Source organism: Anas acuta, chromosome 4 (assembly GCF_963932015.1).
Source record: "Anas acuta chromosome 4, bAnaAcu1.1, whole genome shotgun sequence".
In the NCBI taxonomy this organism is placed as follows: Eukaryota; Metazoa; Chordata; class Aves; order Anseriformes; family Anatidae; genus Anas; species Anas acuta.
In genome coordinates, this window is record NC_088982.1 from 49,941,034 (window position 1) to 50,062,929 (window position 121,896).

Consider the following 121,896-nt stretch of genomic DNA (forward strand, 5'->3'; position numbering starts at 1 on the left):
AAAATAACAGGTCAGATGTCACTATGAAAAAAAAAATCACAGTTGGACTGTTATCTTAGCCTGTTTTCCAGCTTCTTCTACTAATTCAAACGAATTAGCTTCCTGCAGCTGAAGATCATGCATCCCACTGACCTCAAAGCAAACAATTTCAAGGGACAGTATTTGACTTGTCTTCCTATATTGTTACATGCTGAACAGAAATCATCACAGTTTATATGTCAGCATCTGTAATTGAAGATCTACAGGATTCTCTACCAAATCTCTAACCTGTTTGATTCTATAAATAGCTTTTCAACATTGGGGGTTTTAAGGAACATGTGAAAGACAAGAACAGATAAGATAAGCAGTTATTTAATGGCTATTCCCATTAACAACCTCTGCACTAGAGGAGGGTCTGTCCGTAGATCTAGTTGCCATTTCAGCATTACGGCACCCTTCTCATCTCACCTTTTATCAGTGTAACTTACAGCACTACTAAATACTTTGAAAACTTCAGGTGAAGAAACTTAGTATTTTCTCAAACACTTGGATGATTTTCCAAACACTCAAGTGTTTCATGTATAACTGCTTTGTTTTCTTGGTCTCTATGCAACTATGCTGTCCGTGACCCAGGAAACCTGAGAAGCACTGAATGCCTGTCTATAACTATAAAATAAAAGCAGCCCAAACCATTCCTGTTTATCTTCTAAACTGTTAAACGACTACAGCATTAAATACCAATCTTCAAAATGATTCCTGGCCTGGGAACAGTTCAGGTATGAGCACTGGGCAAGGACCATTACAAAATGTGCAGTTTTCCAGCAGTTGGTAGCTTCCTGTTTTGAAGGGTAAAAGGTTTAAAAGTACCAGCGCAGGCTATCCCCTGCTATTTAGTTGACTTCAGCGCTTGCAAACTTTCCTGAGCATTTTTAATTTACTAGGGTTAGTACAGCAGCCTACACTTATATCTGCTGAAGAAATCTTGAAGTGCAAATTAAAAACAGTTATAAACAATTCCTATAACCCTTAATATACACAGAAGAAAAAATCAGTTTGTAACTATGTCTTCCTTTTCCAAACCCAGTGATTGAAAAGACTGAACAAGGAGGAATTATTCTGCGTCATACCAAGTTCTAGCTAGAAAACATAATTCCAGATGCTTTCCTCATCTACAGATGTGATCCAGCAAACTTTTCCACAGAATGATGACCAGGCATTTTCTAAACAGCACATTTCTTTTCAGTTTTAATTAAGAGGCAGCCTGATTAAGAATCAAACAGCCCAGTCACTAAGAGGCCACAAAGGCCCTGACCAGTATTTTTCTGGTGCCTGTTTGCCCTCCACAGATCCAGGAGCCCCACTCCAGCTCAGCTGAGGTGGTCAGTCCCTGCCCACGCCACACCTGAGCAGCACCAGGCTGCAGCTCAGCCACAGCCCGGCCCTGCCTGCATGTGCTCTCCACAGATGGCGTGGTGTGTGGTTTGGTCTGCACAGACCCTGACCTTGTGGACTGACTTCCCAGCTTAACTTTGGGCCTGCCCCATCACCACCAACTTGCTGGGCAGCCTCCACTGCTGCTTGAACATGACTGAGATCTCGAACATGACTGAGATCTCGAGGCACGGCACACTGCGGTCAGGGCAAGGTGCTGACCCTGCTGGGCCCGCAGCGTGGTCGGCTCCCCACCCCTCAGGAAGCAACCAGCCCCAGCTGAAAGCGTGTGTCAGCAGTGTAGCCCTTGATAAAGGAGAGATTTCACTCTTTTTGCAGTATTTCTTTTGAAGCTGTATGATGTACATACTAGCCCTATTCCGTGGGCAAGGTCGAGGTGGTTAAATACAGACACATCAATCAGGTGTGCTGAAGTGCAGATCGGCAGCCTAGAAGAGCGTTGCCAATGGAGCTCCTGATGGATTGGCTTTGGGAACAATCTTATTTAATATTTCCTCTAATGGTCTTGGCTCAAAGATAGAAATGTACTGAAGTTTGCTAATGACATGCAGTTGACAGGAATGCAAATGAAAGCAAGAGTATGCTGGGGAAAAATAATAAAGATGACCTGGAAAACGGAACTAATACAAACTGAATGTGATGTAACGCTATCAAGTGCAAGTACAGGAACGTAGCAACTTCTGACAGGAACTTCCACTTAAAGCATAAATATCATCAGTTTAAAACGACAAAGGAGAGACCTCAGTGGACTCATTCAATGTCTAGTGACTGCACACCAACTCTGTGAAGCGACTTTTTAGAAGAAAAATGTGAACTGAGGCAGGGAAGATGAAATATTACCAGTAAAGATGAGAACTAACTGCAGTCCTATTGCACAAGGAGTTTGTGGGGCCTCATCCAATATACTGAGCTATTCTTGTTCTTCCACAATGAAGAACATAATGGAAGAAAGAGAAGGGGCCAGAGGAAAGCAAAGCCTGTTTTATCAATAATGGCTGAGGCTGACTACTGTTTTATCACAAACACAGAAGGCACATATAAACACCAGAAAATGAGGATTTTTTAATACAACTTTGGTCCAAAACAGGTGTGTATAAAGAGAAAATTTTCCAAAGAAAAATTTCTGGAAATGCATTGCATTGCAATCACAGGAGGAAAACTAATCTGTTCCAGACAGAACTCCACCAGCTGATGATAGGGATCTGTGATGCAATTGTGTGTGCTAGTGGGGAAATAGATACAGCAACTCGGAAGATGCCTGGGTGATGTACTAATGCGTCCAGCTCAGGGCTTCTGGCCCTGTTCCTTCCCTCTTCCTGCAACAGGGAAGAGGGAATTAATTTTGGTCTTCCTGCTACGAGCAAGACCAAAATTAACTCATGGGAAAGGACCACAGTTGTGTAGGTTTTCTCAGGATGGAAAAAGCATACAGGTATGTCATGGCTGGAAGTATGTAACTTTACAGGGGCACACCTGTACGGTGCACAGCTTAGGGCACCTATTGGCCCCTATTCAAGGCTCACAAGTTAGTATCAACAAAGTAGGTTTAACTTTCCCTCTGAACTGAACTGGACACACACACAGGTCAGCCACTGACACCATGTGTTGTGTGAACATCCACATTACTATAGGGAAACACAAGCCAGGTCTGCACTAGCCAGCAGGGCAGCCCAACAGGAGGAAATCTATCCAGAAAAATAGTTGGTGCTGAGAAGCTGACATCCACACTGAAAATATTTCAGAGAGTTTTCCCTTTGTGCTAACTCTGTTTCAACTCTGTTGTGACCAGGGTGCATTAGATGCATTCCTGGAACACATTTCCAGTTAAGCTTTGTCTGAAATCAGTCCAGTTCATGATCTGGGAAACTGCTCCATTATTAAAAAAAAAAAACAGCTGTAAGAGGAGACGATCAGACAAACTTGCTTTGAGAGCTCATTCTGGATCTGAGATCTGAGCTAGAACACTACTACAATATTTTCTTACCCACTGGCATTCTGAAACTAGTAAGAGACTGCTCTTATTACAGCACTGTAATGACACAGCCCCTTATTACGGCCCTTAAGCTGCATGCAGTTTGAGATGGACACTGGCTACCTTCCCTGAAGTTGCTCTACAACAACAATTTCAGCAGACATGCCCAGCCCTCTTTTTGCTGTGAGGAAAACACTTGGCCCATTCCCTCTCACTGATTTCAAGAGAACACTACCCAGCCTAGTCAAAACCACAGTTGAAGCACATCCTCTACTACCAGGCATCACCATGTCTTATTTGAGAAACGCAAAGCTAAACTCTTTTCTGTCCTGTCCTATGCTCATTAAATACAGGTTTAAAAAACAAAGTTTCAAGGCTACACTGAATTCATTTGTGTTTTCTGGTCTAGGTTTTGTTTTTTGTTTTTTGTTTTTTTTTTCTCCTTTCCTTTAGACCATCAATAAAACATTAGCTATGAATGGCTGATTTGTTCCTGTTCCAGCAGGTACACTCCAGGCTTACTGCAAGGCTTTTCATTTTGAAACCGTTTTTGACATAACATTGCTATGTTACCATCTGCCTGAGTGACAAATCCCAGATAAACAGCTTTATTGGGACACCCTCTGTCCCTTAACACACAATCTATACTAAACTTCCAGGGGCAGTTTTAAATATCTTAAGTCTAAAAACAAACACTGCAACTTGCACTGTATGAAATACATTGAAAGGTTGTACCAGAATATACAGTGTGAGAGGCCCATACAAAGGCAAGTGAAAAATATATTCCGTATTTATTATTTATTAAGAATGAAAAGAAAAAAAAAAAAAACAACCCTGCAATCCAAGCCATGTTGTTTTTCCATCTCATGATGTATGTCATAATGAGCTGCAAGGAAGGAACGGGAATGGTAGAAGGGAGTTCTGTCCTCCAGAGGTGGAGTCTGAGAGCTTTCTGTACTTCATATCATATGCTGAAAGAGCAAAGGTCCTTTACTGCCATCACCTGGAATAAATGAAACCAACAAAAGAAACCTCCCCTTCAAGCAATACAGGCAAAACTCATTAAGTTGCATGCTGTTATGCAGATACAATGACAACATAGGCTTAGTTCCTCATGAGGGTAGTCAGAGAAGCAGTGAAATTAGAAAATGGTATCTCTCAGGAGATATGGATATATCTTCATCCAACATCTGCAAAGTGAAACCAAGCATGCTCTCTGCAAAACACAGATACTGAACTCCATTCTACATCTAGCATGGCCAGGACTTTCACACCTCAGTGCTTAAAGAAGGACCTGCAGAGTCAAGCCAGCGTAAGAAAGTAAAACAAGACTCAAAAACTTTTAAGAGAAACTACAACAGTATAAAACAGAATAATCAGGTGTATGAGAAAGGTAGTAGGGCTCTCAAATCTCAACTTGTTGACTATGATAAAATTTAACTAAAGATTATCAACACTAAAATACAAAAACACTAAAAATAAAGATTATTAACACTAAAATACATGCAGATTATGTTTGGAGAGAAACAAGTTTCCTTTTCAGTAGATTCCACATGGAAAAATACCATGCAGCTTGATGTGACAGACATTGCAATGGCTGAAACCAACAAAGGAACACATGAGACAGAGATCACTGAATGGGCCTCATTCTCCATGCATAATCATTCAGAGGTAGACTGATCCAGTAAATACTGCATTAGCCTTACACTGAGAAACTAATAAGAGCTTCCCTACTTAGGGTCAAAACCAAAGATGAATACAGCAGCTTTGAATCACTTCTCAGAGATTTTTCATCCACATTTTCAATTCACTGCAATAATTTAGCTCTAAAAAGTACTCAAATGGTATGTGGAGTGGCTTTATGTTGTCTGCTGTTCACATATATCATTAAATTTTAGGACTCTCAAAATAATACAGGAAGAAGCATCTATAATTCTTTCAATGAAGTCTGTGCTGTCACGGGAAAAAGCCTTCCATAAGCTTCATATTCAATAAATTGTCTTTTCTTCAATAAGGTAAAGAAAGGTGACATTAAAAATGCTGATGCTGCATTTCAAAGTCTGAAATTATGAGATTTCAGAACTCCTGAAAATTCAAAAAGTAGAAAACTCAAAACACCGCATAAAACTCTTCTCCATTTCCCTAAGTATGCATTGACTTAATAAGGGGGAAAAAACTCGCAATAACTGGAACTTTGATGGTTCTCCACACCTTGTAAAAACTGTCAGATTTAGCTTTGATTTGGGTAAGCACCAAACAGGTTAGAGATCTGCATTCACCTACGTTTTGTGGATGCAATGCTGTAGCTAAAAATAAGGCTTAAAATCCCTCAGCTAGTATAGATACTTATGGGTTTTACATATGCGAGATCTTTTCTTAATGTTTCATTACGTCCTTTTTCAAATCAGTTAAGAAATAAAACTGTAGTGAAGGGGAAAATGAAAATTGAATTAAAATGTATGTATGTTCAAGTTTTAAGTCCTTGTGTCCACCTACTTTTTCAAAAATGGTGCTTAGCTGGAGCCACCTATCCCAGTTCACAAGCAAGGAGCATCACAGACAGAAAACCTAGCTTATCGAATATATTTTATATATAGAAGTGAGAAAGGATATCTTAAGAATTGAAAAGTTCTGTGGGACAGAAGTGTGAAGGGTGTGCGTTCCACAAGAGGCCAGCTTTTGGCTGCAGACCTGAAAGAGCAGTCTTGTAAGGAGATGTGCTACACTACAAACCCTCTGCTTGCACACAGAAGTATTTTGAACTGCTCTTCACTTGACAAAGGCTTTTTATATTTGTTTCTATGATGAACTATAAAGTACAGCAATTTGTCCCAAAAGAGAACCCACAGTGAAAACACATTTCTAACATAAAGTAAAATGCCAACACTGACTATGAAAACCAGCAAAAACAAAACCATAACCATTAATTCAAGTTTGGCACACATTTCTTTAGCTTTAATAAACAGAAAGCACTTTAAGGCAGGATTTCAAAATCTGCTAAAGATTTTAGAAGCCAGTATCCCACTGGTCACAGATGTAAAGGAGGTTATTATGATCATAATACATTATATACTGGTCAAGGCCCTGTAGGACCAGCAGGAAAAAAATAAATAAATAAAAAATAAGGGAGATTTTAAAATCCATTTTGGAATATTGTGGAATATTCAAAACTATAAGAGAAACTTGAATCACCTGCTTTACAAAGTTCTACCATACCTTATCATTTTTTTAAAAAAAAAGATAATAAAAGGTTCTTGAGAGGAAATGTCCACTGCCTTGCTTTTGCACAGCACACTGTTAGGGCCATAAAGCTGGTAAAAGGGATGGAGGACGTGTACTGTTCCATTTCCCCTACTGTTACGTTTCCCTTTCCTTTCCCTTTCCTTCCCATAAACCAATCCAGACTTCATAGGTAATTGTTTCTCCCAGAGAGTGATCCTCCCTCAATTCAGGTACAGCTGCCTAGTGCCAAACAACAACTTCGTTCTAAAACATTTCCTCAGAAATTTTCTTTGTATAAAGTTAATGGCCCTAAGTCTTGCCTCAGGCCATCAACTCTCTCAATCAGCCATTAATCCCCAGAAATTGCCCAGGGTCTCACTTGTTATTACTTAAACACACTAAATTAGGTTTCGAACAAACAGAACAAATGAAGGTCAATATCAGGAAAGAGATCTCAGTGAAAACTGAAGAATATTCTTTGAAGTACATAATAGGTCTGAACCAGTTCAAGGGATACAGGGACTTGATCACAAGGTCTTCTGAGTTCACTGGGGACACGACCAGATACGCAGGGAGTTTGCCTCTGACTTAGTGGGCTTTAGGGCAAATGCTTAATGCTCTAAACTCTCACCTCTGGTTCAGGGTCAGGCCAGAAGAGGTGCCCATAATGTCAAAACACTGAAAATAAATTATAGTTACACAATATTTTTAGTTTTCCTCAGGGAGGCATTTCAATTATCATCTGTCACAAGACTCTACAGATAACTGAAAACACTTCTTTCTAGATTTTCCAAGGAGAAAAAGCACTCGGGACCTACCTTTATGATAGTTTGTTTGGTTCTCCCCTCCCCATCCCACTATAAGAGCATACTGTTCTTTAATGTTACAAACTATATGTACATTTCCTTGTAAAATTTGCAGTTTCCTTTCACCTCTTCATTTCCCTAGCCATATTAAATTAATCATTCGTATTGCTAGTAAGCACTTATAATCAAGACTCCTAATCAAGACACCAGAACTTTATTTGCCAGCTTCCTTGAACTGTTTGTTTTCCAGCTGGCTATAACTGGCCTGTAGAACGCTTCTCCTGCAAAAGAATCCTGTGAATCCTCCTACAAAAGCAGCTGAGGTTGCACCACTAACACCATCTTCCCCCTCAGCTCTTGGGGAACTCATACGTGACTGTACAGAGGACCAGCATAAGGGCTCACAAGGTTTAGTGGAGCAGAATCAGACCATCAGCTGTGCTAGCATCTAACAACAAGGAAGAAAAAGCTGTGCAAAACATTCATAAGCTTAAACCCAACAACACTTTCCTAGTTACAGGTTTTATTATACACCCATGGAGCTCTTACAGACAGTAGTGGAGTAGAAGTGCAGCAATTCAGTAGCTGTTAGCATTGATAATAAAATTATATTGTAGTACAAAACACATCATGCAATATCTACAGAAAATGTCAATGTCGTTATTTTATAGTCCATAAAGTAACCAATGAAACATGCAAGTTAGTTAGCACCAAACAACTAAGTAAGCAGGAATTAATGATGCCTTAGGTTTGTCACTTCAGTCCATAGAGGGTAACTAACTGGACAAAGAGGACGGATGCTAACAGACGTTCAGTATTTTCCAAGTATTTTGGAGATGCTGTACAAATAAGCCTTCTCCAACTTGTTCTCGCACAGTCGCTCCTAGAGCTCCTACACATTACAGTATGCAAGATCCTCTGACCACTCTCAGCTCCCTCTCCATACCGAGCATTCCCTTCCACCAGCAATCTCCAGCAGCCCCCCATGACCCACTGCCCAGTTCTCACATCACTTCTGAGCTGCACCGATCCCCTTGTGTTCTTCCTACAGTCCTTGTGGGAACACCTATAAACCTCTTTAAAGTCCTCCCAAAACTTCCCCTGACCCTCAGCCCCATATTTACCTTTCTGGGAACCCTCTCTGCTCCTGCCAGACCTAACCTCACCAAAGCCTCCCAATACATCTACTGAAATATTGCATGCTTCCACAGAGAACTGGATGCACAAGCTACCTAAATACAGAAACACATATGTGTGTGTTTTTTTGTTTGTTTGTTTTTGTTTTTGTTTTTGTTTTTGTTTTCCCCAGGCCATAATGGTTGACATCAAAAAACAGTACAGGAGAAAGAGAAAAAAAAAGAAAAAAAGAGGAAAGAAAGAAATCCATCAAGAATCTGTCAAGAACGAGCTTGCTGTATCCTTGCCATATTGTTACAATCTTTTCTAAGCAGCTACTATTGGCCTCTCTCAGAGTCTTTGAAACTGTCTTAGCCATACAATTAGTCTGACAATGCTCCTAATGTCATGGTCAAAACCAGGTTGTTGTTTATGAAAATCTTTAGAGCCACTCATCTTTCATTTAAAAAATAATAATAATAATAAAAGCTTTCTATCTGTCCTTGTTTTGCCTGACACTGTAAGAACTACTAGTCCTGTACATTTGACTTTCAAGGTAGTTGTCATGGAAATTAAAGTGATCTTGCAAACTGTAAACATGATTTCCCTCTAAGAGCATATAGGGAGAGAAACAAGGGGCCTTGCTTGAAAGTGAAACAATAAATCCTGTTTTCAGCTAGACTCTCACATTTTACTCAATGATACACAGTAAGAGTTAGACCACCAGCCAGCAGAAGTCATTACACCTCTACATTTACTTAGGCTAAGACTACATCCTCCCTCCTCTCTCCTTCCCTGAATATTTTGCAGTAATCTTAAAATCAGTTTGGAATTGCATCAGCAACTATTCATAGGCATTGATTTCTGCTTATTTCAAAAGTGTTGCTGTAGTAAATAAAAATGAGTCTAAACTCACCTGCCACACATTCCAAAACTGCAGTAAGCAATGAGAAATTTCAGTTTTAATCAAGTTAGAAGTACACAAGTGACAAAACAAATAAAAATGATTTATAATTCCAATGCAGACAGCTTCTGGCACAAAACTTCTTTTAAAATAATGTTGCCTTCAGTAACGTACTTGATTAAAATAGATGGAAGTACTTAGAGCAGTTTTCACTCACTTATTCCTAAGTGGCATCCCTTTCTTCAATATTTGTATAGAGCTGGGTTTTATGAAGTTAGAATGTGATTACTTTGCTGTCTGGTCTAAATCATAACACTTAAATTACAAACATTTTTTTGAAAAGAGACTGCTCTCTGGCCTGTTCGCTGGAAGTTTCAAAGAGAAAAATGTGCCTTTAACTAGTGTTCACTTGGCCAAGACAAAGACAGGGCCTTTCAGCATCCCCTCTTTAGAGGTACATTTTCTCCTCTGCATTCATACTGACACCAGACACAGAAGACACAGAATTGGTGCAGCTGAATAGCTGATCTGTGCTGGGGACTGACAGTATTTTCGTATTGAACCCAAGATGAATTTGATGCTAAGACCAAAGAAAGAAGTATTCAACCTAAGGTATGGGGCAGAGAGTGTATAATGTAAATATGAGAAATTCATGTAAGGTACTTATTTGGGAACTGTAAATGTATATGCTATACATGGAAACCAAAAATTAAACAATTATGTGAAACTGAGTACCTGAATTAATTCCTGAAGAAGCGGTATGTACAGTTCTGTAAGTGCTTACTTGAAATAATTGGCATCAAGCTTTGTCTTTTGTTTAGACCCAGATAAAAAAGAGAAGCTGTTGATTAAATAAACCCATGACAGAGGATCTCAATTCTCTTGATGGTGTTCTCTTGAAAAACTTTCTACCAGTTTGAAAGCTCCCATTATTTTACAGTTCTTCCACTCTACATGCAGAAAATACTTCAAACTGACAACTTCCAAATTAAAACACTGCAAGGGCAGCCACCATTTATACCTCATCACTCAATAGAGTTTTAAAGCAGTTTGTGAATAGCTGCAGTATCCCCCCATACTCACTTGGTTCTGCATTTATTGACTTCTCTTTCTTCTAACTCCTGATTAACTAGAGGCATCAAGATTGTGTCACCTCACTGCTGCTCAGATGAGAGACTAATCAGAATTCTACCTACTACATCTATAGCAACCCCGCTTAACATTTTAGCTACTTAAGATTATTTATTGTTAGATTCTCAGCTCAATGGCATCTCATCATACTTGCAAGACATTTTTATCTTACAAAAATTCAGCTCAAATTCTAGTTGTGATAGAAAACAAAAGCCTGTGCTTTCAGAATGACTGCTTGCATTTTTTTTTCCTTTGTTTATCCATATTTTTGCTTTGCTTTGTATTTTAAGCTTCAAAACCTGTTAGCTACAGTGTCAAAACTGCTCTAATGTGCAGCTTTAAGGGCTTTTGTATGCTTTATTTTTAAAGAAGTAATTAATTACTGGTAGCCAAGTTTCAAAAAGAGTGGTTCATCTTTATTTGTTTCACTAGCAATGCCAAGATTTGAGGACAGATGCTAGAAGCAGAGCAACCTTCAAAATCAGGATACATAATAGCATGAAATCAAGATGTGATTGAGAACCACATTTTGAGCATTTCAGTTCTGAAATTTCAGAAACATAATCCACTAATATATCATCAAATTTACTGAACACCAAAGTTCTGCTCTTGTGATAAAGTGGTTTTTATGAGATTTGCAGAATTATATGCTTAGTATCCATAAATAACAATGGGGAAAAAAAAAAAAAAAGGCACAGGATTTTAAATTTATGATTAGATCCACTGTTTGAACTACTCTGACTTCAAAATTTTAGGTCATTCATGCCTAGAACTCTGGCCTAGTTTATCCAGCAAGGTTTCAAGGTGCATACCTCAATATGGAAAGTGAGCATATGGGCCATGGATGCTGAAATCTATTGTTGTTTCTTTATCTACACACCATTGGAAATGTTTATGTATATGCAATGTCCGTTGGCCCCACGTATTTTCCTCTTCAGCCTAACCAGAAAGTGCAGAGACATGAAACTTCCTTCCCTTTCACTTCCTTCCTTTCCAATTACATGTATATAATTAATTGTTGGAAGTACCCCAAATGTGGAAAGAAAAAAAGAAGGAAAACAAAACCAACAAAGATTATCTGCTAGCCCCTGTTTCTGGAATTTTTCTTTGTTCCTTTCCCTTCCTGTCTTTTCAGTACTGGAAATCCACAGAGCATATAGCTGTAGGCAAGGACAAAGTCATGGGAGTTTAAGCCTGTAGTGTCATTTCCCCTCAAGATAGTTAAACATTCGGTTCAGTTGCCTACACTTTTCTCTTCCTGTACTAAAAAGAAGTGGGATGTTAACAGAATAGTGAAGTAGTTTTATCCTCCTTTTCAATACACAGTGTTCAAAATTACATAGCTGTGGGAGGACTGAGACAATACTTGTCACATGTACTCTGTCCTTCAACAACTCAGTAGCTTCCCTTTACCCTTTTTGAATTCATAAGCATTGCCAGAAAAAAAAAACCCAATGCACTACTGCACATTAGCTAGTAAAATGTGTGTAATTATCTAATAATTAGGCTGATGGATCATTTTTCTTTAAAGCACTGCCCAGATATCACAAAGTGCAAATGATTATAAAAGCAGTTTAACTTCATAGACAGTATATGTCACTTTAAAAATTTAGGCAGATTTTCACAGCAGTATTAACAGAGATTAACAGCATTAACAGCAAATCCAAACCCTGCATTTTTAGTAAGCAGTCGAACTGCACCCAATACACCATGTGTTTCTACACAGCTGCATAACCACACTGGTTTGGAAGCTGCTACTCTGCAAGTACATGCTATTTAGGTGTATATTTTTCTCCAATTGGTTCTGCTCCAAAGCCAGCAAAGTGATGGCCTTCCTGAGGTTAAACAAATTTAACCTAATCCATATTCATCAAAATCGGGTTGGCAAGAGTTGAAAATAATTCTTCAGAACAATTAAAAAAATAGAAGTTAAACTGTAGAAAAGCTGTGTTAAACATGCTACTTTCCTAATTTCTGATCTTAGTAAAACCTAAACAAAGCAGTATGTCATGAAAAATATTTAGGTATGTTATAGTGCTGTATTTTCCTAAGATCTGACAACATATCCCAGTCCCCTGAACTGTAACACGCTAATTTTTGTTTTTAAATGGTTAAGGTGGCAGTACCCTCACAGCTAAGATCAAATCAGTATTTCTCCCAGGTCTTGTCCCCCAAACTGTAAGAATACTTCCATCACTGAAGCCAAGGATCTATAAGTAATTATGAAATTTAGAGGAAAGTTCATGGATTTCTTCAATTCTGCTATTCTAAATGCTGCTCAGCTTCTTCAAGATAAGCCTAGTCAGAATAGCCAATATGATGTTCAGTTGTAATGTTATTTATCACAAACATGTAGATATGGTTTCACAACTGTTGCAGCTTGGGTTCAGTTTCCAAGTCACTGTGCACTAGTTCTCATAAGGAGCATTCATGGTAAGTCTGTCAGCAGCGCATGCCATGGCACTAACAACAACATCAGTAGGTAAGGGAAGTGAGAAGGACAGTCCTTTGGGAAAGAACTAAAATTTCATTCTGTGCCATGCTATTTCTACACTCATGAAACAGTGCTGGCTGCTTATACTGGGTGGGTTTGTACTGCACTCCTGGGACAACTGGTAGCAGCTGAAAAATTTTAGGATGAGAGGGGAGATCCATAGGAAGCTCACAGTGCAGCAGCTGAGCTATCCCATGCCAGAAAGCAGGAGCTATCAACACTGCCGACTGCTAGCAGCCAGCAGCTAAGTAGTGTGCTGTGGATGGTGGCTGTTCCCAACCTCAAAAGGCACTGAGCAACTGGCTGTAACTGTAACTGGTCTAATCTTGCTTACACATTCCTTTAAAATAACACCATGGCTCTCAGATCTTGATCTGTCCCCTGAGAGTAAGATCCTGGCTGCAAGTGATCTAACAAGGCAAAAAACATTGCTAGATTTCTGATAATGAGCATCTGTTACTGTGACAGGGGCCTCGGAAAGGACCTGAGTAAAGTTAATTGTACGTGGATGTAAACACCGTCTTTCCCTGTTCAATCATCTGTGGTAGCATGTTTGTCTTTTTAAGAAGCTTACAGAAGAATAAATGAGTCTAATAAGGTGATTATGAAGTTTTACCATTGTATCTGCAGAGAGTCATGACAGAAGAAGCCAGGCAAGCTGAAATATGAGTGCTAATTGAGACAAAGCAGAAGAGTTAATTAAGAAGACTTCAGGGGGAGAGGAGGAACTAATGACTGAACAGTAAACTTCTGTTATCCTGTCGTTTCCCATTTCCTAATCGTTGGAGGAGTTTGGGGATCCTTTACAGGACTGGAAAGGAAGCTCTTGTTTTCCAGACTGACCAAAAAATAACAAAATTCACAAAGCTGTGTTTTCTTGGCATTTCTCACACCCTGACAGGTAAAGGGAGCAGAGGATCAGCAGAAGGTGCTTTGGCAATAGAAGCAGGGAGGATAAGGAGAACTGCACAGGCAGTGTCAGCCTTGGGGTACAATAGCATATTTAAATTGCTGGCCTCCTGAAAATACTGAAGCAACTAAAGAACACCTTGTCTGAAAAATATATTACAAAATATGTTTGTATGTGCTCTCCTTCCATACCCATTTCCATCACAGAAATGTTTGAATTTTTGTATGAATGAACTGAGGGCTTACAAGGGTCTGTGCTGTAACCTCTCCTCTGCAATCCCTGCTGTAAGCTCCCTACCACCTCTCAACCTGGTGTGTAGCTGCCTGTCTGCCAAATTCAACACCTAGTGTTTACAAAATGCAGCTGCATGACCTCGACTCAGGCTGCTTTATACACTTTTAAGCTGCATATGTCCCTCTCACTGAGTTTTTTTCATCAGCTAGAGACACGCAAACACACCACTCCAAAAGGGGAGCCCTAGCAGTGCAAAGTTCTGGCTGAAGGCAAACAACACTTGCTGCAAGTTTTTGAAAAAATCCTCTCCTAGCAAGAGAGAGGGAGGGAAGGAGGGAGGAAGAGCCCACATGAACACAAGTCAATGCTACATCAGTCTCCAGAGAACTTACTACACCAAAAAGCAGAAGCATTAACAAATACAGGCATTTCTGCAAACAAGGTAAGTTAGGAGCTGTGCCAGGTAGCCCCAGGTCACTTCAACAGCGCCAAGCAAGCTTAGCACCAATTGCTCTGCTATTGACTACCTTCTGTGATGTTTGTATAAACAATTTTTTCTTCTGAAGATCTGATATGATAAAGATGCCCATCAACATAACTTCTTGAAAACTCTGTGCATCATTACTGAAAGAGGAATGATTCCTCAGATGCTACCTTTTTACCCTAATAACCTGCCTTCAGGTTGGTGATGAGACTGTCATCTCTAACTCCTGCCCGTAGCCTTGCATAAAAGGAAGCAGAAGTGATTCTCTGTTAAGCAGTTTTGAAACCTGAGCTTGCTGAGAGGAAATATGTATTCAGAACCAAGAGAATAGATATTAGACTGAATCAGAAATCAGCAGAAGAATCAGCAGTTTTTAGATCTGACTTAGAGGAAAGGTAATGGATTCTCTATGACAGAAGGACGTCAACAAAACTGATTTTCAACCAGAGCTTGCTTTATAGAATTCCTAATATCTTTAGTTAATTTTATTATACCCATCACCTTATTAACTGAGGAGTCATAAGGAGCCATAGTGTCTAATACAAGCATTCAGAAGATCAAATCCACTACGCTGGTAGGTAAGCATCAAATGTAAATCCTTAATATTAAGATCATCATTTTTCTATTAGTTTGCTCACAGGATTTTTAATGTTTGTGATGGCAGGATCTAAAAATATTCAGAAATATCATTACATAAAATGATGACTGATGTGCTGGCTTAGCAGGACAAAAATTAATGCATTTTTACATGCAGTGCATTGATTTTTGGATCTAATACCCAGGTCTATTTCAGTTACTATGTAAGTGTGAATTGAAATGTAATTGCCCACACTGCATTTTCTCTTCACAGTGTCTTCCTCCCAAATTACTTTCTCTGCCTTTCTACCTGTTCTGCTGTGTTTCTGCTGCCATCTTAGGCTAAGGCACGCACCCCAAAAGCAATATTACTCATTCAAATTCTTACTATAGCTCCAAATCTCATTCTTCTCATATGTTACAGGAACAGCCAAACTCAAGATGAGCATTAGATTGTTTTTTGTTGGTGGTGGTTTTGATTTTAATCTAACAATATTTATACCAGGTGGATGTTTCTGGATGCTCCTGTTTGGCAGTACTGTAGCAGATTCATTCAGCCAGTAGCACTCCCTTGTCCAAACTCCTCGCTTGCACCTCCAGCCATAGATTTAGCCATTTGCACAATGGTGTCTTTTTACAAGTTTGTTCCATCATCAACCAGAAAGACCAATCCCACTGTATCGTGAAAAGTAGGAGTATTCTCGGAGGATACATACCCACTTCTTTGTGTCCTGCCTGGCTTTATTACTTCAACAAAGTTAATGCGTGACTCTTACATATGTTGGGGCCAGAGAACCATGCAGATATCTGCAATCAAAGTTTTGGGTAGTTAAGGTTCAAAGATAAACAGCTACCAATGAGTGTATACACAAGGCTATGTTCAAATTATAGCCTTTTCTGTGAAAGTTTCAGTCAATCAGTCAGTGATGAGGAAAATGTCAGGGCATGGATATGGAATGAAGAAATAGATTAAAGTATTATTCAAGGCAAATGGCAAAAAATAGCCTGCAATGTTTACATGAGTCATCAGCACAACATTTTGAAGCATGTAAGCAACAGAAAGGAGAAAAAAGTAAAATTGGGGAAAAAGATTCACTGACTGTGGTTTTCATGACAAAGATTTTACGGAACTTGGGCTAAATGCTACTGAGTTTGCTGATGGGAACATTAATTAGAGATTTTGCAGAAGACCAACAAAAGGCACAGACGGTGCTACTGGGTAAGTTTCTGTCTATAGGCAAACAAAAGGATTCACGTATTTAACAAAAAATCCTTTAAAAGGGGACAAAAGAGAGTGATTGTAAAGGAATAATGATAAAATACAGATGGAGTAGAAAAGACTGACAAATGGGTTTGCCAGCATCATGCAGTAATGGCTACACTGTGTGGAGAAATATTCATTTGAATTCCTAAATAGTTCAGGAACATATAAGCCATTTTGGTAAAAGTAATGGGATCGAAAAGAATGAAAAGGAAGTGCAAAGTTGCACAAGTTTCTACATGATGAAAAATCTGTAATGGGTGTATACATCCTCAGGCTCAAAAATAAAATTCTGCATACAGAGGACAATAAAAATTGTGCTTGGATGTACATACATTTTGCAGATTGGAGGCTACCTCACCTTTGAACATGAGTGGAAATTAATGGTGATCTTTTAATATGAAGATAAGATCTATCATAAATGGAGTTTTCATTTGCCTCTCAACCATAAAAGAAACACAACTCCTACTCTTCTTGCAATGGAGATACGGGAAATAGATCTCACACTGTTTGTTTTCAGCCTAACATAGTCTTTCCTTCCTCTTTCTCAGCAAGTTATTTATATTCACAGGATAATACACTGCATACCAGATAAAGCCATATGCCTCTATGAGTTCTTACATAATGCTTTTCATGAACAGCATCTAAGTACCTTTATAAAAAGGTATCATTATCCCCACTTCTCCAGGGAAGATGGAGGCACAGAGTGGTATGTTAACTTTCCCATGGGGCCTCAGCCCATTAAGTGCATGTCTGGGAGCACAACTCAGGCATCCTCAAGTCCACTTTGTGGTTTTATCCACTCTTTCTCACAGTGCTGAAAATCATGACTAAAATATAGAAATCCTAAACTCAAATTACCACAGAAAAGAGCTCTGTTTTCAACACCGCGGGGTTTTAAGATGACTCTGACTTTTTCATGACTAACTTTGGAAAGTTACACTTACGTTATTGGCTATATCTCTGTGCTTTCTTCCTTCAGCATAGTATATATAAATAATAATATTATTTTTTTTCAGACAAAAGTGCATATGCTAGTGCTAACCTTATTCCAGTTACTAGGGCAACAAAGAGAATACACACACACACAAAACCCACAAGCCAGATAAAATCAACTCCCGTTTATGCATGAGTTGTGACTATCAGCATTGGCAAAGATTTTCAAAACCAGACGACTGGAGCTAGGTTATTAAAAAGGCAGCATGAATTTTACTCTTTCTTCTGCTGCATTCACCAATTTTCATCATATTTCACTTATGCCCTTTTGAGATCACTCCCAAGCAGAAAATTGTTCTACCTTAAGTATGGAAGTTATTATCATTCCTTCCTTAGATTCAGGCATCCAAATAAATGAAATTTCAACAGTGCTTAGCATCAAGCAGCTTCCAGGCTTTAAGGCCAGTGGAACTGCAGAGGATTAGAAGTGGTAAGAACAGGCTTAACTGCCTGGAATAATGTCGGCAAAATGTAATGTCACTTTTATGTGAAGTAATTTGACAGTGAAACAATAATATTGAGCCTAACATTGTACCTAATCAACGCTAAGTTATAGCATCATATCAAGCCTTTATTAAACCCATCTTCGGAAAACAATTCTCACAGAAGTTGATTCACTCTATCAATAACACTTTAGTCACAGCAGTAGCAGCTCTGCAGTAAACAACTTGCTAATTGTATTTCTCAGTCTTTATGGTGGGAGATACGCTAACAGATTCAAGCAAGTCATTACAACAGAAAAGTTCCTCACAAACAAGCTCTGGTCTCCAGACAAATCCTAGTTGCCCCGCATACACAGCCGCAGCCACTTCTTTCTGAGAGCTTGTACATGAGATGAGCAACATCCATTACCAACACGGGCACATGGCAGAGGAATGTTCCATCCTCAGCAAGATCAAGTGCCTGCATAATGGAAACGGCCCTGTCAGTTGGCAGCTTTGCGTCCAAGAAATCAAACTTTCATTACATTTTCTATAGGCGTCTGTGTAAATCAGTGATCTATAACCACCAATTCTTTGTGTATGCTGGTTTTGGTGTAACTCACATGTGACGAGCTTTGTAATATTTAAACCAGGTGTCGATGTAGGAAGTTACATCTTCCAAACACAGTTGGGTTTAACAAATTGTTTAAATTCATGGTATTTCATACTTTATTTATACACATTTCATTAAAAAGTAACATGCTGTCTATGGGAGTGTAGTGGTCATTTCATTATACAAATAAAGCAATCCTTAAATGTTCTTCATTAAACGTATCACAATCTTGAGGTGCTTGCAGAAAATTGTATGTGCATAATTATCTGAATTATTTTGAAACTGTTATCAGATAAAATGCATCTCTATACAATTTGTCTGCCATACAACTAACAAAGGTAGTAATAAAATACCATGTTAATCAGAACTGAGAGTTGATCCTTATATAACTATACATCCAGAGAATTGTATCATTTTTAAACTGGAGTATCACAGTACCAAGAATTCTTTGAAATGTAGCTTTCATCTGCATGTATTCGTAGTCAGGAAACATAGTAACTGCTTTGTTTTCATTTTGCAATAGTATTTTATGCAGCAGCTTTAGGAGTTTGCTCTTGGGATAATAATGCAGTTTATGACATCTTCTGGTTTTTGTTTTTATTTTTATTTTTTGCTTTCTGTGTATATTTTCTCAATGGAATATTTTTTTTCTCTCTTATGGATCTCCAGCAAAGTGGATTTATTTTTTGAAATTAATAAAACAAGGCATTTTTGAACACTTTACACAACATCCGGCAGAACGTTTTAAGTAGTACTCAACACAGTCTTGCTTTAAGCATAAGGAAACAGCTCCTAGGAGGACTCATTTTCACTCACCCGCTTACCAGTATTGGCATTAATCCATTACATAACTTCCTTAATAGATCGTAAATCCATTACATTCTGTAAGTTTATGTTTTCCTCAGGCATAAATTAACACTCTCCACAACACCTTCTAATTCTTTCAGCCCAACCACACACTGAACAGACTAACGTTCATAACAAAACAAAACAAAACAAAAAAAGTCAAAATAAAGAAACAGTTCATAGAGTTGGATTACAGACAGTTTTTCTCAGTCAGCAAAGATCTGTCTTTGTTGATACAAATATTTCCTTCCTCTGGTGAACATATTTAAAGCTCAGCTTTTTCTTACAAATGCTAATTACTTTAGCCTTCTGAACTATCAAAGAGAAATGACTTGAGGGAAATTGCTGAGAGAAGAACTTCTAGGGCAAAGTTAAAAAAAAGCACTTTCATTCATTTTAAGGGTAAAAGAATCAAGTGTGATGCCTTTTTTTCTTGTTTTAATATGGATCCTTACAAGGGCTCCTTAGGCCTCAAAGTACAACTCTATTTACTAAACTTCTCTTTCAGTTCCTACAAAAGTTCTTTCATCTGCTTTTTCCTGATACAGTTCATTTCAATTTCCACAGCAATCAATATTTTTTAATATGTAGTCCTCTATTTACTTTAGTATACATCAAGTATAATTCAGAGAGACACCAACATAGGACTTAAGTGAAGATGTGCATGCCTATTCAAGTGGAAAACATAACCACTTGAACTAGACAATAAAAAATAATAATTAATAAATAAAAACAGCACAACAACCAGCAAAAGTAAAGGAAAAAAAAAAAAAACACGGCTGAGTACCCAACAGATTGTGGCTCAGCAATGACACCCATGGTGGGTATCTAAAACTGTGGGTCGCAGAAGCACTCCAGAGCTGTTAGCACTGTGTACAGCCTGAGTTAAGGAGCCCCCTCACTCAGAAGCAAATAAATACCAGTCTAGTTTACGCTGACTAGAATATGTGGCATTTATCCTCAATTACTAGTTTATTTCCCCTGATAGCCTCACCAATATATACTTCAGTCAATCCCTCATCATATAAGCTTGTTTTCACCAGGCACAGTATGCCTCACCACGTCTGGAAATGAGACAGTTTGCTGATGAGTTTTCTGTCCCTGGGGTTATTCTGCTAGACGCCAATCATTCCAAATCGAGTGGTTTGGCAAAAAGTGGTGTCAAAAAAGGACCTGTAACAACATCTGAAGTCATCAGATTCCAGTACCTGTTCAGGACACACAAATTACCGAACTGCAGCACTGAAGAAACGCACGCTGACACTAAAGAGAGTCCCGAAGTGGCCCAAGTCACAAATGTTCTTTCCATAGTCACAGTTATTCACAGAGCACTGTAATTCTCCAGAACAACTTGGGCAGAGGGTCTGGCAAGGAGGGAACTGAGGAAAAGCTGACTTCATATCACAGAATGTACAAAATACCTGAACCCAAGTCAGTGATAACTGACCAGACTGAGACTGAATCCACATGCAAGTGGGAACAAGCCAGCACTGCCTATCTGTGACAGGTGTGATAACGGCAGAGCACCTTGAAGCTTCTGAAGAATAACTGATGGCAGAAAAGAGATGGAGAAGAAAATACCAGAAGAGGAGGACCTGACAAAATTATTCAGTAACAGCATTCAGACCAAGAACCACAAGACACCTCCCACCAGACCAGGTTGCCCAAAGCCGCATCCAACCTGGCCTTAAACACCTCCAGGGATGGGGCATCCACAGCTTCTCTGGGCAACCTGTGCCAGCACCTCACCACCCTCACAGTAAATAACTTCTTCCTAACATCTAATCTTTTTTAGTTTAAAATGTCCCCTTTTCTAGTAAATGTTACTAGTAAAACTGTCAGGCACTGAAAATCCCACTCCTGAACTTCTTATGATTCTTAAAAATCATAAAAATCTCCTCTGAGGAATCTTCTGTATATCTGAGTCTAAGAAGTGAGTTTTGAAGTCTTGAAAACATATCTACTATTCACCATTCTGTAGTTGCTATGGATTGCAGAATCAAACAATAAAAACTGATAACACAAACTATCAGTATTTGCAAATGTAGGGAAGAAAAAAAAACAAAAACAAAAACAAACACATAATTGAGAAGTTCTTCCTCTGTAACATAGCAATTTTAGAGTTGTTATGAGATTTGAACTAAGTTCAACTGTTTTATAAATGGGTTTACCATAATTCACTTCCTGGTCAAAAAACTAAAGCTATATTACATTTCACTTATAAGTACATAGCCAGGAAGAAAAGAAAGTCAAACTTCATGGTCCAGTGAAACACCATTTCTGAGAGTCTCCTTGTAAATGGGAAGTGTTCTGTGAATAATCGTGGCTTGTAAAGAACGTTTGTGACATGTTAAAAATAATCACAGAGCATAAAGTGCTATAGGCATGAACTGGTAGTAGGCATTTTTCTGAAGCAAGACATTGATAGGAAAGGGAAAGTATGAAGTTGATCAAACAGTTTTTACACAAGCAAAAGATCGTTTAAGCTTCATATTCAACAAAGCCTGAAGTTGGTAAAAACTTTCCCAAATTTCAGGGTAATTTACTAAGCAGTGCTAAATATGCAGAATAGAGCTCAGCTTAAGATAGAAGCTGTAAATAGCTACGGTTGTGAAAAGACCTTGCCTTTAGTTTGCTCGTTTGAATGCCTGTCCTTTTAACTCATTAATCTTTTGCTCAGTTTTACTATAATCTTGGGAAATACAATAGTTCAGAGATAAACAAGGGAGATGAGATTAGACATAAAATACCAAATTTAAAAAAAAAAAAAAAAAAAAAAAGCCAATTCCAAAATAAATGAGTAATAAATCAGACAAAGCAGAATGGTTTTATCGTATACTCAACCTTTGAGGAAATAATAAGTGCTATGCATTTGTTTGACAAATGTGTATTCTATTTAAAGTCATAAAAACAATTACAATGACATTTCCCTCCATCTGTATTGCACAGCTTACCGTGCTATTCATGATTAAACATTTTAAACTAACTTCCATAAACAAAACATCTTCTGTGAACAAGGACAAAAATCAGTTCAGTTTGTAAGTGAAATAATTCTTAATACCAATTATCAGTTGCCATGGCAGTAACAGATTCAAGAAGTATGTATTTTGCTTGTTTGGCATAGACAATCTGCTTCCCAGATAGAAGCACTGCAGAGAAAGTTAAATGTCTGTAGCAAGACAATACCAAGGTCAGATATTCATCCCACTGACATTTGCACATTACCATTAAAGTTACAAGTTAACACTATTAATTATGCTTCACTGCCTCCTTTTTTTTTTAAAGCAAATAATTGGGAAGTATTATTGTAGTGAAAATTCCTTCCATGGTAGTTACAGAGAAATATTTTGAAAGAATGTGATTTTCCTTGCAGTATTAGGTTAGTCACTGTCATTGTTAAACTATTTTTATTCATTCCAATAATATAGTTAAATTGCGAAACTTAAAAAAAAAAAAAAAAAAAAAAGCATCCATGGTGATTCAAATACAACTGTTCCAAAAGTGTCAGAAGTTCTGCTGAAATACTTTTGTACAGATTTAATAGGTTCTTAATGAAAAGTATTTCTTGGCTGGAAATATAAGGTTATGTTCCATTTCACTACCAAGCTTTGAGTATGTAAATGCAGAGTCCTTCATTAACACAGGTGTTAGAAATATCCCATGCACACAGATGTTTCTGTAGTGAAGGCTTCTTGAACCCTTTTAAGGTTTAAGAAAAAAATGCTGGAAATTTAGAAATACTGACAAACGTGTCAGCAGAAATGAGGTCCAGAGAGCAAAAAAACGTCCTTTAAATGGATTCATATCAACTGCTTGCATTCCCAAATACCAATTTATAGAAACAGTTTTCATGCCCTCAAAGCATGCCAGTTACCCATAAACACTACAACTGTACCACGAAAAAATAACCTTATACAAAAACACAGCATCAAATTAGATAAGCATATCTAAATAATGAATGAAATAAAACAGTTATATATTCTTCCGTGGGAAGAAGCCAAGACTTTTTGGTGAGAAGAGCATGCTCCAACCAGTTCCCCAAAACAAGTGATCAGAACCCTAGGAAACCCAGTGGCAAATATCTGTCATTATTTTAAACATAACCTAACCAGGTTAAACATGAAACAGCTATAAAAAGGCTGTAAAAGTACGCAATTACAGAGGCAGAGTCTATAGTGTAAGATAAAAATCACAAAGGAAATTTCCATATTCATCCATCAACAACAAAATCACTACCCAGAAACAGTTTAAGTTGCAAATACAATGACCATTGTATATATCCATGTTCACTCTCCCTTGCCTAACAGCAGATTAAATGAAGCCTGCACATTTGAGAGGAGTAGATAGAAAGAAAACACTCAAGGGAACAACTGTGGGATTTTTTGTGAGGCAGCAGAGCTGAAGGAGAATCTCATATTATCCATCAGAATTGCAGTCTACATGCACAGACTGCCAGAAGCCACCAATCCATTCAACACAATCAACAAGTTTTTGACCTCTTTAATTGCTTCTCATAGACAGAAGGGTTTTTGTGTGTGAAATCTCTTTACGTTACTATTCTTCATTAATTTTACTACCTTGTCTTAAATCAGAGATCTGTGCTTTTGATGTGCTGGAAAATTGTTCTTTCAGACAAACTATACTTGTCCCAGTCACCTAGATCCTCTCTGGTTTTACAGATCATAAAAATCTGGAATCTCTTTTCAGTTCATTAACTTCCCTTCAGTTCCTTTCCCAAGGGATGGTGGAAAGAGGACAGAGACAGGCTGTATTCAGTGGTGCCCAGTTCCAACCCAGGAGGCTGTGGGCACAAACTAGAACACAAGGGGTTCTGTCTGAAAATCAGGGAGCACTTCTATACTGTGTGGGAGACCTGGCACAGACCACTCAGAAAGGTTATGGAGTCTCCTCCTTAGAGATCTTCAGAAGCCACCTGGACATGGTCCTGGGCAGCCTGCTCTGGGTGGCCCTGCTTGAGCCGGGGTTGGACCCAATGGATTCAGAAGGGTCCTGCCAGCCTCAGCCATCCTGTGATACTGTGAAGCATGTTTAGTGGGCAGGAAATTCAGGCCTATGAGTAGAAACGTAGAAGCAGGGACATGACTTTCTAAACACATGCCTGGCAAGGACGTGTGACCAGAGATGCTAGAGAGCACATCTGCCCCAGAGAATAAATACTGCCTAAGCTGCTGCTGGTGCAATCTCTAACTCCTTCCAAATGAAGCATCCCCTTAGCATGTCGCCCGAGGTTCAGGAAGAACTGAACACACTTATTGGCCTTTTCTCTGTATTGGCACAGCAAGTTGGGAAGACAGAAGAGGGAAGATCCACTGGGCCTCTGCTTTCAACGGCTCTCTCTAGGTGCTGACACCACAAATGGTAGTTGCAACAGGACTGGCTTAACCCCCCCATTTGGGAGACTTGGAGCTGCCTCATGGCTTGTGGAGGCATGAAAGAAAGGCACAAGATGCGCACTGTAGGACTCTGTGCTTTGTATTGTGGAGAAACCGTCACTCTGGTTGTTCCTAGTCTGCCACAACAGGTTTTTGTCTTCCTTTCTTTTTTGTTCTTTATTTTATTGTGCAGATTGAAATCAAAACAGTGCTATAAAGGCTGTCCATGCTATGCAAGACACTTTTTTGTGATCCTGGCTGCAAGATAGTAAGCCATCACTCCATGACTGCTTGCAAGCAAAGGCAAGCCCCTGCAAATGGCAGCTGCTGTTGCCCTTCTCAGGCAGTTTGCCAGCCCCAAAGTCATCACAGTACTCAGTATTGCCTCCAGTGTACACATACTGTGCTCAGAGCTCTGCTCAGAAAGAAGGCAGAGCTTGGCCCTGGCAGTCCTAAAAGGAATTAACAGGTAGATAAGTGCCCAAGGTTGCTTTTGTAATATAAATACAGACTTGGGAGTTGCAAAAGTTGAGTTTGACTTAACAGATCCTACAATGATTGATTGTGCGAAAATATTTACCACCATATATTTCATTTAATCATCATGAGTCAGATTCTACGCATGCATATAAGCTCCCACAGTGAGTTTAACTGGAATTGCACACACTGCCACATTTTCCAAATGCCCGACTGCTATTATTACACTAGAAATAAAGTTTACTTTTCCACCATTTCGTTTTGACCTCTGTCATGTGCTCATGTATTCTCCACTCTGGTGATGGGCTACCAATTCCACTGGCTGAGATTATATTCTAATTTTCTTCCCACCACACAAGCTCAGTAGCACAGAGTTAGAAGTCCCATGCTTATAGCATATTACAGCTTGCTTGCTCTGCAGCAAATATTGGACAAAAACAGCAGTACAAATGTATTTGTTAGCCTCCACATCTCAATTATATGAACAGACTCCAGAGCAATACCTGAAGCTTATTACAGCAATAATGTGATTTTTGTTTTTAATTAATATAGAACTTTAATTAATACAGAACCTCATTTTCAGGAAAAATGAATAGAGTAATTTCATATTAAATCATCTCTATTTCTAATTTTAATTGAATCATTCTTTTTTTTTTCTTTTTTTTTTTTTTAAAGAAGTATATGGATCTGAATTGGAAATTAATTACATCTCTGTTTTTATTCACGGTTTCCATTTGAACAGCATTTTCCATGCTATCAGTGGCAATGTCGAAGCTTAAACACATCAGTGAGCAGGCCAAGGGAAATTTGAGGAAGAACCTTTAGCACAGGCAAGAAATTTCTCTGGTTGGAAGGACATGAAGAAGAGGAACAGATCCCTCCTCACCTCTACAGAAAATAAGTATTTCCAAAAAGGAAGAACAGGTAATAAAGGGAGAGAGGAGGAAATTAAGAAGGAACAGAAACAGAAAACTTTTTAGCAAGAAACAGCAAGAAATAGAGGAAGGAAAGCAACCAGGTGCCCAAAACAGCAACAAAATTCTCACCATATAATTGGTAAAGTATAGTGGGAAAAAGAGAAAAAGAGAATGCAGAGCCTTTTACCTGTCCAGTCCACATGATGACATTATTTTTTTTCACTTGCCCTTGCAACAGCTTTTTTTTTTTTTTCAACTTTCAACTTCTTCATTTTTCCTTTCTACGGTCTAAACAAACCCAGTGTTTTCTGTCTTTCTGCGTAAGTCATTATTTCTGCTCTCTTCTGCAGTGTCTCCAAGTAGCCAAAGTATTTTTAAAAAGTGAAATGACTAAACTACTTGCAACACAACTTCTTGGTTTTTCCCTCGAAGACAGTATTAGTTCCTCCCCTAGAAATGATTCACACCTCTGACCTACGGGCTCTTGAAGAAAATGTAGAGGTGAGATTAGGTTCAGTACGTTCACTCCAGTACACAAACACTGGATCACTTTTGCTGAGCATTATGTGGACAAATGCATTTTGCATTTCTTTGTTGTAAGCCCTGCCTCTTGCCTTAGAGGAAGGGTTATGGAAAGAAAGGACAACCAAAGGGCATTCATGGGGAAAAGGAGGCTGAAATCTCCTCTTCTGTTGAACACTTTATCTCAAGATCCTGCCATGGCTTCTCTCAGAATGATTCATTAAAGCCAAAATCCAGTTCTGTAACCGGCTAAATGGTTTCCTCATATTATATGCTAAGTGTTAGTATTTCACAGAACAACTTTTTATCTACTTGTTTAAGCCCTATGGTTCCTAACCAGTGCAGGTTTTGACACACGCAGACAAAAACATTGTAATCCTGTAAACTTAATCCATTCCGCATTGTACTGAAGATTAATAGTATTACATTTTAATCACAGCAAGGAAATGCATGTAAAATTAGAGTTTGAAAAAGAGAAGCTTAAAATGTTCTCATATTCTTATCACCATTTAAAAATATGTGTCATCAGGAGACTAGATCTCACTCCAGGTATCACCTTCAGTACCTTGCATGTGCAGTTTTCCAGGCAGCCAGATCAGACTCTTCACAGATCATTTAGCTTAGCTGCACAGTGGGACTGTACTCCCCAGCCATCCTTGTACAGCGCTTGAAATACAGAGATTAAAGCAAGTTGTATGATTACACTAAAGAAAAAGATCTACCACAGCCTTAATGCAAAAGCAGACGTGCCATTCTGAAGACCATGTTTCACATGCATACACTTCTCTATGAAACTCTTCAACCTATACATAAGGACTGACATTTAATCCTTACAGCACACACTGACATGCAGAAGCCTGTATTCAAATCAATACTGCAGAATACACAGAAGCTGAGATAAAGTTCTGAATGATTAGAAGGGCTGTTAAGATACTGAGGCTAAGAAATAATTGATTTTTTTCATTCTTTCCAAAAGAAATTTCTAAATTATAAGAGAAAAAAAAAAAAGGAAAAAAGAAAAGAAAAAAGAGAAGAGAAGAGAAGAGAAGAGAAGAGAAGAGAAGAGAAGAGAAGAGAAGAGAAGAGAAGAGAAGAGAAGAGAAGAGAAGAGAAGAGAAGAGAAGAGAAGAGAAGAGAAGAGAAGAGAAGAGAAGAGAAGAGAAAAAAAAAAACAGTTTTTAATGAGTGCTACTAAGCATTTGATGGATATAGTAACAACACCAAGAAAATTGGAATTCATTTAATTCAGATTTTGAGCTACAATTTCTGTCCAATTATTGCAGAAGAATTAACTCTCTATACTGATAAGAAATCAGGTTAATGGTAGCTTATGCCTTTTGTGCTAGAGGACATACAGACTGTTTCTGTACCTCTATTTTATATTCCTGTTTTTTTTGTGTTTTTTTTTTTTCTAAGGAAACTGTATTTTCTCAATGCCTTATCACAGTAATAATTGTCATTACCAGGGGAAAACAAAAGTAGCAGGTATGAAAAATGTATTTTTGCTGTCATTTGGGTGGTTTGGATTCAGTGTAACTCTTCAAACACAGCAATGTTATAGAATTTTTGATCATTTCTTGCAGGATTTTACAAATTGTAACTTGTATGAAAACATCAAGGGAGATCTTCATCTACATGGTTCTACTGAGGCTCAAGGATCTATGCTCATTACTCTGGATAACGCATAATGGCTATAAAGCATCTTCTTATGTGCGCCAGGTAGAAATATTTCTTAGAATAAGTAATGAGCTCAGTGATTTCAGCACAAGAAAAAAAAAAAGGAGCTAAACCAGATCCAATCTGAAAAGTAAATCATTAACACAAGCCCTTTCTGCAAGTGAACATTTCATTCTGTGACTAGCTGAATTCTGATTCTTAAAATCAACACAGCAGAACAGAGGGTGTTGTGCTAATGACTCTGTTTACTTACCTTACAATCATATTTACTCACATATGATTAATGACTAAGTATACAGTGAATCTATAAAACCTGAGGACATACAGTACCAAGCAGTGTTCCTGCTCCATTGTACTTGATGTCAGTGTGATTGGATGGTTTCTCTCAATTCTCTAAAACAGAATAAGAGTTAACTATTCCAACTTCGTTCACTAAACAGTTAGCTTTATTTTAGGAAAGTTACTGTTTTGATCTCAACAGAACTTGAAGACTTGCATCAAAATGTATTGTGGAGATTATGTGAGTATAATGATCTGTTCTCTGAAATCTCTAAATTCTTCATTGCTTCTGAATTGTTGACACGTGCTGAGACCCATTTCCCTCCACTGGTAGAAATTAATCTCATGTGAAGCTCATTTATTTGAGATTTATGTCTAATTCTAGGGTTACCGACAGTATATATGAAGTGTCTGAAATGAAGTGTAAAGAATACAAAATTATCAGTTCCTGCTACCTGTTTGTGAGTTTGTGGGTTTTCTTTACTTGCACTAAGCTGTTGAATGAGACACAAAGTTGCATACAACCACAAAATCGCATTAAACATTAAAATATGAGTTGTTCAGATGATACCACTGTATGGTGTATAAAACCACCAGTATTTTGGTGGGTTTCTATTTTCAAAGCCTGCATAACTGCATGAAGTAACTATACACTTTTATCACTCACAAGCATTTGTTTTTGTTCACATTGTGAAAAAATATTTTAAACTAAAAAGTGGTACCTGTAAAAGCACTATAACACAGGAAAAGCTATTGATTATTGTTCCTAACTAATAAATGGTAGAAATATACTAGATGCTTCCATATGATCTCTTCAAGAAAATGAAAGTTCATACTGCAATTTTAATTCCCCATTCTGAAAACTACTATTAGTTATTATTTTTTGACAGCAAAATATGAAATCGCTTTCTGCACCTGGCAAACTGATAATTATGTTCACGAAGGATTTTCATGTACTTTAATTAATTACTAATAGGAATAATGAGTATTCCTCTTAAAGGTGTTTTGCATGTGCATTCCCAATAAATTTATGGATCAATGTAGAATTCTTTAAAGAGTAGACAAGTTTTTTGTTACTTACTTACTTTGTCTAAAAGCATAATTGCACTAATTGTTTGAATCTCTTCAGTAAAATATTTCTTCCTATAGCATTATATATATATATATATATTTTTTTTTTTTTCTAGAGAACTAGATCTTGAATGGCTTTTACCAATGTGTCTGGTTTTCTACAGTTTGGGATTTTACATTCTTTACTAGACCAGTTAGTAACCGAAAAGGGATTTTCTCCATTTCCTATTTTCTCTTTTAATTAATAACAACTAACCTCTTCCTGATAACAACTAAAGCAAGAGAAGAACTACTCCACCTAATAAACCTAGTAGATGCATTTCAGCTGAAGAACTCAAAAAGTTCAGTTTATTTTCATCTACTGATTTACCAAGACCAATTGTATTTAAATCATTGACACTGCATCTTCAAGTGATATAAAGGTATAAAGGTATAAAGGGTAGTAAATTATAAGAAATTAAAGGATAAATTATTTCACTTTTAAGTCATTAAAATTAGTAAATTATATTTGTAAGATAACAATATTGCACTAGGTTTGTAGCAATTTCAGAAAAACCTGATAGATTATATACTGATTCTTCACTGAGGGAGATGATTATGCCAGCTATTTTAGGCTTCATTTACTGTAATCATTCTGCATTAATCAGCCCCTAAGACTGACTTAAGCAAAGGGGACTTTAGATCCTAACTTGATCCTCTCAATTGCACTAAAATACTGCAAATTAAATGTTGGTGTGAATATCGTCTCTCCATTCCCCCTCCTTCAAAACATGTAAAGAGACTCTTATTAGCCCTTTGTTTTTCTCAATTATAGAAGTAAAAGAGTAGAAAAGTGAATGTAGACAATGTAGACTCTGCCTCATGAAGGACATCAAGATCTGATTACAGACTTTCTCTGAAAAAGTATCTTAGTGGATTCTCGGGCTGGGTAAATTTTTACTCTTTAATTCCATTTCCTCCATGTGATGTGGGCTGGTAAGGGAGAGAAATTAAAGGAGGTTTGTATCAACTAGCTCAGTGGCTCCTAACCTGTGGAAAGGACTTCCCAGCTGAGGAGAAAGAATGGGCAAGTATAATGTGGAGCACATGCAAACATCCTCTCCTGGATGTCTGCTGGTTCCTCAACACAGAGTCCATTATGGAGCAATGGCACTTTTCTCACATGGGACTCAGCAACAAAACAGCAGAAAATCACTCTTCTAAGAGCACTAGCAAATCACAAGCAAGAAAGCAGGACTCACGTAGGATAGAGTTGTGAGTCACATTAATTTCTTGCCTACTCTCATTAAATACAACCTTAGATTGAGGACAAATCTTAAGAGCATGCTTTAGATCTAAATGTAATTTTGAAGAAATCTCAGTAGACTAATATACTATTGATCTAGAACTGTAAGAAACATGAAAAAGGAATTAGAAATAGTGTTTTTTGTGTTTTGTTTTTGTTTTTCTCTAAATTTAGTTGATTCTTTAAGGTTATCTTCTTTATGTTTTAAATATTAGTATTTTCATATGTTATATAAAAACTGGATAGGACGGAGCCAACCAAGATTAAGAGTGAGATGTAGAAAGTATTCACAGCAGTAATTCTGACAGATTCAGCAACACTGTGCAACTTCATTAGCAGAGATTACATACAGGAAATGGCTTCCCACAGTACGTACAGAGGTAAAGCTACTAGCAACCAAATAAGAAGACATCTGTACCCTCTCTGAAATACACATATAGGGAAAGATGGAAGATTTTGGACAAAGACTGTTTAAATGTTTCTCTCCCATTGCTGTCTCATATATTATCCAAATGAAGTATAAAACATACAATAGACTCTCACAGTGAACTAAAATTACTCGTGAACATATATTGTTTTTTACTAATAAAGTTGCACACAGAGGATATTTTTGCAAAAGTACAGCTATCAAATAGCATGTAGTTAGCTGTTAAAGCAAGCATTTTATTTTAGTAGATATTCCTTATGGGAAACATTCAGACTAAGGAATCTGACTTTGATGGTTTGTTATCAGCAGAATGACTTACTGAACAAATATTATTAGAAGGTTGTTCATACTTGAGATTGCTTTTTCCATCACAAGACTGAATTGCTTGAACTTTGTGTATCGTGAATTGATAAAAGCAGCCTCAGCTTTTACAGATACTTTTGTTGAACTGCTTATGGCTTTGGTCAGGAAAAGCTGTAACTTCCTTGCACTTGTACTGAAGGAAGGTAGAGTGCAAGGATGGTTCTTCAGACTTACCAAAATTGTATAGTCTCTTTCTAGTCTCTATCTTCATTTTTACTCATTCCATAATCTCCACAGAAACCTTCTCTGTTAGCATTGCCATTTTGGAATCAGTTCTTTTCAAGAGTTAAAAGCACATGTGCAAGCAAACACAGATATGTATAAACCGGAGGTCCCAACAGGACCACTTCTATGGAAATAAATCTCTGTTTTTATAAATACTTGTATGGGTGAGTGCAGAGAATTGTATTTTGAGAAATGAAATTCAGTGAAAGTAGCTCTAACTTCTCCTTTGACATCATCATGAAAACTGCAATACAACTTTCACTGCTGCAGATTGAACTTTGCCATGAAATACAATTTTTGTTCACAGGAAATAACAACATAATACTAATTTTAAGTGTGAAATTCAGGATCACAAAGTTGGTGTAGCATGAATTTTAGATTTTTTTTTTATGTCCCACGTTTTGCCCTCTTCCTGACTTTAGCAGTTTTGTATTTCAGCACCTATGTTAATTAGTTCTTTTGTACTCCAGTGAACCTCTGAGTCACTTTTATTTGAAGACAGCAGCCACATAGCATACTTGGTTTTAGTCTGGAGACATAATACTTCCTTGAACTTTAGTTTAAGTATACAGTAGCTGATTACAAATACATAATTAAACTGGGATTTTCCTACAGAGAGAAACTCAGATATATTAAACCCAGAGTTGGAGAAAGCACTAAGAGCCTGGTCTGCATTCCTTCAAGATAATGGAAATAGCCCTAGATGCTTTAATATCTGGTTTGAATCTTGAAATGCCTTAATGATTAAGGACATACAAGAGCATTTGTGTATGTTACCAGATTTTCCTCTTCTAAAATTTCACTGATAAAGCCAATTTCAGCAAATTAAAGCTGAACTAACATTACAGTAATGACCAGAAAAGTTAAACTTGGGAAGAGCCTACTTTTATTAAAACAAACTTATTCAGTCTGTAGCTGAAAAGCTAGAATCCAGTTTTTAGCATTATAAATTATAACCTAGAAGTGCTGAACTATAAACTATAACACCTTTGTCAAACTATTTCTTAAGAAAAGGAAAGGTGTTATCAGCATATGCATAGCCTTGTGTGTGTGTCTTAATCCACCGTTCAGCCGATCCTGTTCGCCTCTGCACTCTGTTGTCTTTATAAAAATCCAGTGCTCAAGATCCACAAGATGCTTTCTAGTCATTTTTGCTGAGGGTTAATACTGCTGTTCCTGGGCACATCAGTAATTTTTTACCTTGTTTCTATCTAGGATTGCTTCTGATAAAAGCACAGATTGTTTATTTGTTTTGGTTTGTCTTGTTGTTTAGGTGATCAGCCACAGTAATTCTTGATGCTCTGTCTCACAGTAGTTACCACCTCATGTTTTTTATTTTGCAGAGGGAGCTGTAGTGATTTTTATTCATTTGATTTATGATGTGCTCTCTGCTCCTGTAAAATATTTTCAACTAATCTGCAGAAGGAGTTATTGTAATGTGATTGCCGCCTCAAAGCTGCTGGAATCTGATGATGGTACCAGTGCTCTGTCCCTCCTAATAATTCATCCTGATCAATGGGGAGCTGTTCCTTGAATTACTCTGAACCCGCTGGACATTTCATTCACTGGAAGGCATTTAAGGTTTATTTTTTCTGTACGTAGGTAGACTTCTCTCTTTCAAATAAGTTTCACTAGATGTTCAGGATCTTCTCATAGACTTTTGGAAGAATTAAGCGCATTTTAAAAAACAAGCGTTAAGTGAGAAAAACTCAAGAGGGGAATAACTCAACATCCCTGTAGTAACCATCTTAAGGTATACACAAGAAAAATAATGAGTCATATTATTAATTTCCCCATGCTTTTCAGAAGTTACAGAAAAAAAAAAAGAGACATGCAAACATAACAGAAATGGCCATAGACTCAAAACTTCCTGTCAGAGTCCAACAGCCTCCAACCATCTTTTTTCAGATATTCCACACATGGAGAGTACAACATTTAGTATCAACCTACCTATTCAATGATAATTGATGTTACACAGGAGTTTTAATTTAGAACTATACAAAACATACTAAAAACAATACAAATGGAAGCAACATTTAGCAAAACACAGCAATTGCACTACACGGTTCAATACCCACATGATTCCTGTTACCAGTCCCTAACACTCCCTGCTACAAACACTGAGCTTCATAAGCACATCACTCATACCTAGCTCTACTGAGCCTTCTTCCATTACAGGGGTTTATTGGTCAGTCACAGCTGACTTCAATAAAAATGACTGAAGTGAAACAGCAGCACATGCAACTACACTCAGGTGTTTAATCAACCCTAAAAATGGCCTACTGCAAAACAGGACAGTAGAAATTCTCTAACCAAAGGTAATGGAAATGGACAATTTGCTGCCCTGTGGTTGTCTGCTCTCTGAACATTCAATCTGTACTAATTTAATGCAGAAACCAAATGCCTCTATTGATCTGCCCTGTCAGTTTGTGCAGTGATGAACACTGCAGCTATACATGCGTTTCCTAGGCACACTTAGACATGCAAACCTTGGATAATAACTTAGCTGGGAAGAACAATTTTGGAACCTGGGCCCTAGACTATGGGAACAGAGCCCCAGCTTTGCCAAGGTGGTCACTGTTTTGGTATATCTTTTCATTTTATTCAGGAATGTTGAGCAAAAGAATGTTGTAACTACATACATTTCTAAACAACTACAAGATTGTAGCAAACCTTTACAAAACACAGTGCCTGCCACAACCTCCTGGCTTCTCTCTCAGTACAGAAGATTACTGTGCTCATTCAGTCTTGCTCAACAACTTGAAACTACACCATCTCTTCCATGCTTACACTTTCCCCATAACACTGCACCAGAGGACATTAGAAGAGCCAGTTTCTCAGAAAAGCAACCTCTTGGATTTCTGAGTTACTTTTGAAGCAAGTTGTTTTTTACCTTCTCACCTGCCATGTAGCATCTTGTCTCCACATGATAGTACTGCCACTATTGCCTCTGCACTACTTGGCTATGCCCTGTCCTCTCTGACAAGGGTACAGATGGTCTGTGCAGGATTTACTTCAGACAGGTCTGTATGGTTGAAGAAGCAATCCCTGTCTCTACTGAACTGTCTACTAGTAAATTTCCTAGGCTCTGCCCTCCACGGTAAATATCACACAGATCTCTGGAATTCTTTGCTACAGGACAGGAAACAAATGGTTGCAGCACACAGTATGTGGTAGGCTTTCACTGCCGAATCATACTGAACTCAGACCCCAAATCACCAAAGTTTGCTGTAAAGGTTTGGCTCTGACCTGCTGGTGACCTTACATCAAAAATTCAACGAAAACAGGTGGAATCAAGTTTATGAAGTGATATACTCCTGAAGGTTGTGCAACTAAATGCATAAAATGAACCAGGAACAACTCCACAGGCTTGTCAAAGACTGAAATTATGAAAGTGGTTGCAGGATAGAACTGACATAGGTTGTGATGGAATAAATCTTCCTAAAGGTTAGATTGGGTATACACCACAAAATACCAGGGTACTTTCATAAAGGTACATTGCAGCAGTAATTCTGTGCACTGCACCAGCAAGAAGACATCAATTAGTAATGCAGAAATTCCTCCCAAGGATCCTGTGCATATGATGTAAAACCTAGAGCTCACTTCAGAGAACTGTTACATATTGACAGAGTGCTGAGCCTGCTGAGAAACCACTCAGAAAATCCAAATCCAAGGGACACTGGAAATCCTCATCAAAAATAACACTGGCACAAATGTCTTGTGGGGTATGAATGACAAAGCCAATTACAATGTGTACACTACAGGAAAATTTTAATTCAATTTTAATTTGTTTAAAAGTAAATAAAAGGATGAAGGTTCTTCCCCTCAAAGGGAACCTTCATATTTAATTTGATTCTACTTAAAAGCATTATGTCATTGATTAGTTCCTTGCTAGATCTAATATAGGGAGTTTACTAGATTGCGTTGTATCTGCTGATGGTGAATGAGGTGGTGAATACTTTGTAACAGAAATGTTCAGCAGCCCCACTGAGCCATGAGGGAACTGAGCCCATTCAAGTATCCATTATTTTGCCTGAAAGATAAATTTCAAGAGCTGTGTTTATTTCTTTGGTCAAAAACTTCCAAGTCTGCAAATCTGTGTATTCAAAACGAGTTTTGCTTTTGCTATCATGAATCCCTTCATTATATTCTTGCAAATACTCATTCATGCAAGGCCTTTTTGTTGTTTTTGACTGCTTCATGAATAAAGATACATATTCAAAATTTTAGTTCCAAGGACTATGCAGGAATCCACAGTTAAAACATCCATTTAGTAGATTATTTGTGATTCTAGTGCAAATATTGTAAATGCTGAAAAGACTAAAAGTGATTTAGTTGTTCACTTTGTGAAACCATAAACCTGAAATTGTGAAAAGGAAATACTTTGATATAACTAATCGTTCTGGGAACCTGTTCATAGCTGTTGCAGAGATGAAGAGCCAGCATTGCTACTTTAAATTCAATTTGGTTAAATATGTACATCCCCAAGATTTTCTCTCCCCACCATCCTTCTGACCAGCAAGGGCTGTGACAGGTTCATAGAGCACTAAACCGAATGCCAGATACGCTTACACTTTCTATCTTTGGTTTAAAGTCTATCCTAAAAGTCTTTGAGTCTTGTATGTATAACTCGAGATCCATTTACATCCTATCATTCTCTATTATTATTCCCATCAAAACATTTTCTGTTTTGGCAACCCTAACATAATATTTTATAACAGTTTGGTTTTGGACTTATTTTGTTTTCCCTCTCAAGATTGATGAGCTATTTTAGTAGCTCAGACATTTTGAAAGGCATGAATTACAGAGGCAGAAAGCTAAATTTCATTTTCCTATCTCAAAGCATACATCAATATACATTCTTGATCCTGCATTCTAACATTATCTTCCAGCACTTCTTTCCATAGTGATTTTGTTTATCAGTAAGCTTCAGGGTGGCTTGTCCAGCTACCTGACTATCAGCCACAGAGTTCATGCATTTCTGTCTCCTGGAACAGCAATCTTTGATGCTCTGCACTATTTGGCATGCTAGCAAGAAAAGTGGAGAAATAATCACTACAACTAGCACCTCATGTACCATCTGGCCAAACAGAACTCAAATTCCACACTGCTGCCAGTGGCACGTGCCTCAGAGATTTCTGGTGAACAACATCTGAAGAGCATGTGTACTATAAGAAACTAGGAAGTCATGAGGACATAAATACTCAGTTGCTGAGGCTAATCATAACCAACAGATATGTTACATGACCAGTGAGGCTCAGGACACACAGACAACTCCCACATTGAAAGGGGAAGATGGGGTGGAAGATAGATTCAATTTAGGTACATTATGTATCACCTAATAAAAAATGGCATGGTCTCATTGTCATCTCTATGGTTTCTCTCCCTATCTGCAGAGAATTTTCTCTCATATTTTCCTGATAGTTTTTAATGAGTAAAATGGTAGTATGTATTTTATGTTCAGTTATAAAAGTAGAGCCTTGTACCTAAAATGATAACCAAACTGCAGAAAGGTATTTCTGTCAGCAAATACTTTCTTTTTTGTGTGTAAAGTAACTCCTTTAAAAATCGTAAATTTCTGACCATACATTCTTTTCCTCACTTAGCCACTGACAATTTGTTTACCTCTACTTTTGCTTGGTAGGTCTGAAGTAATCATCAAACAGTTCAAAACATGTTATCTTCCTTCTCTTCAAACATACCTACTTCTTGCTTGTTTCTTTTAAACTCCTTTGCTAAAATTGCAACCCAGGAAAGCACATCATTAGTGGCCATACACAAAACCAGTATGTGTATGTCATTACTACTGAAGGCACCATATACAAAAGGCTTTCAAGTGCATGTAGAGCAAACAAAACAAAACAAAACAAAAAAATAATTAACATAATTAGTGTTCCTCCCAATTCAAGGTATTTGTATAAAAATACCATTTGCATTTGTAAATTATATCCCATTCTCCACTGAAATGGAAAGTTCTAGTTAAAAGGGTTATTTTAATCAGGTGTACTGACTGAGAACAGGAATCATCATAAAAGATAACCTTCATACCAGATAAATCTGAAAAGGCAGGTAGTGTCCTCAGAGGAACTAAAGAGGTTAACCGAGGGACAGAGCTAAGCAGCTTTCAACCTCAGTTATTTTCATCTGTATACTCCTAGATCTGTGATTCTATCAAAATGGGTACATTAGTTCCATTTACTATTCATGAATTTCATAAAAAGAATAAGAATGTATGAAACAAAGTATCACTGAGAATGAACTGAAGATAATTTAATCAGTTAAAAAGCAACTAGAAAAATGGTGTTCCCTTCTATGTGGCAAACCAGAAAGATCTCACACTTAGCAGTAACATAATTTCTTTTAAAAATTACTAGCTTTTTAAGCAACCTAACATCTCACAACATCTCATTCATTGTTTTCCCATTAGTCCTTTCAAATTAGAAATATCAAGAGAAATAGATATTAAAGACTGTCAGGGATATAACAAATTAACTTTGAAAGATAAAAGAATATTTTCAGAAAAAGGTTAGGAAATAGAGAAACACAACATTGCTGTTACATCTTAATGAGAAAAATACATTATATTAAAACCTTATTTTTTCATGCCTAACTTATACAGCCTTCCTAAGGTTTACTGCAAATTCTGTTTCATAAATTTAAACCTTAGCATACTCTTCCACATAAAGCAAAGACTGCTTAACCTTATGATTGTTGGTTTTTACCAGAATTATATATTCAGTTAAAGATGTAAAACACCTCAACTAAAGGCTTCTTTCTCCTTTAGCAGACACAAGGAACAATTTTTCCTGCTCCAAATTTTAACCCTATTATGGATGCTCAGGTGCTAGGAGGAGCCCTACAGGGAATTAGTAAGTATCTTCACTGATTCTAACATATTTGTTATTTCAGAATAAGGCAAATAGATAGATAGATAGATAGATAGATAGATAGATAGATAGATAGATAGATAGATAGATAGATAGATAGATTCTTGTAATATTAAAAGCATCACCACGTATGTGTTGATTCTTAAAGGTATCACAGTAAGACTCACTGGTGATGTCCAAGTAACTTATGTATTTGCAGGAACTCAGATATGATTAAGATTAAACTAAAACATATACCAACACTTATAGTAGTTAATGCTTTCCTTGAGAAAAATAGAAGTTTATGTTATGTCACTACAGTGAAGGACTAAACCAGAAATTTTTAATTGTAACTTCAACAATTAACTATTATCAGAAACTGTTGTGCCTTTTAAATAGTAGTTACCAAGAAATAAAAAGAAATGGAGAAGACATTTTTAAAGTATTGACTACCTTTTCCTCTGAAGGAATTTTTGCTTTCAGTCTATGGATGAAAAAGAAGTGTTGTTCACTGCTATTCCTCTGCATTTTCCTTTGTTCCTTTCCTCTGATTTTTTCTGGTTTCCCGTTGAACAAAGTTGGTATTGCTGAGGATCTGAAAGATGATTTTTTTTCACTATCATGGAAAACATATTCTCAAATGAAGATTTTGCATGTGTCACATTTTTTATATATCTCGGGATTTTCACAAAGTAGTACAGCACCAAATCTTGCATTCTGTTTGCAATTTGTTTAAAGGAAAACTGAGGGATTCAGTCTTAATGTCTAATGAAACACTGTAATGGATATTACTAAGAACAACAAGAAGTAGCTTTTTTTGCTTAAGTTCACTACAAGTGAAGTTTTACTTAAACATTTTGCTATACTTCAAATAGCACTTTTAATGCAATGTTGCTAACATGACAGTACAAAGATGATACTCGTCATTTCCTATTGTAAATACATATGCAGTAACCCTACCTTAATTTACCTAGCAAAGTACATAGAACAAAGTTCTAGTTTCAAAGAGAACTGACAAAATATGAAGTTCAGCTTACAACAGTTTAAGTGTCCATAGTCTTTACAAGCACTGACACCTTTGGCCCCAGGTTTTGCACACAACATTCATTCTTGTAAAGAGGATTAGTCACATGTTATTCCACTGATGCCAGTGGTGTTGGAAAAATGAGTAAAGTTATTTAGGCATTTAAATATCCATAACAAAATGACAAAATAATTTTCAGAATATGTTAATCATTATCTTCTTTTTCCTAAGTAGCTAATATTGATGAGTTAGGGAAGTTTAGCTCTAAACTATAGTGACCAAGCAAAAAAAGCATAGGTAACCTTCAACAAAATGCACTCATAAATTGATTTTTAAAATAAAATATTCCTTAAAACGTCATCATTTATCTTTTATAGTTCCTCTGAACATAAGTATCTTCCAGTTTTTCAACAAATGGTCTGAATTTGTCATTCCCATTAAAGAGGTCCCTAATCCTAAAATGACAATTTAATCAATATCAAGAGGGCATAAAAGTATGACTTCCAGGCTCAGCCACAAATTCTTCTCATACGCCTAGTTCTGAACAGATGAAAGCTGCTATCTGTTTTATTGATGCTTTCAAATCCATTTCGCTTGAGAGAGATGGTGATGCATCTCATAATAACATACACTTCACTATTTGCTGGTATTATGCCAGCAAGTGAAAGGTACATAAGCAAAGCAAATATCATTGATTTGGTAAATACCAGTGGGATATTAATCTGTTGGTCTGTTTTTTTCAAGAAATTAGGTTAACGTTCTTGAACAAAACATGAACAATCACAAGCCTAAGTAAATAACAACATTTTGTTAATTTAGAGTCTGTGTCATGTTTCTCTTTCAGGTTGTGAAAAAGATGTGTTGATTGACATCCTGACGCAGCGCTGCAATTCACAGCGGCTTATGATTGCTGAGGCATACAGAGACATGTATGGCAGGGTATGACAAGTCCACTCTGTACTTTCCTTACTTCTGTCTCCCGTGCAGTCGGTCAGTCCTTCTCTCAGGACAGTCACTGGAGTCAAAAACCTGGTGGACAACTGGCTGGCACCAACAGACTGGCACACAGTTCCCCTCCCCTTACTATCACTCTATCACTACCTCTGAAGTTTTCAAAATGTCATTTATACAGCAGAATTTCTGCCACACTATTAGGGAAAAAAAAAAAAAAAAAAGATTTTTTGGAAAGACTTAATTCTTCCTCTAGTGTGGGGGAAACATAACGTGTTGTGGGGAGAACATCTTTTCTGCAATACTTTTTCCAAGTCTTTAGAAATATAATAAAAGAGTATTCTATTTGAGTTGAAACAGCAAAAAAACACCATACTATCAATTACAGGGATTCTTACTCACTCACTGATTAATGTTCTCAACTCAAGCATGGACATTCTCAGACCTTACACCATGCAACCCTACCCAAACAGTAAGCATAGTACTTGTCTGAGCCACTTAATGTTAAATCTATGATTCTTTGAAAGGTGTTTCAAAATTTTTAATGTATTTTATCTAAATTTATCATATCTAAAACAAGGTCTTTTTTAATGTTTGGACTACTGAACAGTTAAAGGTTTGTGTTATTAAAACATAAAAAAAAGCCCATCAGAAGAACAATGCAAGTTCTCAAATGTATAAAAAGAGATAGATACCTTGATCCCATTTCCAGATCTACTATCGGTAACTAAATGATTATCACTGACTACAGAAGATACCTTGTAAAAAACACAGAACCAGTTCCATGACTCAGACATACACAGCCTTTAAAATTTAGTGAAGACGATTAGGAAATATTGATAATGACAACTTAGAGTTGTCTTTTCTTATTTTTTATACTTAACTTTCCTTAGTTCTGATTGCAGGGGTACTTTTTAATTAGTACCCATTTGTATTATTAACCCATTTTCCCACAGGCATGTTGTCATAAGTGAAATATCTTAATGAATTAATTTCTATTCCATGTGTGATTTAGTGGTTGTCAAATGCATCTAATGTGCATTCAGTGAAGACTCTGTGTGTTTCTTCATCATAAAACTATTTTTTAATGGGTAAGCATCCTCCTTCACTGTTACTCTAGCTACTAATTTCATAACATGCAGATATATATCAAAAACAATGTACACACCTGAAAAAGGTACCTCTCCTGTACAGTAACAGTTTATATGATAGAAACCATTTCTGATACTCCTTTAATTTCAGACTTAGGTCAGAGCCTATCTGAGAGCTGCCCAGTGGGGGGAAAAAATAAAAATAAAATAAGAAAGAGAAAAAACTGCATGAGGTTAAGCAGAAGCAGCAATTGTATAATAATCAGGCTTTTGTCATTCTCAATGTTTTGAAGGAGGCTACTGGGAAAGGGGACAGTGGGAAGGAAACTCTCATCATTAGTCAACTTACTGGCAAGTGAGTACTGAGACACAGCTGGGGGAAGAGGAGAGCTTCCTTTTTATTAATCCAGCATCTGCCAGAAGTTGTGAATTCCTTTTGAATATAATATATACATAAATTGAAGCACAGAACCTTTCAGTAAGTAGTCCAAAGCAGAAGATTTTATGCACTGGGAGCAATAATTTCTTAAGTTAATTGCATAGTGAATAACCCTGAAAAAAAGTAAAAGAAACTGCCTGCGTGTTATGGGATTTGACTTCCATGGGCTTAGCTCCCACAGATTCACACAGGGACTATGCCACAGGAAGCTGCAGATGCTCTGCTGCAGTACTCAGGTTTCCAAGCCATGAAATAGCAGTTGCACTTTAACCCCTGAATTTTCTTCTGTATTCTAATAAAGCAAAAATCAACAACCCTACGTGGTCTCCCTGCTTGTGTATCTACTGCCATCTCACATGTACTAAAAGGAGTAGGAACTATTTTTAAAAATATCTTTATTACATAATTTTCTCTAGAACTCATCTCGGACAGTTCACCTTCATTCATCTTGGACAGTTCATTCATTTACAAAGAAAAGTGCTAATATTTTTAAGCTGTCTTTGTGAAGCGTCACTGTTGAAATAATCCTCTCTATGCATTTTTTTCTTTTCAAGGATTTGATAACAGACCTAAAAGAGAATCTCTCTCATCACTTCAAAGAAGTCATGGTTGGCCTGATGTATCCACCTGCCTCCTATGATGCCCATGAGCTCTGGCATGCCTTGAAGGTACATCTCTAATTAAGAATTACTCAGGCACATGGTCACCAATTATATTACTGAACATATGTTTAATTGATGTTTTATATATTTAAATGGTTGATAAACATCTGGAAAGGTACTTCATAGTACACTAGGATATGAGAGCTAGGGGAAGTTTATTTATTGGTATGCTGAAAACAGCAAAAATTATATCCTAGTCATGCAACAAATACACCTGTGGTAAACTGGGTAACTAAAGATCTAGTTTTACAGGGAAATGTAAGGCCCTGATCTTGCAAGCATTCTTGTATGTTACATACAAAATTAATTTGAACAGCTGCATTAAATACTGGCTATGAAATTTTTCCACATAGAGGTTCCTGTCTTTTATTTGAGTGGGTATTCTGGGAAAGGACAAGGTAGCAGCAACCACCAGTTTTATCCCACGTCCTGGCCCCAGTGCCATAAACTAAGGCTTTACCTCTGCAGAGATCAATACTTCCTTGGCATAGAGTGTACATAAATAAACACTTAAAATTACCCTGTGATAAGTCAATGACCACTCCACTCAAACTGAACCAATTGCACATTTTCAAGAAAAATAAATAAATAAATAAATAAATAAATAATCATTTTCTTCCCAGGATCTGAGCCAGTTCCTGGCTTAGAAGCAGCCAGAAGCACCACACAGTACTGGTGTTCATACTCACTTCAGCTTGCCTGAATGCTTGCTGGGCATGTATGCTCAGTCTTTGCGTCTCATTTTTTTCAGCAAATCCTGAATTCTTAGTCAAGCTCTAAAATTCTTCCCATTATGTTTCTGTCAACAATTCAGAGTAAGTAGGAGTATATTTGCAGTACAAGGTTCTGCTATTAATTTAAAGTCAATTTCTATTTAAACAGGTAGAGCATGCAAAGGTGCACCATACACTGCTCCAGCAGGAACTGCTATTCTTTTATTACATCTAATATATGCCTTGCTGTCTTCTGAAAGCTGTGGTTTCTAATGAGATCTTTTCATATTTACTTCTTTCTACATAGGGAGTAGACACAGAAGAAAACTGTCTGATTGACATATTAGCCTCAAGATCAAATATGGAGATATTCCAGATGAAAGAAGCCTACTTAATGCGTAACGTATTTTACAAGTGTACAGTAGCAGCTGTAATATGTGTATTAGCCTGGATATATTAGCATGAGGGAAGGAACTGAACTACAAGAACTTCTCAATGCTAACTGGTTTCCTTCTTCCCCCTCCCTCCTCATAACTCTATTTTAAACGGTAAAGCAAAATGTTTAATATTTAAAATATGACACAGCATTTTTGAGATTTATTGCTGCCTATTGCGCTTGAAATACCTGGCAGCCACATTTGGAGATGTTCAGAAACTTTGGGCACACATTTTCAAAAGAAAAACATGAACAGTTTTTCTCAGAAAGCGCTTTCTCAGGCTGAACTCTCAATTCACCTTCTCTAGAGGGGTGTTTCCAAGTATCCTGCCATCAGACAGCAGCAGCAGTGGCAGGGCTGCCAGGTTAGTGGCTGAGGCCCCCAGGCAGGGCAGAGCCCCTCTGTGGTTAGGTCCATGCGGAATCCACAAGGGTACTTGTTCAATTATCACCTTAGAAAATGGGCATGTATTTGCAGCCCATTTACTTGTCCTGTGTTTGCTAATCTTCATTAGTAATATTCAGAGCATGTTCATTTTTGATTTAGATTACATGTTTTTGTTTTAACCTAGAATATAATAACGATCTTCAACAAGATATCGATTCTGAGACTTCAGGTCACTTCAGAGACACGCTTATGAACCTTGCTCAGGTACTGTAAAAACAAACAGCATGGCATATTTATTAAAAATCAGAGCAACTGTTGATATGTGAATCCTTAAATACTAAAGTGACTGCAGCTCAGGTTAGCTCAACAGGGATACACTTCTGAAAAAGAGAGGGGAAGGAGCAGATGAGGAAGAGAACTGGCATTACTTCATTTACTTCAACTTTGACTTTGGTTTTCAGATGGAGACAAAAGTCAACAGCGTATTTTATTAGTAAGTCCCTGGATATTCAGCTGCTGACCCTCTGGTCAATCTGTCTCATCTCAGAAGGAGTCTACTTTCATACACAAAAGAGATTTTCATTTTTAAAGCTGTGTTTTCTCTGTTGTCGGAATGTAAGGCTCATCATCCAGCCTAGGCATTTTGCAGAACTGGAGATATATCCACACTGGACTGTGAAAGAAAGCATTATGCAGTTCCCTGTTTTAAACATTATGTTCTTTGTACTACTGCACATGCTAAATCACAGTACGTGTGCATGCAGGCACAAGAATTCCCACTATCACACACCGACTTTTGCGGTATTACCAGTTTGCAGTTTTAGGCTGCAAAGTTGTTGATCCTTGCGAGATCGTGATCTGTTCTCATTGAAGTCACCATGCTCAGTATCTTTAAAATGTATTGTAAACTAGAATAACAAATAATGGCAAAACGAAATGTCAGCAGATAATAGCATACATAAGGTATATCTGTATTTCTCTATGTGTTTGTTTGGGGAGAATGTTTCTTACTACGACTTGAAATGACAGTAAGCTTCACTGAGGTACAGAGATAAAAAGCTGATGTTTCAAAGGTGGAAGCTAAAAACAGGCAATATTTTCTAACATTGGAGTACTTTTCCCTCTAATAATGAAAACTCTTCCATGCTTAAGAAATGAAGAGCTACAGATTAGGCAACCTCACTTCTCACCTTTACTAAAACCATGGGAAATTTTTACTTGTCAAGAGAATAAATTTAAAATAAATTATCTCAGTCTAAATTATTAGTCTTTGTTAAACCACAGATAGTCATGAAGAGGCCTGATATCAGCAACTTTGTAGATAAGATCTAACGGTTATTTGTTTCAAGATAAAGAACAGTTGCAGGAAATTAGAGCTTTACTAACCTATACTGTGTATGTTATATTTATTAATTGAATCATCCATGTCTGGATATGGCTTTATATTAAAAGTCAGTGATATTTCACTGGAGAATATCCTTTTTCATTCTAGTTCTATCCAACTCAGAGAAGATTATTCTATAGCAACTTTTCCAATGCATTGTTTTCTTTCCAAAGCCCATTGCTTTGATTTCTGTTAAATCCTGGGACTGATGACACACACATCTAATTGCAAACAGAAGTCAATATGCTTCACACATAGAGAGCAAACTACTCAACTGCTATAGTGTCGTAATTACAGTTTTGATATCCACACTGAGGCACATCAGAATTTACAGAAATCAGCCATCAGTCTGTGTATTGCAGCAAAATACTCTGGAAGGAAATGGTTCTGGAATATTTTAGTTCCTAAACAAATTGTATGTAACTTTATGCAGTCATTCCGGCATGATTTCCTTCAAGTAATTTATCCCGTTACTAGGAATTCCACTCTTTACTGTATGAAATTCTTACAATTTAATTAAAATACAACTTTTTTTTTTTTTTTTTAAACAGGAAAGAACTAAAAATCAGACATTCTACAAGTTTCCAAACAATTTCCTAATCTTACTTTTAGACAATTATTATAAGCAGGCAAAAATTGCCATTATTTGATGTGTTTGCTCCTACAGTTTGTGCAGGGAGAAAAAAACTGAGAAAAGATTCTTCTGGCAATATGCCTATTGATAAGAAATAAACAGTGAATGGAAATTTTTATACTTGTTTTCCCCTCGCAGTTACATATTATTGTAAGCAACGTAATATTCATAGCATTGGCATGGTGGCAGTAAGGTAAAGTCTTACTTAAAATCAAACTAAAAATGGGATATTTATGGGGCCAGTTTATCCACTTCCATGTTTTTTTCCTCTCATAAGACTGTCATTCCAGAGTTCCTCTGCTTACAAGAAATTAAGACATAAAATGACAACTTGAAGATATTTTCTATGGTTGCGAATTCAACTCTTTAACACACTGACCCAGTGTAAAACTCTGTGTGTGGTATCTCAAGAATCACAACACAGCATCATATAGAGAAAATGTCATCTTTCTACATTTAGGATTAAACTTTTGAATAAAGTTATTTTATTTTATTTTTTTTCCCAAGGGAACAAGGATGGAAGGATATGCAGATCCTTCTTCAGCTGCTCAGGATGCAATGGTAAATACAGTCACATGTGGGCTTCTCAGACATTAAAAAAAAAAAAAAAAAAAAAAAAAAAAAAGCAAATGCAAATGTTGAAAAGTGATTAAAGTGATTTAGGACTGACTTAAAATCTTCTGTGTTTTTTTCTTTTTCTGGCATAATAGATTCTATGGGAAGCATGTCAGCGGAAAACAGGCGAACACAAAGACATGCTGCAAATGATTCTCTGCAACAAGAGTTACCAGCAGTTGTGGATGGGTAATCCAGCGGTTCAGCTGCTTGAACATACAGTGGAAAGGAAAAATCTCAGTTGCTAATAAAAGCATGGTTTACATACCAGGAAGCTCAGTGTGCAGCAGAGTATTAGCCTGAAACCTAAGTTTGAACTTCTGGAGCTCTCAGAATCCCACTGATGTTAATGGGATTTTGGAAGTAATGCAAAGTTGAACTTTCCTGATGCCTACAGACAGCTGTAGATACAACAGCTAGATGTCAGAAGACCTAATAAAAGAGTAAAGAATGCATGGCCAAAGAAAGATAATAGGCTAGGGCTGCACTCAGTGTGCACACAACACAACATGACGAGGCAGATTTTTTCTAATCTATTTTTCTTGTTTTTTCTAAGTAGTTCTTAGCTATGAGTGAAAACACTTTGGGAGAGCCACCTTGGGAGAGGCAGTCGGAGTATTCCCAAAAAATGTTTGTATGTCAAAACACATTGCGGTGTTGAAGCATTTCCACAGAAGTTTCGAAGAAGTTTTTGATGGGTGAATTTGCAAGGTCCACATCTGCTCTCCTAATGAATATACACAAACACAGGAACATATTGGAAAATTTTATTTAAAACTACATAGTCAGACATAATTACAGATTGAAAAAAAAAAAACTTCCATTATAGAAAAGAGACATCTGTTTGGTGACAAGAGACGTCTTTTGCTCTGCAGTGGAAAAAAGTCCACTTGGTGACAAGTTTGTTGTTGTGCACCTAGCCCTATTTCTTATGTCAGCTTTCTACAGCAGCTTAGAACTACTTTGCTGTCATGGAGCAACCAAAGAATTCCTCTATCATGACTTCTATCATCACTGGCTGGTGATGGTGGGATTAATGCAACATAACATTCCTGGTTATGCTCTGTGTCCAAGAGATTTGAGGATGTAGTTCTCCTTAAGTTCTGTAGTGAGCAGTGAGCTGAAAATTCTCCTGCTCTCCTAAAGCTCATGTACGTATGCCCTGTATATTTGTCTCTGTAAGTCCACATGCTTGCATTATCCAAAGAGTGTACATGTCTGGATACTGACATGTTCTATATATCACATGCTTCTCATAATCTTTGAACCTTTGGCCAGTTTTAGCCAAGCTGAGCGTGGAAGATATCTTACTGACACAAAGTTCTTACAAGTTTCGTAAGCACAGGTTGGTAGAGAATTTATTAAAGCTCCCTGTTGAAAAATAGGGTTTGGTGTGCAATGATATGGTTTAGTGGAGGACTTGTTAGTGTTAGGTCAGAGGTTGGACTCGATGATCTTGAGGTCTCTTCCAACCTAGAAATTCTGTGATTCTGTGATCCATTTTAAATCCTATTTGGAGAATCTAAGGAGAGAGTGTCCTGGAAGCCAGGTTTCAGGCTACTCATTTAGATTGCCTTACTTGGGGTATTTAAACTTAATGAAGCATTGGAAAGAAATGGAGAGGAAAAAGTCAAGAGTTATAATACTGGGGTGAAGGAGGAAAAAAAGGAAGTTGATCTTTGATAATGAACAATAATAAAGGAAGATTCTTTTCCCCAAGTTTTTCAGGAGTTCCAAAATATCTCTGGGCAAGACTTGGTAGATGCCATTAATGAATGTTACGATGGATATTTTCAAGAATTGCTGGTTGCAATAGGTAACATAAAAATATTATTTTATAATAGCAGTGATCTCTTAATAAATATCTAATATGATATATCAGATAGAACAATACTTTTTCCGATTTTTTTTCTCCACTTTACTCTCCTATGCTGTGTAATTAGAAGTTTTGGAGATAACTAGAAAAGGGTTTTTGAACAGAATTACTATTCCACGTTTGTGTAAAACTAAAAATGTGTATATGCAGCATGAGATTCTGACTGAGCAGAACTAATAGCTGTTCTTGGTTTGATAATAAATTTTGTGTGATCAATGATAGATGCATTAGCAACTGATTGCACATACTTTAAATCAGTGGTGAAATTTGTCAGGAGTTTCACTGGTATACAAACAAGCATTAAGCTTTATGTGCCTTTCTTTTCCATTTATAGAATAAGGTTCATAATATTTCTATGCCAATATCATATGAGAGTATCCACTGGTATTTAATAGGCCTTCCTATGCAAAAGTAATGAGTACCCATGCAAAATAGGCACCAGACTTTGATTTAACCGATAAATGTGATCATGTTTTTGAAAACTCGTAGCATAAATTCAAGCTGAGTCATGGGTAGCACTACCCAGGCCAACAGAAATGATTTTATAATAATCTTATGTTTACCTGTTGTAACTTCTCTCCTAGTTCTCTGTGTTCGTGACAAGCCTTCCTACTTTGCTTACAGGCTTTACAATGCAATTCACGTAAGTAGTCCTCCAAGCATCATAAAAAGCAGCTTCCCTATTTTTTGTTCACTTGTTTACTTTAAAACAAGTACTTGCAAATCAATCTGTTCAATCTTTATGGTGTGATCATGTGTTTTGAAACTTTTGATACCTAAATAAATTTCGTAGCAGTACTGCCTACACAACAGTTAGGATTTACCAGCAACAGTAGTAGGTTAAATATTTAGATGTTTTTACAGATATGTCTGGTACATGCCTTTTTCTTTTCCTTTTTTCTTTTTTTTTTTTTTTTTTTGTTTTTTAAACTAAAAGCTTTTATTTTCTCTGGACTGTATCTCCACCTGCTGTGCAGAACTGGATATGCACTTTTCATACTATGATATTTTTGGCTCTAGAGATTTAATAAGTATCACAAGTAATTAAATTACAAATTACTGTTACAAGAAAACAAATTGCCATATTTTCTTGTGGGCCTCTATGTATACATGCAGGTTCCTCTACCTTTGTGCGAAAGTACTAACACACTAAGCCAAATGAGTGCCACGGTGAAATGTAGACCAATGCAAAGAAAAACCTACAAACAATTCCTACAAGAGGTCACTGAAGATATTTCCATTTGGTTTTCATTCATTAGTGAAAATAATGAGGCAGTAATTAGTGGAAATAATTAGAAATTATATATATATAAAAAAAAAATAAAAATAACCTTTTAAGCATAATATTTTAAATATGATCTTCAGAGGACGGTGATAAAAGCAGGCCATGGATAAAATGTTACGAATCGCTTTAGAATGTGGATGGCAAAGATGGGATTCAAGCCAGTACCATTGAGCAAAACTATTCAGCAACACTTCAACAGGGCCCCAAGTACCCTCTTCCAGATGCTGCTGCTACTGCTGTCAGCTCTTTTAATCAGACCTGTGGCAGCGAACAACCAAGGAAAATCCTGCGGGCATAGACGAAGAGGCTGTATTTTGAGCGATCAAAAGAGGGTTCTGGCACATGCCAAGAAGCGTTGCCAAAAGTACCAGGAAACACCAGCTAACAGAAAAAGTAATGTTTCTCAAAGGTCCTGTATCAAGAATACTTTTCAGATTAAAATCTCATTTTAAAATTTAAAAAATATCATGCAGATAGTTTTCTTCAGTATTATATTCAGCTAATGTGTGTAATGCATTCAGATAACTTCAAAAAGTTTTGAAGGACTAAGAATAAACATCTGCATCTTGTTTTAATTAGTATCTTTTCTCTGTTTTCACAAACTGTTTTAATGAACACGGATAATTCTTGGAAGAAATGCAAGAATTTCAAATTGTGTCTGTTTTTGTAATCAAGCTATGCCCAGATTACACCAAAAGCTTTTTACACACCCATTACAATACAACATAAAAAAAAAAAAAACACACAGGATTCTAATGCTTGAAATCACAGTCCGTAGTGGTTTATAGGAAAGATTTTAATCTAGCCAGCAAGCGTGTATCAAATTCTCCATATGCAGCTATTTTAACATCACTTATTACTTGCCTTTTGGGGAACAAGATTTCAATACAAATAGATAGACAATAAAAGTACCCATTTGGCTCTACACAATCTAAGTTGGTAATCAGGACCCACAAATCTATTTTGATTACTTTTATTGCCACTAGATGTCTCCATTCTCCATATGATCACAATGTGAAAATTTGTTTAGAAGCAATTAAAATAAAACACTGCTGAATACAAGCTAAGTTCTAAATCAGTGGTTAAAAATCTCACTGAATTCACACTGGGGAGCAGCTGTTGTGAAACAGATTATTGGCTTTAATATAGGTTGACTGGACTCCATAATGAAGTCACAACAGCTAACTACAAAGCCCATTACCTATGACAACTGGCTAAAGTTCATGTTTTTTCTTTTTAAAAGGCTCAGTGCATGTTAAGACACACTTATATGTGGGGAATCTCAGTTATTCACTAATATGAATTCTATTATTCAAGCATGTGAACTCTGCAGAACAAAACCTTTCAAAGCCTAAACTCCTTTAAAATCTAGAATATTTTTATGGGTGGTCTAAGTCATCAGTTTATGTATTAAAAAGTTATATTATCGCGTACAGACAGGCAAACACATACTGTCCAACTGCCAAGTTTCCTCACGTCTTCTTTTCTTTTCAGGAGTTTGGATTCCACAATAAAACAGTCATAAGGATTCTCATTGCCAGGAGTGAAATTGACTTGATGAATATACGCCAACGATACAAAGAAAGATATGGCAAATCACTCTTTCATGATATTAAAGTAAGTTTTTACACACTTTGCATATATTCAGCGCAGGCACGTGTGCAGAGCCCCGCTGGAAAAAAGTACTGAGGGCTAATCTCTATTCACTCCAATAGATTAAAAAAATAAATAATATTTTTTAAAAAAAGTAATGTTTAATATCCATAACATATCTTTTCAGTGCTTCAGGCTGACCTTGGTAAATAAGCAGTGGATTTTCAACTCACCCTCATCCTGTGTGATTTTGTCCCTCCCCAGTAGCAAGAGGGAGAATAAAAAGAGGGCAGAATATTCTGATGAATATCTTGCATGAAAAGTTTCTTACACTAATTGATACCATCTTCTTTTGCACTGTCCTACAAGGTTACACTAATACCAGACTGCTGTTACCCTTGTCTGGTCTTATCCTGGAAGTTCAGGTGTCAACCTTCATAAAAACTTTTCCTCTTGTATTCTTGCTCCATATCTTAAATCATACCTTTAGGACTGCTGAATTGTACAAAAATGACTCTTGCTAAGACCCTTTGCATTTTGCTTGTTGCTAAACTCCAACTGTAAGATATGCAGTAGCTGTAAGAAGTTGCTCGTGATTTTTTGGTATTGAACTCAAGAAGCATTACACTGAATTGATTGGAATTTTCAAAGGTGGATTGCTTGTAGGTCCCCAAACAACCAAAGCCTGAGTTATGTGAAATTAAAAAATCTTGGCCCAGAATCCTTATAAAAACACTAATATTTTAGAAAACAGGATAACTTCACTCTAGTCTTTGTTACACACAAACAGAAGAAAAAATAAGTACAGTCACAGAATTTTTTCTCTTGCAGCATTTTGCTTCAGGTCACTATGAGAGAGCTTTACTTGCTATCTGTGCCGGTGATGCTGAAGATTATTAATGAAGAAGAAGATGGATTTTGAAGCCTGTATAAATCTATTTTAAATGGAAATTGAAGCTGTACACAACACACTGTAAGAGATACCTAATCTACATAATATAATTGAAAAATCAGTGCTATACATTTGTTAATTTTAAATCTTTCTTGAGCCGGAAAAAATATGTAAACAAACATTGTCAGAAACAGAGCTTTCCCTCTATTTCTGCCTAATATTTCTGTTAGTATAATTAAATGTAAATTAATGGAAGAACTAGTAAAAGAACTTTATGTAACCATGTATTCATCATTTAGACGTGCAATGTCCCAAACCTTAGACAATAAATGCTGAAGAACCTCTTCACTTCTATTTAGGAGAGAAAAAACATTTTACTTTATTTATTTTTAGCGGACAGATTTCCTCCTTTAAATGTTTTTTCCCCCTCTTCTTAAAGTTCAGATTTTATGCTCTGAAACTGTAGTTTTAGTTACTTTCAAGCTAAGTATCTCTCCCAGTCTATTATCAGTCACTCACTGAAGAATACTCTTGTATTCTTTTCCATTTAGCACACCTACTTAATGCATTTCCCTTTTTCTGTTTGAAACTAAAGAAAAACAGAACCAAGTATTGATTTAGTGCCATGCTCTGAAAATCGCAGGACGAGGAAACATGGCATGGCCTTCTGCAAACTTACCCAGCCTGCCCAATGGTTCCATTTTGAAATTCCACTGTCATTTCAATCATTAACTGAATATGGATATTCTGGGTGCTGAGGTATTCCTAGGGTGTCTCTTATGGTGTAATTTGTGAGCTGGCTAATAATGGGTAACACTTCACCACCAAACGAGGTTCAAAGAGACAGTGCTCCTGAACCCCAGCAGACGTAGTTTGAGAACATTTTGTGACAACTCATACTGAAGCGAATAAAGGTGGCAGAACCCTGCCTCAAGTCATCATTCCAAAGGAGAACATAACACTTCCTGAAACATTTTGAGCCTATTCAGTCTATCAGCTGTACCCTCTAGCTTATTTGTATCTCCTGTCAGTCCTTTATGTAAGGGATTTAAAAGCAAGCGTAAATGAGGTAATATTACACTAAAGTCATTGTCTTGTTTTGTTTCATTTTTTTGCCTGCATTTCAAAGTTTCCAGCTTGACATAAACCTTTGATTGAAAATAGGTAGTGACTTTCTGCCAGTCTGGCTCAGTATGACCGAATAAAGCACTGCTGTTAAAGTATATAAATATGTTTGTTTTCACACTGTTTGCACCCACATCTTTCCCATCTGAAAACCATGTATTTTTAGTGTACTTTGTTTTTCACAAATACTGACCTTAGGCTACAAAACTGCTGACGTGCAATAAGTTTGAAATTTCACTTGGGTCCCTCTTGCGCTGATAGACCTCAGAATGTTTGAAGTAGAAAATTATTCATCCAGAGCTCTAGGTGGAGAGGACCTAGGAGGAAAGTTCACGAAGTCCTAGCACGAGGCAGAGCCATACGCTATGCCTGCACGTTATCGCTCCAAGCTCAGACTATGGTGCTGCCCTAAACTTCAGTTACACTTTGATTTTGGACCTGTAGTTGCAGGTAACGGCCGTGTCTCACGGCTAGGGAGATGTAACAGGGCTTTAGCCTCGCACGCTGCTGGGAGGAGCAGCAGCACCTCACAGGTGCCCGCCCCGCCCCGCCACCTCCCCTCAGCGCCCACAGGCGGGGCTCCGCTCGGGACAGCGCCCACAAAATGGCGGCGGCGGCGCTAGGGCCCGCCAGGCGCCCCGGCTCCCTCCGCCCCGCCCACGGCTAACCCCTGGCAGCCGTTCCCGGTTCTGATTGGAAGGCAGCCTTGTCAATCTCTCCCGCCCACCAACCGTCACCGCGTCTCTCAGTGCCCCGCCCCGCCGCCGCTGCCGGGTTCCATTTTCTGGCCGGTTGGAGGCAGCAGCCGCTGCGGGGCAGCGGGGCGGGCCCGGAGCGGCGGGGGAACCCCGATGGAGGCCAGCCTGACGTGCGCCGTGTGCCTGTCCCTCTTCGAGGAGCCGGTGACGCTGCCGCTCTGCTCGCACAACTTCTGCCGGGGCTGCGTGCTCGAGTGCCTGGCCTCGGCGCAGCACCAGCAGCGGGGGCCGGGGCCGGGCCAGGGCCAGGGCCAGGGCCAGGGCCAGGGCCAGGGCCAGGCGCGGCTCCCCCGGGGCGGGCCGGGGCCGGGCCCGGGTCCGGGGCCGGGCGGGGGCCGGGTACCGTGCCCGCTGTGCAGGAAGCTCAGCCCCCTGCCCCGCGGCGGTGCGGCCGCGCTGCCCGTCAACACCACGCTGGCGGAGGTGGTGAAGCTGTACCGCTCCGGAGCGGCCGGGGAGCCCGGGGAGCAGGGCCCGGGGCTGGGGCTGGGGCCGGGGCAGGGCCCGCTGGCGCTGAGGGGCACCTGCCAGAAGCACCCGGGCCGCCTGGTGCAGCTCTACTGCCGCATGTGCCGCCGCGCCGGCTGCGGGCAGTGCGTGTCCGAGGAGCACCAGGGCATCTTCCACTCCGTCAACCTGCTGGACACGGTGTTCCAGGAGGAGAAAGTAAGCGCTCGGCTCCGCGCGGGGCACCCCCAGCCCCCTCCCTTTGGTGCTTGGGACTCGTGTGTGCGTGCTGACAGGCTGTGCCGGAAAAAAACACGCTCATGCCGAGAGCTTGTGGTATGCCTGGGTCCGGTTTTACAGGCTTCTGCGAGATGCTAGCTCTGTTCAAAGAAAACAAAACCCACACCCACAGATACTTCCTTCACAGGCTCTCTGAGCTGCTATTTGGGGTAATAGGTAATAATGACACACTTAGAAATAGATGGTTTAGGTAACCAATAATAAAAGTAAAAACCAAAATGCGCTTCTGTTTACGTGAAAACAACTGCCTGGCCTGTTCGTTTGTAGTGGCAGCAATACTTGTGATTTTTGCCAAGGTTCCCAGCATTATGGTAGAGTGAGCCATCCTTGTCGTATGCGGGTTGGGTAACTGAGACAGAACCTCAGGACGGTGGTGAAGAGGGCTGTCGTGGCTTAGAAAATAAACCCCACGTTATATGAGTTAATTTGAAGCCACTGCTGTTGTTTTTTTATTATTATCATTTTTTTTGTCTTCAACCTAATTCTTTACTGGCCAGGGCTAGAACTGGAAAAGAATAAAGTAACTTATGTTTTCAAGAAAGGTAGGAAGTTAATGTGCGTTGTTGAGGCGTTGCTTCATATATAGGTAATGAACTAATTGGAAACAATGGTGTGGAAGAGGGTGTAGAACATGTAGGACTTACTGTCCACTAACTAGAGACTTCAAGGTAGTAGTGCAGTAGGTTTTTCTGTTTGCTGTTAATAATCACTTTCTTAGAAACACTTCTTAGTTTTAAGAAGCTTATGTTTTCAGGGAGACCATGTCAGTGGAAAGGGATGGTTTGGTTGTTAGAAGCTGAAGAACAGCACTGACTGTCATTAAGCTATGAGTTGGTTTTGGCACTGATTTACTTCCTGTTCCTCTTTCCAATCACCAATTATCTGTCATTCAGGAAACAAGAGAAAAAGAGTCTTTGCACAACAGTTTTTTTGTGTAAAATTTAGTGATAATATAATGCGGTAAGGAAGGAAAAAACAGTGGTGATACTGGTTAAAACAAGAATAACTTTGTTATGGTTAGCTTTCTATTTGTTTATTAAAAACACTTTTTTTTTTTTTTTTGAGACATTTAAAAAGTGTATCATACACATGCTTATCAAGCAGGAACAAATGCAGCATTCAAACAAATTGTGATAGATATGTGTGTTTTTGGTTTTTTTTAAAAAAGTGTGTTGTTTTTTTTTTAATAAAAGGAAAAAAATCTGAGGAAAACTGTGTTTTAGCTATAAAGTAACCCTATAGCCATTGTAGCATTTGTATTGTAGATGAGCCTAAAGCCATTACTATGAGAAAGAGAGTTATATCAAAAGCAAGTTTGTCTGCTGTTCCAGGGAAGCGTTGAATGTTATCAAATGTTTTGAATGACTGCTTTTGTTGATATGTTGTACCCCATGATGTGGTTCTAGACAACCACTGAAATGTGTTAACTTTATTTATGGAGTTATTCTAACCATTTCAATTGTATTTCAATTGTCTTACAGTTAACCTTCTTCAGTAGTCTGAAAAAAATGAGAATAATAAACGAGAAGCTGATGAATGAAGTCTCAAGTCATCCAAATGATACTGATGTGAGTTACACATGCTGACTTTTTAAAATTTATCTATATAGAGAGTTATAAAAAGCTTGATAACACCAACTTGGTTCTCTTCTCATAATAGGTTAATTACAACAATAGAGTACGCTGGTACTTTGTATGGTACGGACGTGTCCTGAACTTAGTTTAAAAAAATAAAAAAGTCTATGTAGACACTGCTGCTTGCATCATCATCTGTTTTTGTATTCTCATGCTTCTAGATGGTGGTGAATAGTGAAGCAGACATAATTGCACTGGAATTTGGAGAAATTTTCAGAACTCTGGAAATGAAAAAGCAGCAATTGATAGAAGATCTTGAAAATCAAAGAAGTAAAAAAGAGAAGGAGTTTCAGATTTGGAAGAAGATGAAGGAAACTCACAAGAAAACCATTGAGAATTTTTTGAAGGACTGTGAAAAGCTTGTACATGAATGTGACCCTCAGCGTTTCCTAGAGGTAATGGCCCTTCTGTTACTGCTTGAGTTGTACTGTGAAGCTCTGATGTCATACAGAGCCTGATACTTCATTCAGTGTGATAATGAATGGATTGTGAAAAACAAATTCAACAAATAGAAAAACAAGACCTAAAATTACTTGTCACTTTACCCTCTTTTAAAACAGTGCTTTTCATTTTAGAGAAGCCTGACAATCTTTCTTTACGGCTTAGATATTTAATGAATTCAGTAGACACTGTTTTCTTCACATGATTAAAGCTGCTGAAATTAATATTGGCTGTTTAGCTGTTGATGTAACACTTACTGTTTTATGCTAACAGCTATGAAAGTCAGCTGCCTTGATGCTGGATAGAGAGTTATTTGTTAGTACTGCCACCAACCTTCTCTCATGTTTATATGCTTTTTTCATGTTTATTTTAAAGTGTTCTGTATATTAAGCACTTTAATTGCATCTGTAAATTTGAAGATACCAAAAAAAGCTTTTTGGTGAGAGGTTAGAGCCAGATCTGGTAAGCTATCTGAGCTGCGAGGTGGAATACTATGTTGGGATACCTGAGGTAAAAGATGACTATAGATTCTAAAACCTGCTGTAGTCTTTGCATGGAGCTGTGCAGCCTATTGAAAGCTACCTCAAGTACTTCTGATACAGTCCTGACATACACTATATATTGACCAGTATATATGTTTCTATAAAAGATGCTCTAAGTCTTCCTCATAGTGTTTAAGGGAACTGGAGAGGAAAAATTGAGAGCAATGATAGAGGAGCTCAAGATACAAGCCTACATCCTCACTTTTACCTAAGGTAGCAGGGATCTTTTCATCTAGTTTTAAACTAGCTGGTTGATTTACGTCCAGTGCTGTGCTGCAACTGAATGGAATTTTTAAGAAGTACTTTGTTTAATTAAGTTTCTGCTAACAACTAGTTAAGGAAAACCTGACTTTTGGATAGAAGCCACCCCTGCTTGTGGAAGAAATATTCTGACTCCAGCAATTAGTAGGCTTTAAGCATAACACCTTTCTTACTGTCCTCTATAGCAGTACACAGCTGATTTCAGTAAGGTTGATTTGTTGTTGTTTTCAACAACATTACTGTAATGTCACCAAACATTTATATGAAAGCAGCTAGTTTATAATCCAGTCAGTTTTTTCATTACACATTCTCTGGGAACTGTCACTTGAGTCCAACTCAGTGGATTTCATATTGCTATGATATGACTGCTTTAAAACAAAAACATAAATTTCTTTAATCTTAGTGTGATAATACCTTAATAGCAGAGGATCATCTCACCGGGCAGAAAATATTCTCTTACCTGAGTATTCACAAGTATCTGAAACGGATTAGATAATCACATAGGTCATGATTTGTTTTATTGGAATACTTCAATTTGGCTCAAATAATTTTTTCTTTGTTAACGCACAGTTAATAAATCGTGGGTCCAGGCTTACCTTTGTCTTGTGTTTTGTTTGGCTGCTCTTTTTTTGTTATTGTTTTTGATTTTTCATAGGCTTATCTCCTGTGGTTTGGTGAAATTAAGACAGGGAGTTTAATCTCTGAAGTATTTTGGTAAAGTGGTGATCTATTTTTTTTTTGGGAGAGAGTTGGAGGAAAGGTCTACAAATGTACTTCCAAATACATACATATCTTACAAATTCTTGTTTTATTTATAGGTGGCCTGTGGCTTGAATGCAAGGTATGTGTATTTCTTTTCATGCTTTCATAGTTCTCTTGTGTAATTTTAAGATTTAAAAACTAAGAAAATAGTTACTTTGTATATGGTCAATTATATCAACTTAAAGTAGTGTTTAGTAATAAGCTAAAATCCTTTCAGATTTTTGGATGCTCTGTGTTCCAGATTTTAGGAAATGTGTCTATTTCAGTCTATTTCAGGATTAGCTGTGATTAGAGATAAACCAGTCTTTTGAATTGGCTCTCTGACAAAAACTGAGTATTGGAATTCAACATGTGGTAATTGTGTATTTTTTCAGTATCTTATTTAAACTCAGAGCACTGAAGCGTATCTGGAACTTTCACAGTTTTCCTGTATAGCTCTTTAAGAGTGTCTGTGGAGATTCTGCAGTGTCTTCATTTTGTGTTTGCAGTGCACATACCCTGAATATTTCTCTCTAAAGATTCTCAATTATGCTTACTGCTTATGTGATGACTTTTTAAGCAGAAGTTAAGCAGGAGTGTTGAACTGGAGTTCTTGAAAATATTTTGTCTCACACTGACATTAGCAATGTTCTCTGAAAAGTGAGTATAATTTAGGTTCAGGTGTAATATATTAATAGTTTGTAATCTTCTTGCTGAACAACTTTTTCCAGCTTTTTTTTTTTCCAGAAAAAGCAGCACTCCTTTTTCAGTTGTCATTGTGCATGAAACCTAATTCAAATGATTTGTCAAGTAGTAAGTTTTAAGAAAAGTCTAGGAAACTCAGCATTTTACTGAAGACTTAACTTTTTTCTAATTTCTGTTTTACTATTTTTTTTGTTTGCTTTTGTGTTAAGCAGCTGTAATTTTGTTGTTGGTTTGTAAGCCTTAAGAGAAAGGTGTTGAGGTGTTGATTGTTTCTTTTTCAAGGATGAAGACTCAGCTTGACCTGATGAGTATAGCATCCAGCTATGAAAAACCACCAGAGTATACTCAGAAGAAAATGGATATTAAACCTGTGGTTAATGAAATCTTGGCTTTGAAGCTAGTGCCAGTTAACGTAGACATGGCTAAAGGTAGGGAAAAAGGACTTAAGGGACAAGATTCAGGATGTCTGTCATTCTAGTAACCTGCAACTTGTGGTACTGATTGCTCATAAGCACTCAGTATAGCAAGAGTATCCAAAAGTTCAGAAAGCTTATGAGTAAACTAATGCAAGATAAATTCATCAAGGACTACATTTTGCGAATGTGCTTTTTCCAGAAAGTCCCTTGTCTATGGTTTTGGAAGCTAAGGGAAGTATTATTTTCCTTTTTGCAACCAGTATGGCCAATGTTAGAAATGCAGATTTCTAGGCTGTTGAACTAGAAGATTGAATGCTGTGATTAAATACTTTTATGCACACACGCTTTTACCCCATGTATGTTTTACATGAGGGCAGGTGTCTTCAGGCATTTAGAAAAGCTTGTAAGCAGGCCTCCTGCTTTATATCACATAAGTTTAGCCAAATACTGTGTCCTACTTAGGGCAATATTATTTTGTTCTTAATTGGAGTCTATATTTAGATTCAAAGGAACTTTTCAGGATGTAAACACAGGAATAAAATAATCATATGGCTCATGGTAGCACAGGTTTCATGGCTTTTTGGTGGGATTTTTTTTTTTTTTTTTGTAATAGAAGTCCACTAATAAGTGCCTGTAGTACCCTTCAGGAATGTGCCTGCAGCCTACATTTAATTTTCTGTTATTCCTTAAGTTTTGAGAATATTTGTTTTAACAGCATAATGTTCATATTAAAGCAGTATTTTGTTGATTTAGAAAAACTGATTTATTTATTTTTTAAGTTGTAACCATTTTATCTTGAAAATGATTACGTTATTTCCCATACATAATACGCTCTCCAACGGTTTTCTTTTTTCTTGTCTTTCCAATAGACCTACCTTCTGGAGGAAATCAGAACTCAACAAAAAATACTATAAAGCAATGGCAGGACCAGAAGAATATGCCCAAAATGTTTATTGTAAGTTGTTGACTATGTAGCTACAACTCTGCATTTTTTGTTGTTGCTGTTTTGTCCTATTAAAAAAAAAAAAAAAAGGAATAAAATGTCTGCTGCAAAACATTTTTCAGCCAGTAGCAGGACAAGAGGAAGCACTGACAGACGGTGGCAGGATCTGTACTCGCTTAATGTCAATATCAGAAATGTCAGCGTTTCAGAATATGAGTCATGAGGTATGGTTGAATATCTGTTTTAAGTATGACTTAAGTTACTATTTGTTATGACACAACTTTCTACATATGCTTTTATACTGTCTTATTTTTTTTGGTGTCTTTTTTTTTCTAGTAGACAGGTACCTGTCTATTTCTGGAATGCAAATCTGACTATGCTAGTAAAGTTACCGTTTTTCTCACTTAAAAGCAGTTACATGTGGTGGGTGGCTGAGTGAATATTGTTCTTTGCAGGAAGAATCTTGTTACGGTTAGTGAAGCATGGCTGGCAGTGAATCACATAATGTATGTTGTGAGAATGCTGATGGCAGATGGTTAAGTAGTTTAGGTCCTTGGAATATAGAAATATTTCTGTTATTTTGGAGAATGTTACCTAGTCCCATTGCAAACACAACTTATAAGGTTAAGTATAACCAGTGAAATACTAAATTAGTTTTGAAAGGTTCTTTTTTGTAACAATTTGAGAATTTTTCAATGTCAAGGCTAGTGTAATTAGCTATTCCTTGTTTTTTTCAGTCACTTTAAATACAGCTTTTCCCATTTGCTAGTACTGCAATGCATGCTTTGTCATCAGGACTCTATATGTGTCTCATTCAATTGTTTTTAAAGAATTTATTCCATAACTTGCTTTTTTGCCTTTTATCTAGCAGCAAAAGAAAAATACAACATAAATGCATATTATAGAATATACAATAAATTTTCTTTAATTTTAAGAGTTTTATCACCTCTGAATTCACAAATGCTCTATCTGGCTTAATAACTAGATTCTTTCCTATAACTGTAGGAGCTACGTTATAAATACTACATGGAACGTCAGAAACTTGCTGATGAGTTCAAGACACAAACTTTACCTGCAAATAAGAAACATAAATTTGTGGCTGCTGAGGCTTTGAAGGATAAGTCCTCAGGAATTCCTTCTGTATCTTTACCTACCACAGCAAATAACACAAATGGAGTGAATATGGGAATCCTGCAAAAAGAAGGTGGTTTTGATGAGTTAAACTTTTTTGGAACCGGTAATCATAGGATCCCATACACCGCTACTAACTTTTCTGAAAAAAATGGTAACTTAAGCTTAGTTCATGAAAGAGGTTCTGAGGAAACAACCACTCCAGCCTTATCAGAAAACACTAAAGATTTATTAATGAGAGAAAAAATGCCAATGCAGTCATCAGCAGTTACTGTTTCGAATGGAGTGGACACAAATTCTAGCATTCTGGGAGGCGTAGCAGCGTCAGTAGCTGTTACTGTTTCAAATTCAGAATTTTTAGATGTTTCTGCAGAAAGACCTTCTGCTTCACCCTTTGCTTTTGGTGCATGTAGCAACTCACTACCCAGAGTTACTAAAGATGCAGCTACATTTTCTTTTAAAAAGGAAGCCAGTAAATATGTTTTCCCTAAATTTTATCTAGGGAAATGTGATCGTGAAGCTAAAGCAGTTAACCAGGGTGGAAACAAATTCGGAAAACATAGTTCTGTAACTAAAACCACAGTTTCTGATGCTTCAAACAGTTGTAATGTAGAATTAGCAGAAAATAAGAAAACTTGTTTTTCATTTCCCTTTGACCATTCAGAAAGAGATTGTTCTGCAGTATCAGGAGTCAGCAATTCATCCAAGATTTTACCATTATCCTCATTTTCTAACCAATCAGAGAAGCCAGCTGACCAAAATACATTATCTCACATGGTAGAAAATGCATTTTCTCCAAAGAAAACTGTAGAAAATGATACGCTGAAACCATCTGTCTCAGTGGAGCAAAAAGCTAATGCATCAGAATCCATCACAACAGCACCTTGCAGTACTTCAGAAACCGGCATTGCAGCTGGGGTGGATGATGTCTCAGAGTCTTCCCTTCTCCCCAGCACGTGTGTATTTTCCTTCAAAAATAACTGTTTTCAGTTGCCATCACCAGTGTTTTCATTTGGAAGTATTGTTAAAAATACAACTGATTCACTGACTTCCTCCTCCATTTTTTTGTCTAGCAATGGTACTGAAAAAAGTGAACAAGAGAAGATGAAACCTCTTGACAAAACACCTCTAAATCTAGTAAAGTCTGCATCTCCAGAGTGTACAGAGACTGCATCTAGACACAGTCACCCAAAAGATGAAGGTTCTTTTCCAATGGGCTCATCTAAGAAAATAGAAAGTGCAGAAATACTTGCTGATAGTAATTCTTCTTGTAGTCCACTTTTATGTTCAGCTGTCCTTCCTGCTAAAGATGAGAATGCATCATCTGATCACCTGACCATTACTTCAACACAACAGGAAGTAAAGGTAAAAGATCAAGGAAGTATTGCTGAAAACAACTGCTCTATTCCTGGGAGGGAAGATGAACTTAAGTCCAGAATGCTTCAGAATGCAGCTTGTTCTGCTCCGGGCATGTGCAATGATTCAGTTTCAAGAGCTTCTGTACTTACAGTAAATGAGTCTGGAGGAATGCTGAGTGACAGTGATTCTGACACTGAAGCGCTAAGTCAAACGTCTGTGTCTAGTGATACCAGCAGTGTATCAGAATATTTTTCTGTTGCAGAAGACAAGATACCTACTAGAAGAAAATCAGAGGCATGAAGAGAGTGTGAAATGGAACACAGCTATGTTAAAGACAGAATTAAATAAACACTACAGCGCAGATACTTGTGATTTTACAACTTTGTCCTGTGTGAATCTTGCGATTTAAGGTATCCAGTAGAAACATACTTGAGTATCAGCAAGTACCATATACTAAAGTATTTTTTGTAGCACAATCCAAACTGAAGATGAAGTCTTTAACAAGACATTTTCAGTTAAATATGACCACACATCTTACATCATTAAGAATGAAGACCTTCCAGGAAGTGCTACTGGTGTATGTGTGGGTAGTAGGGGTTTAAGGTGTCCCAGAAGGCAGGCACAGTGAAGCCTCAGCAACACGAAGCAGAATGTTGCTGCTTTAGTACAACAGCACTTGCACTAGGGTTGTGTTAGTAAGGGAGTATTGACAAAATTGTTCTGGTAAGCATGGAAGATGAGCCATGGTGAAAATAAAGGACATTACTGAAAATCTTCTTTGAGCTCCCTTTGACTGTATTCTTTTTCTGTGCTGTATTTAATGGATATTTAAGTTACAACTCCTAGTTTAGTTTCTTTTACACACTGGAAATTGAAAATGTTCTTGCAATGTTCTTGGTATACAGGGTGTAAGGGTATTGGCTACACTTGTGAAATGCTATATTTACAAAAAGTAACTCAGTTATAAAAGGAATGAGGTGCTTTTTACATACACAATTAAAAATGAAATGAATATCATTGAATATCACACAATGAATTGTGTGGTAACTAGAAAGACTACTCCACTGGGAAGCATGAACATGGTAAGGTCTAAGTAAGGTCACTTCTATAATAGTTGTGCAAGATGGGTGTCTATAGACTAAATGTCTATATAGGCATGATTTGCCAGATAGTAAAGAACAAATGGAGTAAATTTTATTTTCCACACAGAGTTAAAACAGTATCTTCTACCACTATGTTCTATTTTAATCCTAACTTTATTTCACACATTTAAAAAAAGTTTAATCTGTTGATGTTAGCTTGGCAGCCCTACCTAGCTACATGTGCTTTTTTTTTTTTTCCACTGCATCTCTCAGCAACACATTGTACTTAGTAGTTTAATGCTGTTCACAGAGATCACAAGTCAAAAAAAAAAATCATCTGTGATCAGTTGATGTGCACCAGAGCTAATTCAAAGCAAGGGAATTCTGCATTGACTTTAATGCATGTTTTACTTACTAAAATAACTTTCCCCACTTTCTTGATTGTCATAAAGTTGTGTTTGGCCATGAGAGATGCTGTCAAAGCCCAGTTTTCCTGGGTTATCTAAGCATTATGTTTGTGCATATATATTTAGACTAAAAGTAGACAAATGTGTGGTTAGACTGAAGAATTGTCAATGTATGAAAATACTACTATATTACTTTTTCAGAAGAAAAAACAAGGAAATAGAAAACATTTTAGTCAGTTGGTGTTGCAAGGAATTTTGACAAGTACTACACTAAGGTGTAGCCTTTGGTCTTTCTAATTCAAGGCTACAACAGGTGAAAAATGAGGCAATTCTATGTATGGTTGCAAAATTTTATTAAGCAAACTTCGTTTTTATACAAACCTTCTTTACACATCAAGTTTTGTAGGCTAAAACTGCAGAATGAGTTAAGAGCTTTCATAAAAGTTCAGGAAGGTGCTACATAATAAAACAGCAACCTTGGAAAAATATTTAGAACAATTTAATTGCTGAAGTAATGCATTGAAAGTTTCCAATGTTGTCCTATATGCAATTAGTCCCTGAGATTATCTTTGATTATATTTACTAAGTATATTTGAGAGTTGTCTTAACATAAATCACTTCTTGGAAAAAAAAATCTAAAATACAAAAATATACTATTATCTACTTTCACAGTCTATTAAAAACAATAAGTTTATCTTACAACAGCTAAAATATCAAGATTTTGCATAGTAAACTTTGTATTACTAAAACTGGATATTACTGAGGTTTTACTTTGAAACGTATTTGAGAACTCAGTCACTTCCTAATGTAAAAGGTAGTTAATCATAGGTGTGGTAAGAGTATGATGTACTGCTGGCTTTCAGGTCTGTGGGTTTGTTTGTTTTTGGTGGTGGTGTCTTGTTTTTCAGTTACACTCTTGATTATCCAGATTACCCAGAAGAACTAGACGGCAGCCAGTTTTTTACTGTAGTTTTCTCCTAGTTTTTGAAATGCCAGTAGAACATTATCATTTGGATCATCACATAGTTCACTCAGTGATACTCTGTTAAAAAAATAATTAAAAAAAAAAAGCATTATTTCATTTTATTTCTTAAATATATTGAATATTAAAAAAGCAGGTGTTGATCATACCCTATAGACTTAATGACGAGTAAAAAATCCTTGAGCAGGTAGTAAGCTTCTCCTTCGTTTAACCTAAAAAATAATAAATAAATAGTTATGGTACTGTTTAACTGTTAAAGCTTGCCATGTAGGCTATGTAAGGATTCAAAGAGCATATTCTATGGCCTCAAACTCTGATACAACTAGGGATTACTGTAGAATAACTAAAAGCTTAGAATATAATTAATAATACTATGGAGATACATGTTTCTGTAATTATGTTAAAAATACATGACTCATGATTTGTATTTGGAAAAGAAATGCATTAATACTGCTAACATGTTTTAGCTCTTTGAATAACTAAGCTAAACGGTAAGGCTGTGCTTCAGATGAAATTGTTGGCTAAATGGAGTAGGAGACATAGGAGGGTAGTTTTCTACAGATAGCTAAGATCCTGTACTTTGCAAAGACAATGGGTAATTAGTGGGCTGCAGCTTAATAAATCTCAATTCCAAATTGTTAAAAATACCACTAATTTTTAAGACATAAAATTGTAGTCAGTATTATATTACAAATAAGGAGCATATTTCCTTGTGTCTTGACAACGCAGCATTCATGCCAAACTTTGCTATTTCACTAAGAACTACTACCTGCTCTAGAAAACCTGCTTTGGCAGAGGAGTTGGACACGATGATCTCTTGAGGTCCCTTCTAACCCTTACAATTCTGTGATTCTGTGAACAGTTCATGGAATGTATGTTCTAACTCTTTACATCAGATTTTTCTTTGAAGAGCTTACAAAAAAGCGGATATAAAATTGTTCTATCTACCTCAGGGAGCAGAAAGAGATGGTATTTTGTTATTCACATATAAAAGTGCTGAGGATGAAGGTAAAACAAAGATAGTTGATAGAGTAGTGGGGAGAGTGAGCTTGTGACTGATCTTTTGGGAATAAAACTCTTGTGAATTGCTTGATTAAGGCCAAGTTAAAAGTTTTATAAAGAGAAGAGATAAAATTATTGGACAATATAATGCAAAGAGATGCACCTGCCAAATGAGATGTGTTGTCATTGTTACCACTTTTTTTTTTTGAGTTTATATTTTTGAAGCAGTAAGCAACAAGAAGTAGTTTGGTCAAACTTTGGCACAATCTCAGAATGATCTGTTATTAAAGTCAAGACTTCACATTTACAGTACTGTTTTGAAAATCCAGCTAATGCTTTATAGCCATTGCCACAGGACATTAATGCAGTATATGTTTTGTACTCATTATGACATTCCATTTTAATCATATTTAACATATAGAATCATAGAATATCCTGAGTTGGAAGGGACCCTTAAGGATCATCAAGTCCAACTCTTGACACCGCACAGGTCTACCCAAAAGTTCAGACCATGTGACTAAGTGCACAGTCCAATCTCTTCTTAAATTCAGTCAGGCTCGGTGCAGTGACCACTTCCCTGGGGAGCCTGTTCCAGTGTGCAACCACTCTCTCTGTGAAGAACCCCCTCCTGATGTCAAGCCTAAACTTCCCCTGCCTCAGCTTAACCCCGTTCCCGCGGGTCCTGTCGCTGGTGTTAATGGAGAAAAGGTCTCCTGCCTCTTGACACCCCCTTACGAGGAAGTTGTAGACTGCGATGAGGTCTCCCCTCAGCCTCCTCTTCTCCAGGCTGAACAGGCCCAGTGCCCTCAGCCGTTCCTCGTACGTCTTCCCCTCCAGGCCTTTCACCATCTTCGTAGCCCTCCTCTGGACACTCTCCAACAGTTTCATGTCCTTTTTATACTGTGGTGCCCAGAACTGCACACAGTACTCGAGGTGAGGCCGCACCAGCGCAGAGTAGAACGGGACAATCACCTCCCTCGACCTACTAGCGATGCCGTGCTTGATGCACCCCAGGACACGGTTGGCCCTCCTGGCTGCCAGGGCACACTGCTGGCTCATATTCAACTTGCTGTCTACCACGACCCCCAGATCCCTCTCTTCTAGGCTGCTCTCCAGCGTCTCATCGCCCAGTCTGTACATGCAGCCAGGGTTTCCCCGTCCCAGGTGCAGGACCCGGCACTTGCTCTTATTGAACTTCATGCGGTTGGCGATCGCCCAGCTCTCCAACCTATCCAGATCCCTCTGCAAGGCCTTTCCACCCTCATTCGAGTCCACAACTCCTCCAAGTTTGGTGTCATCAGCAAACTTGCTCAAAATGCCTTCTATTCCTACATCCAGATCGTTTATAAAAATATTGAAAAGTACCGGCCCTAAAATGGAGCCTTGAGGGACCCCACTGGTGACCGCCCGCCAGCCTGACGCAGCCCCATTCACCATAACCCTTTGGGCCCTGCCCGTTAGCCAATTGCTCACCCATCGTATGATGTTTTTATTTAGCTGTATGCTGGACATTTTGTCCAGTAGGATCCTATGGGAAACCGTGTCAAAAGCCTTGCTGAAGTCCAAAAAAATCACATCAGCTGGTTTCCCTTGGTCCACCATACGGGTGATCTTATCATAAAAGGAAATCAGGTTAGTTAGGCAGGACCTACCCTTCACAAACCCATGCTGGCTGGGACCATATGGTTAATTCAGTCCCTACATTCTGGAGGGAGAAAGCTTTAAAGACAAAAAGATATGTTCATGTACCATCATGTACCATATGGAAAACAACACTACTATGTAGCTTCACTAAAGCTGGTAGTCCGTACCAGTTATCAGTTGTCAAGGCAGTCAAGGAACCATGCTTATAAAAGTCCAGTGCATATGCATTGAGTGGCAGGCGTCGTCCTTGATTATCATACTTCTTCAAGTGAAGCATAGGGCAGTTTTTAACATTAATTCCAAGGGAACGTAGCACTGCCTAAACAGAAAAAGGAAAAAAAAAGTGCTGAGTAACTATTGTGTTTTTGTTGCTGCATCTGTTGTGTTAAAACTTGCAGCTTCAGCCACACAGCTGACAAGTTCCATACTTCTAATACTGGGCCACTCAAAAACTCTGCACAAGTAGAGGTAGGCTGTAGACACAAGATAATTTGCTGAAGTGGCTTTTGCTGCTCTAGAATGCTCGTAATTACAATAAATAATAAAAATATAAAAATACAAAAAATAAAAAATAAATATAATTTAACTAGGCCACTTGTTTACTCATGAGTTTTAGACAAAGACTTTGCCGTATGTACAGGTCATGTATTCACACCCTCCTGCTGATACTTTGAATGTATCAAGCTTATGCATAGCACACTTCCCAGTTTCGATAACTTGATTTTTCTATTTTTTTTCCTAATTATTCATTATGTGGTAATGCCCTAATGCTACAAAACCCATGTAGAAGGTAACAGCAAAATGCAAGCTAACAGTAAACATACCAATTTCTATTACAGCTTACCTAATTCATGTTAGATAACAATCACTGAACTCCTAGTAAAGGTGGAAATTATCAATGCAATAATGCATACCTTTAGTAGGATCCCTGAGACTACTGTGTGATTGACTTTAAAAAAAAAAAAAAAAAAGGTGAAGAAAAGCAATCTGTGAAGCTAAGTAGCTTCAAATCAATAATTCAAATAATTTTAGAGCAATTTACCTGAGAGCCAAAAGGAATCAGACTCTTGCAAGAAAGCAAACTATTTATGGATTTTTTTTCTACAGCTACCTATTCCATGTTTTGCACTGTGACAATTTGGTGCTGCTCACTCTTTTTTGAGACTTTTCCATTTGTTTCTCCTAAAGAGAAACACTTGAGTATACTGGAAATATATATATTTCCTACATGTCAGACAGAGGCAAGAAGATTGTAGTAACTATTTTTATTAGACTGTAATAAATTTCTACCCCTCATTAAAAGTAACTTACTTTATTAACATTCTCTGCATGAAATAGATCATCGTCAACCATTCCAGATAAACACGCAAAGGGTGAGATAGCAGATATGCGTTTGGTGTTGTCCATCAAATAAGATGCTAGTTCAGAGCCATGCCATTTTTTAGTTGTAAAATCTAGATGGGAAGATTGAAATATAACATAAGCTATAATACAGACACATGATGCCTTCCCGCAATGAATTTTAGAAGAGATTTTCAGTGTGGTTAGACGATAGGAAATACAGCTAATCTAAACTTAAATCCTTCATGACAGATTTCTTTCTTCTGTTAAGAGCTTTTAAGTGACTGATCATAATATGCAGGAAAAAGCTTACTAGTGGTGAGTGTAATGAAATCTAAACATCTTTGTGACTTAAACTGTTCTCCTCAACTCATCCATAGGCAAAATAGCTAACACCATACAGCTGTGCCAAAAACAATGGAATGTTAGTATCAGAAGACTTACTTTATATCCTGCATTGAAGAACAGTTTTTTCAACTTGTATTCAGAGGTCTTAATAGAGACCCATAATAGATTTAGCTGCTATCTTCTGGATTACCAGCCAATATTTTCCATGAAGCATGGTGATCTAAAGAATGTGTACTCAACTGAGGCCACATTCGGGCTTAACAAGAACTCTGCTTTATGCAACTCCGTACAAATTTGTGTTTACAACAGCATGGCATTTCAGATGGCTTGTGGCCTGCCTATAATAGCAATCGATAGCAGAAGATCTGACTGTTTTTTTTTGTTGTTTTGTTTTGATTTTTTTGTGTTGTTTTGTTTTTGTTTGTTTTTAATGTAGTTCTAGGTGGTTTTGTTTGTTTGTTTTCCTAAGTAAAAACTTTTTCTTTCTTTCGAAGTTGTTAGCAATACTTTTAATCCTTACACTGCAACAAGTTCTGTTTTGTGTAATGGTAAGTATGCTGTAGCTACACTCTGTGATTCATAGAAAATCACAGCAATTTTACATGTTTTTTCACAGCCTCACCCCAAAGTTGGTGCAAGTCCATATGTCTATACCACCATTTCTTTGATCTTGCATTACTTTTTCTGTGAATCTAATGCAATGTATTTGTTTCTTTCAAAACAGTTTTAAAAAATGAGGAGAATACAACCCAGCCTGAATGTTATATCTTTCATTTTAATAAGAAACTTTACCATTAAATTAGAGGAGGAAATTCAATTTCTATGGTTCACATCCTGGATAAAATTAGCACTTGTAATACGAACATATATAAAAGAATTTGTCTCCTGAAAATGCAAGGCAGTCCATGTACTTATGCTTTCCTCTTGATTTGGAACACCATCATTCTGTGATTTACAGCTTTTAATTTCCTTTTTGTTCAGATAATGTATCAAGGTGTGGGGTCTCCCTATTGTTAAAATAAGCAATCTTAAATCGAAAATGAAAAAGCAAGGTTTTGCTATAGTGTTGCTTACATGATACCATCATGCAGCACTTACTAGTGCTGTCTATTGAAGAACAAAGCACAAAAATGGAAAATGTTATTTACCACCAAGCTACGTAGTACTCTATCTTCTATATAGTACTCTGTCTTGTTTTGGATTTACCTTGTTTATGTGGTAGCTTGTAAGATAACTGCTTTTTTTTATTTTTTGCGCACTAAATAAATAACTGTACCAAGGTAGGAAAAAATGAGGAATAAATAGAGTTATCTGATATATTCTAAATGCTTCCTTACTGAAAAAATATGTTTGAAGTTGTGTTGTTTTTAGAGGATGTAGGCAATAGTGGTATATTGCATTGCTTTTACATCTTCTGTCCAGGAAGTAACTATACGTAATAGTTACATATTTTTCTCCCAGTTAAAATTCATGTCACTTGGTAATTTTATACTAATATCTTCTCATACTGCTCTGGTCACTGGACAGCATCTATTGGCATAAGTAATTTAATTGATTTAACACATGGTACAATGTTCTTTAACTGTTAATTCAGTCTTAGGGCTGTTCAGATACTGAAAATCTAACCTTTTTAAGACTGAAAGCAATTCACATATCACAGGCATCTACAAATGTCTTCATAATTATATTTAAAAAGGCTTTTAATAAATAAAAAAAAAAAACTTCAAATTCTTTAAAAATAATTCCCCTTATTTCCACTATAAATTCATAAAAAAATACCAACTAAAGTGATCCTTTTCCTGTACACAACTTCTATATTGTATACAACATTTGTAAAACAAAAGTAAAATAGAAACTTTATCTCTTTATTAACATATCTGAATTCACTTTTTCTCCTTTACCAAAAAAACACCTTTCCTAATATACTCAATTTCATAAATGACGACTATGCTACCTCCCCCCCCCCTCCCCGAACTCCCTACCTGTCTTTGACAGTGGAAGTCTGTATTCTTGTTCCTTATCTGCCAGTTTGGCAGTTGTCAGAAGAAAATGAGCAAAATTTTCCGCAACTTTGGTGTTGTACTCATTTACAGCATCTGCAAAGTCTTCTGGCAGATCTTCTAGGAAGACCTGAAATAACATGCCGTTTATTGTTTAATTTGGGTAATTTCTCCAGAAGTGTAAGTTCTACAGGGGTGCATACATAAGGTATTAGTACACAGACAGGGCAGTAGTTGACAGAGGACTACAGCTCCAAATTTAACCCAATTTGTCAGACTGTTTGACTGAATTCGCATTCATGGATCTTAAAGAAATACAAACATCAATTATTTCATGCAGAAAAGACATGGAGAAAGTATAAAACTCCTAGAATTGCAGAGTACTCAGCTTTATTATTTAATGATTAGTTAACTAAAAGGGGACTTTTGGAGTGTTGCCTTTCCCAGCTCTCGTTTTGCATATCTCAGTGTTGAAAAGGTTCCCTGCCAACATGACAGACCCTGGTATTTTGCTGCCATTAGCCACAGTAGTCCAGTATTCCCTCTTATGTGACTGGCCACTTTTCAGAAATTTGTGATATTTTTTCTTCAAATGCTTCCTGGAAACTGGACAAAAAAGCATCTTCAGATGGAAAAAAAATTCCTTTGTTCTTCACAGCTGTGTCTAACAAAGCTTTAAGGGTTTGCATGAAAGAGACAATAAGAATATGTTACAAGTGATTCACTTTCTGCCCATACCCATGGTGGGTTAACTTAGTGCACAGCTAATATTAATGCTCATCTTAGCAATACTATCCTGCTGTTGGAATATGATAGCCCTAAGCCTACGGTGCCATGCACTGCAGAGAGCATGTTGGTGTCCTTACGAGTCTTTGGTACCTGGCAGAAAAAGCTACAGCTCCTTAGATAAAGACAAAATTATATTACAGTGAGGAGAATAAAGTAAATTCCCATATGGCAAAAAATATAGTTGGGTTGTATTGTATAAAGAGACAGTGTGTTGTCCATAACTTCAGATTTTGAAATATGACAGTAACACAACATGTTTAAATAATTCTTGAATAATTCAGTACTTTTCATTTAACGTGACACACAATTGCTACTTCTATGGTTGTATCAAGGCACCTTTGCCCTAATCCAGAAAGTATAGCTAGCTGCTCACCTACCAGACATCCGCAGTGAAAACACACTAGCCAACAAATTGAAACATATTCATTGAGGTGGTACACAACATAAGCTACAATAAAGACCAATCATTTATCTACCTTGGATTGGTAAAATTTGTGTCTCAATGTCATTGAGCGGGCCGGAAGATACTTCTGCCCAAACAGATTTGCTAGAATAAGCACTAGCTTTTCCAGGACATCATCTGAAAAGTCATTTGAGCCTGTCAAGACAGTAGGCACATAGGTTAAATATGAAAGTTTACCAAAAGCATTTTGCTTAAAATAACTTCCAGCTGCTATTGTCAGGAGAGATTATAACAACACTATTCAACATAGTTTTGCATTTGTTTACGTACTTCAGCTTATCTGCACAAAATGGATTTTACTCATGTAATATGACAGTAGTAGTAGTACTTTTGTTAACTTGTTGATATTCAGAGTGGTCATCCATCTTATTTACCACATGGCATTCAAATCTTGCTCTGCAGTCATAATTATTAGTTTTTCCAGATCAAATGGACTTTTCTATTTACAGCATTCTTTTTATCTCATAATTTTTCATAAACAGTACATTTAGGTTCATGGTATTAGTATTGCCATGTGCGTGTTGGTTTTGTCAGACAAAACACAAGCACTTGAAGAGTGTGTATAGGCACAGACCAACAAAATGGGGATGAAGGCTAGCAGAGAATTTTAGAACCATTGGGGTTACAGAGGCTGCCACAGACTTAGGATGCATGGCATATTATTTACCTTTAATTGGCTGGCACAATTTGTGGAATAAACCTTTCACAAGAAAACTCACTAAGACAAAATTTGAAGGTTCATGATAGTGTAAGTGAGTCACAAGTCCAGCAAATCCTACGGGGTTACCTTCTTGATCCAAGTAGCCCTATTTAATTGAAAAGCAAAATAAGCTTAGTTGTGAAAGATGAGCTTGCATTTGACAAAAATATAAAATAGTGGCAACTCAAAGGAATAGTCCTTCAACCCAATGCATAGGTACCTACTCAGTTCCCCATGAAAGCCAAAACTTTGTCAATACTGAAAAAAGAAGACACCAACTATCTGAGAATTTCCATGGGAAATCTTCATCTCCTGGTGCAAAGCATAATTACTGACTTCATAGCTTTAGTGCCCATTTAGACCATGTTGCAAATCACAATGCATACAGTTACCAAAGAAAGATTTGATACAACTTTCATTCAAAAAAAGAAAATCCAACTGTTCAATGGGATAAAAGCACACAAACTCAGCGAATAAAACTCTATCAAAGGCTATAAATTCCATGACATCCATGACACCTGTCCTGGCAGAGAACACTCTGCATCACACCCTGGAAGAAAGTAGGGAGTACCAAGATAACCATCACTCTCTATAGTTGCTTTTTTTAATGCTCTTCCTTAAGAAAGATATTAGAGACAGCATATAAGGTACATCGGCCTGTTTTGACCAGTTCTTAAACTAGCTGTAACTTTTTGGAATTATCACTAATCTCACCCTTAAACTGACTTGAAGATGGGGTTTCTCTTCAATGGGATTGTTCAGGTTTCACACATAGGGGACGCTCATCAGAGGCAGAGCAGAATCACTGGGCTCCTAACTGGAAGCAATGCTGGGAAAACTGGACTCAGATGATTCATAAATGTAATCACATTATTTATGCTTCTTCCTGTCTGTAGGCCTGGCCTATAAGCTAAAAAGGATGTTACGCACCAAAAAAAAAAAAAAAAAAAAAAAATCCAAAATGGTATCCGTTAAATTGGAATTATTACAATGGAGAAATACAAAATAAATTTTCGATTTTCCCTAGGAGCTATTTCCTAAATTTTTGTTAGAGGTATAATTTCCTCCCAGCATTTTGGAAATTATGTTATTCGTATTATATTTTAAACCTCTAACATTTCACATCTGTGTATATTTCAAATATCTGTATAAGCAATATAAATGCACAACTCTTATTCTCCTGATCAATGTGCGATCATATAAACCATACCATGAGACTTTCCCAGTTTATCGCATAAACTCAGAATTAACCCTGGACTTAAAGAACCTTAATTTAATCTGTTTTGTTGTTTCCAGCAGAAATAGCCTATGTAATACAAAATACATGGTTCTTAAATGAAAGAGCACTAACACAAACAGGAGTTCTTAACATGTTTTCAGAATCTGCGCATAAGCAAACCTGTATTTACAGACAAACATTCTGAATGAGTTAAAAACATACCTCTTTGATTAGAAACTGCAAGGAAAACATAAAATAAATTTTTAATATTTCAGCATGTCTTTCATTTTTGAAAGTCATCAGTGAGTGCTTCAACACTGACAATGCCTGATGAAACAAACAAACAAACAAAAAAAAAAGATTAGAAACACAAGGGAATGTCTGTATTGGAACAAACAAACAAATTCAAAAATCAGCTTTTATGCTTTATTTGATCAATCACTTTTCAGGCTAAAAATGTCAGGTTGGAGGTACTGTTGGATTTTTGTTATTTATTTATTTAAATTGAAAGCCTAATTCTTGGAAGTGCTTGTGAAAATGTACATTCTCTGTCTGTCAAGTATATGTTAATTTTCTAAACTTATGCTGAGGTTTGTAAAGATGATTACATAAAATTCATATACTTATTCATATACTTATTACATGAAATTCTATAGGAAAAGGATTTAAATAAAAATTTGCATCATTAAATTAAAACCATTAAATTTGCATCATTAAACTAACCATTAAATGATTCCTTACACTTTAATATCATTTTAAATATTTAACACAGTTTACCAATTTACTTTATTATCTTAAAAAGTTGACCGCATTTATGTCTGAATTCCTTGAGTCCTTAAAAATGTCTATATGCTGGAATGGATCTAGAGAAACAGATCAGCTGGATGTAAGTTTCTGAATAATTACAAGAGGAGATCCCTGAGAAGTTTGTAATCATAATCATGGACTGTTTACTTAATTTACTTAAGTCACTACATTAAGTGGCAAGAATAAAAATTTTTGATTCCAGAGATGATGGATTTCATGCTGATGGATTGTGTGCTGATTTCAACAAGCAAGTAATATGTGGCATTTTCACTTTGTTTCAGTTGAGAAAGGAATTCATAGCTCCCTCTTCCCTACAGAAAGATATGTTCACATCTTTTCCTCAAATAAAGCTGAAATTTTAAATAAATTTAAGTTTTAAGATTTTGTGATTCTCCAAGTTAATGCAAAAATTGTATACAACAGTCAGAGTAAAAATACCTTCCTGATAGTAGCATTCTGTTGGATAATAATTTTTATTGCAAAGAATAAATGCATGAAAACGGACAGGGCAATACATTAGAGAAGATGTTACAGGTACTAGATACTGTATAGAAGCATATGAGATTTCATTTGGAGACAGATTGCTTAGTTTTGAAATGCATAACTCATGTTAAGGAGATATTGTTCAATTAAACCAAGTAAGAATTAATTAAATTATACTACAAAAAAAATATTAAACCTTTGCACTGGCATCTGCTTTGTCATCAGCCTTCGCAGCCAACAGCATGAGTCTCAGTATTAAGGTAATAGTCAGAGGGAACTGGCCTTTCAGTTGAGGTACGTTTGATTTGATAAGTCTTTCAATTTTGGGCAGTGGTATATCATAGAAGAACACATTTCCAATCATATCATGTCCCCGTCTTCCAGCACGTCCTGACATCTAAGAATAAAATCTTCATGTTATTATTTAAATAACAACATTATTAAAATTTTTGATAAAATACACCTAAGTTGTATATACTGCTACCATCTACACAATCTTAATAAGGTATTTATGCAAAATTATTCAAGTAATGTATGAAAAAATGTACCGTATTTAGCTGATATAGCTGGTTTAAAGTTTTTTGTTTGTTTGTTTTCCTTTTACCTTATTTTCATGAACTTATGTATTTGTTACAGGACCTAAACATTGGAAAGGATACTTACGGTCTCACACATCTGTTTAATATTTGTATTTCTTCAAGGTAATTTATACCTTATTTAAAACCTATATATCAGCTTCATTTTCAAGTTACATTTAGCTTTGTATTATTTCTAGGGCAGAGGGAGCTTCAGCATGAATGCAGAGGAGAGAATGCGAGTAAGAGCACAGGGAAGTTACCTAAAGGTACATGTCCTCGCTTGGATCATCCCTTCTTCATCACGTCCATTGTGCCAGACCTGTACTGGTACTTTCCCCTTGTACCAGACAATGTGACAAAGCTGCAGTCATATCATTTATGTACAGTAGAAGGGAGATGCACATAGGTCTGTTTGCTGCACAAATCCACTTGCTCTCTGACTTTGAGAGCTACCTGCCAGGTGACACTATTAGCAGCATCTGGCTGACACAGTCCTGAGCCAGAGGCAAACTTGCAGTACTTTATTAAAATGCAGGTTTGAAAAGAAGCAGAAAAGCAGGAAACAGGCTAATGAAGAGTAACGTTTCTCAGCCTACCCAGTAAACTGTCACATGACTTGAGGCGTTCTGTGTTACTGCGTTTGCACACAGTACTGCATGGCATTCCACAACAGAATTAACTCAAAGGTCCTAATTAATCTAGTCAGCAATCTTTCTTCTCTTTGCTACATCCCCACTGAATTTTCTTACAGCATATTTTTCACTTGTGCAAAAAATGTCTAGAACAAAGAACTTCTCTCTAATGACTCTCATAACTGAAAACCAAGTGCCACTAACTCAGTGAGCAATTGCAATACTTTCAATGCTGAAACAGGTCTTTTGACTATGCACATTGTTCATGTGTTGTCAGTTCTGAAACATTAGTAAAATCACGCTAGCTAAAATTATTATTGTCACCAGAGTAAACAGATAAATCTCTGAACATATCCAGAAGTATATGTAAATGACATTTTTTTCTGAATTTTTGTGATACCATCTACTTTCTACTTGTAATAGAAACTGCAACTGTTCTATTTCCATACCTGTCTGTAGCTCAGTGCATCCAAATAGACAGAATCGTCGGCAAAGACAACAGATTTACACGGCATGTTGATTCCTAGAGCAAGTGTTGAAGTAGCTGTGACGACCTATAAAGTATCGAACATGTTTATTTGTATGAGAAATGGTAATACCAGATTTTAAAAAAACAAATCTATCTTATATCAACAGAAATTTTACTATTATTTTTCATATAACTAAAGTTTAATCTGATTAATTTAAAAGAGCTATGAAAATACATTAATTTCACTGTTTAAATGTAGATTAAGTGTAAATTATATACACATATGAACAGTTATAAGCTTTAATATCTTGGAAGTTTATACCACATTTTTTGAAGAACAAATAGAAATAACATTCCATCAAAAGAGTGCAAAGTATCATGGTTCTATATAGTTCAATTCACTAAAACACTTCTGGTTGTTTTAGGTCAACATCTTTTAACTGTTCAGCTGCTAATCTGAAGGACAGGAACTCTTAGTTAGAAATTAAGTTCTACAGCTATCAATTCACTTAGTTCATTTTATTAATTTGGAAACTGTTATGTCAACATTTCAAGAATGAGCTTGATAAAGTCAATCCAATATATTCTACCACTAATAAAAGGTACACTAGACATTTTTAATTACATGTATAGAGAAAATAAAAGAAAAAAAAAAGAAGAACTGATCCTGATTTATCAACCTTGATATATCCCAGTCTGAAAAGCATCTCCACTGCTTGTCTCTGCTTTATGGACATAGATCCATGATGATATCCAATGCCCCTCCGTGCCAGCATTTGCTGAAGATAACCCTTTCTTTCAAACCTAAGTCGATAAAAAATCTTCCTCAAAGTCTACAAATAAAAAGAATAAGTACAAATACAAATAAAATACAAATAAGTACAAATACAAATAAAAGTATTAACCACAACCAAGTATTGTCAGTGAAAAGAGAATAAAAGTTCCAAGTGCTACAAAGAAACATACCTGTTTAAGATCTTAGTAAACTTGAAGCTCAAAGTACATAACTAGATGTAAACCATCAGTAGCTTCATTATGGCCAGAAATTCAGGCACTTCGGTATATTTTTATACACTATCACTTTTTTTCACTATTGCAACAAATGCCATTACACAGTCCCAATCTTCAAACCATGCTGCTAGTTGCAACCAGACATGGCAAATCTTCATGTCCTTAGTTTTTCAACTCAACATATGGTTTTATGACCACATACACCATGCCACTACTTCTGAACAAATTCCAAAGTAGCTATGCAAAGATTATATTCTTTTGCTCTTGTTTGTCATCCCCCCTTGGTTCCATTTCACATAGTTATGAGCTTCCCTTTCCCAAATTCAGAAATAGAACTAAATTAAGCTTCTTCAGTGTTTTCTGAACTTCACCCTGTACCTAAATGCCATCTGTTCCAAAAATCCAAATATTTCTTCACTGTTTTTACCCATGTGCACCTGTGGGAAAGCAATACTCTTTTGATGCTGGCTGACAGAAGTCTAAAAATGCCATTGGGATCCCAGGTTCCCAGGATAGGAATCATGAGAATTTTCGCATTTGCTCCCAATATGCAACATTTACCTCTCCTTCTAGAGATGTAACAATAAGCACAAAGCATTACCAAGACACTTCAAAAAAAAAAAAAAAAAATCTCTGAATTAAAAAGTATGTATCACAATTAGATTTTTATTTTTTTTTTATTTAAACAAAAGTCATGGAGAGACAGCTTTGTGAACCAGAGTCTTTTCTCAGGAACTTTAGATCAAGGCCCATTCACCCACTATTGATGGAAACTACATCATATAAATCTCCTTCATAAATTATTCCTTAATTATTTTGTATACAAATATTGATGACATTATATTTTTGTATATAATTAATATTGGTTGTATACATTAATATTGGTGATAGACACCTGCAGACTTTCAGTGCTTTTCTGAGCTTTTCCTTCCTTAGCGTGTGTAAACATGCTTAAGAACATGGACGATTTTGCTTTGTGGAGACTAGAACTTTTAGGGCCTAAAATAATTTATTTGTTATTTTCATATGATATAAACAGTTCAGGAAGGTCTAGATAGACCTTCCACACAGAGAGGTGACATATAGCCTATGTTAACGATTCAGAAAATATGAGTCTGAAACCTGAATCAACAAGTAACAGAACCGCACTGCTACTATTTCATGGAAATGAATTAGTTGTCATGTATATCCCACAAGAACAAGTCTGTATCTTTTTATTTGTCAGAATGAAAGTTCTCTGTACATCTTAAAAACAAGGTTATTTAAGACTGAGATCTGGAATCGAATGCTTCACGAAGTCAGTGAATACAAACGCATCGCATATTGATGTCTTATGAAATTTTGCACAAATTCAAGCATTTTAGACATACAAAACCAAAAACATGTTGGAAGTACTAGTGAGTTACTTACATCTTCATCTACTGCTTTAGGATCAGCGTAAGTACACGCAGAAGGCGTCACACTAAGCTTTTTAAGTCTTTTCTCTAACTCATTTTTCATAGTCCAGAGCTGTATTATGCTTTCTGCTTTACTGGTTTTCAACTTTTTGGTATCACTGTATAAAATATACAATAAAAAATATTAGTTCTGTAATTAGCATATAGTTCTCTATTTCAATATATTCTTTGGGTTCTAAAAGTTGCAGATGCATTCCCTTTTAAATTGTAGGCTCAAACGTGTAGATAGATCTGTTGAAACAGATTTACTCATAATGCTAACAGCTTAATTTTATCTTGGCTTGCATACAAAATAAATAATTCTGGATGAAGTACAATTGAGTAATTGTGGTGACAAGGAAAACTGAAGGAAGATGAGGGCAGCAACCATTAATACCACTGTTCAGCAAACTAGTAAGCTAACAGTATTGCACAGCAGAAAAAAAATCAACACAGAAGAGAAATGTGATCCACTTACTACCAATAATGACATTGACTTTAAGGATTTAGTGAAGGATTTGAAGAAAAGGAAGAGAAAATATTTAGAAGCAGATTTTCATGCTATTTCAATGTACACATATGTGTACAAATTCTTACTGGATTTTCAAGTTCTCACTTAGTACCATTAAAGTCAGCCAAGTTCATTCCTTCACGATATTATGCTTGAGGAATGCACTGCAATTTGCCACAATTAGGAGGACAAAACAATGGTGCTTTGTGTTCCTGACAAACCTAGTAACTATATCCATATTAATTCCTAAATGCCTTTAAAAATCTACACCCTATGATCACAAAAATCGAGAAAGTTCAAGGCTAAGGGGGAAACAAATACCTCAATATCACCTCATTACTGGATTATTCCAAGCTGACCAATCTCACATACGCAAATTTCTCTCTGATCCTCATTCTGTAGTGCTAGCACTTTACACAGTGTCAGCCACGCTGGTATCTCTCTGCTGCCTAACTATGCACAAGGTATTGCTGATTGCTACCCACCATGCAGCTGCTCCTACTCTGTGGGTTGCTGGAGCATGCAGAACAACCAGAACTACTGTATTACAACTGGATGCTGCTGTAAGGTACATGCCCAAGAAATAACTTACCACAAGACTGCTCTATATAAGCTTTTTCACAATACACAGTTACAATACTTACTTTGTCTTGCATTTCGTTAGTGATTTATCCACTTTTCTTAGTTTGTCCTTTATGTCCTCTATTTCCCTCTTGGCTTTAGGGTCTTGTTCATTTTTTTGTTTTTCCATCAAATGAATGAATACATTAGTGGCTGCACGCTCCACTGAATCTAAGCCAAATCTTGAAGTAAATAATATGTGATATAGATCAGTTAGGTGAATGCTAAGATAAATTTTTATTTGTACGCGTATATAATGCTGCTACAATAATGCTCAGCCTTATTACTTGACTGCAGTAAATTATAATAATTAGAAGTGCATCATTGCTATTTCATCCCAAAGTCATTGGCTGTGTTCACTTTCAAGCTACAATTACTTCAAAACTGAGTGGTAACATGCAAAATGGTTCTGCCAGTTAATTATCTACAGAAAACAGTCCTACCTTGCCCTAAGTTGGCACATGAATATACATATAAAATAGACTGTAACTTAAATCATTTAATCCTTCTCAACTAGCCTGTTGAAAAGGAATGACTGTTTCTCTTGTTATTCTACACAGCTGTTCTTTCTCATAGCTTTGTCAATACTGGAATGTTAGCTTAGCTTGGACTCTTCCAGCTTCTCAGTCAGAAAAAAAAATTAAATTCTTATTGTAGTGGGAAGAGACTGTTAGCTGTCACCATACAAGGGTTGGCAACACCTGGCATGAAGTTGCATCCTCGTCCATTAGAATGCTTACAAGTCATTCAGATCTGGCAGTCATCAAGAACAGGAGCAAATGGAAGGACTTTATTCTCGTGAAGGCCAAACACGGGTCTTAAGACTCAAAGGTAACTTCTTAATTCAAGCTTTTCACTTCTTCACAGGTAACACAGCTCAATTGCAATCATTTTCCATTTACTTCTCATCTCTCTGAAGCCCACACTGGGTGATTTAAACTTCTCTCTATCACAGAGTTTATTCAGCCATTTAAGTACAAATATGGTGCCAGCATACTTCTTTCCCTGGTGGCTTTAGGAAAAGAAAAGGTACTGTTTTCCCTACCACCAATAGCTGCAATAGCAACTTGGTTTCTACAGCTCTGATACCTACTCTCTCAGGAGTCTTTACTAATTCCACGTTGACAAAATACCACAATGGGTGACAGCTTTCCAACCTCACACATCAATAAAAGCTTAAGGAAAAAAAGCTTGCCAGCACCAATCTGTTACTCCATGTCAGTATCTACTTCTTGTGAGGGCTCCTCATCCCCTTCATCTCCATCACAAATTCTCAGGATTTGGACATGTAACTAGAATTTTTTATTTTTATTTTTTTGAAATTCCTTCTGATGCTTGTTCCTTGTCTGACTACAACACTGGGGAGGTCTATGAAGTGCAATCACAGTACACCTATGCTTTAAAACATAAGATAATAGATTTCTCAGGCTCACACCCCAACTTCATATCTACATGATGCATCCATGTTCACCGGTCTATGATGTGTTCTTTTCCCAGCATGATCATTTATCAGTTGTCTATTACAAAGAGAACACATACTCTACACACAGCCCCTTGTAAGAGCCATTTGTCACCAGAAATTTATAATGACTCATCATTCCAGGGTAGATGAGAGTAACTTAGTGATCTGTCTCTCCTGAGGAGAAGCACTTTGGAACATCCTATTAAGTGCCTCAAAAGGGCAATGCAGTTAATACTGCAGCTCTAAAATCACTCATGTGAAGGAATTAAAAATATTTAAGACTGCTTTTGAAATCTCTTGGCTTCAGCTGGAAATCAGCCATAGCATTGATTTAGAACCAGACTGCTGGAAATCAGCCATAGCATTTATTTGCAACTAGACTGCCACTCGAAATATAAAAAGAGAGAATTTATTAGCAATTAGAGTCATTTGAGATGCACCCTTGACCTGTATATTCACTTTTTTGCTTCTTTCTTTCTAGAGTTCTTTCAGAAATGCCTTTTTTTTTTTAAAAAAAAAAAAAAAAAAGCAAAACACATAAGAACTGAAATGCTAAAGAACATTCTCCCCCTAATTATTCAAAGCATTCAAAGGAAAGGAAAGGCTTCATACTGAGATGAGAAAACTGATATTTATGTAACACATGTATGTGATTGTTCCTACATGTTATTACAATAAGAATATGCACTGGACAACTGTTTAATGGTATTTTCTTTTCATTATTAGGACAAGCATCGAGGTAATATGCCCACTTTATTAATATTAGCAATATCGCTGACAATAATGGTATTATCAGTAGGTTATGCATGTTTCATGTTTTGTGAAAATACATCTCAGATACATGCAGAAGTTTCACTCATGCATTTTACTGGATATAAAATAATGTTGTGAGAGGCTTTGTATTAAAACCATGTTAAATGACATATTCATAGGACCTCATTCTGCCCTTTTCCCTAGCAAATCTGCCCCCAATATACACTGTTTGCACTTCTAATTAAACAGCATATTTTTTACTTATTACACTGGGGCAAAGCAACAGAGAATCCAACTCTTATTTTAATGTGATTCAGATTATAATTTTCCTCAGCTATCATGCATGGATTCTAACCTTTCCACACAATAATCGATCACTCCTAGTTTTACTTCAGCTAAACCTTTATTCCCATAAAGATACACAGATTGATAGAGCTTGTAAGCCTTTACTTCACAAACTTTAGAACAAAGATAAGAAAAGGACATAAATATTGATATGGCTTGGCAAATTCCATTTATCTCTAATACCATTTTTCTGAATCTAGTCAACACACACATAACACATGGAATATAAATACTTACATAAAAATTATGGCAGGCAATTTATCCATCTCATGCAATTTTTCAACAAAGCATGCAAATTGCATCCATTTTTCCTGATCTGAGCAATCCACAGGTTGGGGCTTAAAGCGATCCAGAAGCTCACATACCTGACCAAAATATTATTGAGGAGATTTTAATGGCAGCAACTTCCAGCTGAAGGCAAAGTTTCCTGTAACAGCTTCTATCTGCTCAGATTTCTTAAGTCATGCAGAACTACAATGGCTTCGTATAGTCTACAGACTTAAAAGGTCTGCAGAACACAATGACTTCAGTAAGAATTCAAAATGCAAATCACTGTAGCATTCATGTCTACCTTCACAGTGGAAATAATACAGCACTACTAACATACCAATTATGATATATTTTCACATTCAAGCGTCACATTTCAAGAACCTTGGGATTTTTTTCCCCAAATATTCTATATTGTATCCTTGTTTTTTATTCACCACCTCCTCATACACCTATTTATGATATAGGAATATATGGCCTCTAATTAAAGACTTGATCTTCCAATTTAAAGTCCATTACTTAAATTTCTGTCTTTTACATAGGAACATACCTTCTGTCCTTGGTTACATGGAAGGTTTCAAATGATCAGTAAAAGAAAAAGAAGTAGACTAAAGAAGCAGAATTGTGGTACAGTACTGTCACTAATTGTAGGAGGTACACTCAAAGAATCAGAAATCAGAATCTCGCAGCAGTACTAGAAGTCTGATTTCCAGAGAAGCTTGTGAAAACAACCTTGAAAATGCTTACTGAAATGCCACAAATATTAGCGCTTATCTTTCAGCACAGCAGCAGCTAATACTCATAGATAATAATTAGGGAGGAGAGGCTCCCATAATTGTCTAGTTATATTACTGTATAATCATTACATTACAGCTGTACAGAGTCTTAAAAACACACCCCTCTAACAACTGTTACCTTCTGTCTTTCGCCAAGTTCAATCCATTTGCTTAGCTCTTTCTTCAGTTCCTGTTCATATTTCCTCACATCCATCTTTTTTATTACTACTTTATTCTTGAAAGAGACAAACTCCTCAGGATCTAGCTCCTTGAAAGCAACAACATAAAACACTGAATTACTTCACTATCTATTTACTTTTTATATATTCTGTGCACATATCTGTATACCTACCTGTGCCCTTGGCCACTCCTTCCAGACTTCTACCATTGTGTCATACAGCTGAACACTCTCTTTTGGAGACAGAGAAAGATCTGCAGGAATACCATAGTTCTCAATCTGGAAGGAGTTTAAACAAAAGAAAATAATCATTTTGATGGAATCCATATTACTTAATGTAACCGTTGATAAACACTTTTTACACCAATGCTATGCTTACATGATTGACTGTTAATGCAGCACATGGGTGATAATGTTCAAAGAGAAAATCACCACCCGTTGAAGAACACACATACTTTTCCAAATCATTGTATCTTTCTCCATACAGGACTGCAAAGAGACAAAAATGTCATGATACATTGTTGGTTTTAAAAAGCAAGTATTTTGATTTGACTTTATTTAAAAACTATACATATGCTTAAGTTCACACAGAGCGATTAAAGTGTTTACAGGAAGGACACTACAATTTACTTATTATTATTATAAAACGTTCTGATACACACCTAGTCTAACACGGTATGTTTTTTTTGGTTCTTTTACTTTAGATTTCACTTTAAGTTTTCTTGTAGAATTCTTTTCAGAGTTGGTAGAGTTTTCTTCTATCATGTTCTCAGCACGTTGCCAATACCTTTTCACACTTTGTAACCACCTACAGTTCAAGAATAAAATAAAGCCAAGCCATAAAAAAATTCTCTTTGAAAACTGATATAATTATAATAGATGAAGTACTACATTCTGCTCTATTTCTCCTATAAAATTTCCAGTCCCCCCTTTCACCATTTTCAGTGCAATTTTCTCCAGCTTATCCCAGGGTGCAATTCGTAAATGTGAAATCACACCATCATTATACATACAAAGACATGTGTCTTCCTTGACTGATGATGGGTAAGTATGCTTATCAGGTTTTGGCAAATCAAATAGATTAAAAAAAAAAAAAAAAAACACCTCTGCCCAGCTCTCTCAGAGGGTCTGAAAGAATAGGAATGAATGCCTGTTCTCATTACAGAGAGCTAAAAGTTACAGAATTGTTTGGTGTCAATTATATGTATATAATACATAAAACAGTATAATTCCAAATCTGTTGCCTCTCAATCGTAATTGTTCATACCCTTCGGTTTGTATCAATAGTTCATATCCAATTTAAATATGCTCTTTTGAATGAGAAAAATTCCAAGCGTACTCAGTTAGGTGTTCTGGGTTACTGATAGTAGCAGAGAGAGCCAAAAACGGACACCGAATTGTTACCAGAAGATGCTCCCAAACCTCTGCTCCAATTTCGCCACCAAGACAATGGACCTATATGTTTGGGAAAGAGGATAAAAAAAAAAAGAAAAGTAAGAAACCTACCTTATCAAAGTACACACAAAACAGGAGCTGTTTTATGTTTTGCTAAAATCAAAAAGGTTAGAAGATCAGTACTGAATAATTCTTACATTGCAAATTCACTATCCAGTGAATTAGACTATACTAACTTCAATACTACATTCATTGTTTGTACCTTAGATATTCACTGACATCCATTAACAATTAAGTTGATATACAAGAAAGAATCCAGTACAAATATTAAATTTAGCAATATTAAACACTGTTTTTGCCCTCAAAAGACTGACAAATATCTCCTGAAGGGATATGTCTACAATTCAAACCCAGAATACCTCCAGGCTTCATTTTTAACCACTAAGACTACAGTGGTGACCTTTAGTTTTCCAGTTGACTGGCTTGAAAGAAATAAGAGAAATTCCTGGTAGCTCAGCCGAACTGTATGTCTTCTCCAGGACTATCAGAGTTTTAAGTTCTTGCACTGGAACATATTAAGACTATTAGCTAACATGAAAAAGCAAGCAAGTCTGAAGTAATAACAATATAACAAAGCAATAACGCATGTAGTGAAAAAAATAATTATTGATAGTTTTCCTCTGCCTTTTTTCCCCCATAAACTTATTAAATTGATTATTACTGAAAGATGCCTACCTCATCAAATATAACATATTGTATCCGTTTGACCCATTTCTGGCAACGAGGAGACAGCATCAAGATTTCTAAACATTGAGGCACAGTCACTAATATCTAAGAAAAAAAGGTTTGTAAAGCATTATTTTCAAATAAATTGGCTGATCAAACATAACAGAATAGATTCTATATTGAAAAAGCATTTAAAACATGTATTTGATTTCAAGATGAGCAAAAATTAATTTCTCACTTCTACCTTCAAGAAGGGTAAGAAGAAGGACACAGCCTGAGCTAACAGACTGGTAATCTTTGCTTTGATCCCTGGGACAGTGATGGAGCAACTAATCCTGGAAACCATTTCCAGGTACATGAAGGACAAGGAAGTCATCAGGAGTTTTTAGCATGGATTGACCAAGAGGAAGTCGTGCTTGACCACCCTGATAAACTTCTGTGATGAAATGACCGGCTGTTAGATGAGGAGGGAGCAGTGAATACTGTCTGCCTAGTGTTCAATAAGGTTTTTGACGCTGTCTCCCATAAGATGCTCATAGACAAGCTGTTGAAGTGTAGGCCAGATGAGCAGATTGGCTAAATAACCAGTCCCAGAGAAATCAGTAGTACCAAGTGTAGTTGGAAGCCAGTAGCTACCAGTGTACCCCAGGGAACAGCATTGGGTCCAGTCCTGTTTAACATCTTAGTTAATGATCCAGATGATGGATGGAGTATACCCTCAGCAAGTTTGCAGATGACTCAAAACTGTGAGGAGTGGCTGATAAACCAGAGGGTGATGCTGCCATCCAGAAGAATCTCAACAGGCTAGAGGAATGCGCTGGCAGGAATCCCATGAAGTTAAACAAGGGGAGGTGCAAAGCCCTGCACCCGGGAAGGAACAACCCCAGGCACCAGCACTTGCTGATGGCCACCCAAATGGAAAGCAGCTTTGTAGGAAGTGACTTAGGAGTCCTGGTGGATGCCAAGTTGAACACGAGTCAGCCTCATGCCCTTCCAGCAAAGCAGGCGAACAGTATGGGCTGCATTAAGCAAAGTATTACCAGCAGGGCACAGGAGGTGATTCTTTGCATCTGAGGCCACACTTGGACTGATGGGTCCAGTTCTGGGCTCCCCAGTACAGGAAAATCATGCATATACTCAAGGGAGTCCAACAGAGAGACACTAAGATGATTAACAGACTGGAGCATCTCCTGTGAAGAAAGGCTGAGAGAGCTGGGACTGTCTAGCCTAAAGAGAAGGCTCAGGGAAGATCTCAATGTATATAAATATGAAGAGAGGATATAAAAAATACAGATCTCTTTTCAGTGGTGTCTAGTGACAAGACAAGAGGCAATGGACAAAAATTAAAACACTGGAGGCTCTGTCTGAACATAAAGACACTTTTTTCGCTGTGAGGGTGACTGAGCACTGGAACGGGTTGCCCAGAGAGCTGGTAGAGTCTTCATCCTTGCCAATATTCAAAAACCACCTGGACATGATCCTGGAGAACTAGCTTTAGGCAGTCCTGCTTGAGAAGGAGGGTTGGACACAATGATCTCCAGAGGTCACTACTTCCAATCTTAATCATTTTATGATTCTATGAATAACCTAGGTTGATTCACCTTGCAACGAAAGTTACAGTCACAATGAACAAGAGTGGCTGCAAGAAGCCAAACTCTACCCACCTGTATGAGTTCATGATTTTCAGTAGAGGTATTAACAGGCAAGATTGTCTAGAATATTCTTAAAATCAGTAAGCAAGTTGTACTTATTTTATTATTTTTTAAGTGATACTACTTAAGAACGAAAGAATGCTGGCCAGAGAAGCAACGCATGAAAGGAAACAGCATGGACAACAATGCTGAGGGATTAACAAAGGTTCATTTGCAGTTTATCTTTTACCAACAAAGCTTATAAAAGGTTAATGGCTTACAGAAGTGTCATACCGTACCTATTATATATATATATATAAATATATATATATATATATATATATATATACATATATACATATATATATAAAGCTTACTTCTATCTATATCAGGATTTTACACTATCATCTGATTGTCTGAAATCACACTATTTTCCAACTCTGAGATGGTCAACCTAATTTATTTCCAAGATTTACCTACATTTCAGTTTGAACTTTAGGACATAACTAAGACACATCAAGAGCTCAAGCGATTTTGAACCCTGGTGGTTAGTGAAAACAGATCTTTAAAGATCAACAAGAAAATCCATCACAGTACTACTTTACAATCAGTCAATGTCATCAATGTTTATATATAATAGTAAATGTCAGACACTCAAGAAAAGAATGGGGAAAAAAAAAGGAGCACCTCTTTCATTTATCTGTATTTACATCTGCTGTATGCTTATGACCAAAGGAATTAAATGTTTCTTCTCCTAACCAGAGCAAGTAATCAAAAGATGAATCGTTAAGGTTGTATGCCACAGACTGAAAATTTTTCTGGTAAGCAGTACATAGATTTTAACTCAACTTTCTATTTAGTAATGGCACAATTGTTATAATAAAAATTAACATTTTCAGAGGCCAGATGAAGTACAGAAGTCATAACTTTTAAGTATTAAAACATTCAAAAAATATACCTGAGAATTCATGACATCATTACGATAATCTCGTGTGAAGACTCCGCACACCACCAATCCATCTGGAAGCGTCTTGGTGAACCGACTGTATACAGTTCCCACCACTTGGTTTACAAGAGCCTTAAGTAAAGCAGATCATTAACAAAACTACACAGTGGATGTCTAAAGGCATACAATGTTCTGAGGCATACAAATGTATTCAATTTTGGCACTGATTTTAATGTACTAGACTGCAATATACTATTGCCACACTTTTATTAAATCTGGATCATCAATGTTAACTTTGAACAGAAATGGTACCTGATGTTCAGTTATACTCAAATGTTTTCAAAGAAATCTAGTGTCCTGTGAAGTGGGTTATATAGTATTAACTCTGTATTTTAATTATTTTATAGTATTCTGCTATATCTACAAACACTTTAATAACATCAGATTCCTGAGGCCTGCAGGTATAAAATATATTTGTGCACCCAGACTCTGATATTCAAATGAAAGTATGAATTTGATGCCCGTTTTTTATGCCATATCAAAAAAAAAAAAAAAAAAAAAAAAAAAGAAAAGAATCCAAAGAAATTACTAAATAATAGCACATGTAATTCCATATTCAAATTTCATATTACTTAAAACAAGTTTTGGAAGAAATCAAAACATTGGTTTAGCTCTTAAGTCCATTTCTAACTAAAAAGAAGGATAAAACACTCATTAAAAAATATCCCAAAGGTATTTAGAGTTTCACAAGTTCTCTTGAAGCATCTAATGGTGAACTCAATTGGAAAATATGTTTCTTGTTCTGTTTTAACATTACTTTCACCAAGTCTGTAGGCTTTTGGCACTGTCACCATTTACCTAATACTACTTCTAGCAGTTTTTTATGTATTAATGTTTCTGACCTTAAAATAGCTATATAAACAGTCAAAAAATTGACTGTTTATACAGTACATGAAACATGAAAAGTACATGAAACAGTACATGTTTATATAGTACATGAACTTAATTATTTTGCAGATCTTTTGTAAGCATGCTTAAATACACGTTTCTAATAAAAAAAAGACATACATCAACTAAATCCGTACAATAAGTTACACCAAATGTTTTCACAATCATGTTGAAAAATATCATAGTCAGACAGACAGAATATGTAGTAGGATGTAGCCTTACCTTTGTAGGAGCAACATACACAACTACTCCATCATCACTCGTTTTCAGAACTTTCTCCATGCAATAATATGATGCATATGTTTTTCCCGATGAAGTAGGAGCAACTATCACTGCAGACTCATTGTTATCAACAGCATCAAGAAGTTCTCGCTAAGGGAAGAGCAAAACCTCTTGTTAAGAAGTTCTCATAAAGTGAACCGGCTCTTCCTGTGAAAATGTCTCTATTTTTGCTCTTAATTTTTGCTAATTTTAGACTCTGGGAAGTCATGGTTAATCTAGAATTTTAAGACTGTATTCTTTTCTCAAACTGTTAGTGGGAAAAAATGGAACTACAACTTTACACTTGTTTGTTTCAATTATTTGGCCTGAGATTTTGATACCAGAATACTTACAGTCTGAAACTGGACATTTTCAAAATAAAAACCAGTTAACTCAGCAGTGTACAATTTAGATACAAGAACTTCACTGTTTTATACAATACAGTCATTTTTCTTGAATTGTTATAGCAATACTGTCCAGTTTTCCCTTCTGCTCTTAGCATACACTAATAAATTTGTTTTCTTCCTATTACTGTCTTCCTCCATGCTTCCTCTCACTTTAAATAGGTCTGTAGAAGGAGCGGGGGGGAATGGTAGAAGAAGTGAGAAATAAATAGCATGAACACTATCTTTCTATATTAGCATATATGCTGAGTTCAAACGTGCTTCTCAAGCAAGTATCTGTTTTGCAGATGTGGTCACACAAAATAGAAAATTCAACTGGTCTCCCCAGTCCAATAACAGACAGACCTGAGTTAGACCTACTGTGCTTTAAACAGAAAATTTATTATCAATTCATAGTATGCTTCACTCTTTAGGTTATCACCATCAAATATTATGATGAACAGTGAAATCCCATGGATTTGACATTTCTTATGTTGAATTCCTTGGACCAAGCTCTCAGTAGAAAAGCTGTCATGTTAGAAAGAACATGGAATACCATCCAAAATGATCTTCTGAATTTGTTCACTTTAGTGAAACACTATTTTTAGCAAGAAGTAGAATCACATGTATTCTAAAACAAAGAAAAAAAAGTCATTTCCAGTATCTTTACATACAAATGGTTTGTGTTTCATTACCTGCCACGTGTCTGGTATGAAATTTTCCACTCGGGGATCTGGATCATTTCTCTCTTCTCTGAGCAAGTAATAGTCCATGTATTGTAGCTGGAAGCGAACTGGTCCCACCTCAATAGCATATCTACTTGTATTCTCACCATCACTTTTTTCTCTAACCTATAAGGTCACAATACATTTCAAGTTGGTTTGCAAACTAGCAAGAGATTCAGAAAATGGCACATCTTCTGCTCTGGAACTCTGAAAGCTTTAAAAAATATATGAAAGTGCAGGTGATTTTTAAATACATTTTCTCTTATATAGCTTTGTATAAGCTTGTATCTGTTCAAAGGAGACTACTATAGCCTATAAACAATATGTCTCCAGTAACCCTCATTGTTGATGGTTTTGTTGTCAGCAGAGCTTACGAAACTGACGAGAAGGCAGAACTTGGCTTCTCTGAGCTATCACCTGCTAGAGCCTTCTCATCCTATATTTTTCTTTTCTTGGACCTACCCTGACACTTTATGCAATGAATCAAAGTTGTGAAAAGAAACTCAATATGAAGATTGTGATCCCAATTTTTGCAAAGTATTATATTTTTACGCAGCACCTGTATACCCTAAGACATAACAAATTTCAATGTTTGTGTACATGTTTGGTTACACCATTTGATCTTGAAAGTTGTTTAGCAAAGCCTTCCATGTTACAACATATACCAGAATGTCAGAAAATCACATTATAATTTAGGTTGGCAGGGATATCCGAATGTCAGTTAATCCAACTCCCTGCTAAAAGTAGGTGCAAACTGATCGGGTCACTCAGGGCTGCGTTCAGCCTGGGCTTCTGGGGGATCTCATTAACATGTACAAATACCTGAAGGAAGCATGCAAAGAGGATGGAGCCAGGCTCTTTTTAGTGGTGCCCATTGCCTCTTGTCCTGACCCTGGACACAAACTGGAACACAAGAGGTCCTGTCTAAACAACAGGAAGCAGACACTTCTGTACTGTGCAGGTGTAGTGGGTCTGGCTGGAATGGAGTTAGCTTTCCTGTAACAGCACATACAGTGCTAGAAGTGCTAAAACTGTAGCTAGAACAGCCCTGATACCACACCAAGGTTTTGGCTATTGCTGAGAGGGGCTGGCACAGCACCAAGAGTGCCTCCAAAACACCCAAAGCCAGCAGGCTGGGCAAGAGGTGGGGAGGGGTTATCCCCAGGGCAGCTGACCCAAACTGACCAAAGGGATGTCCCATACCATGTGGTGTCCTGTGCAGCAACAAAAGGTGAGAAACGAGAGGAGGGGCTCTTGTTATGAAGATGTCCATCATCCCAAACAGCTGCTACTCTTACCTAGACCCTACTTCCCAGGACGTGGCTGAACATTCCTTGCTGATGGGATTTTTTTTTTCCTCTGTTTCTGTGCAGCCTTTGCTTGTTTTTCCTCTTTGCTTTAATTAAATTATTCTTATCTCAACCTGTGAGCTTTCCCCCTACCCCCAACGTATTTTCTCCCCCTCCCTTCTTTTGAGGGGGGGAACAGAAAGAAGTATAGTGAAGTTTACTTGGCCATCGGTGTGAACTACCACAGCAGGCAACTGAGCACTGGAACAAGTTGCCCAGATAATTCTGGAGATACCCTCCTTGAGGACATACAAAGCTGTCCGTACATAGTCCTGGGCAATCTCCTCTAGGTTCTCGAGCAGGGAGCTGGACCAGACGACCTCCAGAGGTCCTTTCCAACCTCAACTCTTCAGTTTTTTCAGATTTTGGTTTATTCAGGGCACCAAACACCCTTAACAGTTTGCTTTTGGCTACAGAGTTACTATCTCCATACATCAGTCAAATTTACACAGAAAAGCAGACAAATACTTTCCACTCCCAAAGGGAAGAGTCTTACAAATCTCTTCCTCCCTCATCTCTTAGTCCCAATCCTCAAAGAAGGACAAAAAAAGATTTCCAGAACTGAGCTTCCAAAAAATTCCTAACACTGTTGCACATGAAAAAATGAGATACAGAAATCACACTGGTTTTATGGTTCACTGTAATCCTTTCATTTTGCTACTGACTTCATATTCTGCAGACTGTTAGTTATATCCCCCCCTTCTTCCACCTGACAACCACTTTAGCATTCCCTCTCCCTGGTAACATCACATCTACAGAACTGCTTTTAAATCAGCCAGGGGGAAGGTTGCAAGCAGAAAAGCACAAGTCCGGTCTTTAGAAATATGACTTCAGAGCCAAATTCAGAGTAGCTATCTGGCAGTCTCAGCTGTATTAGTGAAGACAAGCAATTCAGTGTCAATTTCCCTCAGAGGCGATCATCATAGCTCAGTAACAGGGTAGAGTAATACCATAAAAACAAACAATATAATTTTCATCTAGCTCATCAGTATCAAAGATTTCCTCTATACAGTAGCATGTTTAGGCCTGTTAATGAACATTTTGAATTGATTATTTTTCATAAAATAATAAAAAATATAAATATTTTCATAAAATAAGCATTAATGCTTTTTTTTTGACATGCAGAGTTCAGCTGATGTGATGAGTGGAACAACAGGTACCTCTTAGAGATGTAGACATCTCTTAACATGTTTCACAGGTTGTACTTCACAGCCATATATAGTTCCACTTAATAAAGGGGAAGTGGCCTAATGCGTCAACTCTCTTTCACATCAAGCAAAGAAATATATCCATGGAACTAAAGAAGATTACTCATTAATTTCTGAAGCATGAATAGACAGCTAAACTTAAGGCACAATATAATTACAGTAAGCTCAATATAGATTTTCTACACACTGTTACATACTTATGTTTATATCAATTAGAGATACAGTTACAATAGAATCATCACAGTCTATAAAGTTACCTGGCCAGACAGTGAACATGCCAAATTCTCAAATCCAAGAAGTCGTAGACATTGGGTCAGTTTTTGTAGATGTGATTTCTCCAAGAGGTCTTGATATTTTTCAAGGAGGATATGAATTCTCCTCATGAGTTGAACAGCTTTGCTTAAATCTTTAGATTTAGTATCTTTCAAAAAAAAAAAAAAAAAAAAAACAAACAAAAAGCGAACTCAATAGTTACTTGAGATCCAATTCTATTACTGGAAGCATTTTTATATTAGGTATTTTTTAAATAGACCTTACCCATCCAACAACATTTATGGAAATTTAAAAGTGCATTTTAATCAAAGGCGACCAGAATACAACCCACACTTCTGTGAGCTCTACAAGGTGCAACAATGAAGACCAGGCACCAAAACAATTCTATCTGCCTCTGCAAGCTCAACAATAAAAGAAAGTCATACTTCTCACATCTATACAATAACTGAGCTCCCCCATTTCATTTTCCTGACTCACATATTTGTTACTCAATCTTATTAGCTACATACTTCACACTAACATGTACAGGTCTCCCCAGCATGTTTCCAACAGAGTTGTTTGGATCCTTCTGACTAAAAGCATAGCTTGAATAAGTTAATTCTGGTGAAACTGGAGACATCTAACCATGGTGGTATAAATTTCTGTGCAAGTCAGCATTATTCTGACTGTGAATCAACTCAGCTAATCAAACAATTCACCTCTGTATAGACATATTTTACTGTTCATGATGCATGATCATTAAATATGTATAAAGTAAAACAAATTACCTATGCATACAATGTTTACAATGTTTACAAGGTGAAACAGGAAAATATTTATGATCTAATTTTAGCAGATTCTTTGTCTCACTCAGAGAATCCTGAAATTGCAAATGAGGACCAGTCTGTTAACACTTAAAAGCACCATTAGTACTCCCAAAACAGAAGCGTTTTAACATGTCTTTACTCCTGTAGAGAATGTCTAAGGTCACTCACTTTCTTGGTTAAAGGAAGTGCAAGTCAAATACTGAACATGCATTTGGTTATCATACCTTGTTTTTTGCAGTGTTCCTTCCATACTTCTAAACAGGCAGACAGTCCTGACAATTCTACGCTGAACTTCACAGATTTACTTTTAAGATTCTTGAGAAACTTCTCCAATTTGTTTATTCCAACAGTTAGATTTGCTTTTATTTCCTTTTCAGTTGATATCTGCAAGGTTTTCCATTGCTCCTGTTCTTTCATTTCTTCTTTAATTTTTAGTCGCTTGTTGTTTTCCTCTGCAATTATTTCTGCTTTACTTTTCTACATAAAATGAATATATTCAGAAACAACCATCATTTTTTGCCAAGCATCAGCTGAAAAAAACTAATCCATAAACTCAAGATACATTATAGTTTTCAATTCTGTGTGGTACATAGTATCTTAAGTAGGATTTTTTAAAATAGCACTTCACTCTGAAGGAGACAATCTATGAATCCCAGTATTTACTTCACAAAAGCTTATCTAATCTGTATTTTAAAAGTCAAAAGCTTCTTCACAAGTGGTATAAAAATGCACAGATGTGGAAAAAATTAAACAGCAGTTGAAGTTAAATTTAAAGCTTTTATTTCATCCATAGGTAACAATAATTAAAATACCATTGAGGTGTTATTACATAAATTAAATAAAATTAAGGGTTCAATCTTACTTGAATTAAGAAGATTCCATATTTTAGGAATATATTATGGAATATATTGTATTCCATATTATGGAATATATTATATTATATTCCATATTTAGGACTTTTATAGGCTATTCAACAGGCCATAATCTATAATGCATAACAGTATAAAGATAGTATAGTTTATTATGAAATGTTACTCAAATTATTATTGCTGAGTACTGTTCATTAGTACACAAGTATATGTAACATATCATGTGATGTCTGAAAATGTTCATATAGAATTAATAGCAATATTTCCAAGATCTTTCATGGAGAATATTTCCAAATAATGCAGGGAAATAAATAACCAAATAGTGGATTTTACCTTATTTGTCAGTAGTTTCTTAAACGTAAAATTAAATTGAACTACAGTTTCCTTCACCTCACACACTATTACGGGCCATGAACCAAATCTCAGCAGCCTTTACAGATCTGATATTATTGTTTATCTTTTTTTAAAAAAATTTCCTTGTCAGTTAAAACATAATCATTCATCAATATTTCCAAATAGAAAAACCTTTGTTTTTCTTTCCCAAATAGTAAATTAAATTTGAACTACAAAGATAATGCTTTTTTCTTCAACTAAAACTACTAGCACATTCAAACTATAATATTTAATATGTGTGATTCATATAGTAGAAATGTTTTTCTGGATAGTAAAAAGTAGACTTGGAAAGAGCAACTTGCATATACTCACTTGCATTTTTTTCTTTTTGACGGGATTATTAGCACTCCCTGGTGCATTCTTTTGGCATACAACAAACTTTGAAGTGCCCTCTTGCAATGTGCTTCCATAAAAACGATAAAAAGTCTGTAACTTTTGAATTTGTTTTCTTTCATATGGATCTTTGGATTTTGCTGCAAATAAACACAATTGATTCAAAAACACATTGACAGAATCCCCTCGCCCCCACCCCCCAAAAAAATATACCTGGATAAAGGATAAATTTAACTTAAAGGCCAAAATCACATTTCAAAAGATACTTTCTACTGAGACTCATTGAAATTCAACAGTCCTTTGAACTATCTGAGAGATATGTCAGACTCAAATTCAGACTTTAGGCACAAAAAAATAGTATTGGAAAACTTAACAGACAGGACACCTGGAAAGAAATTACAACTGCTTGAGAAAAGTGCCTAGGCTTCTCACACAATCAATGAAAATAAGAAAGTGTCTTCAGAAGTCAATTCAGATCATCAGAAAGAGACCTCTTCCCCATGAATACAAGACTCTGTCATCAGAACTTAAATAATATGGAAGAACACTTATGTGACCAAATGGAAGGTATCGAGCACGTGGATATTTCTACACTTAAGCTTAGCTATTTCTCTCTGTTTTACACAAAAAAGACTGAGATAATACAGGCCAGTGTTAAGAGAACTTGTGCAAGACATGGAATAGAGAGGGCTCTCTCTTCAGTAGGAGTGGACATAAACTCCAACATTATGGAGGATGCTCTAGCTACCACTCTTGTGCAGATATGCTCAGAGTGACTGCTCTCCACATTTCCTGTTGAAATCACAGTGCAAAAAATAATGCAAAAAATTGTCCAGTCAGAAAGATAAGCAGATGGAACACTTTTCATAGGTCAAGTGATGCAAATGCCCATTCAGAAAACAATTTTTCTATTCACTGAATGAAAACCCTAAATGAAAGGAAGCACCAATAGTAACGCTTGACTTCCCACCTCCTGGGAGAGAGTTTAATCCACTGTGTGATGCAACTATAATGGAAGCATCTTTGAGAAAAAGAGCTATGTATACATGCTAGTACACAAAGTATCATATAATTCATTTCATGTAAATATGCAAGTCTAAGATCAAAATTAAGTCCATGTTTTGTTTTTGTTAGTACCTCAAAGCTGAGAAACAAACACAAAACTATGATGCGTAACATTAATATAAACACCTTTTGTTTACTTTTTTTTTACTTACTTTAATTTTTGTTCTCAAAAGATTTGACTGGCTATGCATGTGCTGGACAAACATCTGAGTAGATTTTGCACGTATACGAATTTGCTTAGTAAGCATTACTCAAAGTATAGATTTAAACATGAAATTGCACATGTACTTTATATATAGAGAGAGAGATCTGTGAAGCATTTTGCAAGCACAACAGAAAGCATCATGAACAGCTGACAAGAAATGCTCCCTTATACTTGTTAGAACTATTAAGTTAATGCATAACACACAATACGTAGCTGATGAATTTCTGCAGCATGTGCAAGTATAATTTAGCTATTGCAATAGCTCCTTTTTGGCAATGTTTACGCAGTTGCAAATATTTTCTGAGCTAAGAAGTCCTTCTCTAAAACGTTAACCTTTACAGTATTTTTCTAGCCAACAAAGACAAGTGGGTTTTGTTAGCTCTTCTTACCATCAGCGTTGCAGTGTACACGTTCATACTCCTCAGTCAATGGTCTGCCAGAATGCCAGTGACGAAGCTCATCAAATTCCTTGTATTTAGTAAGTGAAGAAACTGCAGGATCATTGCTGAAAGATACAAACATTAAACAGAGCAACAATTAAAAAGGTTATCTGTTGTCTCTAATAAAACATTTAAAACATATAAGAAAACCTGAATATTTATCAAAACACTTTACGTTGGCAGACAACCAATGTAGGGATTAATTTTACTCCAAATATAGTTTGTCAAGATAGCCTCAGCTTTTCAGAAAAAAAATAATAAATTAAAAACGCATTTTCCCACTTTCATATAGTTCAATCATAGAATGCAATGTGACTACATAACTCACAGAAATATCCTTTAAAAGATGAGTCTTCGTTTTCCCAAAGTGGCTAAAAGTAATCATTGTCCAGCACACAACCCACCTTCACAAGCACGGCAAATGTAAAAAAAAAAAAAAATAATCTATTCTCAACTTTTATTCAGTACTGTTACTCAGTATTTTCCTTTTCCTGAAATCAACCTGAGCTTTGCAATTTAAGATGAGGCCTTTCAATTACAAATTGTGCATTCAGAATAACTGTTTCAGAATATAGAATAAGAATCACTGAAGACTAATACAAACAAATAATTGAATGAGAAAATAAGATACTGACTCTTACGCATTCCTTTTCAGAATTTTCTGATAATATTTACAGAGTATTTTATCAGTACACATAAATGTGAAACCTTCCCTAGTCACAGCAAAAGCATTTCTAAACTCACACAAATTGAGCATAATATGGGTGTAAACACCAGGGCAGTAGTAAACAAACCCATAGTCTTATAATATCTTAATAAAACTCATAGTACATACTCATCTAAAACAGGTAGGTCTTTCAAAATATCTCCAGCATACTCTTTAACAAGATCAGATTTCACTGGGAATAGTCCTATAGCAGGAATTTTGTCTTCATACACTGTACAGCATTTAAAAAAAAAAAAAAAAAAAGGTTGATTAAAAATATGTATGATTTCATATCTTATACTTGAAATTCTGTCAAGTTATTTACTGGAAATTCATTTTTAATGTAAAATATGCAAAAAAGAAGCAGCAGTTCACCAGTTCCTCTCTTCCTTTTTCTTCTCAAGCACTGGAAGAAGAGGAACAAAGCAGATATTTTTGCTTCTGAGTAGGTAATCTTACAATCTATTTTAGACGCCTATACTACTTCTATGAATGCTACAACCTACTCCATCTCACAGGCACATATTTCCTGCACTACTTACAGAAGTAAGCAGTAGCAATACTGTGCTAGAAGGTGCCTTAATAGCCTATGTAGCAACAAAGAAGTCCACTAGAGCCCACTTTGCCCGCCTGACATCTGTTGATACTAGCTGAAAAACACCATATAATTAAGTAGAATTATGCTCCCGTTCTTAACTAATTTCTTGCAAACTGCCCCTTCTTAATAAAGTTTAGAATGTTTTAAACAAAACACATGTAACAAAATAGGTTCTCAAGAAATGTCAGACACTAGTGGGTTGAAAGGAAGGAGAGTATAAATCACAGAATCACACACAGAATCACAGAATTTCTAGGTTGGAAGAGACCTCAAGATCATCGAGTCCAACCTCTGACCTAACACTAACAGTCCCCACTAAACCATATCCCTAAGCTCTACACCTAAACATCTTTTGAAGACTTCCAGGGATGGTGACTCCACCGCTTCCCTGGGCAGCCTGTTCCAATGTCTAACAACCCTCTCAGTAAAGAAGTTCTTCCTAAGATCCAACCTAAAACTCCCCTGGCGCAACTGAAGCATGGATTAGATTTCTGACCAGGATAAAAATCAGATCACTACTCTCCAAACATTTTGTGACAGTAATGAAGACCATGCTTCTAACTCTAATTCTTGGGGTTGTCAATACCTCTAGGTGATGTCTGTTCCTGATCAAGGAACACTTGGGAAGTAGTTCGTATTGGGAAAGCATCTCCAAAACCATATTTCACAGTCAATTTGGTTACAGCATCCCATAAACTTAGATATTCATCCTCCATTTCTTTCCCCAGTTCCTTTTGGAATTCTAATCCTGCACAGAAGAAAAAAAAAAGGGGGGGGGGGGGGGGGGGGGAGAAGGGAATTAGGAGCTTTATGATTACAGCTTCCTTGAACAGAACCTACCTATTCACCTATGCAGCATCAGACACAAAGAGCTCAATCCTACACAAGGTCTCTGGACATTACAATAAATTAGGATATGCTGCCATACATTCAGTGTTTAGTAGTCCAGGGTATAAATTACTAATTATGCTGACAAAATTTATTTTGTAAAGAATACCATACTGTCTGTGGAAGTTCAAATTCCACAGCTACAGAAGGGTTTCTCTCACCTTCACCTTCTTCAGGGTAAGATCTTTAATTCAGAATTGTATTTTGATGCCTAATAAACAATAAGAATCATTAAAAAAATCTGTCTCCTATTTCTAATTTATATTTTGTTTAAAAAAATCTCGACACTTCTCTACAGGACACCTTGTGACTTGATTTATACAGGAAAAGTTGTATTTTACTATCAGACAGACCAACTGACAGTGCTCACCACAGGATGTCAGGTGAACAGAATTACTCTGAAATAAATTTTGGTATAAATCATTTTCCATACTCTCTTGCTCTGTCAGCTTTTGTAGCTTTCCTTTGAATCTTAACACATACAATGATGTTCTTGAAGTTCCTGCTCTCAACTTCATGTGTTTACAAGATAATATCAGATTTTGTCTGAACCAATTTTATCTCAATCTAAAATAAAAATATCTCAAAATAAAAACAAACAAACAAAAAAAAATAGATCTCTGATGTCAGCGATATTAGGGATAGAATCTAGTCTCCATTCTGACTATGCTGAACTAAGACAAAATGAAATGGATAGAATATGGGCTAAAAAACAAACAGTTGAGAATACCCAATAACAGTGACCCAGAGCTCGTACTACCTATGCTTCCTCTGCGTAAGTATATCAAAGATATGACATGGTAAAGTATTGTGAATGACTACTGGTGAGAGACAGTTGAGTGTGTGATTTTCTAGACTTGCATGTGAAAAAAAAAATCCCTATTGTTCGACAAAATTATTATACAAGTACTAAATCAATACAAGTTGATTTATGCTTGTACACAAATTCTCATTTTTACTCTGCATCTTAATAAAACTAGAAATGTAAGAAAGCAAAGTGTTCAACAAAGACAAATACCTTCAGTGTATTCAATCTGATAGTAATGTGCAAGATTTTTGAGCAGTGACTCATCATTTAGGTCAGGAAGATATGTTAAATCCAGTTTCCAATCATTTTTATCACTTAGCTCTTTCAGAACAAAATGCGCACACAACTGTTGCTGTTAAAACAGAGCAAACAATTAATTCTCATGTAGCACCTTTTCATGCGGAGGGACCAAAGCATCTCCAGAATAAGGTTAACTACCTCAGTTTATATAGGCATGAAAATCAACATGTTGTTATTTCTCTGTGATCACGAAAGAGTTAAGTAGCACACTTCTAGATCTTCTTCACTGCAATAATTGACTTCAAATAATACAAAGGTCTGGCATCGGACTTCCCATACTGGATAAGATCACAAGGTCCATCTAAGCCCAGAATCCTAATACTGACATTGGCCTAAAATTAGGTAAAAGCCTAAAAATAGGTCAACTATACAGAGATATTACCTCAAACATTCTCTTAGTCCCACTGATTTTGGGCTCACATGATTCCAGAACCAGATGAAGTTTCTTTCCAGCAAGTACATTTGATTCTTTGATCTAAGACTACTAAAGCAATTCACCAAGAAAAACTAAAACTGAAATGATAATTGTACCAGATGACAGAAGTAAGACAGTGTCATACACACCATTTTCATTATTGGTAAAACTTGCTTAGTCCAGCAGGATTTCATAACCCTAATCTGAGCTCTCTGAGAAAGAGGCATATGAAGAAGAAAAACCACTGTAAGACATTGCATTCTACAGAGGTCAGCTGCTGCTTCTGGAGATGGTGGTTTACTTCTTCCCTGTTGAGAGATGACAGAAGAAAAGTTGACCACATCCTTCAGTAAAATATTGTGTTCGCCTCTACATAATTCTGTGATTTTCACTTTGTTAAAGCAGCTAATAATTTTGATTTATTTAAATAATTTGTGCATTGTAATTAGTTCTGTGCACACATTTCAAAATGAACACTCTTGTAGTGCTGGTAGCTGCAGATCACTTATACTGTAAAAAATCTCTTTTCTGAAAAGAATATGACTTTAAAATCATTTCCTGTGCCTTTCTAGAAAAGTTATTGATATACTGATTCTGTGTAAACTTGAGGTAAATAAAAGACTTGTAGAACAGTCACAAAAATTATATCATGACTCTCTTCATCTAGAAGGAACCCTGTCTTGCTAATTTGAGGAAAAGTGTATTCTACTGTAAAGCCATAACATAAGGAAAATAAAAATAAAGAGCACAACAATCTTCTAAGGTAAAACTTCCCAAGGAACTAGTCACTTGTAAGGAGAAACTTTCCCCAGGAACAGCGACTGCTGCAGGGATGATAGTGCCACTCAGACACACCACACTACTTTGGAGAATCCGTGGCCCCACAAATTATCTGAACCAGTCCCTTTACAGGTGAAATCAAATGAAGCATCTGACCCTCTCTTCAGCTTGGGATCTGGAAGAAGCATCTCTTCTGTTAGCAAAATGTTTAAAGTCACTGTGCTGAAAAGATATATAGCATTCTTACGCTTTCTGATTTCTCTGTCTTTGTTCCCCTGGAAGCATGTGCATTTGTCAGCATATCACTGTATATTTTTAACCCCACTGCACAAGCAAGAACACAGACTACGCGCCGAATGTCATATCCTTCAGGCCACAGCTGTTTCAACAGAGGGATAGTCCGGCAAACCTGTAATCACAACATTATTAATAGCACAAATTACTGCTATAATAACAGTTACCAAATGAAGGACAAGTTTTATTCCTTAAGGAGTACCATCACAGAATGGGAAAAATAAAAATAAAAATAAAAGATTTGGAAACTCAAAAGTAAAAGTGTGTATAATCATTAGTAAATACTGCCGCCCTTGGGCCAGGTTCATGAGGGGCACCAACAGCCAGCCCTGACTGCCCCTGGGCCTCCCCATACCCTGCCCGGAACCCAGGTCCCCATGGGCTGTCAGTCCCTATCCCAGCAACAGCACAGCAGGGTGGCAGGGCGTGTCTCCAGGTGCCCAAAGCCTCAAAGACCCACATCCTGGCCCAGCCTCAGCCTGTCCCTGTCCCCAGAGGGAGGTCCAATGCCTGGGCCTGGAGCTATGGAGCTACCCGGCTGCTGGCTTGGGAACTGGGATGGGCCCTGGCTGTGGGGCACTGACCCACCACCCCTGAGGGAGCCTCCACGGCCACCCAACTGCAGGGAGCAGCTGTCTGCCATCGCTGTGCAGCGAAGGGTTCCTGCTCCCTGTGTATCTCATTACTGAGCTGGCCTCTGGAAAGATAATTATAATAAAATGAAATAGCAGCAGCAGCTGCCAGGCAGCTGTGTTTCTACTGACTTTAAAATTCTTTACGAGCAGCAGCATTTTTATCTGGACTGAAAATTCAGCTTGCTGGACCAGCACGAATCCCTTTAAAGTCCAAGGAAGCCAACAGCTCCTATCATTCTCAGCAGGAGCAGACATGGAGTCACAACATGCTCAGGAAACTGGTACGGGTATATTATTGTATGTTATGCACTAAAGGTGATAATGATTCCATGTGAACATTTTTTTCAGGTTACAGTTTTGTAGAACTAGATTAAAGAATAAGCTAGTTCCAAACTTCTACAAGACAAAAGCAGTCACTAAGGTGAAAATATCTGACACAATAGATCCCACCAGCTTCCAGCTGGAGCATCCTACTTTAATGAACTTACATAAATGAACCTTAAAGGAAGAGCAAGCTTCAAGCTGCTGCGAAGAGTGGGCACAGAGGGAACCTCCCTGTTCTCAGGGTGTCACTTCAGGATAAGTAAAAGAGCCCCCAGTTCTGGCTAGGACAGAGTTTCAGTTAAAGGAATAGAGAGAGACAGTTGATCTGAGAAGAAAACAGAAAAGAATGCAAAAAGGATAAAATTACCTCTTCTTGTACACTTTTCAGGCTTAGCTTGAGATGTCCATACAGATACAGGGATGGTTCTTTGTACCTGACTATGGCTTCACAGACACATCGCAGATCTTTTTCATACTAAGAAGTGCAGAAGGCAAATGATATGCAAAAGTCAACAAATACAATGCCTCAGGGACTACTAGCCACAGACACCGACAGAAACCATTCTCATATATATATATATGTATATATCTACACACACACACACACACACATATACACAGACCCACCAAAAAAACCCCTCAGCATCCCATAAACATTTATTCTAAATTAAACTCCTTTAAATGCCAGTCTACTCCATAACATTAAAAGTCAATTAAGGCTTAAAAATGTGTACCAATCACAGTATTTTCCTGTTAAAACTTTCAAGATCATTGGATGAATCATAGAATCATTCAGGTCAGAAAAGACCTCTAAGACCATCTAGTCCAACCTCTAACCTAGTACTGAGCATCCACCACTAAACCACACTACTAAGTTCTACATCTACATGTTTCTTAGACCGTCAGATATGTTTCTTGGAGCATCATCAGATGAGCCATGTATCAGTATCTTATGATTTTAATATATATAACATATATATATTACATATGTATGTTATATATATATATATATATATATATATATATATATATATATATATTATGTATAACATTATATATATATATATATATAATATTCACACAGATATTTTAATTAAATCCACTAAGTAGAACTAACACCAAAAAGAAGTTGTTTGAAAACCAAAAAGAAGTTGTGAAACTTACCTTTTGAAAAAATAACCTGTGTTTCGCCATACTCTGAAGATGATACCCATAAACTCTAAGAGTATCACATTCCTGTCCTGAAGCAAGTACAATAGTGATTTTCTTTGACAATGAATGAGCAATAAAAATAGTCAAATAGTTGGTTTGGAGAGAGGTCAATCCTATGTCAGATACAATGATGAAATAAGGATAGCTTTTCTTCAGGAAAACCTCCCATGCTGGTGATAAACAATTGGAAAATTCTGTATGAACAGTAGTGCGTGTGTTGTGCTTCAGGTGTTCTATTAATGCAGTACGTAAGAAAAGAAAATGAGGATAGCGAAAATACATCTGCTCTGCATCCTGTAGCAAATGAGAACAATGAAAGTATTCAGTTACATTCCAGCAAGTCGTATTCAAATTCAGACTGCATAAATACTATGCTAGTATTTATATATTTGAATTCTATTTACAGTTTCTGAACATCATGTTATTTTATATCACATCATTACAATTCCTTTGTACATTGTTAGCAATTTTGCTCTAGTCAAGTCAAGCAAATTCAACCAAAAATTATTTTCAGGTATATAAATGCAATTGATATATCTGGCTACATATAGGCATACAATATATAGGTATGTAAATAAATGTAAAACTATGTCAAAAAAAAAAAAACACTGAGGTAGTATGATCAGACCTCAAAAGCTGAGAAATTAACAATTAAGATGTCTTGTTAAAATCTAATTTGACTATTTGTCAAAAGTATACCACATTTGCAAAGTATGATTACTACCCAGTTCTATTTTTCCCTGTATGCTTCATCGCAGATCTACTTTTTTTGGTTTCTAGAGAGCTTTCCCTCTTTCCAAAGGTTTTTTCATGTCAGGAAAAAAAAAAAAAAGCAAAGCCATTAAAATAATTATAAATAACTTTGTAGGATTCCAGCTTTGAATGAATCAAGAAAATCATGGTTAAAATCTCCTACAGGTCAATATAGGTACCTGTCATTCTTTGTACATTTAATGGCAAGTTGTGCAGCAAAAAAATGTATGAGTTATAATGCTACTGAATTTCTAAAACTTTTCCAGAGAAGGTGAATGTCACAAATCTCCTTATTTGTTGACATACTGAAGTTTCCTGAATCTGATTAGAATCAAGCATTTGCTTTTAAAGGTGTAACAGTGTAAAAAAAAAAAAAAAAAAAAAAAAAAAAGAGTTAGTTGTTCATTACCTTGAAGAAAACAACGATATATCTTGCTCCTCTTTGAGTGAAGTCTTGCAAGAAGCATTCAATTTGGTAGAATAAGGTTAGATACTGTACTTCCTCATTTAACAACATAAGAATTAAGGAATCCCCATCTATCACAAAGAATTCAGACTCAACGAAGTCTTTTAACAAACTGACATACCTGAAAAAAAAAGTAGTGTGTACATAATGTTACTCCAAGACAGTTGGGAACATGAGACAGAGAAGCCTGTTTTGTTTTCTGATAGTTTATAAAATAACTTGCTTAATAAATGTTTTTATTAATTAAATCAACTATACATTAAATATATGAATTAAATCAATAGAAAGCCATCTTTCTCAGATCTAAGTTCAGAACCAAATAGCTTGTAATCCTTTCAGTTACTGGATGTGTAAGCAATAGTCTCCTTTACAATTCTGAATACTTTTGTAGCATCTGAGGTTTCTATTGCATGACACCCTTCGTTCATTTCTGCACTTACGTAGAAGCTGGGGTTTGTTCTATGAGAAATACTGCCCAAGAGAGAACCACAAACTTCATGTTCTTGGGGAAATACTAAATCCTAAATATGCTTATGTCTCCAAGTATTCCACAAACCTAGGCGACAAGAATGTAGCTGCACTAAAAAAATAATACCCTTTGATGTGCACTTGGTTCATAGAAACTGTTTTTGTTACCTTTTATTCTATTTCTTTCAGTGAACCCTGCTGTACTTACCGAGCTCTTGATAGGGACGGCCAAACGTGTAGCTTCAAAATCTTCAGAAATTCAAGATGCTTTCTTATTTCTAAAAGAACCACACATACACTTATTGATAAAACCATAACCCACTGATTAATTATAAAAGAATCAAAAGGTCAGATTCTGCAATAAAATACTTGGACAAAAAAGTAAGAGGACAGCAGCTCCTCACCAGGGCTTTTGGAATCCCACTCATTCTGAAGAACTCTGAAATCTTTGCCTTCAGTTTGTGATTCCTTCTGTGCCACTTCTTCAGTGGTCAGGATATTATAAGCTTTACCATAATCTGGGTCTTCAACTTCTTTTTCTTTGTCTTCCTTTTCTTTAAGCATCTGCACCACAGCTGCTTCTGCCTTGTCACTGGTCTCATCCCCCTCATCATGGTCACTTGTACTCCCACCCTCTTTGTTTTTCTTTGTTGAAATGCAGCCTATTTCCTCACTGTCGATAAAGTCGCTATCCATATCATCACTATCATCCTTACTCGTACTTCCATTTGTGGTATCACGAACAACCTTCTTGAAATTATCTTCTGCAGAATCCATCACAGATCTTGATTCTGTATCCAAAAAAGAAAACTAAGTAATCAAGAGACAAATTTCAGGAAATATGGCATGCTCTGTGGCTTGAACCACTACATTATCTACTACATATTCAGATTGGAATAAAACTTGAGGAAAAATCAGAAAGCATTTTGTGAGCATTCCCATGGTACATTTTTGTTTTTAAATAAATATTTTTCTATAAATTATAAGGAAAACATCAGCTTTTGTCATTGCTAAAATTTACCAAAGACTATCAAGACCATTACATATTTGGTTTATGCTTTGCATGATAGCAGGAATTATGATTAACCCCCCAAATATGCCACCCAAGGTGTCTGGGGCCACGGTGCAGGCAGGAGCAACTGGCTGGCTCAGACACCCTCCCCTTGCTCTTTTGCCTTCTTCCCTGGTGTTCCTCATATGCTGTCAAACCATCTCATCTAGTCCAACACACAACTCCAACTGTAACCCTAATGCAAACACCAGCAACAGCTCCGGCACCTTGCCTAAACTCAGTCCCTGCTCCAGAACTAAACCAAACCCTAGTCCTAGCCCCAGTCCCATTCTCAGCCCCAAAACTAACCGTGAACCCAGCCTTACCTCCTGCCCCAGCTGTGACCCTACACGCAGCCTCTAAGACAGCCCTGCCGGGCTGGGATCTGCAGCAGAGCCCTGCTCACCACTGCACCTACTGGCACACCTCTTTTAAGGCACTGCCACCGCCCATCCCATCTGCTTTCAGTTTCTGTTCTCAAAGTGCTAGTTTCTGCTTTCGTTTCTGAGGTGCCGGACATTTGTGTCCTTGAACACAGCACTGCAAAGCAGTATTCATATCTCACTACTTCAGCTTGCAGCGAAATTAGGCTTCTCAGATCCAAGCAGCTTTGGATAAGGGTGCAAGAGCTGTTACCATGTTACTTATGAAAACTGTTTATAAGCTTTGCAAAGTACAGTGCAGAACATACTAATTCCTGTTTCTCACCCGTTAGTCACCACAATCTACTCTTCTACCAGTAGGAAATTCCACATAAATAACTTTTTTAGCAGGAGCAGCACTAGATCCCTAATCCAACACTGAAAATAGTGAAGCCTCAATTCATGAGGGAACTTGGGTACCTAGGCACTGCTGAAGAAAACATTTCAGAAATTGGAATCTGTGCATCAGATTGTCTGGGCACGAGGCAGGAAGCCCAGGCTGCCTTTAGGACAGATGCTTGCGCAGAATACAGCACAGAAAACCCTTAGAGTTACACATGCATAAGTAGTCTCCTTCTCGATTCAGGCAATTTTGGGACAGCCTCCCTGGAAGACAGCTGACACGTAACACGTGCCATAAAAATGGGTTAAAGGTCTTTTCTACACCACACATTTCCTTTGAGACCCATCCACAAAAAAAATCAGGAACGCAGGAGAAAAGTTTCATTTTCAGTACAGTAGCACATCTCCAGTGCTCCAGTGTAATGTTGTAATTATGCTGTTTAGCTTGGCAAGATAAGCCCCTGCTCCTTCTCCTTAGCATACTTTTTTTCTTTTGTAGGTAAGGCCCTAGTACATAATTGGTAATATTTCCTTGCCCAAATTATATGGGGAATCATTTATCAACAGGTTTGAAACCCTTTGGATGATGCATTTTGGTTGAGAAAAGTGTATTTTAGATCTTCTGCTTCTCATCCTACAGAAAGGCAGAACAGACATTAATTTCCTAGGAAGTTGGTGCCACCTCTCTGAAAATATGCTTAAGAAAGGGCAAAAACTCCACACAGACAGAGCGAGGAATAAAAAACAAACAAAACCAAAAAAAAAAAAAAGCAAGCACTAGTACAAACATCAAGACTAGCTCTACCCATGGACAACCATATGCTAGAGCAGGTGGATATGCCCTGAAAGAACTGTGGCTTATAGAGAGCCCATGCTGGAGCAACTTTTATCCTGAAAAACTGCAGCCTATGGAGAGGGTTCACACTGAAGAATGGGTAGAGTGTGAAGAGGGAGGAGTGGCAGAAGAAGTGTCATTTTCTCTGCTATGTCCTGGCTTTAACCACTACTGTGCCCTATACATCACTCAGGGGCTCAGGAGGGGTAGAGGAGTCAGGAGTAAAGGAGTAAAGTTGGAAAAAAGGACCTAAAAAAAAAAAAAAAAAAACTTGATACACCTTATAAAAGGGAAAATTCAAACTGTAACTGCTCAGCAATGGCAATTCACAACAGAGCAATGAAATGACCTGGCAGCAGGTAGGCCTAACTCCAGACTCAGGTTAAACAACAGATGCACAACACCAGAGGTACAACCTTATATGAGGGAGCATAGATTTTCATGCTGATTAGAAATGCCACAGTATTGCCTTCTAACAATCCAATTGCTACTGGCACAAGTGTATACAAAGAATCTGCTTACGCCGCATCTTTGTAGACTCCCTGTAGAACCACTTACGGCACCAAGACTCTGTCCAATGCGTTGCCTATTCAATCTCCTTATACTTAACCACAAACATTGTTAATTTGCCTCAAGGGGTACAATAAAAATTCCTTAACACTTCCTTGAAGCTGTCAGGAGCCACCTATGTAAACTAAGCTCAGTTCTCTCCTTAAAATAAATGCATAAACCCAAATACTGTGTAAGTCGTGCGTCAGCTGCCTTGGAACCTAGCCGTAGATTCACTACATGCAGTAGAAAGACTAGTGCATGTCTGAATAGAAATAATTCTTGTCCTGAAGGCTGTAATGAAAATACATTACAAGTATAAGTTAAGCTTAACAAAAATATAGCAACTGCAATACACATTTCAGTTACAATACCAGTCTCAATAATACACTCACTGACATGACATGAGGTATCCTCTGTTACCAAGAGGGAATCCATGGGTTAAAACCAGCTCAAACCTATTTTTTTTCTTTCTGAAATTCTTTCTCTAGTTTAGTGTTTAATACTCTACTGAGCCACGGATTCCCTCCCTTCCCCCAAAACTGATGTGGCTAACTCAGGGCCACATTCACTCTCTTCTCATGAACCAGAGAAGAAATATTTAAAGCACTCAACTGTTGATAGCTGTTTATCTGCAACAAAAGCTACCCTCACAAAGGTCCCCTATGTGTTGAGGGAAGTCAGATTCTTAGCAGCAGCTGTGGCCTGTCACACCTGCATTAGCCTGTGAGCTTTGTGGGCACATTTTGCCCATCTTCACTGAGCCTTCTTCCATTGAAGGGGTTTAGGTTTAATTCAGTGAGTCACAATCCACACTTCAGGGTTTAGTCAGTCACAATTTAATGAAATCACCACAGTCCTGATCCATATAAATGAATTTAAGCTTAAAATTACTTTAATGGAGTAATACAAGTATTTGACTAATACTAAACACTTTAGTGATTCGTTTTTTTTTAGTCCAAAGTATATTTTACTATGCCCAAAGCCATCTATCCAGTAACTGCCAAACAATCTTAATCCACACAGAACATGATTCAGATAAAAATAATTAAAAGGCATGACTGATCTTTAAGATTTCTGTGATTTCTTGTGGTACTTGAGTTACTTCAAAATTCTCTGAAAATGTATTTGCTTTCATGCTATAAATACATACTTTAAAATCCAGTGAGAAGTAGAAGTGACAGTTCTGGTATGTTGCAAATCATTCTGGATTCATTTTATATTTAGCATTAGACCTTTTTCAGCTTTTCTGAGAAATTCTGCCATGGTTGATTAAGTGCCTGCACAACACAGTCCTCTTCGGCCTCAGAGTTCACTTAGAGAAACACTGGAAAATGCAAGGAAAAATTAAGCATACAAATACTTTTACATAGGAGAAAAATTATTTGTTTAGTGTTGAGACACTATGACTATGAACAAACTACAGTTTTAAAGTGGAAACTACTCAGAGTTACCCAATGATTTTTATTAGTATGTTTCCTGTGTTTTCTCACTCAACTTCGTCAACAGTGAAACAGATCATGCTTTTACTGAAACTAATTATCCTAGATGGCTTTTCAATATCCAATATTTCAGCCCCATTTTTTAGGATCAACTACATTTTGATATATTTCTATTTTGTTTATAGGAATAACAAGTTGTTCTCTCCCAGTCTCTAGCAACTTTGATCTGCTCATAATGATTTACCAATTCAAATGGGATTTTGGAAGTTGGTTTGTAGCACATTCTGCTAGGACAAGTTACTCTGCTTTCTAGAAGAATATGTGAGGCACTAGAAGAGGATCTCAGTGGTTTTGTGGAAGAGGGAGAGACCAAAGTGGTGGGAAGCAGAACATTTCAGTCTTGATTATCAAGTCTCTGAGCGAAGTACAAGAATATTTGTAGCTTTAACATCGGTTGTGTGGTGCATGGCCTGAGAAAACAGCTTACCATATTCTGACTGTATTCTGACTGTTGCACTTAATTATTACCTGAATGTTACAAGCTCATGTAAAGCATTTTTAAGTTTCAAATGATTGAATAATATTGTTATATCACATTATTCAAAAACTTATACTTACCAAAAGGTTGTAACATAGATGTAAACAGTTTTGTAATGTTACATCTCCACATGTAACACAAAGTATTCTGTACTAGTGAATAGTCCACCAAAAACATGAACTTGATGCTACACCTGGACATTTTTTATTCAAAGGAATTTAAGGTCCAAAATACCATTGTCAATAATAATCTATTTTGGTTGTGTTCTATGCTGTAGTAAATAAAGGTGAGTTAGGAATAAAGTAACAAAAGATTTAAAGTTAGAAATTATATACCATGCAAAGAGTTTCATCATCTGTAACTTACAAAAGCCTTGTCTTTTCTCTATTTTCCCCCCATCACAGCAAATGGGTCCTCAGTAACCCCTTCCAAATAGGGGTTAGTTTATCCCATGCTTTATACAAGGCACCAATTCCACGTTGACAGGAACTCCTCTTACATTAGCACAATCACATAGTGCTGAAGATTGGTTTAAACAGTACTAGTTGGTGGACAATGCTCTCTTCTCCCAAGGGTATCACTGTGCTCCAACATCTTTGTCTTTGCTTTACCTGGTGAGCTCCTTTACAACAGCTGTAGGAACATAATACCTCCCCGCATTATCAAAACTTGTCCAAAATTGCCTAATACACTCAAACTCACTGTAGCAAGCTAGCAGCAGAGACACACAAAAAAGCCACATACTTCTCATTTTCCTTAAGAAGTCAAACATCTGGTCAATAAGCAGCCTTAAGTAATTATTTTTATTCTATAATGAATAATTTTAGCTATTTTCTATATATACTGTGTGTATCCCAATATGCATCAAATGTACAGACTAAGTGCACTAAGCCTGCTTTACTTTTCTTTCAATCACAGAAAAAAAAATCTGTCAAAGGGATGCAAACACAGGAATAACAGCAAATATTCATTAGTGCACTGGGCAGGGACACAATAAGTAAACAGGTTTTGATTACATAAAGAATAACCATGATAAGAGAATGAGGGCACATCAAGTCTGATATTACACCAAATTTCATTTTTCCCCACACAAGCACACAAAAGGTCCTCCAAATCTTCCCGTAATCCCTATGGCAGTTTTATGGCACTACACAGACTATTTCCTTATAAAATTATTTACTTACCAACTTATGAAGGGGTAAAGTGAATATTCTTCTTTCATATCAGCCATTCTAGAAACAATCAATATGAACTGGCCAAAGTTCACCTCTACCTTACTGTTGCACTCATTTAATGGTACAGCAAAGTCTTCTGGAACATCATCAAGAATTACCCACAGAAAAACATAATTTACAGTTATGTTTCAGGAGTTTCTGAGCAGCTAGAAGAAAATGTGAAATACCCTAATCAAATCAAGTACAATAATTGAAATTCACTGGAATACAGACATAGCAATCAGTCTGAAGAGTAAGAACAGCAGCATAGGTGGCCAGGGCAGCAGCACCAGGCAGGCTTACGTGACACATTGCAACACGCCACAGGCCAGGCAGTAACCTCACCAGTGTAAGATCAATACAGAACAGCCAAGCAATAGCTTAGAAGCTAAGAGCAGCTAAGGATCTGACTAAGGACTAAGATCAGCTAGGTGCAAGACACTGAAGCTTAAATGGAACCTCCTGCTTGTGGGAGGTGTGCAGGGAGTTGTGGTAGAGGAAAGGTCTAGACACCAGGCGAGGCTGGTAAGGCCAATTAAAGCCTATCAGTGTACTCAGGTCCCTCACAGTATCTGAGGTTAGGCTGAACCGCCTTTCAAACAAATTTCAGTAACTCCTTATAACTTCAAAACTTAGTATCTGGTATGCGGAATTCCTAACCTCCAAAGGAAATATAACATTAACCTTATCCTTATTTCACAAATATGTAAACTAAAGCATGTAGAAAATAAAAAGAAAGCATTAATCATTACACATTTAATCTCTTTTCACCATTCAGCATTTTTTATGTACATGCACGGTGAAGTGCATAGCAAATTAGCAGAGCTGGAAAGCTTATGGACAGTAAAAGCAGTAACAACCAGTACAGCTAGTTACTAAGTGCTAAACCTAAATGGCTTTTTATTTGAAAACCCATTGACCCTGAAAATAATTTTGCATAGATATATATTTGTGCCCCAATATGATGTTGTGGCCACAAGAGTTTAAATACAGAAATAATCTATTTGGTTACAGAAAAAAATACAACAGATCTACCTCTGATAAGAAATTGCACAGAAAATAAAAAGTAGAGTTTTAACATCTCTAAGGCTTTTAGCTGTTTGAAGGAAATAAATGAATGCTTCACTGCTGACAAAACATTTGAGAGAAAAATACCTTAGATAATCAATCTCTAAAAATTCTAACTGGATCATTTGCTAGTAAATAGCTATTAGCTGTACAGTAATGATTTAGAGGTGTCTGTGAGAAAGTGAAGTAAAAGATTAGGAAGGAGTGTCTTTTTCCCCCATCTTCTCTTCCCTTATGGGACAAACATCTTGCAAATATAAAGAGAAATGAGAAATGAAACAGAGATAAAGGTGCAGCTATAAAAAGTTATATACTTTTGTTCTTCTGCAGTATAAAGTACTTTTTTTTTTCTTAGCACTACAGCTTTCTTTCTTCCATCGTTCTGAAGAAGTACTAGAAGTTATTTCTCCTGATTAGAGAGCCCTATGAGCACTCTAAGTAACTAATAGAAAGAAAACAGACATATTACACTGTCTAGTAGTTCTAGACAGTCAACACCACAGAACACGGGCTCTTACAACCGTGAGAGGACGAGAAGTGGAAAATTCAGTTGGAGCATTATTTACACAGGCTGCAGAGCTTAATGTTTTTATACAGCCTACCTGAGCCAAACAGAGAACATCCAGAAACCTCCCTTTACATTTTCTGGATGTTTACATGCTGGACTAGGATTTCTTGCAGGTGATCAGGCAACTATATATAAGAAAACATGTTGATTTATAATTGTGTGCAGTATGTACATATACATACATATGAATTTCAAATGTTCAGTATAAATGTTGATTATGTATTTCCATACCTGTCCCTAGTTTGGCGCATCCAAGTAAATAGAGTTCTCTAAAGAGAGAATAGTTTTACGTGGTAGGTTGATTCCTAAAGCCAGCATCCTAGTTGTTCTAACCACCTTTGAAAATAAGAAAAAAAAAAAGTGAAAATTCATGTTATTAATCATACATTTTTATTTTGAAAACCAAAGTTGCTGAATCACAAAATTTACAAAATCAAACATCTCTTTTCCTGAATTATTTAAGGTACAGGTGAAACACACAACAAATCCTTTACCACCAAAACAAAAGACTTGTAGTAGAGATCAGATATTCCACAATCAAAGTGTTTCTTCTGTTTGAATGTCGAACTTCACAGGCAAATTGCTAAAAATCTACCTGTCTTTTAATTACACTTTGGTGTGACATTTACATTGTGGGTTTCAGGTTTCATATTTCTGAGCAATAGAACAAAGGATTCTACAGGTACTCTTGGAGATACAGCCTGCTCAGTACCTATGCTTCATTGTTCTATGATGTAAGTAAAGCTGAAAATACTATCACTGAAACAAACAAACAAACAAACAAAAAGCTTAAAAAACATAATGGTTAGTGCTGCAAACATAGGAAGAACAGTAGCCCAAGGGTTTTACTACTCTTTCTCAAATAGAAGTTCTTATTCATTGTGAAGAGTAATTCAGGAAAAAAATCACAGGACAATCAAGTATGAAAATTAATTTTACATGCAAATGGCTATCAGGTGGAAAATGGTTGTGGAGCAGAGTAGAGATGAAAATATAGCAGAATATTTAGCCATTCTGAAATGTTATTGATTTGTCACATTTTGCAGATATACCATTAACATATGAATTTATATCAGCATACTTCTGTATTAACACATTTAATGTATTTAATATTATTTTTAGAAGGAACTGTGCCCATCCCTAAACTTATCTAAGGGGAATAGGCAAATAGGCATTTCACAACAGTCAGGTGAGTTGTAAGGTCAAAGGCTATTCGGAAACAAGCCAGCAGTTCTGAGATAACAGCAGAGAGAGCGTGCGAGTTGACTGAGAGACTAATGTAATACTGGCAAAAACAAGCTGAAGCACCATACAAATAAGTATTCTAATCTTCATCTGTTATTTGTACTGCTTTTCCAATAGCACAGTCAGCTTTATCAGCTATTTTGGCAGAATAAACATTTGTACGTGCTTTATTTGAGGACAACAAAACAATCATTCTAGCTTTGAGTGACAGAGCTATCAGTGTCATTTTTCCAGCATTAGTAGGTTTACTAAAAAAAAAAAAAAAAAAAAAAAAAAAAAAAAAGAGAGAGACATATTTGTTCCATGTTAGTAAAGGTTACCAGGATACCTTCCCCCTCAATAATAATCTCTTTTTGGCAGTTAGGAAAAAGAGAAAAGAGGATGTAAGACAGTAAGAAGTTGTTTCCACTTGTGCAAAATCTTTGAAAAGTAAGACTGGTACAAATCCTTTTCTGAACAGCATCTCCACTAACTGTCTTCCTTTGTGATCTATATGAACATGCTGATGCCATTCCTTTCCACACAACTGTTGTGTTTTGTTGTTACACTGACTTTGTTTGATCATTCAACTTTTACAAAATCTAAGATAAATAATAATAAAAACAAATTATTTATTGAATATTCTCCAGTATGGCAATGTCAAATAAAATGCCTGGGTTTTGAAAGAATCCAGGCTCCCAGTCACACATTTCAATCCCAGAATTCTCGGATTAAACTTTTTAGTGGAGCTCTATATCATGGAATTTAGCCATAAGTATTCCAGTTAATTTTAGAATTTAATCCACTGGAGCAAGAACACGATAATTTTCACAGTGAGCATTACCATAAGAGCTTTCTGGTAAGAGCTTTTTAAGAAACCAAAAATTAAAAATGATGAAGAAATACAGTCTGTCATCCTTATTCACATTATGTGGTATCTTTGCTCCAGCAAATCTAATAAGCATGAATATCAGCTTGATTTTAGGAATTACTTAATCTGCAAAAGGAGAACATATAAATCCTTGGATGAAGGTCAGGTTCTACAGAACCTGATAAAGGATTTGATGTGGTATAAGAAATGTATATGCATTAATTTGTACTTATTTTGTTGTATTTTTGAAAATGCTGTGACTATGAGCCAAAAATGAAAACAGATGTTTACAGATGTCTGAAAACAGAAAGAGATGTTATTAGGTATTACACACACCTTCTTTTATGTTAATTATAATATGTAACTCTTTTAAATAAAGATAAATAGATCATCTTTGGTAGAGACCTCATCTGTAGGTGATACCCAGTGGGTCCCCAGATTGCCAATAAAGTAAATTAGCAATGTACAAAATAGTCAATGTTACAGAAAGCATAGAATGTGTCACAGCAGGGGCTACATCGTGCTTTCTCTGCTTACTCTTCCTTGTTCCAGCTTCCCATAGAATGTTAAGTCAAGCTCTTGGCCAGTTTCAACAGATTTTTGCCATAGTGTCATATAATAAAATTTATTTCTTTTTTGAGGTGATGAAGCAAGCTCTGAAAGGAAGCCATATTTTCCAATTATTCCAAGGGAAACAACAATAACAAAAAAACAGAAATCACAGAATGGCCAAGGTTGGAAAGAACCTCTGAAGATCATCTGGTCCAACCTCCCTGCTGAGCAGGATCACCTAGAGCATGTTGTGCAGGCTGGCATCCAAGCAGGTTTAGAATATGTCCAGAGAAGGAGAGTCCACAGCCTCTCTGAGCAACCTGTCCCAGTGCTCTGTCACCCTCACAGTAAAGAACTTTTCAATTTCAATGACCCCTCATATTCAGCCAGAACCTCGTGTGCTTCAGTTTGTGCCCATTGCCTCTCATCCTGTCACTGAACACAACTGAAAAGAGACCAGCTTCATCCTCTTGACACTCTCCCCTCAGATTAATGAGGCCTCCCCTCAGTCTTCTCTTTTCCAGGCTAAACAGGCCCAACTCTCTCAGCTGGTCCTCATACAACAGGTGCTCCAGTCTTCTAATCACCTTAGTAGCCCTCCTCTGAACTTGCTCTAGTAGTTCTATGAAATGGTTTACTGCTGTGATTTTTTCCTTCTTATGCCAGTCATAAGAATTTTTTTCCACTGATATTGATTCATTTGGTTTTGATGCCTGTATTTCAGCATGCATTTTAAGATAGTAAAGACTGAAAAATTCTATTTTATAGTATCCAATAAAATATTCCAAATTTCAACTGTGCTCCAAAGTGGTACAGGAATACTCATCATCAAGAATTTTAATTACTTGTTTACATAACAGTCCTGCATCTGATGATCTAAACAGAACCTAAACAACAAACATATTTTCTAATCATTTTATTTTTATTTTTACTATTGAACTTACATGGTTCGCAGCTAATGCAGCATGTGGATGGATGGATGGATGACAAAATCACCAAGGAGCATACATATCTTTCTAAATCATTTTATCTCTCTTCATCGAGTACTGTAAACACATTTAGGGTTTTTAATCAGATTATTATAAAAAAGCCATGATCTGAATATAGGTATGCTGAAAGCTATTATCACCTTCTCAGTAATGCCTCGAAAGTACATCTTGAGTTCTGTTCTGACCTGGATCATGGAGCCAATGCAAGGTTAAATATAGGCAGTCCAAAGAAGAGGATTATCTTCAGCGTGGGTAATGTCTATGATCCCCACATTGTATGCTACAGCCCTACAGTCTTGTGCTGATACAAATATGGTACAAGTCTAGTCATACTGGCAGCTGCTGAGGAAAAAATGAGCAGGAGAAGGAGAGAAAGTTTCAAGTTATCTTCTCCACTGTACACAATGTATTTTGCAGTGAAGCATGAATTAGTGTGACAAGTGAGCTGACAGTTCTTTGCAGTTGCTGGGAATACTTCCTTCTCATAATGGCAATCCATCAGCTCCTCCCTTTCACTCCTTTGCCACCCACCGCTCACTCTCAACCACACAGCCTCATCACTTTCCTTGTTTTGTTTCTGTCACCCATTTTACCCTTCAGTGAGCTGATTGTGCTCACTAAATTGACAGAAAACAATTTGATGCTTTCTTTGAAACATGGTAGGGTTATGTATCTAGGACAGGAGAGAGACAAGAGAGTGAACAAGGGAAGGAGTAAAACTAGGGTTGCCTTTTTTTTTTTTTTTTTGCCTCAGCAAACTTTCGCATTGGGTTACCTCTGTGGCACTGTTGATAAATCTCCATATTTGCAAATGTTCCCATTTATGTCAGTGGTAGTTGTAGGTACTAAGGATGCAGACACGCCATCCAATTCTAAATACATTATTGAGTGGCTAAACTGAGATTACTATGTTTTAAAACTTTTAACTGTATTTTAAAAGAGAGAGACTAATCTTTGAATTAAAATTATTTTAATTTCCCCTGCTTACCCAGCTTAACACTGTTTTATTTACTGTCTTGGTGGTTTTCTGTTTTCTTCTTCCTTTCTTGGAAGTTGTCAACAAACTGGAGCTTTCTTGTTTGCTTTCAGCACGTTGCCAGTATTTCTTTATATCTTGTAACCATCTAAACAAAAAATAATGCAATGCACTGTATTACTTTTCTAGCAAAAGCAATACAGCTATGCAAACATGGCAAACTTCTCAAAACAGCAATAGTAAGCTTCTCAGAATTACGGCAGAATCCACAGGTAAAAAGGTTTAATTTTGTTCCTAAGGGACACATTTATTTATTTATTTATATCAATTTGTCTAACAGCCATTGGGTGGCAGACCATGAACAGGATGTAAATGACCTGCTGAGGGCCTAAGAGGTTTCTTCATTTGTGCCATTCATGCCTGCGACCAGCAGGAGATAAAACAGGTCCATCAACCCCTTGATACAACAGTATCTGAGCAGTGTTTTTACATAGAGACCATAGATACAATCCCTCATCTTTTTTAATACAATCACAATGAGAACTTGTTTTATTTTTACAAGTTTTCTCCCTGGGATTTTACATGGTAGGCATATTCTGACAGTTGTTTTTTTTTTTTTTTTTTCTGGAATAAATAAGTG

At 36.8% G+C, this 121,896-nt stretch overlaps 3 protein-coding genes across 9 annotated transcripts; 2 read left to right on the top strand and 1 right to left on the bottom strand.

Moving 5' to 3' along the window:
• The first annotated feature begins 38,840 nt into the window (after window positions 1-38,840).
• On the top strand, window positions 38,841-53,360 carry ANXA10 (annexin A10). The gene is made up of 11 exons (XM_068679320.1): window positions 38,841-38,923; window positions 40,789-40,883; window positions 42,980-43,093; window positions 44,108-44,198; window positions 44,809-44,888; window positions 47,150-47,203; window positions 47,353-47,446; window positions 48,978-49,073; window positions 49,718-49,776; window positions 51,913-52,035; window positions 52,843-53,360. Exons 1-11 carry the CDS (start codon window positions 38,884-38,886, stop codon window positions 52,909-52,911), a joined length of 915 nt encoding a protein of 304 aa, XP_068535421.1. The 5' UTR covers window positions 38,841-38,883; the 3' UTR covers window positions 52,912-53,360.
• A 1,429-nt stretch (window positions 53,361-54,789) lies between these two features.
• Window positions 54,790-64,483, top strand: LOC137856150 (tripartite motif-containing protein 59-like). 4 transcript variants are annotated; one of them, XM_068681188.1, is made up of 9 exons: window positions 54,790-55,452; window positions 57,015-57,101; window positions 57,329-57,562; window positions 59,230-59,252; window positions 60,140-60,285; window positions 61,143-61,228; window positions 61,339-61,440; window positions 62,222-62,420; window positions 63,421-63,596. In XM_068681188.1, exons 1-9 carry the CDS (start codon window positions 54,880-54,882, stop codon window positions 63,453-63,455), a joined length of 1,485 nt encoding a protein of 494 aa, XP_068537289.1. In that variant the 5' UTR covers window positions 54,790-54,879; the 3' UTR covers window positions 63,456-63,596. The 4 variants fall into 4 exon arrangements, with proteins under 4 accessions (XP_068537289.1, XP_068537287.1, XP_068537288.1 ...); XM_068681186.1 differs by having other exon boundaries at window positions 54,791-55,452; window positions 62,222-63,303; window positions 63,421-64,483; XM_068681187.1 differs by having other exon boundaries at window positions 54,791-55,452; window positions 63,012-64,483.
• Window positions 64,484-65,531: 1,048 nt separating this feature from the next.
• Window positions 65,532-113,096, bottom strand: DDX60 (DExD/H-box helicase 60). Of its 4 annotated transcripts, none has more exons than XM_068681182.1 (38): window positions 112,968-113,096; window positions 109,020-109,406; window positions 108,824-108,893; window positions 108,091-108,268; window positions 106,881-107,222; window positions 106,084-106,191; window positions 104,711-104,872; window positions 103,833-103,991; window positions 103,179-103,320; window positions 101,859-102,020; window positions 100,804-100,906; window positions 99,918-100,033; window positions 98,238-98,398; window positions 96,888-97,140; window positions 95,842-96,005; window positions 92,998-93,153; window positions 91,881-92,030; window positions 90,723-90,842; window positions 88,143-88,238; window positions 87,352-87,467; window positions 86,675-86,820; window positions 86,392-86,501; window positions 86,187-86,291; window positions 85,974-86,102; window positions 85,029-85,156; window positions 82,255-82,413; window positions 81,074-81,218; window positions 79,333-79,485; window positions 78,633-78,737; window positions 77,170-77,370; window positions 75,906-76,010; window positions 74,432-74,570; window positions 73,778-73,899; window positions 72,495-72,642; window positions 70,135-70,277; window positions 68,991-69,142; window positions 66,327-66,389; window positions 65,532-66,237 (listed from the first exon to the last, which is right to left on the bottom strand). In XM_068681182.1, exons 2-38 carry the CDS (start codon window positions 109,390-109,392, stop codon window positions 66,138-66,140), a joined length of 5,484 nt encoding a protein of 1,827 aa, XP_068537283.1. In that variant the 5' UTR covers window positions 109,393-109,406; window positions 112,968-113,096; the 3' UTR covers window positions 65,532-66,137. The 4 variants fall into 4 exon arrangements, with proteins under 4 accessions (XP_068537283.1, XP_068537284.1, XP_068537281.1 ...); XM_068681183.1 differs by lacking the exon at window positions 112,968-113,096 and adding an exon at window positions 109,993-110,122 and having other exon boundaries at window positions 109,332-109,406; XM_068681180.1 differs by lacking the exon at window positions 112,968-113,096 and adding an exon at window positions 109,993-110,121.
• Between the last annotated feature and the right edge of the window lie 8,800 nt (window positions 113,097-121,896).

What these genes read in the sequence shown, in the direction of transcription:
- ANXA10 (XM_068679320.1), top strand. Translation starts at nt 38,884, where the DNA reads ATGGATGCTCAGGTGCTAGGAGGAGCCCTACAGGGAATTA. An exon ending in TTACCAGCAGTTGTGGATGG is followed by an intron (nt 47,447 to 48,977) that starts GTAATCCAGCGG and finishes CTTTTCCCCAAG; the next exon opens with TTTTTCAGGAGTTCCAAAAT. An exon ending in AGAATTGCTGGTTGCAATAG is followed by an intron (nt 49,074 to 49,717) that starts GTAACATAAAAA and finishes CTTCTCTCCTAG; the next exon opens with TTCTCTGTGTTCGTGACAAG.
- LOC137856150 (XM_068681185.1), top strand. Translation starts at nt 54,880, where the DNA reads ATGGAGGCCAGCCTGACGTGCGCCGTGTGCCTGTCCCTCTTCGAGGAG. An exon ending in GTCATCCAAATGATACTGAT is followed by an intron (nt 57,102 to 57,328) that starts GTGAGTTACACA and finishes TCATGCTTCTAG; the next exon opens with ATGGTGGTGAATAGTGAAGC. An exon ending in TAACGTAGACATGGCTAAAG is followed by an intron (nt 60,286 to 61,142) that starts GTAGGGAAAAAG and finishes TCTTTCCAATAG; the next exon opens with ACCTACCTTCTGGAGGAAAT.
- DDX60 (XM_068681182.1), bottom strand. Translation starts at nt 109,392, where the DNA reads ATGGATTCTGCAGAAGATAATTTCAAGAAGGTTGTTCGTGATACCACA. An exon ending in ATATCGTTGTTTTCTTCAAG is followed by an intron (nt 107,223 to 108,090) that starts GTAATGAACAAC and finishes CATTTGCTACAG; the next exon opens with GATGCAGAGCAGATGTATTT. An exon ending in GACCTACCTGTTTTAGATGA is followed by an intron (nt 100,034 to 100,803) that starts GTATGTACTATG and finishes TGTATCTTTCAG; the next exon opens with CAATGATCCTGCAGTTTCTT.